This window comes from Columba livia, chromosome 1 (genome assembly GCF_036013475.1).
Source record: "Columba livia isolate bColLiv1 breed racing homer chromosome 1, bColLiv1.pat.W.v2, whole genome shotgun sequence".
In the NCBI taxonomy this organism is placed as follows: Eukaryota; Metazoa; Chordata; class Aves; order Columbiformes; family Columbidae; genus Columba; species Columba livia.
This window is the reverse complement of record NC_088602.1, coordinates 88766936-88908376: the sequence shown is the minus strand read 5'-3', so window position 1 is coordinate 88908376 and position 141441 is coordinate 88766936. Positions and strand designations below refer to the sequence as shown.

The following is a 141441-nucleotide window of genomic DNA, read 5'->3' as shown; positions in this document are numbered from 1 at the left end:
ACTGAAACAGAAGAAACTGCAGTGCTGCCATGGAATAAACTCTGACCAGGGTTAGGTTAGGAGTATGTGTGGTTGGTGTTCCCTTCAGTGATCAAATTTAAAGCAAGCAATGCAGGGAGTGAAGGAAGTCCAGGAGCACACCTAGCGCTGCCACAGGGTGCAATGCCTTGATTTTTGCTGAGCTAATGGTTTGCGCTTCCCCTCTGTGCAGAGCTGCACTGTGTCAGTGAGCCGCTGCAGCAGCCAAGATGTGCATCCCCAGGCAGGGTGACACAGAGCTGGGAGGAAGACAGGTGAGCTGCCATGGCCGGGACTACCCGGCCACCACTCAGCAGTGAGGAGGGCTTGTCTCTGTGAGCACTGAGGTGCAGGGGTGCAAGGTGGAGATCTCTGGGAGGGCGCCAGCTAGCTTGCACCACTTGGTAGCACCAAAGGTTGAGGGCCATCTGCTGGGTTTTGTGATGTTACAGTTTAGATCAGAGATTAACAAACCTGTCTCCAAGTAGCCATTATAGGGATGTGGCAGGACAGAACTTGTTTCTTTTCTTGCACCCTTGAGCAGTCGCCTGTGTGATGTGGCCACCTACACTGCCACATTTGATTCACACTTGTGTGTGCATACTAGCCATCTCTCTACCCACAAGTGCCCTCTCAGACTAGAGGACATTCTGGATCTGGGAATACCTTTTTTACATCATTATTAAGGTACTGTGGCATTGAAATCCCAGTTAGGACACTTCTGCTCTAATAGGGTTTTCAGTCAACAGGACTAAGGTAGCTTTACAAAAAAGAGTATGAAGAAAATAACTTGCTCTTTTTGATAGCCACAGGTCTTTTGCAGGTGCTACATGAAGGGAATGGGATGCTACACCTGCAGTTACCAGGCAACAGCCCACAGTTATCTTCTCTTCGGGGCTTTACCCCATGGACTTCCCAGGTGAGGCTTTCTGGTCCTGAGAGGAGATGGGGAGGCTGGAAGCCCCCGGGAAGGAGGAGCAGACAGATGATTAATTCCTCACTGGTCTCTCAGATTTCTTTCCCTTTCTTGTCTCCACAAGAAGACATTAGCTGGTCCATCGTTAAGGATTCTGAAGGTGTGGGCTCAGACGTCACTGTGCTAGCCAGAGGTGGCCATTGAAACAAGCTTGTCAAACTAGCTGAAATCTCTCTCTCTCCGAAAAAAAAATAAATCAATATTCAACTCAAAACCCTGTAGCTAGCTCCTATGACTTAACACAGTAAAATTCCTGTGTTCTTTCCTGGGAGGAGGGACACAGAGGCTGAGCTGGGCTGTTCTCCCCTGTCCTTTGTTCTGTGTTTTCTCCCCCACACTGGGCATGCAGCCAATACCCACTCCTCCCCTGCTTACACCGAGAGCCCGACCTCCCCTGGGGTTTAATTTATTTGTCTTTCGTGGCTCTTAGGATGCTGAAATAAAACCCTGCAACAATGTGAAAGCTATCATTTGTGTAATTCTTGACAGGAGCAGCCTGTGCTGTGAGAACACACATCAGAGGATTTGCCAAGGTGCTGGTGCTGTGCAGCCTCTCTGCTTCAGACAAGAACCAGGCCACTCCTTTGCCCAGCCCCTGGAGGTCTCAGCTTCTCCATCAGGCGGTCACAGCTCTGTCTCACAGGGAGCCAGAGCCCCTGCTGCTATGGTCTGGGAGAGGCAGGAGACATTTCTGCATGCTTTTTCTCCCAGCGCCTTTCATAACACTCCCTATGATTACTTCATCAGCAGTTGGTGGTCAGTGTTATATTAATAAAAACCTGCCACATCTGAGGCCTGAAGGGAGGAGGCGCATGACAGAGCATCATGTCCTGTGTGGAGAGACGCAGCTCTGCCACCACTGCTTGTGCAAGAACCACTGCTATGACTAGTTAAAAACATCACGGTAGCTCCTGTACTTTTTTGAGAGAAGCTCCTCCAGAGCAGTTCGTAGCCTTGATGGCTCTGCCTCGGGCTGCCCCGTGAGTGCCTTAGAGCAGTGGGCACAGCCCACCCAAACTCACACCTCAGAACAGCCGGGGTCTGCGGGCTCTCATGGGCTCTGGCGCAGTCACAGCCTTGCTGCACCCAGGACCGTGACAGATGGTTTGGAAAGGAAAAGGCAGGCTGCTTGGTGTGGAGAGCAGTTCCCAGGCTGCCCTTAGCAGAAAGTACTGGCATAGTAGATTAGTCTTCATGCATCATGCAGTAAGGGGAGATCTGGGGTCAGGTGAACATTACTGTCTCTGTTAACAGCTGTCAGGCTCCGTACCCAGGTGCACCAGCAGTGCCCAGGCAGCACCACCCCACCGGAGCCATACTTACAGGGAGACTGTGGGAAACTTTGCCTGCAAAAAAATGTAAAGGGGAATTTCCTTTCCACAAAGCAAGGGTGCTTTCCCTTTCTTGAGTCTTCTCTCAAGGGCCACCCGTGGCAGGCAGGGTGGCTGGTGGCTTACCTGTGTGGTGGGATGAGCCTGGCTGGATGCCAGGTGCCCACAAAAGCTATTTTATCACTCCCCTCCTTAGCTGGACAAGGGAGAGAAAATACAGTGAAAGGCTCATGGGTTGAAATAGATAAGGACAGGGAGATCACTGAGCAATTATTGTCATGGGCAAAACAGACTCAACTCGGGGAAAATTTATTACCAATCAAATAAAAGTAGGATAAGGAGAAATAAAAACTAAATCTTACAACAGCATCACCCCACCCCTCCCTTATTTCCAGGCTCAGCGTTGCTTCGAATTTTCTCTACATCCTCCCTTGCAGCAGTGCAGGGGGACAAGGAATGGGGGTTGTGGTCAATTCGTCACATGTTGTCTCTGCTGCTCCTTTCTCTTCAGAGGAAGGACTTCTCACTCTTCCCCTGCTCCAGTGTGGGGCCTTTGCCACAGGAGACAGTCCCCCATTAACTTCTTCAACATGAGTCCTTCCCATGAGCTGCAGTTCTTCATGAACTGCTCCAGTGTGGGTCACTTCTGCAGGGTGCAGTCCTTCAGGAACAGACTGCTCCAGTATGGGTCTCCCACAGGGTCACAAGTCCTGCAAAAATACTAGCATGGGCTCCTCTCTCCAGGGGTCCACAGGGCCTGCCAGGAGCCTGCTCCAGCACAGGCTTTCCACAAGGTCACAGACTCAGCTGGGCCTATCCACCTGCTCCAGCACAGGGTCCACCAAAGGCTGCAGGTGCGTATCTGCTCCACCATGGACCTCCATGGGCTGCAGGGGGACAGCCAGCCTCACCACGTTCTTCACCAGAGACTGCAGGGAACCCCTGGTCTGGTGCCTGAAGCACCTTCTTCACTGACATTGGTGTCTGCAGGGCTGTTTCTCTCACATATTCTCACTCCTTTCTTCTGACTGTTGCTGGTGTTGTGCGGGTTTCCCCCGCTTCTTAAATAAGTTGTCACAGAGACACTACCACTGCTGCTGATGGGTTCAGCCTCTTGGAGCCAGCTGGCATTGGCTCTGCTGGACACAGGGAAAGGTTTTAGCAGCTTCTCACAGAAGCTGCCCCTGTAGCCTCCCTGCTACCAAAGCCTTGCCAAGCAAACTCAATACAAGCTGTCATCCTGTCACTCTCATCTGTAGGGAGGACAGCACAGTTCCTTCAAGAGAATAGACCCCCTTAACATGGTTTGGTTTTAGGGTTTAAAAAAAGGAATTGAGTAGCAATAAGGCCAGGCTGTTGTCCCAAGAGCAGTGGGTAATTCTCTGACTAAAGAAAGACAGCAGGTCAAGGAAAATGTGTGGGCTGCAATGCATTATAGCATTCCCTGATCCCACCATTAGGATGACTCAGTCTGAGAGGGTGTGAGGACAGACCTGCAGGGGGCTAATAAACCTCTTAGGCAAGCAGGGAGCACCTGAAAACAGAGTTTTCACTATATTGCTTGGGAGACACAACATACTTCTAGGAATTGCATGCAAAAAAATAAACACACAGAGGAGTGATTGCCTGTGGCAGCTCTGACAGAAAGAAGCCGTGTGTCCTCCCAGCCAGGGAATAGTGTTTTATAGGCTGCATGAAAAGTGGCAGTGACCCTCCTGTTCCTCAAAGGCCTGCATGGTCTCCTTCCTGGCAAACCTTTGCTAGCAGCAGTGTCAGACTTCTTGACTCTACAAAGAACTGATAGCTCCACAAAAAACGAGGAGAGGAATGCAGTGGCTGGCTACCAGATGCTCACCCAGCCGCTCTCTCACTCACCCTCCTCAACAGGCCCGGGGGACAAAATGAGATGAAAAAGCTCGTGGGACGACATAAAGACAGGAAAATAATTTATGACTGACTGTCAAGGGCAAGGATTTATTTAATTTACTGTCAACTAAAATACAGTTGAATTGTGAGAAACAAAGACAAAAATTAAAACACATCCAAGCTCAACTTCAGTCCTTCATGCCCAATTGCTCGGCCTCCTCCCTGCTCCCTACCCCAAGCAGTACAGGGGTGATGGGGAGTGGGGGTTGCGGTCAGTCCATAATGGCTCCTCTTTGCCATTGCTTCCTCTGCACACTCTTCCCCTGCTCTAGTGTGTGTCCTCTCCATGGGCTGCTGTCCTTCAGGAAATACCCACCTGCTCCAGCATGGGTCCTCCATGGCTGCAGGGAATCCTTGTTTGGGTGCGTGGAGCACAGCAGATACACACCTCACGCCCTCCCAGGGATGCACCCTGGGATCTCTGCAAACACGGCCCCAGATGGTGGCACAGGCAGTGGCTTTCGTTGTTTTACATTTCACTTCCCAATTTCATTCCAATCTTCTGGGACATTTCCCTTTGCAATACCTCCTCCTTTGTCTTGGCTGTGCCTACTAAGACAAAACATTTGAAAGATCTGTTCAAAACAAGTTTTCAGGATGGCTAACAACCCTCTTGCCCTAGTGCAGACCCCCTCCCCATCAGCCATCCCTGTCACCCTGTCCCCAGGATTCAGCTCGCCTGTGCCCTTGTCTCTCACACTGATCCTGGGTCTCTCCAGCTTTAGCTGATGATCTCAGGAACCAAATCACATCACAAGCTTTACTGAAAGGACAGACAAAGGAGGGTGCGTGACTGCAGGGGCCACTTACAGGGACTTGGGACCGAGCCTGAGGTACCACCTGACTGCTACCCCTCACACTGAGTAATGCATGCTATTTACCTGTGTCTCAGAGCATCCTGGAGAGGTGACAAAGCTATAACAGAGTAGGTAGTAAGGCTCATCAGATTGAGTGAAGGCCTGAGGGAGGCAGGGAAGCTGGTTTCTAGGCCTATGTGAGTACTGTTTCTCTTCCTCTTTCCGTAATCATATGACATTAAAACAACAAGGAAGAAAAAAAAGTTACTTTTTTGTTCTGGCAGAATGTGGTTACATAAAATTCAAGCCTGCTGGTTGCGGCTTTGCAGCCAAAGGAATGTATTTATGCAGACTGGAAAGAAAATAAATCCCTTCAAATAATAAGCTTCAGAAAATACCTCCCTGGTAACCCATCCATCACTTCTAATATGTTGGTGATGCAGTGTCAGGTATTGTCATCCTCCGGAAAAAAAAAATTTCGTACAGCCAAGTGTAACACCCGAGGGAGAAAGTGAACTTGTCTGAGCTTCACTGGAGAAGGAGATCCTACACACCAGAGCCTGCACCCCAGGACTTTCTTCTAGCTGTGTTACCTGTAAGTTTCAAATACATCCCCACCTGCTGAGACATGGGGCAAACCTCCCCTATATCCTGCTGGTCTCTCATCAGATTTTCCACCTTCTTTTAGTGCCTGTTTTTTTGTTTAGACCAAATACACTTAGAAAACCCCACAGACAAGCCCAGCAGGCACAGCTTTCAGCATGGGCGAAGCTGTGAGCAGCCAAGCAGCCGCAGCCCAGGTCCCACTGAATGGCGGTACTGCAAGGAACAGGATTTCCATCTCATCCTCTGGACAACGAAAGTCATTGTTGCCCACTCTGTGAGGGCTTTGAGCTGCTTCTGTGTTTCCCATTGGCAATGTCCTTGCCACCCCAGCTGCTGCAGAGTGGGTTGAGGAGCAGGAGAGGTGGGCCCAACCTCTTCAACAATGACTTACATGGGTGGGATGTGTCTTTTTCTCCCTTGAAAAGTCTGGGTGAAGGTTTTTCAGGCAAAATCTTTCCATTTTTGGAAAAAGAAGAAAAAAGTCTGTCCCACAGAGATGTCAATGGGAAAGACAGACAAGCCCAAACGCATGTATTTTCTTCAGATAATAAAATTTCTTCTAGCAAAAACCTCAGTCTGACAGAGAGCTCCACCAGCACTGATAATGAAATGGAAAAGTTTCTTCTTTCCTTTTTGCCCATGCCCTTTTATCCTCTAACTCAGGGGAACGGGGTATAGGATGTCTCTTGCTCTCTAAAAGCCTGAATAAATTCAACCAGACAGATGTATAATGAGGTTTATTTAAGGGACCCTTTTACACTTCAAATGTTTCCACAGACAAGTGTGCATGTGGAATCCATCCGTTTCACAGGAAGCCCATAATACCCACTTGAATTTAAAATACACACTTAAGAAAAAATTGCACTGTGTCCTCATAACTGCAGGGGACTTTGGAGGTCATGAACATGAAGAGACAAGTGGATGTATCAGCATCAGGCATTAATTCCCTTTTGTAAGGTCTAGCAGCACATGGCAGCCCTTGCCCCGTCACAGCGCAGAGCTGATTTTCCGATCTTGAGTGGGCCTATTTTGACCAGAGCCAATGATCGTAATGAAATGTATTGCAGTATTACTAATAAAAAAACCACCCACTGGAGACTGCTGTTTTCACTAACAACTTGCTAGTATCTTGGGTAAAAACCCATGGACAGGGCCAGCAGGGGTTTAAATGGTAATTCAAAGTTCAAGCCAAGGCTCATGTGTGCACTATCGGGGTCACCTCTCTAGCTGCCAAGTTTCATATCAGAGTGAGGAAAAGACAAGGAATAGCCAACACGAGCCAAGTCATCTGTGAATTGCTTTGGTCAAGAAATTACTGATGGCACCCCCTTTATTTACAAAACTATTTTCTTTCCTTGATGATCATAACAAAAGATCTGAAAAAATACACCTGACTTCTTCCACATGTCCATGTGCCTTCCAGTGCACTGGGAGATACATGTGAACAATTCCTTATGGCAGGACACAGCTTTCACGGAGCTCCCAGTCACGAAAGCAGCCCATGGGCATCAGTGTCACCCAGACACAGGGTCCCTCCTTGGGCTGGGAGTCACTTCATCCATTTGTCTTGTCACTGCCTGAAAGCCTCCTCTGTTTGCAGCTGCAGAAATATTCCCCAGCCACACATTTCCAGTCTGCTGCCTGGGAGCATTGCAGGGCTCTCTGATTTCAGTCGGAGGAAATGCTTTTAGGAGTAGTGTCTCTGGCAACCCATATTTATTGTCCTGCTTTCGCATGATTTGCCCAGCCTTTTCAGCACTATTCAGTCAATGCTCGATTAATCTTGGTTACAAACCTTTATGTCTAAATCATTTGTATCTTTCTTTTCAGTAATATAAACAAATTTCAAAGCAGGTATCACAGCATAATAAGTATTATTACATGGACAGCTCATGTGTGTAGGAGAAGATTTCATTATGCCTTTAGCTTCTTTTTCTTCTCAAGACAACAGAAGGGATCAGGCTATCCCAATGTCCTTTAAGGAGTACCAGGAGGAAAGATTTTGCTGAGCAACCCTTACTCAGCAGATTGCTAAGACAAAATTCTTGGGTTTCCCTTTTTAGCATATGCGGGTGATGGTCTTGGAAGGCTCAGAAAGGCTGCAGGGCACTGCTGGCTTTCGTCTGTGCATCAGACTTCTCAGAAATAATAGACTTGTAGGAAAACAGGATAACCTTGACAGGATATTGCTTCCTATTTTAAGGTTGAGTAGGACAGTGATTTATATCTGCACGTCACCACATGCAAAAAAAAACATCTGAACCCAAAAGGTATCACAAGGGTCTATTAGGTCCATGTGAGTATGAAGCCAGCGTTTCACTCTGCTGCCTTTAGTGTCTGCCTCTACCCAGAGCTGAAGGAGAACAAGCTTCACCTTGGCACAAGCAGCTCAAACCCACAGATGTTGTGACAACATGTCTGAGTGTTGTTTTTTTCCGCACCATGCTGCCTTCACGCACGGCCTCAGTCTGTTGGTGTTGCTTGAGATTGAAGCCTGGAGCAGAGTGCTGAGATGAGCAAACAGAAAGCAGCCGTGTCAGTAATGCACACAGTCATCTTCTTGTCTTTGTTGGCCTTGCTTGATTCCAGAGAGAGGATTCTTGAAAATCCATGACGTGCTGTCTTGGGGTTCAGCATGATTGCAGGCACCAGTAGGAAGCCTCTGAAAATGAAATATATCATAGTTTTAACAGAATAGAAGACTAATATGGTGGTTGGAGGAAGCGGGGGGACCTTGTATCTCCTTAAACCATAATGGTTACAAAATGTGAGACTCCTGTGTCTCTAAATTACTGCTTACTGAGGCACTTCCGTGAACCAATCTCTGCAAATAGCGATCCCATTTTAACTTCTCACTAGGCATCCACTAACCCGGCCTCCTGCTCCGACTCTGAAAGCAAGAAGTGGCTTACACTGGCTGACGAATTATAGGCTCTGGCATCATCACAGTGACATTTCACAACAACAAAAATTAGCCCGGGTTTAAAATGGAAATGAAAAAAGAAAAAGGAGAAAGCATCCGAGGGCAGAAGGATGCTTTCCCCTTCCAATCACTGTACATGCAACAGCATGGCACCCCCTAAGACGACATAAGCAGGACTCAGTATCAACACACTGAGATGAACCTCCTACCACTTCTCATGAAATTAGAGGTGAGGAGGATCCCCTCCAATTGTCTAGCAATATCATGAGGCCAGTTATTTGAGTCCAAGTGTAATTTTAGCAGCTGCTGGCATTTCGGAGATATGGGCAGTTGTGTATGGTGCATACTAATGACACATAACGGTGTCGGCTGATCCTTCATTTCTCTTTACAAATCACACTTCCAGTAAGTCAGGGTTGGACTAGATAACCTTTAAAGGTCTCTTCCAACCCAAACTGCTCTGTGATGGATCTTTGATGCTGATGCTATGATCCTACAAACTGACAAAGGGAAGCTTTAGGGATCCGGGCTAAGATGTTAGAGTGTGTCTCAGCATCAGCCTTGTGCCACCTCTCGGGTGCTGGTCCCAGGGACATTGCTGCCCATGGCAAGCCCAAGCTGAGCAGCACCTGGTCCCTGTCACTTGCAAGTGCACATTGCTATCCCTGTGAGATTTTCTCCACAGAGTCCATAAAGCAGCTCATGGGGCCACATCATTGACAGGATCACAGAACTGATTCAGCTGAAAAATAATCCTAACAAAACATATTGGGAGGGTTATTTTAAATAATTTATTCTATGCAAGTTTTAGGTATGTGTAATCATATGTCACATATAATTGCCATATATGTTTTCCTACATGTAGATCTATATTTTTTACTATATGTGTCAAAACATCAAAACTTGTCATTTTAAACATGGATGAGTTTATTGCTGTGGCTTACCTTCTTGTGAGGCACAGCATTTTTAGCAAAGTCATTATTTCACACAGCCTCTGCCATGCACTGTTGCTATTTCTGCTCAGCCTCTGGTACCGCTTCCCAGCCAGGACTCACAGTTGAATCCTGTCACCTGATGAGGGCACAGCCCACAGGCTGCAACCAGGACACATCACTTATTTAACTCAGCAAGCATGAAATCCCAGTGGTGCTGATGATGGCCACCCAAGGGATTGCCCATTTCAACCAGCGCTCCCCTCAGTCAGACGGCTGGTCCATGACCCAGGGATGGGGAGAAGCAAGGCATGGGGATGCTCCCTGAGAAACACGGAGGCGACTGTGATGCTCGGCTCCGTGGCTGTGAGCAGCCTGGCTGCCTGCAAAAAGGCAGAGCAGGGCGTCAGCAGCGGTTCCTTCTCAGCCTCCCCTCCAAAAAACACTGCTGGAGGCTGAAGGCCTGTGCCTGTGGGCTTTGCAAGGGCCTCACCTTGCTCCAAAAAGAGGTGCAGCCAGTGGAGCCGCCGGCCAGCCAGGCCAGGGTGTCTCTTCTGCCATGTGAGCTGCAGCCCCAGAGCCGTCCCCTCCATCCCCCACAGCTTCCTGCGCCTCGACACTGAAGTGGCAAGTTGTGTGACTGCATAACAGAAAGGATTTTTTATTTAAAAAAGGCCCTGCTTTTGAAGCCAGAGGTAAAAAGATCATAAATCTTCAGAAACAGCTCATTAGGAAACTGGAATTAAGCAAAAGCAAGTAGGAATTTTAAAGACGACAATCTAATTTTTTCATTCAAATTATTGATACTGCAATCTTCTATTAATTTCCCTATAATTTGTATATGCACTTAAGAGAACAGATCCCCTCCATCCATCTTGTCAGACACATACACACAGGATTTTACCAGTAAAAGACTGAGAGAACAACCCAAGGTTAGTAGAGAGAAAGATGCAGCAACACCCACCGTCACTGGGAAATCTGAGTGCATCTCCAGCAGATACAGCAGAGCAGAGTTTGGTAACACAGGGGGCACACAGACCCTATAGTTTCACAGTTTTGTTTTGTTTTGCATCCCCCTGCATCGCTTCAGTCAAAGCGCTTCAAGCACACCACCGAAAATGTCAGAGAACAAATCAGTATCATCAGAAGAGGAGTGCTGCTGATGCACCGCTGTACCACACGTGAGGAGGACAGCACTCCTGCCTGCAGTGGTTTTGCTGGTGTGAATGCCATTGCCTGACACTTCCCCCTAGGGAAGAAAGAAGAGTTGGGATATTCATCTTACTTCAGCTAGGCATCCTCACCCTAATTCAGCTCAAATCTCAGAACCCATGACAAACCATCTCCTGGGTGTGTCATAGCAGACAACCCAAGTGCTTGTTTAGAAAGGACAGGAGTAATTTTCATACACTTTAAAAAAGCCTGGGTTGAAAATAACCATTTTCAGCTGATTCATTGCATCTGCTGTCTTCTGCCCCAGAAAACCTGCCTTGCCTGCAGTGAGGGAGGCAAAAGCTCTGTGCCCACAGTCAGCAGGTGCAAGTGATGGGGAAGAGGAGGAAGAGGGGGAGGAGGGATGTGTCTCCACCTTGAGAGGTGCAACCCAACCAGGCAGCGTCAGAAGGCTAAGGGGCATCAGCAGCAAATGGGAAGCTCTCTGCTGGAGTTTGTGACAAAATGCTGTGAAGCAGCATTAAAACATCCAATAAAAACAGGTGAGTGGTTTGTATTTTTCAGTGCAGTTGTGCCAGGCTCCCTGGAAATTCAGACCAGGGGCCCTGAGAGTGCTTTGTCACTGTGGTCCCCACCCGCTTGGTGCTTCACAGACAACCAATTAAGTAATTAACCAACACATACAACTTTTCACAGAAGGGAAAAAAAGAGAAAAAAAAAAGGCTGTCTAACAGAGAACTGCCATTTGAGATGGTCTTATTTTGGTAACATAAGCAGGAGTTTTGACAACAGTTATGGAATATGAAAGTGTTGGGGTTTTTTTACTCTTTTTTAACATCCTGTTACTTGCCATTACTTGCCAATCTTTTGTTATGTTATGCTCACCTCATGTGGTAAAACGAACTGGTTTTAATTATTATTTCCTTGGTTTTGACTTTATAAATATTTTTCATTTGCTTTCCAGGTTTTTTTGTGCGTTTGCACATTATCTTCTTAGATTCTTTCCAAGCTGTGTTCTCATGTGAAATACAACCAAGTTGCATGCAAAGCCTTGGAGCACATTCGTTACCTGTTTTCTGAATTTAACTTTACACACATCCTTGATAGAATTATTCCTGTGTTTCTTGGCTGGCATGAGTGTACTTGGGATACGAATGCCTGACGACTCTATTGAGATCTGGACAAGAAACTTCCTGTTGAGCTGCCAAACACCTGTAGCAACCACAAGCTGCCTGTCCTATTTCTCATGGGGAGGACGTGGGCTAACAGGCTGCTGAGCGATGTCCTCCTCCACCCAGCCCCAGCCCTGCCACGGTGGAGGTAAAGCTGCAGTGGAGGCCACTGCCACATGGCAGCACAAGCCAGGGGAGCAGGGAGGATGGAACCCTGAGGGTGGCAGGTGACCATGGTCCGTGGTGCCATCAACTTGGTGATGTTTCACACTGTGAAGACATGAGGAAGACATTTTTTACACTGAGGGTGGTGAAGCACTGGCCCAGGTTGCCCAGAGAGGTGGTAGATGCCCCATCCCTGGAGACATTTCAGGCCAGGCTGGACGGGGCCCTGAGCAACCTGATCTAGTTGAAGATGTCCCTGCTCATTGCAGGGGGTTGGACTAGATAAATTTTGAACCTCCCTTCCAACCCAAACTATTCTATGACTTTTGCTGGCCCAGCCACAGCAGCTCAGCTATACCATGTGGTATAGGGGTGGCTGGTGCCTAACACTGAGCCTTCAGCTCTGCTGCATGTGTTAATACATCTCAATCCTACACCCCCAGGAGGAGTGTCCTCTTCCTTCAGATTTTATAGAGTCCTGCTATTCTATCTGGTGTACTTGAATTCATTGTCAGAGTGACATCAGCTGGGAAAAGCTGGTAGTGAAGTAGAGCTTTATTTTAATGAAGTTTCCACCCTACAGCAAATTTCACCTGTGCTGCACAGAACAACTCAGTTCTTTTGAAATCCAAAATTCCCAGACAAATTCAAATTTTCCATAATCTGAAAGCAACCAGTGACCTTCCTCTTCAAAAGAGTTACCCAGATTAATACCAAATGAAGTTGTACTTTATTTATTCATTTTAAATGCAAATTCATACATGAAATGAGCAAGAGAAAACTGGAGCACAACAGTGATGCTCAGCCTGGCTGAAGGACAGAGCTGAGCACAGCGGGTTTTTGTATTTCAGTCATAGAGGAATGAAGCCTCAGCATCGGCTCCCGTGCGGGCTGGAAGTGGCAATTATCACACCGATAGGCTGACTGCTTGATCTGGTGTGTTTTGTGGTCCTTGTGGCAGTAGCAGTTGTATTTTAATCCTGTATTAAGACTACAGACTTCTCATTAAAAAGCAAGGCAGTTGCAACAAGATACTAAGTGATTCAACACATGTTTATAATAATTTCTGCTTCTGGCTGGACATACATAATATTGCGCAAGAACCCAATGGATTTCTTATGATCTGGGCATAAAACAGGACTACACCTCTTTCTGAAAGATATCAACAATTGCTCTAAAGGACCTTGGACAAGTATGGCCTACACAGAGGAGCAGGAAGTTATGTAGAAATTTTTCTTTGGCAGGAAAGCACGCTTTATTTCTGAATATGGGATACGTGAGGTTGGAGAAATCCTTCTCAAAGAGGAAGATACATCAAGAAATCCTCGGAGACTCAGATCACCATTGAAAAAAGGATACTTTTTCTTGGAGCAGGAGACTAATGTTTATGGATTTTTTTCAGCCAAAAATCTCTGCAGGTGCAGCTGTGCTTGTCTTTTGGGAAAAGCAGCTGTATGAGCTCTCACTCAGTAATATCTACGATGTTTGCTCCCCTCAAATCTATTATTGATTTGCTGAACCACCACAACCTTGACAGAAGGGCTTTTGATTGGGATTTTGTTCAGCGACTAGAGTTTTGTAGTTCCCACAAGTGACAGGCATTTTCAATGTCTAAGAAAAGCCTTGCAAAGGGAAATGGGCCCTTTTTCATGTAGAAAACTGATTGCCCTGAAAGTCACAGGGGAAAATAACTTCCTAGACACAAGCTAATTTAACAGATGATGGAAAAATCCCATGAAAAGCAGTCTGCCCCTGCATGTTTTTTGGGAGAAGGGCAAAAAGCTGAGCTTCACAGGAGAATATCATGCCTGGACTTGTTTTCATGCTAGGCATGAGGAAGACATTTTTTACAATGATGGAAGTGAAACAGTGGCCCAGGTTGCCCAGAGAGGTGGTGGATGCCCCATCCCTGGAGACATTCCAGGCCAGGCTGGACGGGGCTCTGAGCAACCTGATCTAGTTGCAGATGTCCCTGCTCATTGCAGGGGGTTGGACTAGATGAGCTTTGAGAGTCCCTTCCAACCCAAACTATTCTATGAGTCTGTGTTTTAGCACCAGTGCCCTTTGGTAAAAATGTGTTGAGTTAGCACTCTCCCTGGGACCACTGTCAGGAAAAACGAGTACTATTGCTTTTAGTTCTTCCATTTCATGGAGGAGTTTCCAAGTTGTTATAAGGAAAGGAAAGGATTAAAGTGCTCACTTGTCTAAATAGCTCCAGTAATTTCCCAATTATTTATGAAAGTCAGACTGAGTTGGTATGAAGTTTGCAAGTTTCTCTGCAGTGAACAGCATCTCGCCAAAATTTTAAATTTTGCTGCTGATTGAAGAAAATTATGATCAGTAGGTGAAGCAATGGAAAACTGCAGGAAAAGTGGAGAGCACTACAGCACACTTCTCTCTAGCAAGAACTCTACAATCACAAGGCCAAACACAGTTTAAAAACAATTAAACACAAGATTCCCTGGTGTGGAGAAGCTTCAGGATTGAAGACTTTAAACAGGTTACTTGAAATGCTTTATGGAATAATGCTGTAATAGAAGAGTCTGTTGGAAGCTGTCTGCTCCCCAGGATCACTGCTCACCAGACATATCTCTCAGCTGATACTGAAAATAATTCTCCATAGGACACCCAAAGTTTAACCAGAGCATGTTTTTCAAAACCCTTCAGTGAAGCCCCAATAATGAGATAAGAAATTCTTCCAGGTGTACGCTGTTGAAAATGAAAGAGGAAAATCTGTTTTTATCTGTTGATTCTTCCTGGCCCAAAGGGATAATCAATGCCAGTTGCTTCATTCAGCAGCCAGCAAGGATATAACCACGAACTACCTTAACACCTCTGGTTTGGCTACAGAGGGTCTCTGAGATCAGGCCCAACAGGAGACTGTCCCTTGGCAGACAGCACCGTGCTACTGCAAGCCAGCAGCTACAGCTCTCACTGCGGTTTTCTCAGAGCTGCTTCAGCTGAGTTGGGAGTTTATTTGCTTCCCTGCGTTTTTGTTTTTCAGTGATGGCTCCGTTTCCCCTCCCCTCTGGCTTGCCTGCACCTTCGGTCAACACCAATCCGCTACGTGCATTTATATTCAGTCTGTTAAATCACAGAGTCAAAGAATGTTTGGGTTAGAATGGACCTCTGGAGATCATCTCGTCAAACCCACCTGCTGAAGCAGGTTAACCCAGAGCAGATCGCACAGGAATGTGTCCAGGTGGGTTTTGAATGTCTCCAGAGAAGGAGACTCCACAGCCTCTCTGGGCAGCCTGTTCCAGTGCTCTGGCACCCTCGCTGTGAAGAAGTTTCTCCCCATATTCAGATGGAACCTTCTGTGCTTCAGTCTGTGCCCATTGCCCCTCATCCTATCGTTGGGAAACACTGAAAGGAGTCTGGTCCCATCCTCTTGACACCCACCCATGAGATATTTATAAACATCAATGAGATCCTTTCTCAGCCTTCTCTTCTCCAGGCTGAACAGACCCAGCTCTCTCAGTCTCTCTTTGTAAGGAAGGTGCTCTAGGCCCCTCATCATCTTCGTAGCTGCTGCTGGATTTTTTCGAGTAATTCCTTGTCCTTCTTAAACTGCGGAGCCCGGAACTGCACACAGTTCTCCAGATGTGGCCTCATCGGGGCAGAGTAGAGGAGGAGGATAACCTTCCTTGACCTGCTGGTCACATTCTTCTTAATGCACCCCAGGATACCACTGGCCTTCTTGGCCACAGGGTTGCATTGCTGATTCATGGTCAGCCTGTTGTCAACCGGAATTCCCAAGTCCTTTTCTGCAGTGCTGCTTTCCAGCAGGTCCACCCCTAACCTGTGCTGGTGCCTGGGGTTATTCCTCCCCAGGTGCAGGACCCTACACTTGCCCTTGCTAAACTTCATCAGGTTCTTCTCTGCTGAGACCTCCAGCCTGTCCAGGTCTTGCTGAATGGCAGCACAGTCTTCTGGTGTGTTGGCCCTTCCTCCCATGTTGGTATCCTCACCAAACTTGCTGAGGGTGCACTCATTATCTTCATCCAAGTCATTGATTAACAGGTTGAACAAGACTGGACATAACACTGACCCCTAGGGAGCCCCACTAACTACAGGCCTCCAATCAGACTATGGACCATTAATCACAACCATCTGAGCTCTGCCATCCAGGCAGCTCTCAATTCATCTCACCATGTACTCATCCAACCCACACTTCCTGAGCTTGCCTATGAGGAAGTTGTGAGACAGTGTCAAAAGCCTTGCTGAAGTCAAGGTAGACAATGTCCATGACATGCCCACCCTCATAGCTGACATTTCTGAGCAGCTTTGCACCTCTAAGGAAGAAGTTTTTATTTCTTCCTTCAATTTGTTCTCTTCAGCCAGGTCTCCCTTAAAAATAAACACTTCTCTGTTTAAGCTTGGTCTACTGCATAGTGAAGTGCAAAGGGCACAATACTATCTGACCAAGCAAAGCTAGGAGAATCTCCCTCGCAATGTATACGTATATATGTCTATAAACTTGCACAGCACTTTTCTGTCAGGATACGCTCGGTCTCTCAACACAAGCCTGTTTTACTCCAGTCCTGTGCAAAGCCCCTCTGGTTGCCCCGGCCCAGAGTCCAGGCAACGGCTGGCTGTCTTCTTTGTACCTGCTGGCCTGGCCAAGCTCGCCTTCTGGTCCAGGGAAAAACCGACCTCTGCTGCCACCTGTCTGGCTATAAAAGCTTTTTACAGTCATTTTCAGAAATTAAATAGTATTGCTGTTTCCATTTTGGTGCCAGACCAGCATCAACAATCAGCTATCAGCATGGTACTGCGCTCTAGGTGATTACCCAGTCTTCTCAGAGAACTAGCCTTATTTTAACTATATGTTTCAGGAGCAACAGTGAAATTGATTGTTGAAACCTGCTTTCCAAAATAATCCAGGACTTTCAATCCCAACACACACATGCCCAAGAATCACAGTTCTCTTTTGTTTTTTTCCTTCTTCTCCACCTGGGTGAAATTCAGCCAGTGGCCAGTCCAAAAAAGCATAGTGTTGATTGCAAAAAGGCTGAATTTTGTTTTATTTTCCTACCTGGGCACACTAATTCAAGCATGATCACACGTAGCCTTTCCTTTTCACAGAAACTGAGAACCTTTATTCTTTGTAACCCTTTAGATGTAACATGGGTTGAAAAGTTGGTAGAGCAGGAAAGACAGACCCATCTCCTCAATAAAAAAAAATCCCTCTACACAAGAGAATTCCCCAGCTGAATTTTTTTCCTCTTCATTCTTACAGAGCTCACTTCACACCTGGTGAATTCTTCCTCAGGACAAGTTCAAGCTCCTGTTACAGCTTCTAGCTGCTTGTTGGGTACAGTTCAGGTCATCTCATTAATTTATGGTTGTTAGCCAAGCCACTTCGCCATCAGTTCCGTCTCCCTCAGCGGTTTTTAGCAGATAAGAGCCAGGAGAGACTGCAGTTTCACAGTGAGTTTCACATCCCCACTGACTCTCTCCAACCTCCCTCCACTGATCCCTGTGGGGGAATCAAAGCCCTGAGGTGGGTCTTACGGCTTTCTTCTGTGCAGCTTCTGTGAAGCCCAGCACATTGGCACGCCTTAGGAGGCACGCAGCCTGCTTCATTTTGGGAATAATGCAGCTTTGAGTTTCTAGAATAAAACATTGCTTTCATGGGGGAAAAAAATAAATCTGTCCTAACTCTGAAGTTTAAAGAACTTCCCCCTGTAGGTGTCCTTCCCCCTAGTTAATCTCATTAAATCTCATCTCTTGCATCCTCACTCTTGCAGACTCGTTTTTTCCACGCATGCTGTTTGCAGCTTTCACTCCTAGAAGACTTTTTTAAACATACTGGTTTCTCATTGTGTTCTGCAGCTGAAGCTTTTTGCAAACCCAGCTCCTATGAGGGAGATCCTGCAGAGCCCTTGAAAATGAGTATATTGAAAAACCTAAGCTTAGTAGAATAAAGGGGGAAACAGCTAACTAACATCTTTTCATCCCAAAAATACATTGCCCTAAGTGGGAAGATTTTCAAATAAACAACAGATCTTCTAATTTCTAATAAACAGTTTGTTTAGTGCCATCCACCCTTGCTTCAATTATAATTGATACATATTAATTGTATTACAGATAATTTGTATAATTTGCTTTTTATCTACCGGGATGGGAATATTCTAGTTTGATTACTGATTTCTGATATGTAGCCCATGTAGGCCTATAAATACGGCTCCTAAATGCTAACTTCTTCCATTTAACTTACAAGGTGGGTTGCAAAGCTAAGGAAAAAAAATGAGTTTTAAGATATCAAATCTATTATGGACAATGGTTGGTTTTTTTTTTCTTTTTAATACTAAAGACTCCCAGCTCATTCAGATCATTAGTAGCAAAAACCTGAAGCAATTCAATAAACAAAATTAAATGTTTCCATGAGTTTTCACTCACCAAAGCCATGCTAACCCAAATAAGCAGTTTTTGTGCTGTTGATGAACAGTTGTTTCAATGCCAGCAACCTGAAAATGACTACAAATAAAACTGAAATTTTATTACTACCTGCTGCCCGGCAGTTGTTTTGTAAGTAAGTAAAGAACTGTTGGGCAATTAAAAATGAATGTACTGCAGGTAGTTTCAGCTGTTACTGGTGACAAGACAGCTATTTACATGAGGTTTTCAGGTCTTTCTGATACACAGTTGTCTCCTCTTTTAAACTGCCCCTATTTTTATTAAGTAACTGCATAAGTAAGTTGCTTACAACTATGATCAATAGTTAATTACCTTTGCGGTAATTGGATTCTTTCTTTCCCACCATAGCCAGTTACAGTGACACCACCGACAAAAAGAACTTGCTCAGATGTTGTGTGCCACAAACCACAAACACAACCGATTCCATATTTTTCCAGGTAACTGAGAATGTTTCGTGGTTACAGACCCATCTTCTGATCCCACTGCCATTAGTACCATTTAATTTCGGTTTCCAGAAGATCAGTTCCAGGAGTAAAGAACAATTTTAATTAAAGCCAGACACTCAATATTTGTTTCTCCCTCCTCAGCATTTTTTAAACCTTAGTTTCAAATTATTAATGGCTGAGATGTCAATACTCTAAAATTACAAGATGATAAAATTTCAGTTTGGCACCTGATTAGATGCTCTGGATTTTAATCCTGAAACAATGATGCAAAATGTAATTGAGGCATAACATGTCTAATGTATTGGGTCCTGCATTACAACTACCAAAACCAGTTAATATTTCCTCTCCTTTATTTATGAAGTAATTTTCTACTTAGCATCATTCATATTAAGAGTTACTTTTTCAAAAGAAAAATAGATTACACAGTATCAACTCAAATATATTGTAGAAGTCCTGGTACAGCTTTATCAAAACCACAATCTTCAACAATATGTATGTTCTTGAAAACAAAAACCACTAGTTTAGTCAATAAAAATATTCCTTGCAGACCTGTGTGAATGGATTTTATATCATGTTGCTTTAAAACAAAACAAAACACTATGAATCTATGTCAATGGATCTTATATCCTCCTTCCTTCACTACCAGACAATGGAGCTCCATGTCAGCTTATTTTGCTTAAGACTGAAAATCACCAGCTGTTCGTCATTCCCGACATTGTTAAAAAGAAAATAGAATTCATTCTGAGAATAGAAACCCCAAAACAAAGTCTCACTGACATAAAGATCCTAATAACTATAAACACAAACAAAAGGTCCTCAACTAATAAGGTACTAAGTATTTTTTCAGTGTACTTTAAAAAAAGGCCAATGAATTATTGAAATGTTCTAAAAAATTATTCTCAGTCCATTACATGCTGTTGCTGCTGAGCTAAACATAAACATTTTGAAATCAAATGATCTGGTAGGTTTAAAGATGACAAAATATTTCAGTCTTGAATTTGGCAGTCCAGATGGAGGAGTTCAGAGGTATAATGAGAATATTTCTACGGAGACATTAACTTAAAAATAAGGTAGTAACAGTATAATCAGAATTTTATCTTCTTTTTAACAAGGACAGTACTAACAACTGCAGTAAGTGAAGCTATTTGCAAGAATGAAACAAGTCCAATGATTACAGATGAACACGAACCTTTCCAACTTAAACACTCCTCAGATCATAAAACTATTTTACAGGGCTCCATTTTGTCCTACTTTTAAGTTTCCTTCATTATTTTTATCAAAGCACCGTTTTGAGACTTACAATTAGGATGTTAAAGAAAGCTGTTACAGTAATGAAGGACACCAAGTTCCAGTTTAAAAGTAGAAACATGCAGTATTGAGTCAAAGAAGATGCCTCTTCCGAAAATAAGGTAGTTCGCCTTCTCCCTGCAATGAGCTTCTGATCTGAAGAATAATGAGAATAAAGCACATGTATTACTCTTTAAACTGGTTGCACCTGAATGACATTGCAAATGGCTTTCAGAAAAATTAAGAAGTCAACAGGCATTAGCTGTATAACATTTTTATTTTACTATATTGACATTTTATGCACAAATATTTTATCAGAGTAAAAATAGAAAATAATTGTTTCATGTAAAATTACCAAAAAAAAATGCAAAACACAAAAGAAATACATAATTAGCAGAGTATAAGTGTCTTTATTTAAAGAGTAAAAAGTATGCAAAAAACCTTCCATTTTACAAAAAATTGGGAATATTCTTTTTATGTTTTCCTTCTGGCAGCAACAGAACAACCTTTGACAATATATTCTACATCTTCTATTTTACTGAAGACATCAAGTCAGTCACAGACTTCTCCCCTCAACTACAGAGAATGTGACAAGTGATTTTTATACTGTTTGAAAGATTCCTTCTTTACTAAGTAGAACACGGTGGAAAAGTGGATGATCCCACAACAAAGAACCCAAAGGATTATCATAGCTACCGAAAAGCTGCAAAATAATAATCGGATGTATTTACAAAGAAAGTGTGGTATCAGAAGTTTCCCTTAGTGGGCTCAGTCACGTAACAAGAACATTCAGGACGATAAAGCATGGACACAACATTTCCACTTTGCTGTTAGTTTATCCTCCCACAGTCCAGTTTGATCTAGAGAGCTGGTATTTTAAGCTTCTCTTCTTTTTATACCATGTTTTTACTAAAAAGGGCTCTCATGAACTCTGCTAAATAAAACCAGTGACTTGTATTGGACTTCTGTTAGTAATGGAGCGGTGTTAAACACATAGTTGCTGCCACCTTCACCTTATTCTTAGTAAGCAAACCTGACCCCTATTTGCATAAGTCACCTCAAGCACTTGCCAACAGGTGGAATCAGGCTACTGTAACAGCAGTAAATGGACTGATGGCTGACCTCTCATGATACCTTTACGTATTTTGCTCAGGGTCTAAGACTTTTTAAAAACAAAATCATCATGCTCAGTACATGGAGTGCTTTAAGAGCTCAAGAATGAAAACAATGTTAAGAGCTACTGAAAGAATCTGGCAAAAAAAATAGAAAGAAATTATAATCATCATCACGTGTAAAAAGTAGGCTAGAACAAGATGGAAGATTTCTAGTTAAGCAAAAACCATCTGCAGATGAGTATCCTATAAACGAAGAGCTTTGTCCTCAATGCATCTTCAGTTTTCTTTCCCCTCTGCCTGCAAGTACGACTGTTCCTCTCCAGGCCAAGGGCAACAGTCCAGTGCACTTGCTACTCAATATACACATTTTATGTTTAGAACCCTACTGTACAAGCACTTTTGATTTAAGGTTCAAGAACAACTTGATCCCTCAAAGAATTAAAGGTTTTCCTTTATACATTCACATTTTAATTGTTAAGTGTTACCAGATGCGGTTTTCACTTATAAAAAGTTGGAAAATACGCACAGTGACATAACATTTATACTGTTTAATAACATGTAGGGGCAAAAACAAACCCAAAATTGCAGCATTGGCAGCCATCAAAAGAGATAGTCTAACAGGCATCAGTACAGAAGCTCAAAGTTGCAGCCTACTTTTTACTGCACATTTAAGTTTGCTTTAAGTACTCGCTGCAGCTCAGAAGTCAGGATACATTCCAACTACTTCTATTCATCATCCAGATTTCAAATTGCACCCAGCTCTGGAACATGCATTTGGCTTATGAAGCTTCAAAAACACCACTTGCAGTTCAGAAAGAAATTAATTTTAAATAAAAAATACATCTTTGTATTTCAATATATGTCAGACTGTACAACAATTTTGGAAATCAAACTCCAGTTCTCTGTAAAACTGTTTTCAACTTGCATTTTGTTTCTAAACAAAGACTCCTGACTGTGATTAACTTAAGTCTTCAGTTACAAAGGTTGACTACCATGCAGGTACAAGCACCTTGCAGAACAGAGCATTAAAACCCCCCACCAAAACAAACTACTCTTTGGGTGAGGGCTATTTTGTCAAGTTTTCAAATCACCTGATGGGAGGTTGTAGTGGGGGAAGTTTGTCTTCACTTTTTGATAAATGGCTCAAGTCAGTGTCTTTCAAAACAGGGAGTACTTGCCCTCATATATGCAGTATTATCTACCTATTACAATGAAATACTCATAATTGGCTTTTCACCTAAGCCAGATCTAAACCTGGATCTCTTTCTTCAGCACTGATCTTCAGTTCAGTCTAGTCTTAGTTTCCTTTGCTTATAAACACAGATGCTATTTTAAGAACCCGGTGCTTTGTAATGTTTAATGCATCTTTCGGCTCTGCTTGATTAACTGAGAATAATGAACGTGTTTAACTTTGAAAGCATCAAATGCCATTTGGTACTTCAGCAAGGAACAGAAGACTGGAAAGGACTGAGTTCAGATAACCGATCAGCCTGCTTGCTGTAGGTACTTCATTTTTGCTAAAAGCACTGCAAAAATTACTTTGTACGGCTGTGGGCAGAGAGTGCTGACCAGTTCCACCTTTCCCACCCATTTTCAGATTGCATACCACAGAGGCCCTGACTCAACGTTGCAGAAGTTGTGGCAACCCCTTAACTTACACTGAAATATAGGCTGTTAAAAGATCCAAATTTATACCAGTCCCAGTTCTTTGTAGAAAATCATGCACTGTTATTTTACTGCCAAGAAACAAAAGAAGCTTCCAATTCTGATAAAGGTAAGAGCAGTTGCTGCTCTGGTTATACAGGAAAGGCCTCAGGCTCCTGCGTTCAGGTCCCAGTGCTTAGCTCTCCTTCTCTGTTTGCAGGGAGGCCGTGGCCAGAGCCACAGCTGTGACCGGCTGCGCGATGCCGTGGAGCTGCATCTTGGCCAGTTTCTTCTGCTCACACTCCGTGACCAACCGGTTCAGCTCTGCTGCGCTGTAGCCAATGAGAGTTTTCAAGTCGCAGACAAATTTGTACACAAACCTCTTGCCTTGCACTTTGCAGATCATGTCTCCATCATAGTAATACCTGTATTAAAAAAAACAAACAAAAAAAAAAGCAAAAAAACCAATCAAACAAAAAAAGTCATGTAAATTTTCAGTATCTGTAACTTGCGTACACGTCAATCATGTACTTAAGGTCTCTCGAAGACCAACATATGAATCTTTTTCTCATTATGATTCTCATACAATCTCATATACCAAGGATTGAAAGTTGTCCCTGCACCTGAATACATTATGGAGAAAATAAAAACATTAGTTATTTTATAAGCTATAGGACGCACCATTTCAGAAATGAAGGTTTCTGAGCAGTTTAAGGACAGTTTGGTTGGGGGAGTAGGGAAGCTCTCTATAATGCTTTGCCTTAATAAAAAAAATGTTGTCTCTCCATTACTGCATTGCTTTCTTTACTCTTGTCTCTGCTTTTCTGAGGGAAAAAAAAATAATCACATTGGAAATAGCTTGAAACTTAGCATTGCAGTTTCTATGCTACAAAAGCAGTCTGTCTCTCCCTGCTGTTTTCAAAGATGGAAGTAAAACTATGAAAGTGTGGTTTGCTTTTTTTCCTTTTTTGTGTAGCTCATCTGCTGGCAAAATTACATCCTTTGCCTTTATTTACAGCTTAAGGCAACTTCTCTAACTATGAATACTTTCTACATTGTGTCATGGAAGAGTTATCAGACTGAACAGAAATGCAGTAAAGGTAACAAACTCTTTATCACCCACTGTACTCCAGAGACATTATAAATCTTCAGGTAAGACCAAAGAGAATGGAAGTTAGAGTTTTACAGTTTTGTTGCTCCTCTTGTCTCACTGCAGGCATTAACAGAATGCATGTTACATTTCTCATGAAGAAAACCCAAGCGTCTGGGACATAACTTGGACTAGATGAGCTTAACAAGGCTGTGATAAAGTTTGAAAACAAACAAACAAACAAACAACAACAAAACAAAAACAAACAAAAAGCACAAACAACCAACCAACAAAAAACCCACAAGCAAAATGAAAAAGAACAACAACAAAAATCATCAATTTCATTTCCTCCAAATCATCACCCAGCCCAGACTTCTTGACTGTCTAAAACTCAGTCCTCTGTGTGACTTGCTTATAAGCAAAGATGACTGTCATTCACCAGCACAATTAAGGCAATTAAAAGACTAACTTTTGTCTTCTAGATCTAACAGAAGAAGCGTACAGGAAATTCTTTTTCCTCACATCCCGCTTCCCTACTGGATAATTTAAATGATGCTGATTTTAGAAAATTTACCCAGGTGTATGTACACCCTGGCCTAGTTTCTAGACTGCCTGGTTTTCCTGCAGCATGGCAGAAGATCTAGCATATTTCCAAATAATATCAACATCATTTTCTGTATTAATCAACAATTGACACAGTAATTTCAGTACATTAGTAAACAAAACATATTACCATTTTTGTTTTAATAAAACTTTAGCTTGACAACAGAGTTTATCTTGGGAGTAGTAAGAAGCATTAAATATCCCTTCAGACATTCAAGTGTTAGAAAACATGTCAATATTGATGCAGCTGCCAAAATGCCAATGTTTTGAGAAATGTGATTTCTGTAATTCTGTGACTAAAATATAAATGAAAAACTTCTCTAATAGCAATTTATGCAAATTACTGTGCAGACATCTGTTTAATATCTCAGTGATAAGAACATTATACTGAAGTTCTTCAGCTGCCTTTGAGATCTTCTGCAGTTTGACAAAACCCAAAAACCATTGGCATCATTTACATAATTTTCACGTTCCAGAAAGCTTTCACATATACCTTCAGTACACAAACATATAGTTTCACAAAAACAGGTTAGAAATCCAGGAATGGTATTGCAATAACATGGGCTGGGGAGCAGCTATAGTGGAAAGGCGCTGCTTTAGGCAGGAGGTTGGACCAGAAACCTCGTGAGAGACTCTGTGACCCTATGAAGAAAGTAACATGCTAATTTAACACATAAATAATGCAAGAGCAGCCATAAAAGACCAGAATAAAGACCTATCTAGAACAGGATTTAGACTGCAACAGATCAAAAGCAGATGCCCAAGGAAAAGCATGAAAGTAGGGTAAGCACACAGCAATGCTCTTCCTTGTTTTCAGTGATCTGGGGCTCAGGAACCTCTAGAATGTACATCTTTCTATACCTAGCATCCGATAAAATATTTATTTTTCATTAATTTTTCCACTTTCCTCTCAAACTCATTAAATCATTCCGGCATCCACAATACCATGCCCAAAGAAGTCACAAGGCAAACAAAAAGTGTATTTAAGCTGCATATCTGGTGCCTGCCAGTTTCATTCGATGCCTCCTGTTCAGGAAAATGATATTCTGAGCAGTTCTCCTCTAGTGACTCTGGGCCACTCGTGGCCTTCGAGACTTCGCCCTCCTCCCATGAAAGTATTATGCATATTGATGTTATTTAAATCCTCCCTCAAAGACTAAAGAAAACCAGAATACGGTAACTTTACCAGAATATGGTAACTTTACCATATTTCTCATAGAGGTATTTTTAAATAGAACTTGATTTTTCTTTTAACAATGGTAGATGAGTTTACAAAAATGTTGTAGCCAAAAGTGGAAATGCTGAAAAGTAAATCTTAAATCTCACTTAAACCATATGCAACTTCACTCATATAATTCCTAAAACTGCTTAAATAATTTGCAGGATTAGACAGTAAGTGCCTTTCTTGAAAACAAATAGAGAAAAATAGACTTAACCATATCAGAATAAGAAATTAGAAGTTCAATCTTAATGATTTCAGAGAACTTGTAGAAATTGTCAAATGATTGTAGAGGCCAAAATAGACAGAGAAAGTCATCTAAATTTCAGGTGCTTGGATTCTTCCCTCTCCTCAAGCACTTACCTACAGCGATTCAATAATACAGGTCCCTTTTACCAATATCAAGTACAAAATTGTAATGGAACAAAGGCAGCCTGAAACACTTCAATTTCTTCAGATGATAAAAGTTCACTACGTTGGAATCACAACAACTGTTGAAACTTACCCATCAACTGCATTTTCAAATTTAACATCCCTACTATAAGAACAATGGAATGGATCGATCAATATTTGAACTTGGAAAAAGTTTTGTTACATACAGAAAACTACTAACAATTCTGTAATTACAGGAAAGTATCAATTTATATAATACCGTAAAAGAAGAGCAAGAAGAACACGAACAAGTAAATGGTAAAATATAAAAATAAATGAATAATTCAGAGTATCCACATATTTCTGTATCTTTCACCAATAATCATTATTGTTTGGCACATTATGGAAAGCATAAATGCTGAAGATACATAAAAAATAAATATATTTCAAAAAGTGAGCTACCCAAATTAACTATCATGTCAGTGTTCAATAATATTGAAAAAAGAAAAAGTATTTTTAAATGTTCAAGAAATTATTCTGGCGCTTTTTTTTTTTTTTAACAGAAAAGAAAACAACAAATACTTTGCCCTTGAGACCAGCATGACCTGATGGGAAGGAGAACCTTCAGAGAATCTGTTTATCCATTTACTAAAAAAGCAGCAAGTCTTGCATTAGGATAGTTAAAAACACAGTAGCCAAGTGGATGCAAATCGCTTTGTATCTGATCAGTTCCTAAAGTTTCTTACCTCAAAGCCCGACTAAGTTTCTCATAGTTCATGGTGGGTTTGTTTTTACGCTGCCCCCATTTTTGCGCAACCAGTTCGGGTTGATTCAATTTAAACTCTCCTTCATCACCAACCCAAGAAATACAGTCCCGAGCATCTTTGTCAGTGAGAAGTTCCAATAAAAACTGCCACAACTGGATCTGGCCATTGTTTCCTGTTGAAATAGGGATAATAAGATCCATTTCAATTAGTCCATCTTACATCCCTCTCTTAGATAAAAATTTTCAACCAACATATTAAAAATAGACCAAAACAGAATGTATGATGAAAGGAAAACTTGCACTTAATTTATTCTAATTATTCTTCTGAGAACTTTTTTTGCAAAGTCATCAGTACTAATCTATTAAAAAAAGAAGCTGATGAATACAGGGGAAAAATACAATCAAGATTTCTCATAAATCTGTCTCTAGAACTTAAGAAAAAAAAATTATATAGCAGTACGCATAATCATTTAGACATATACCTATCCCTAATACAGTACAGATTTAGCAAGAGTGGCTTATTCCTCTTCAGGTATACACACACACACACACATATAGATATATATATGTAATAGAAGCTGTTTTTTTAAAAATAGTTTAGTCTCCAATTTTCAACATTAATATTAGAAATACAAGGACAAACAAATTTCAGCTTAAGTCAGTGTGAGATCTTTCATAGCCAATCATTAGGATTTCTTTTTAACTGAAGTATCTGCAGCTAAATTTCTAGACTCTCCATGACATACAGACAGAAGACCTAATGTCTAAAGGGAGAAACAAGAAACACAGAGTATTCCCCACTGATGGCAGCCAATAAAATCTTGGCCTAAGAATTCTGAATGATATGATAATAGCTTTTTATGGATAGTCTAAAACAAATAAAAATTCAAGGGAAAGAGAAGGCTTTAACAGAAAAATTCACAACACTGGAGAAAACCAAAGCGAAAAATGACAGCACGAAAAAATAAGATAAAGAAATTAAGATGAGTTATTAATAATCAGAGACAATGTATACATAACAGTAATTTCAAAAATAAACTGCAGATTTAGTGTGCCATTTTTCAGAAGGTGCAATCATTTAACAAAATAGGAATCTGAAAATTGCTGATTTCTATAGCCACCAAACTGGGCAGGGAACAAATAGAGCATGTAGTAGCTGGGCTAGGATTCTACAACATGCAGTTTATTTTCTCCCCTTTCTGCAAATGGAAAGTAGTTAAAAGCTTGAATAAACGCTATGCAGTGGTTTGAGAGGACAGACTGTTAAGTGATAGGATGAGAAATTATTTTATGCATCTCATTTGCTGCAGGACTAAAAAGCTGTGGCACCACACAAACATGGTGCCTGCATGAGCAAACCAACCTGCCAGCCCTGCATGTGCTTCTGATATATTTTGTAGCTACAGTCCACATGGACTTCTACAAACTTCACATCTAGAGTGACAAAGATGTGTCCTGCAAAGCTGTTACTCAAATTAATGAACAAGTGTTTACTACATTTGCATTTGAAAATAACGGAGACAATACCTGTTCTGTTCCCAGGGGAACTTCTGTCTTCCCCAGAGATCCTTGGAGCTCGCTGTACTTTAGCTGCCTTTGCACTGCTGTTTATTACTTTAATGGTGGTGGGGGTAGCAGGCTGTACAGATGCTGGAATAATCTGCACAGCTGTAAAGCAGAGAACATTGTGGAACATCAATTATAAATTGCTGGCACAGAAACAGGCATATATTATTTATTACCTGTATTACCATAACATCTAGGAGCTAGTTCTTTCCTTTTTTAAAAAGACACACTGTGTAAGTTGTAATACTAAGAATAATATAAAGACTTATTACCTCTTATAGCGGAAATTGTGGTTTTTGAGTCATAGTAGAGATGCCATATTACAGATACAATATCGGCTTTTGTTTACTAACATGTTTATTGCATGTTTCCACAAAAAAACAACACCCTCTCCTGCCTTTGTTTTCATCTTTATGCTGTTCCCACACAATTTATCCTAAAGCACTTTTCTCTATAGTCACTGTACCCTCCATACTTACTATTCAAACAGCAATTAAATACCCTTCTATTGCAATGGGGCAGAAGGATGCAAATGCCCCACTCCAGGTGGTTTTAACTAGACACAAACCCAGCATATAATACACAGTCTATCTATTTAACATATAAGCTGCTTACAAGTCTTCTGAAAACTGGTTCATTTTAATAATTGATGACACTGCTTTAGCTGGAAGTTTCAAATAACTGCAAAGTTACTTTAATGTATTTTTTTCTAGTATCAGTTTCTAAACAAGTCCTCTCTTCCACACTCTCTTTCAATTGTTGGAAACATTGTCTTTTGAAATAATAACATTTTAATATATCCATTAACTAATGCAATATATAACTTAAAAAATACAGAACAACTCGAGACTTCATATATGTATCCTAGACAGCTTATTTCAAGAGACTGGAAAACCTACCATCCAAAATTAAAGTTAGAAACTTTCATAGTTCAGGTCATACACCACCTTTCAGCCAATAATAAAATACTGAGAAACCCAAAATTTTGCTTTGAAGTTTAAAATATCCCTTTTCTCCCCTCACCAAGTAAAACTACTCTCTCAAGTGATTTTTTAAATGTCATACTATTATGTTTTTGTGCTAAACATACAAACAGTTAATTGTGTGAATGAACTGCTGGCAGAAGTACTCACGCTGATCGATAGTAACAGTTGCTATTTCTCCAGAATGCTCTTGGCTAGCCAAAACATCTGCAAATTAGAAAAAAAAATAGTAAGTTTTTATTTAACCAACAAATTTCAAGTCACCTGAAGATCAAAACCTTCCATATTTCATAGAGGAAAAAAGTGAAATTTTGGTATCAGTTCACAAGTGACATGCGCAGCTCATGGTCTTATGATTAGAGACATTCAACATGTATCATTTGGTTTTTAGAAATAAGGACGTACATGGTGAATTTCAAGGTATCTTATGCATTCTGCATTCCTTAAAATGTTTACCTATATCATGTAAATGAATATAGAAACAGTTCTTAGTCTGCCAAGTTACATCGAAGCACGGTAAATGTGAAATGCACATAGATATTGTTGTATTATGCACATACAATGAAGCGCTTATCAGTTGTGTTGTGTACAATCTAAGGATTTCATTGCCTATGCTTAATACTTCTGACTTCTATACGACACAGAGATGTACACTGTAACTCACAATCAATATTTAATTATAAAACTGTCAATTCCAGGAGATGCACAAAGTAAAAATCTTTATTAAAACAAAGGAAGGATCATCAGTCACTACCTTCCTGCCTATTAGTTATGAAGTTTGATGAAAGACAGGCAAGCAGTATTTAGTATGCAGACATGTTTCATAGCAGCAGACATTCTCACTAATATCTCCTGTTGTCTTATATTGATGCCCTCATTTTTACTCCCAATATTAAACAGAGGAAAAGAAACTGTTCACAATTGGTTTCAGCTTTAAAGAAAGGAGAAAAAAAAAAAAAAAAACTAGGGGAAGGGATAGGGAATATGTAAAATCAGTTACAAAAAAAGCCTTGCATACACTTTCGAAGAAGCTCCAAATGGCTCCAGAGGATTTCTCCCCGCGGGACGCGCTGGAAGAAGTCTTCTTGGCTGAGGCTGCAGAGCTCCCGCCCGGGAATGCTGAGTACATTGAGGTCAATGTCTGTCATGCTGAACTCCTTCATCACCCACAACACCCAATGGAGCACCTGGTCTGTTGACCACTGCACTGGGTCTGGGAAAAGAGAGACAAAACTGCAAATTGTCCCATTATATAGGGCAAGGCTCCTCCTCACTGAGGGAGATCATGATGAAAAATACCAGTATGCTCCGGATAATGTCTCACTTTTTTTTCCCCCCCAAACATTCTGCATCAAAACCCTGATTATCAAGAGACATAGAATGATGAAAACTATTTTGGAAGTGCTTGCCAATAAGAAAAACAAAAAGTCAGGAAAAAGCCATTGCTTTAGTTATCAAAAATACATTCAAAAAATTGGCAAGCTACATGTCCTGCAAAGACCTGTGATTTTGCTAGAATCCTCAAACACTTTCAAATATCCCACTTGCCAAATATATTCCAGTTTTGCCAGTCAGCTTAGATGCTACAGCTTCATGTGCTGTCTGTGCCTTAACAGTACTTTTCTGCAAGTCAAAACAAGTAACTCAACTGGATAATCTTCTGGGCATGATGTAGGCCTAAACTCTATCACAGTATCACAGTATGTTTGGGATTGGAAGGGACCTCAAAAGATCATCTAGTCCAATCCCCCTGCTGGAGCAGGAGCGCCTAGGTGAGGTCGCACAGGAACATGTCCAGGCGGGTTTTGAATGTCTCCAGAGAAGGAGACTCCACAACCCCCCTGGGCAGCCTGTTCCAATGCTCCACTGTTTCAGTTCAAACCTAAGCAGGCACTCGGGGATACTTTTTCAAAATTAACATTAAATTAGCAGCCTGCTAAGTAACAACACTAATTCAAAAGAGATGATGATCTACCAGAATACTTATATTCAGTTCTGAATCATCTTTCTCCAGTATGTCAAAGTAAAGTATGGCTTTCCACAAAAAAAAAATCTGATTTAACATTATACTCAGTATACTACAACCTATAAACAATTTGTTTCAGTACCTTTAGAGGCAACCTCCACAAAGTACTGTGTCTAGTTCATATTCAGACACACATGAAAATGAGCTTTACCACTAATATAAACATTTTAAGGAAGGAAAGAAGAAGAAAATTGCTTTCCAAAAACCGCAATGACAAGCAGGTTATGAAGCAAAACGCACTATTTTAACAAAACTGTTACAAGCATTGATTCCACTTCTCTTTAGCCTTCTCTTATGCAGATATTTGCACTGTACTTACCCATACCATAAGAAGCCTCCTCTGAAGTACTAGAGCACTTTAACTATACAAGCAAAATTAATTATTATTTATAAAAAAGCACTAAACCCCAAAACGAATAAAAGAACCCAGTCCCTACCTGAACACACATACGCACATACACAGAGTCGTGTTATTACCATAGGGTATTCCAAGGCGCTCCTGCTCCTTTCGGTAGCCTTCCAACGCTGCAGCCCATCGTGTCACTTGTTCAGAGGTTTCATCTGAAATCGTTGTGATATGTTTTGTTCCATCCAAGGTTATCACTTGAGCTTCCTCAACAAGGTGAGCTTCAGCCTCTGCGTGATGAGCATCTGGATCAATCACCACCTCCACAGTCTCCACAGGCTTCACAATTTCAAGGATGTTTAATTTGGGCTCTATCCCTAGGTATAGAAAGAAAAACTCAAAACTTAAAGATAGCAATGCACATATGACAAAAACGTTGTTTTAAAGCTTTCTGGGTAACACGTGTTATCATGCTTCGGAAAGACACATGACACAAAAGCATCACCAAATTGCTGCAAGTGTCCTAAATTAGAACTATATATTCTATCATACAGTATATACTTTAGTAAGGTGAATATAAAGCTGTCCCTCTTTCCTCCTCCAATATTGCAGTTTCCTGTTCTAGTTAGGTGATCCATTTCACCTATCTTGAACAGAATGTTCAGCATATAGGCATAAAGAACAAGTATTTCGGTCTGTAAGAAAGATACGAAACCTAAGAAAAAAGAAAAGAGTAAACCTCAAAAAACCCAGCACAAGCATCCATGTCTTTTCCCCAACCAACAGGCAATTTTTTCAGCCTTTAAAATATTTCCCTGGTATCTCCAGGGTCTACATGCAGGAGTTAACATTTTCATTTGGTACCCTACAAGAGGCAGTGTGTTCACCAGCAAGTTGAAAGAAAACTAGAAAATTCTTCATGTTTTAAACTTCATTAGCTATTCATGTTTTGGTTTTTTATCTGTCATTTACGATATTAGACCATGGAGTTGGAAGATATGTCTCTATCTATTCTCCAGCAATGAAGAACACATTCAGTAATGCCACCAATGCTTTGTATCACCACTTTCTCTGTCATCTTACGAGAAGGTATTTTGCCCCACTGGTGCCTCACCAAATTTCTGACACTGTATAGAAGAATATTCTTGTCATTATAATACACTGAACAGACAAAAATTATTTCAATTTTTGTGACATATAATTTCCATTAAAATTACAACTAACAACCTCACTTCAAGATATTTTTATGAAACACATTTGCACATTAAAAAAACAAAACAAAACAAACAGTAAAATTCCATCTTATTATGACTTGGAAAACCTTGACTAGGGTTAGGCAGTTGAAAGCAGGATTCACAGAACATCACATGGCCAGAATAACTTGAGTATCTTGTGCAGTAAAATATTACTTTGTGTCCCATCTCATCTATATTAAAGCTCAATGTGAGATGGTAGGTTCTGTAGGTGATGGTGTTAAAAGCAAAAACTGCAATCCATTCACAATTTATAAGAGAAAATAAATGGCGTACTTACCCACAGTACAAGTGAGAACAAACCAAGTCTTTTTCAGACAAGTATTGCTCTCGACTTTAAAATGAATTCAGCTGAGAAAAATATTAGAAAGGAAACACTACAAAGACTATAAGTACAACATGCAGTAATATGAAATTAAGGAAGTAAAAATAGATGTAGACAACCAGTAACTGGTTGATTAGGTGAAGAAAAAGCAAAAAAGTACCTTACTTAGAAGAGTGTTTTATCTAGGCCATCGAAGATTAGAATGTACAGCACAGGCTTGCTTTAAAGTCAGATAGAAATAGGTAAGGGAAAACACTAAGGGTTAAGATTCTATTTTTGATCTTCAAAAAAAGAAAGTAGAGGGAAAAAAGCTTCTAGAGGAACAGTTCATTGTTGCTCAACAAAATAATTTACTGTCTGTCAAATAACTATATGTCAAAAGAACTGTGAATCTACTCCTTTATCCATAATGCAAACATGGAGATCAAAGTGATGAGTCTCTGTAGAGGAATCAGCTTGTAAGTAAAAATGGTGTGAAGTAACAGTCTGCCAACCAACCTACTGCAATGTTATATCAACACTAATTCACTGAGTTTGTCTGCATCTCTTCTCAGACCACTCCTTTTACCTACTGCATCAGAAAATAGATGTCCAGTCTCCCTCAGACAGCACAGAAGTTACAAAACATCATGTGACAATTCTACACACCCCAGAAGTAGTTCACTGCTTACTGTCTGAAGCTAGAGAATATACCAGGGTTAAGACTGACCTACAGAAAACCTGTATTTTTTGTTCCCCTTGAAATATCTAGTATTAACCACAGCCAGAGACAGGACATCAGTCAAACCGCACCTCTAATCTACATCAATGTGTCTCATTACACTTACGAATCACTCCTTTACATACTAAAAATAATAAAAGCCTAGTTATTGGAAAAAAAAAAAAGTTTAGAAACCATAGTCAAATGAGGAGTTACACACTTAAAACAGGACTGGGACTTCAGTGCTATATGGTCATGCAGCTCAGATTTACATTAAGAAAAAAGGAAAAAAAAAAAAAAACAACACAGGAAGAAAATGGAAGATAATAGTGGAGATATTTATTCACCTTTTGAAAATGGAAGTCTGAGCACTGCATACTACAAGTTAAAAATTAAGAGCAGTTATTCTAGTTCCCTGAAAGGTATTCTACTCTGTTTTTAAAAACAGAAAGGTAGTTCAGTCCCCATTACATATGGGGAACTGAGGATTCAACATAGCACTAGTCACCTGACACTCAGCATTAAATGCAAATAGTCAGTCTTACTTAATATTGTTAATAAAAACCAGAAGGGCTTTCTTCTGTGTAATCTACACCAAAGCCACAACAAAACATGCTCCCCAAATTCTGCTAATCTGCTTTGCTGATATAACATAGATAATCAAAGATGCCCTACACCAGTAGGAACTTGTCACTGTTTATTTGAAAACATGGCAACAAAATCTGTAGCTGTTCTCAGAGCACAATGAGAACGGTGTCTTCAGTGAGTGGTGGTAGTCCTTCCACTCAAGACATATAGGGGGTCAAAGAAGAGGAGGACAATAAGCAAAACAATGAAGCTACTAATTCCTGAGGATTTGACAGGGGAAATCCTGTCATATCTGATAATACAAACTATGCATCAATAAATCCCTATCCACCTGGTTAATGCTCCTCTGTCGCAACAGTTTCCTCTGACGTCTCATCCAAAGAGAACAGACAATAGATAGTAATCCCAGCCTTTCATACCAGTTTTCAGTTAGCTACATATACTCTCTTAATCTAATCATTCACAAAGCACACAAGCTCCCTCACCTGACAAAGATGAAATTGTCATTTACCTAGACAAAAACATTTTGCCTGCTTAGATACTTGTTCTGGTATGAGTAACTACTCACCCTTAATGAAAGCCTCAATACTGTAACTGTCACCTGTCACTCTTTGACCCAGGTTTGTTTGGTGTGGGTGGTTTGTGTATGTTTGTTTGGTCGGTTGGTTTTGGTTGGTTTGGGTTTTGTGTGTGTGTTTTGTTTTTTTTCACTTACAATTTTAAATGAAGTAATTATAAAAACATTTCAGATAGCATCAGTCCATGGCATTTATTTTAATTACTACTACTTATAACCACAGTACACGATGAAAGAGACATTCTGAAGCTATGTGACCATTCAGTGATTTTCTCAATTTTACAGCTAGAAATCTAATAGTAGGGGATTAGGTTTGCTAATGAGCACTCCTACAATATTAATTTGACTGTACAAGAGGCAAACACAACTGCTTACCTTGCCTAGATATTACTTGCACACTGAGTTGCACTGTTCCATCTGTTTTTACTCCTTGATCAAAAAGGCTTCTATCTGGGTCCAGCTTGACAAAAGAAAAAAAAAAAAATAATTAAAAACATGTATTAGTCTCACAAATGTAAGAAAAGCAGCAATGCAACACCTGGAAGTACCTTCACTTTGTGAGAAGTATCTACAGGTGTGTTTCTCAGTTTTTAACACCTTCACAAAAATTCTTGTCTTTAAAGCAGTACTCTCCCTATTGTTTCTGGAGAAGTCACAGATGTCTGATTACAACTACAAATAAAACATGCAGCTAAACACAATGCAAAACAGTTATACTGTCGAACATGTGGTTATGCCTGTAAAAATAGTGTGTGTGGGGGGAATTTTTTGAGTAGTGTTTTGCTGTCTATGCACCTGCACAGTATGAAAATCTTCTTGCTTATTCAGGTTCAAAACAAGATCAGTCTCACAGAAGCTGAGGCAGCAACAAGTGATGTAGGCTACCTCAAGAAGATAGTATTGCCATTGCCCTCATTCTTTGACTTGCAAGGTGGTAATTTTTTGCTTTCTTACCCTCACCCCAAAAGTATTCTGGTTTTATTCACACTGAGTTTGTCTGTACATGTTAAATGGTCTGATGATAATGAACCTGATATAAAATTAAACTGTTTGTTGTAATTAATATATCAAAGAAAGCATGAATTCCACAAACAATGGAAGAAAGGGACAAAGTATGTAAAATGCTTCTCTATTAAGAAGAGGTTAAGTCTTTCACAGCCTTTCAATTTACCTGGATATCTTGCAGGCAAATTTCATGTGCATCCAAGGAGCACTGCAGTCTGGGTTCCAGCAGCTTCTTAAGATTTCCAATTGGTTCATTGATGTCAATAGCTTGACTTACAAACTCTGCAGTGGTGTAGGTTTGCTCAACAATGCTTAAATACCAAATTAATACAGCAAATAATTACATACACGTAATACAGTAGGTATAGGAAAGCTTAAAATAAGTTAGAAGTAAACTACGTGTAAGGTAATACTGTCTCTGAAATCTTAATACCATACAGAAAAACTCTTAGCTTGAGTAAAGAGTGAATTACTAAATTGAGTCCCACTGATTTTGCAGTTATATAACTCTTCTTTTACCCTATCACCTTTATAAAGGGAGGTTAAATACCAAGATTATTTTCAGATCACTGTTTTCAAGAGATTAAGTCATGATTAGTATATTATACACTATTAACTTGCATGCAGAGTAAATTAATTCCATTTGCATTGCCTAGACTGTATTTAAAATACATTCAAGTTAAAAACAAACACAGAAACTTAACAGATAGGGAAAAAGGAAGTAAAAAAATGTCCCCTCTCATAGAGAGTAATCGCCCATGTATTTTCACCAGTCAGCACAAGGATAAGCTTAATGCATACAAGAGACAACCAGAAGGAACTACAGCAGCATGGAGCCTTGAAGGAAACATTAGTCACATGTCATGGTTGTCCTGCTCTAAAATCATTACAGTATTGGCACAGGCATTCAGAAACATCAGTGTCATGGGACCCATGTCTTAACAACCACCTTAGACAGTTGGTCTCTCTACATTTATGCAGAAGGAAATCAAAAAGTACACAGGGATAGTCAATTTGTAAGTAGTAAAAATATACAAAGTGCTCAGAATAAGAAGAAACTAATAAGTGGTATTGAATCAGTTCTCTAAAACAGGTTAAGGAGCAGGACATCTAACAGCCTCAGCTATTTCTGTAAACTGCCTCTCTGTGCTTTCAACAACAGTTGCAAGATGTAGAACGGAAGCATTAGGAATTTAAAAAAATAGGCTGAGGTAATTAAGTAAAACAATATCGGACTTCAGTATCTATGGTTTCAATGGCCCTAACAACAATATAGCCAATAGATACAGGATATGATTTTTGCTCTGTTAAAAGCAAATGACCTTGTATAACAGTAAAACAATGAACTGGATAAACTGAAAGGTTCATCTCAATTACAGAAGGATACACTGAAGCTGAAAGGTTTGAAGCACATAAATGTAGACATACTCCTAGTGACATGAAAGTAGGGGAAAAGAAATACTAAGAATGTAGTCAGAGATAAACAAAATAGTTTGGGATTTAAGCAATTAAGACTGAAGAACATGATAGCACCATACTGGTTTCCTATAGTGGCTACAGTTCCACTTGAAGACAACCACCATTTAACGAGATAAGGAACAGAAAAACTGGAAAAAGCACAAACAAAGCTAAGATCTTTGTATCCAGCAAGAAGGATGAAAAACTGTGGAAAAAAAATCTTAGCAGTAGGATTACGGATATCATACCGAACCAGTTACTTCTGCCAGTTTAAAGTTACTTCTTTCGCCTTGCTAGGAAACACTTGTACTTATTTCATAACTGTGGCCATCTCTGAAGCATTACACAATACTCAACAATAAATCTGAATATCCAGACTTTGTGCGTGCAGCCACAAATATCAAATGAATTAAAGAAACAAAATAAATAAACAAATTGCAGCCTAAGGACCTCAAAAAGCAAAGATAGTACATACCTTTCTTCAGTGCATTCCTGTTTCTCAGTTCCATCAATTTCTATTTCTATCAGCTCCTCTGCCTCTCTCTTAGTCATGGCTACAACGTCTTAAGAACAGAGCTATAAACAGAAAATAATTTTTTTTGTAAGTGACAGACCAACAAAACTAGATGGTGGGTTGTGTCCTATCAAACACTTTTTAAACCAAATACCAGGATAGCTTTCTAAAGAAAATAATTCACCTAAAAAATAAAGCCAAAAGCTAATACAGATTTCACAGAACGGATGACAATACCTGTTCTTCAAACGAACGTTCTAGGGGCAAAACCAGAACTATAAACGGACATTAGCACAGAGGCCAAAGCCTGATTTTCTTGGAGGCACTCAAATTTACTGAATGTTTTTATTATGGGCCAACAGCTTTCAGTGGCTGGTTGCAAAGAATTTCTGAAAATTCTTTTAAAGTTATTTTGCTGTCTAGATTCAGTTGCATACTGTCTTCTTAGCAAGGCTGAAAGATGCTTGTCACTATTTTACACCTTACATAAAATGCTGCATCAGGAAGCTAGACAGAAGATGCATCATTTCCTAATAGGTAAATAAATTCAACAATAAAGTGTTTATTGACTGTCCCATCTTTCCACCCATCCCTCTCATGGGCAATCACTTGATGATATGTGCATAACAAATGCATCTTGTTAAGTCCCAAACTGATGCAGTACGTTAGCAATTAAAAGGACGGCTATTCTGTGATGATATTCTCATTTACACTACAGATTTTCATGCCCTGTAGAACACTGGAGTCTGATGGAATGTGAGGGGGGGAAAAAGAATTATAGCATTTGGTCTGTAAGGACATAGTTTGAATAATATGATCACGTTTCATTAACCATCCCATACATCATAAGCGTGAAATACATATGATAAAGAACTAGGCCCAATTATATTAACAGTTTACAAGAAACAACACCACCAACTCATATGAAAATGAGTAGGAAGTAGGAATACAGAGGAAAAAAAAATCACAGTAGAAAAAGCAAAACATTCTATTACTTAAATACCCACAATAGAAGAGATTAGTAAGGTTTCCATCTTGGAATCATTCTTTCCCAGGGACTATTCTGGGATAATCCCAAATCTAACTGTTAGTAAGATAATTTATTGAAGACAGGTTAATAAGGGAATTTGTTAAAACATCAAAACTTCTCAGGATTAGCAACCAACTAAGTTGTACAGTTGTTACAGAAAAGGTTTAAAGAAATTCAAACTATTCATTTTATTATGTCCCTCAAAAACTACTAAGCAAAATCAGTTTTGAAGAAATCAAGTGCTGCATTTGATATCAATTTGTATGAAGCTACCAGGGCTAAACAGGAAGTGAACAGCACCTCATTAATATCTCGCCACTAGAAGCAAAAACAGAATCTGTTCTGCTTACAGATCTGACTCCATGAAAATCCCCCAACTGCCAGGCCAGGGTCCACTGAACAGAGTCCTAGAAGTCCAATTTCCCTATCACTTGATTTTGTATATCATCTTAATGATAAATGGGAAAGACTGAAACACCACTTCTGAAGAATGTGGACAAGCTTACTCAAGTACTCCAAAGAACTGATATCTGCATGGTTACAGGTGATCCGGTTGACTGTTAAAAGGTTTTTAGACACTAAGTTTTGAGCAAAGACCCTTACTGAAAACTCCCAAAGAAGCTAACTGGTACCATAAAGAAGGAAGAAATTGTTTACTGTATTAGCAATCAGATTAAAAACCCAAAACCATAAAAAAAGTTATCTTCTTTTTGTGTGTGTGTGAGAGGGAGTTTACCAGTAGGGTCACAAAAGGGGTTACACTAGGATTTATTTTTCTTGACGTATTTGTAAGTTATTTATTGGGAAAACTGTGCAGATCTGCAGAAAGAACTCACCATCTTGAATGATTTCTGGCAGAAAATGTTAAGCAATGGTAAATGCAAAGTGATGCACAGTGAGTAAATACCATAACAGCACAGTAACTGTATAGAATTAGGTAAGACATTTTGAGGTCCTTATGGACTAGACTCCAAATTGGCAGCTGGACTAGTAACTGTTCACTCACTCTTCCAAAGCAGTTTGTGGTTGCATCTCACAGGCTCTACAACATTTCTGGTTACCCTGGTGAGGTAGGAGAGGGGAGCAAAGACAGCAGGTACAGAAAGAGGAAGAAAGATGGTTTCATTGAACACAGAAGTAAGAAAGGGAGATGACAGATGGAAAGAGCACCTATGAACAACACTATGAAAATATGTAAAGTCATTAACAGTTCAGAGAAACCTAAGGGGGAAAATTATTCACTCTTTCCTATGCTAGAATAGAACTTTGATGATATAAGCAATTCACACGAAGCCTAGCAATTTTTTTTGCTAGAGGATGATGCAGAGATTGAAAGCATACATAGGTTCAGTCAGGACTAAGCTTCCTGAGCCTTCCCAGAAGGCTACTAAGAACCAAGAGAACTCAAACAGCCTGGTTTGCTAGGAGGGTCAATGTGGCGGGAATACCACAACAGCAGTGTTTGGAAGAACATATAAAACTGTGCTTGATTTGCGTAAGCTACAGCCTACTGATTTCTGTTTGTTTTTATTATTCCTTCAACCTAAAAAGCCCTAAGACTTACCTGTTGTCCGAAAAGAAATGTGGCCATAATGCCTGAGACAGACTGCCCCTAACGTAAGATACAGCACCTGTTAAAAGAGCCTTTTTTCCCTGCATGACAGTCCAGTGCCTGTCAGTACCTTCTGGCATTTGCAGTCAGGGGAGAGACCTCATCATTCTGTTAAGATCTATCTTTTCCCTGCAACACATGGAATTAAGCAAGTAACAAGCCCATCATGATAGGGGCACAAACTCTACTACTAGAGTTAGCATTTGTTATCCTACCAGGCAACTGCAAAGTGCAGGCAACTACTGGAACCCATATACATTATCAAGTAACACTGAAGCCCAGTCACTGGAAATATTTGTGATTCCGAGATGCTCTGGTGGTTCAGTTATTCGTGGAACATTTAGTACTACCCATCATTTGAACTGGTAAATACCAACACAGATGACCTATCCTTTACAGATCAGCTTTTGCAAGTTATAAGCCAGCTGGGAGTTAAGACAAGGACATGGGAGCACTGAAGGGGGTAGAATCATGCCAGATTTCAAGTGTTTTTCTTCCTTATCAACATTAAGAAGTTATAAATTAAATCCAAACTGGGACAAGTGGTTGTGCGGCAAGCACCTGGCCGAGCGCCAGGAAGCAAACCATGCCAGATGCCAAATACCCTCTTACGTTTTCACCCGAAATAAGTTTTTACGAACGGAATAAGTTTCTACGCCCCAGGGAGGACCCACGGGGCTCGGCCCGGGCCGCCCGCCTCGCCCCCGGCCGAGACCACAGGACCTGCGGCGGGAGAACTTGACCCCTCCCCGCCCGCGGCGCTGCCGGACGGGCGCTACTGCGCGCCCCACCGCCGCCGACCTCCATCGCCCGCTCCCGGGCTGGCCGGCGGGCCGCGACCTGACCCGGCGGTGCCGAGGCCTCTCGGGACGGGCCGCCCCCGACCGCTGCTCCGGCCGCGGGGCCCTCCCCATGGGCCCTCCCGCGGGCCGGCGGGCGGGCAGCCGGCGCAGACCCGCGGCCGGGCGAGGCCGCTTCTCCTTACAGGCCCCGGTTCTCCCCCCGCCACCCCTCCCGCTTCCCGCCCCCCCCACCCCCTCCCCGCGGCGCCTTGTCGTTGTTTGAACCCGAAACGGAAATGAGACTCGCGGCGCCGGGGAGAAACGGAAACAAAACACGGGCCGAGGCCACCGGGCCGGGCCAGGCCGCGCCGCGCTCACCCGCCGCCGTCCGCCGCGCCGGCCCCGAGCGGAGCGGCCGCACGACGCCTCCTGCCAGCCGCGGCCCCGGCAGCTCCCGCGGGTCCCGCCGCCGCCGCCCTGAGGAGGCCGTCGCGCGCTCGGGATTGGGCAGCGCGGGCCGGGCGGGGAGGGCGCGCCGACACCAGCACCCCCCGCGCGAGGGCGGGAACTACAGCTCCCGGCGGCCCCCGCGCGCCGCTCATCCGCGGGCGGGGCTGCCGGCACCCGTCACTCCGAACGGTTTCACCTCACCCGGAAGCGTACCTCTTACTTCCGGCGGCGGCCGTTGGTGGTGAGCGTTTTCCGTGCTCCCTCTCCCCGCTCCGGTCGCAGCTGGCCGGGGCCGGGGCCGGGGCCGGGGCCGGGGCCGGGGCCGGGGCCGGGGCCGGGGCGGGCGCTGTTACCCTGGGGACACCGTGCGCGCGGCCGCGGGGCTCAGCGCTGTGGCGGCAGCGGGGCGCGCGGCCGGGGCGGCTTCCCGGCGTGCATTGCGCGGGGAGCGGGGGTGGAGCCGGGGCGGTGGTGGCGGCGACTCTCCCAAGGTGACTGGAGCTGGGTCGGAGCGGCCCCGCGGCGCCGGTGCGTGCTGGGGAGGCGGCCGCTTCGCCTTCGGTTTGCGCTTGGGGCATCTGGGCCCTGGGGCTGACGGAGCCGGCCGGCCCCGCCGCCCAAGGGGCGTCCCCGGGGCCGGTGAGGAGGAGACAGGCGGGGGTTCGGGGCCGATGCTGCTGCTGGGTTAAAATTGCCGTGTTAAAATTTAAACAAGACATTTAAACCGTGTTCATTTCGGTTGCAGTGCGCATGGAGCGGAGGGGGAACTGCTCGCTGTCATGGTGCTCCTCAGCCTCAACGGCTGCTCAGTTTGCACCCAAGCTGCATGCGGGTTTAAATACTCTATCTGGTTTAAAGCTTATCTCTGAACGAAGTTTTTTGCTTCTTTATGCATTTATATTGCGGAAAGAGTTAACTAATTGAGTTTCTGTTTTGACTTTTTATTTTTAGCTAAAACTCAAGCGTCATCATGATCCTGCGTCAGATTCTGCGACTTTCTTCCACTTTTAGCTCTGCTGTTTCCATTCACTTGCGCAGAAACATAGGGCTTTCTGCTATTGTCTTTAATAAGGCAAAAGAGCTCGATCCGGTTCAGAAGCTCTTCTTGGACAAGATCAGAGAATACAACACAAAGAGCAAGTAAGTAAAGGAAATTATTTTAAGGCTGATGGCAAAAGGCGGGGGAAACGTTGATTCTGACAAATGTTAAAGTATATTCACTCTGTAGCTTTATCTCTAAATGCTTAAAGTATGTTTCTGTGTCCACAGGCAACGTTCTGTTCTGTGCTGAAATCATTTGGGAGCAGATTGAGTTCTTTCAAAAGGCATTTGATTGATTGAATTCTTACTCTGATAACCTTATATCTGTCTGGTAGTTACTGAAGGAAAATGGAAAGAACAGTCCCTTGAGTCAAATTTCTCTTTAACAACTTCTGAGAGCCCACGTAAAGCTGGATAGAAGTATTTCACATAAATATTTTAGCTTTAAAAATGAGTGAAGGATGGCACAATTCTTTGGGGTTTTGTTTTTTATAGAAACATAGTACTTCAATGCAGCTTTCACTGGCAGACAACTTTGGTATAAAATGATAGCTTAGGCAGAAAGTATTCCCAGGTTTAAACCTAAATTTAGAGCGAATCTAGTGCTTTGAAAGAACATCTGAAACCACCAACATATTGGCTGGTAAGTGGTGATAGTTCTCTTGTTGATGGTATATGTTGGTGCAAGAATGTATTGAGAAGGTGACATTGAATTTTCCATTTGTAGCATTGCCAATTTTTTTTCCCTCTGGTGCAAGAGAAAATTGTCTTATTATTGCATTGACCATTCTGAAACGAGTTTCTGGTTTGATCACAAAACAAGCTGAGTGGGTTTAATTCTGCTCTGAGAGTTCTTGCTTTCCAGCAACACTTATTGATAGTGTAATGAGTGAGAATGCTTATTCTTGTGCACCTGACAGAAAATGGCCTTTTTTTTCCCCTTTAAAAAGGAAAAAGAAAAAAAGTAAAGCTGATGCCATTCTTCTTAGGGAGCTGAGACACTCGATGAAGTTTTTGTACACTATGGAAATGTATCAGTATGATAATTTTTACCCATGTATATTCTCTGTAACTTAAAAAAAAAAGGCGCTTTTTAAAAATTTTTTTGGTCTGGAGAAAACAGATGTTTTTCAGTCTTGTTTCCATAAGCTGAATGGAAATGGCCTTCAAGAGCTAAGTACTTATTTAAGATGGAATCTTAAATTCCTGTAGTGTTTAAATTATTTAACAGGAAGGACTAGAGTAATTCGGTGTAGTTTGTTCTTGGGAAGGAAATAAGCCACTTCTTAGTTCTGCTGGAGGAAGATGTATGTGCACACACCTATAAACTAGCCTCTGTAGGGAAGCATACTTTCAGTGGTTTTACCCTTCATATGCAATAACTGTGTCGGTACTACTGAGCATTGGTAATCTAAAGAGTTACTTTTAAAATTTATATTTGCATTCTAAGAAATTCCTTTCTGAATCTGTATGAATGCATGGTGCCCTGTCTCTTGGTTTTTTGCTTGTTTAGTATTCAAATCATGTTTTCTTTGCAAGAATACTTAAGCTTTACTAACCAAGATCACTAATTCAGAAATAGCAGAGGCACAAATCACAATTTTGTCAGGAAATCACACCTGGAACAAGTCAAACTAAAAGCCTGAAAACCTGGATATTCAGTGTAGTTTTGTGTCTCAAAAGGCTATTTCTGAACTTTACCCTGATAACCTTGTTCCTGTGTTAGGTAAGTAGGCCCTATGGTGTGTCATATCTCGACTTTCGGAAATATTTCAAATGGTTTGCTTTAGTGGGTTGTCAAAATGTTTTTTAATTTTGGCCATGAAATGTAGATGGCCATGCAAATGTAGAACTTGCACAAGAAACTTCAGAAGAGAACTTTTAATGTTTTTCAGGCAAGCTGGAGGGCCTGTTGATGCAGGCCCTGACTTTCAGAAAGAGATGAATGAATCCCTTGCTAGACTTCAACGGCAGTATGGTGAGGGAGATCTAACCAAGTTTCCAGAATTTAAATTTGAAGGTGAGTTAACAATCTTACTGAACTCCTAATTGAAAGTAAGGACATGTTCATTAACTGTTTTTCTTAATTAACTCCTATTTAGTTTTTATTCAGACCATTAATTTCACGTAATGTGCCCTCAGTGAATCTCCTTACTTTTGCACAGTTCACATCTGATTCTCTCTGACTGCTTTTTTTCTTTGAATTATTTGCCCTTATCGGTACAGATCATAGAATACCAGGTTGGAAGGGACTGCAAGGATCATCTGGTCCAACCTTTCTTGGCAAAAGCACAGTCTAGACAACATGGCCCATCCCCCTGTCCAGATATGGACTTGCACTGGTGCTTAGCCAAACTTGCAGTCAGAGCAGACCATCTTAATTAGCCTTCACAGACTCTGAAGAAACAAACCAAACAGAAATAGCCCAGGGCTTACTGTTCTGGTTTTTTTCTCATTCTCCCAAAGAGGTCAGCAGGCTAAAATTTGAAAACCAGTTGTCTATGTCGTCTAAACTGCAGTTTGAAAACTTTCTAAGCTCATCTGGAAAGCTGGCATTTTCAGAAAATGAACAAATAACGTTGTTACTCATTACTTTGTGACTAGATTAAACATTTTTCTTTGGTTATTAGCATATGACTTCTGTTTAACTGGTCTAGGTTTGAGCGCAAAGAGACTGCACAAACTCTGTTTGCCTTGCGACATAAAGGCAACTTAATTGTTTTTACAGACAGGCTCATTTCTGTAGTTCTTTTTTTCTTTTGCTTGCTTATGTAAGGACAGCTCAAAGTCTTAATTGCTCACAAGCAGTTTTAGCTGAAGTCAGGTTTTGGTGGGGTAAGCAGTCTTTCCCATAAGCTGTAAGCAGCTGGTAGCTGGGATTCAGCAATCTTTTGAATGTGCCAGAGAATTTGGTTCATGTGTCGAGATTTTGGTAGTGGGAAGCTGCAGGGGTGGCCTTTATGAGAGGCCAGGGGTTGTCCACATGTCAGACAGAACCAGTTCCAGCCAGCTCCAAAATGGACCCATTGCAGGACAGAGCTGAGGCAGCAAGCAATGCTGGTGGTGCCTCTGTGACAATGTGTTTAAAAAAGGGTGAAAAATACTGTCTCTCTTCTCAACCCTTCAGTGCAGGAAGCAAGAGAAAGGGTGGAAGAACACTTTGTGGGCATCTGGCAGCCAGCCAGTGTCAAGCCACCATAGTCACAGATTTGTAATTCTGATCAAACTAAGTGGAAATTCTAATTTAGACCAGGAACATAGCCCAGAACATTTTGGGTTTTGGTAGCATTTCAGGTGGATTAAGGAAGAATTTAGCATCCTATTCTTGCTGGTGTAAATAAATAAAATAGAGCATTTGTAAAGTATGCTCTATGGTGTTTCTTTTTTCTTTCCCCAGTTTTAGGGATGTGGTTTCTTTGTATTTTTTTATTTCTATGTTGTCTGTGAAATAATACATATTCAAGTTTAGGATTTTTTTTTTTAATGAAGCAGCATTTGCGCAACCATGGGAACAGACCAAAGGGGATGAGACCATGTTCTTTTACCACTGTTGCCTCTCAATCTCATTTCAAAAAGTTTTCAAAATTAAGTGGCTGGATGGGTAGAAATTATTTTTTTGTCTTAGTGAAGATTGTTATAAGCTGAGCCTTACCTCTCAGACTCACTGTTTCACAGAGAACAGGCATTAATAACCCACCTATGAAAAGCCCTAGCTCAACATTTGACTTTGGAGTTGAAGTTGTACACTCCATTCTGTTAATCAGCTAGACGACATGGAGAGGCAAGAAGAGCTTGGTTACTTGTTCTTGTATCAGAGCTATGTTGTAAATACTAGTGTCAGGTCCAGCAATGTTCTGGTTGACTTCAATTTCTCTGCTGCCTTTTCCCCTACCCCAGGTGTTACTAAAAGCTGTTTTGGCAGAATGCATGTCTGACTTAAATCTTATGCATAATTCCCCTAAGGTGGAAAAGACCTGTCTCCCTGGTAGTTTTTTAGTGCTGCCCACATCCAGTCATACCCTGATACAAAGCAAGTGGTGGTATAGACTGCAATGTACAAGAGCTTGCTTTAGCTTGCCAACTTAATGCTTAGCTTTCTTTGAATAACAGGTGAATTGTGGTGTTTGAGGCTGGAATCAAAAGAGACTAATATGACTTTTTTTTTTTCCCCTCCTCTTCCTCTTTTAGAGCCAAACTTCGAGGAGACTCCAAAGTGATCTCTGCAGGTTGTACACCTGACAACAGTGTACATCAATGGAGTTGCTGAACATGGCACCAGTTGTAATTTAATAAATGCAGAGTTTCAGTTTGATTTCAGAAGTGTGAATAAGTTCTTAACTTCAGGGTGAGCACAGTTAGCTACAGTTGTTACCTCTTTAAGTCACTGAGGCATCTGGGTAATGTTTCTCAATGTTAACTGTGAAGCTCCTTTGCCAAGTTACCTTTTAGTGCTGAGAAGTTACAACACTGATAGTGATACACCACAGTGGAACTATTTGTTTTTCTGAGTTTGTCACATATCAAAAAGCTTCTGCAGGAAAAAACAAAACAAAACAAAACACCAAACCAACCAAACAAAATAACCCACAAAAAAACCAAAATATGAGCCCTGAATCTATAGCAAAGCAGGTAGTGGTAGACCTGGACAGCCAAAAGTGTAGGCACAAATATTCTGATTTTACACTGCATCAATGAATGCACAGGTGATGAAGTGTTAATCTTTTAGAAAAGCAACTGAAACCTGTTAAGGAGGTTGTGAGATTTAAATTTCAAGTAACTGAACTATTGACACAAGCTCTTCAAGTTCTGAGGAACTATTTATTTGTGAAATGTCAACAGTTAGAGTCCAGATACTACAGCTTGAGTTGTACTGGCATGATTTTTCTTCAGAATGAAACTACATATGCAGTCTACAGTGAGATCTACTTCCTTCTGGAAAAGAAGCTGTAGGCATTTCATATTAGACAATAAAATGCTGCTTGAGCCTCAGTTACAGGAAGCCTCATCCTGTCAGGATAGTGAGTTTAAGTCTGCATGACCACTTATGCACTCATAGATGGCTTTGGCAAATGAAACACAATGTCAATGTACTAATAATTTGGAAGTGCAGGAGACTTTGAGCCCTTGACAATGGTGCAGACATAAGTAGTAGCAGTAGCAAGGTCATCCATGCAAGTTATTTTAACAGATTGTTCCAAGCTATAAAGTGAATCCCAGATTGCTGTATGTGTACATGGACAAAAGGAGTACTAGAACTCTTCACACAGTTTGTCTTGTGTATTCAATTTAGTTCTATCTTTAAGTTTTGTGTGGTCTGTTTTTGGGTTTTGTTTGTTTGTTTTTTTGTTAAAGGACTCACAGACAGGTTGACTAGATCTAAACAATGGCAGTTTCGATATTCAGCGTGTAGTATGTGGAAACAATATTTACAGAGTAGAGGTCAAAAGATCCCTTTGATGGTTTTGTATAACAAGTAGTCATTTGATGTCCCTCACAGAGGCTGGAATCTTCTAAATAACAAAGGACTTGGTATGCTTGAAATCCTAAATGAAGCAAAAAAGGTTATATAAGTAACAGTTCCAAGATTTTAACCAGCTTAATATTTTGTGTACATTTCAGAAGAAATTAAGGCATTAAGATTGAAGAGAAGCATGCCTGAAACATTGTTAATGTTTTTTCTTTTCTGGAAAGGGAAGCATGCAAAATGCACTGCTACACAGAACACAAGTAATAACCTATTAAAAACCAGAAGTATCAAACAGCTCTAAGCATCTGATTCACAAGTCCATTAATATTGAAAAACAGCTACCACAGCTCTTCCAAGTTTGTTCCTTCTCCCTCAGAGCAGCCACGCAGCTGGCTTAAGTAAGTTTCTTACATAGATACTAGGTGAAGAAATAAGCTAATGCTGTTTAATACAGTCTGTTTTAATTAAAGAAATGGGTGGTGTTTAGCAAGCCTTAAAGGCTATTAATGTCCTAATAATACTAATGTAAATTTCACTATCAGTAGTTTAAAATTAGTTGCTCCTAGTTGAAGCTCTAGCTGGAGCTCCATTCATTCTTTTTACACCAATCTGAAAAGCTGGAGCAATGTACGTGCAGTTAAAGCCCTTGAGCCCTTTCAATGAGCTTCCATATTTAGTCAAGCCTTTTGATCCACATTAATTTAGAGGAATTAAGATCCAGACTTTCTCTTGCTGCTGTCTTGGACTGTGTCTGAGTTACATTTCCTTGGTTAACCAATACACACAAGAAGCAGGGCAGAGTGGAAAACTTCACAAACAAGAAATGGCAAAATTAAGTGGATAGCGTAAAGATGAGATAGCCAAAAAAGTGTAAGGGTGTTGCCTTTCTGGTTTATCTGATGGAGGGAAAGTAATCATGAAAAGGGGAAAGAGGAAGAATGAAATAAGGTAATAGACCAGGGAGATGTAGGAAGAAGTAGGTAAAAGGCAACCAGGTAAAAGTCTGGTTAGTGTGGTAAAGAAAAGGATGGTGAAGTATGGAGCAAGGTGCTGTAATTGTGTGGCACTTAAGACTAAGTAATAGGAACCTATACACAGAAACAGAGAGATGGTATCTCCAGGTACTGGTGGCATATAAGGTTTGGGAGTGTGTGCAAAAACAGATCTAAGGAATTTTGAAGACATCTGAAACTTTTTAAGCACACTACTGAATGCAGGATACTTGCCTTTTCACTCGTAGATTGATAGTTGGTCTTTCTGTTAATAGGAAAGGAACATAGGTTAAATAGGGACTTTGCTGGTGTTTTAACCCTTTGAGAACCTTATTTATGAATGCATTTTTCCTGTTTTCCAGCAATTCTTACAGTTTTTTTCCCCTCTCAGAAAAAAAACTGTTGAATGCTTTTAGACAGCTGTCATTATCACGTGAACCACTGCCAAATTACCTTCCCTGGCTTGTCTTTTCAATGCATCCACTTACACTTTTTATCTGGTTCATGGCCAGTATAAACAGCACAGTATTTTAAAGTCATATTTGTATTTCTCTTTAGTATTTTTTTTTTACCTGCTATAACTGAGAAGTGCTAAGATAAACTTTTAAAATTAAATAAATTGGAGGACAGCTTCCAATGAAACACACAAATTTAGACTTGTGTGGGAGCACTAAAATAGCTTGAGGAATCCTGACTTGGTACTAAGAAATCTAAGTGCATTAAATAAATCCATATTAGAGTAGACAAGACACCCTCAGAAAGTCTCTACCCATCATATTTTTACAAAATATTTCCTGAAATAATCTGCAGACATAGATATGAGGACAGTTCAATTTGGTTCTGAGCATGTTTTGTCCAGTTTGAAGAGGAAACAAAGGCAGGCCTATAGCTGAGTTAGGGGTGTAAAACATAACTATGTAAAAAGACTCATCTCTGCACATTTATCACAGTAGTAAGTCACAGTTAAGTCACTATCTGACCAGTACACTAGTTCTAATAAGGGGATCAGCTGGTGTGCAGGATAAGGGTTGTTTCAGTGTTTGAAATAGCCAGTGTACAAGAATAATGGGAGAATAGCCTTAAACAATCATCAGTTACTATATCATCAGAAACGTAAAGAAAGTTTGCAGTGATTTGTGTACTACTTGCATCAAGGTACTTACTGGGAAGAGCTTCCCTCTGAAAAAGAAAAAAAGGGGGAAAAAATTAGCACAAGAACAGCTTCCTTAGCCAACTTAAAGTTATTTGATATATCAATTCATAGCTTATTCAACTCTTCAGTTTCTAGGAGTTTCTGAAACAAGTGTCTCTTTTTGGTGTAGTGAGTTTAAACAGAGTAAGAGTAGATTGCTTTCAGAGGTAAATGAACTTCTAAGTGACCATGAGCTCCAACAGCGGCTCTGTCAGTCTGTTATTTCCAGGCAGCTGGACCCTCTCAGCCCCCGGCACTTGCCGTCCCTCCCTGCCGTGCTGAACTCTGCACGCCCTGGTGGAAACGCTACGGAGAGGGTTGCTGGGTGCCGCTATTTTTGCGGCGATCCTAAAAAGCAGTTTCTCCACTTGCACTTTCGCTACGGGCCAGAAGAGGGAGCCAGTCATTTAGTTTCCCCTTCACCAGCATTCAGCCACTCAGCTCTTTGAGACCACAAGCGAACCTGCCTGGCTTGTTTTTATGTGGCTTTTCTTTGCCGTCCCTTATCAAAAGCCGTTCGGTAGCCTTATGCAACTGCACAAACGTCTCCGTGTCATTCATAGAGTATATTTTGCACTACAATTTACCAGAATAAAAATGTCTGCACAAAAAAAGTTGCTGTTGCAATGCTCTTTAGCTTCACTACCATGGAGTTTGAGCCCTCTTGAAAAAGAGGACATGTTACAGTGAGCAGTACTGACATTTTCTGGACACAAGGAAGAAGAGATTTTACTTACTTGCAAAGTAGCCCTTTTTTTGGGCATAAAATACTCCAAGGCCACACAATGCCATTACCAGAGCCACAAATACTACTGCAGCGATGATACCACTTATGTTAAGGTCATCTGTAATTATAAAACATAAGTCCAATATTGCAAGTTGTAAAAATTTTCATTGGCTGGATTTTTTCCCCTAATTACTACAGACACCTTTTGTATCTATAGGTGGTCTTCAGCCCAAGCTGCATAAGTTAATTAGTAGATAAAAGCATTACTGTATCACAGCCACATTAAGAGGAGTGCTTGATACACTGCTTAATTTGGGTCAAAAGTAAGGAAATAAGAAGAGGGGTCAAAGGATGTGTACTCCTCATTATACCTATCCCCAATAAGGATTATCCAAGTCATATGTCTTTAAGGGAAAATATCTTGAAATCTTCTGAAGTCATAAAACAAGAGTCTTTATATAGTTTGCTTAAAATAACTGAGGCAAGCTAAGGGCAATGTCAGGCCCCAGTTATGAAGAACTCTTCAGGTGAGTTCTCTAAAATTCAAATTTTTTAAAATTTTTAAACAGCAAAGCTTTTAAAATTAAACAGAATAAAGACCAACAAATATTTTAGCCCAGACGTTTAAAGTTAAACTCTACACTGGGCTACTGAAACATATAGCTATCTTTATTTTGAAGGTGATGACCCATGCCCATTTCCTGATATAATCTGTAAGAGCTTCATCCATTTCAGGAAAGACAAAAACAAACAGAAAGGTTTCCACAGGTTTTTGTTATATGTCCAATTACTTATTTGGTTCCTGACTTTAAGCATACATTAGTATATGGTAGGGAGTTTTATCCCCAAACCTATACATTTGTGTGCATTGGTTGACAGCAATTTAGGACTTAGATGAGTATTTCCACAACAGAGGGATTCTATTCTATCTTAGTACCTTGTGGAACACTTACTCATAATCAACCAGGAATGTACTAAAAGCTGTGATACAGTGTTTTTCAGCAAAGTTCTAAGAAGGCACCAGACAATTGCTTTATAGAATTCTTAGCCATTAATTTCTTGCAGTATTTGTTCGGAACTTTTAGAAACTTTAGGCATTTCTTTACCATCTGTTTTTCTATCACATCTGCATGAGCTAATTTTATATTTTGCTAAACCACTCATACATTATGGGTTATTATAGACTCTGCCCCTCCAGCTTTTGCTAAATGCTTTATTAACTAACCAACATTATACTTCACCTGTGCTGTACAAGTAGAAAAGGAACAGGCAGCAGGAGTTTTTCATTTTTAAGATACACTGATTTCTTCAGTATTCCTCTGGCAGGTATAAATGAGTCATTCAGTTCAATTTTTGATCTGTTACATTAAGATCTCACATGAATGCATCTCAAAAGGAACACTTTTCATAAAGAAGATAACCCAGTGGACTGACACATCCTGTACACCTTCCACAAAAGCATTCTGAAATGTTAAAGAGCTTGCATAGATACTGCTGCTCTGTGAAGTTCAGTGTTTGGCAGCCTAAAGGCTACCTACTGCAATAATTTTAAGGTGCTAAACTTGTTACTTTTCTGTGAAATGCAGTGAGATATGTTTGTGCTGTAAGAAAGGAATGCTTGAAGTATACAAAGCAAAAACATATAAGGAGCTCCTTATTATTCCTCCCCCAAAATGTCATCAAACAAAAATATATAATTCAATCTGGTCTTAACTTCTTGGTTGCATCATGCAATAAAATCATTAATATTGCAAGACTGTTTTCTGTCCTTATTTGATTTGACACATACCAACTTGCATTCGCTTCACTGAGCATTTCTGAGATAATCCAATCCCATTGGAGGCTTCACAGAAATACTCTCCAGTGTCATTCTTTGTAACTGTGTTAAATAGCTGTTAAGACAGAGTCCAAAACTATTATCAGAATGGAAAAAAAAAAAAAAAATCAGAATTTCCTGTAGGATAGAAATTTTGACATGTCAACCAGGTCGGTTTGTTTGTTTTAAGCAAACAATAAAACCTGAAAGTGAGAAATTCTGGTCCAGTTCAACCCCCTAGTCATATTCCCTGGTTCTTAACTTCAGCTTCTGGTCTAAGAGTGTCTTTTAGATGGACATTTTAGATGGAGTGTACCTACAAGGAGATTCTTTTTCAGTGGATCAGTACTTTCCAATAAAATGCATTTTCTTAGACGTGCTCTAATTTCAGAATCCCTGAAATCAGAATGCTTTGTTCATTTTACCAAAAAAGTAACAACAACAAGTTAGTTAGAAAATAATCACATACTACAAGAAAAAAATGCGTAGTTTTGAGTAGCCCACCTAATTTCCACAGTGTGCTGAAAGATCCACAGCACTTCTGAATGCTTAGTCACATTTCAGTTTCCAGGTTTGATCATGCACAAAAGCAGGGTGTTCCTAGAACAACTCTTCCAAAAAAATCTCATTTGACAGTGCATCATTAAGTAGTGTGTATCAATTTTTTTCAGAAGGATCAGCTAATTTGGGGGGAAAGGAGGGGATGGGAAAGATATGGAAGAGATGGCCACCAGTTCAGAGCTGATGGGGCAGAGCGAGGGCAGAATCAAACAACAACTCAAACAAACAAACAAAAAGCCCCACCACACTAAACTGTCTTAAAGCCCTGACTCATTCCCACTGACTTCATAAGAACTGGATGGGAACTTGTAAACGCCACTGGATTGCACAGATTCTGGACTGCCCTTAGTGCTGCGCTCCCACTGAAGCATGTGAGATTGCTATTGCAGATTTTAAGGTGCTATCAACTATAACTCTGTTGACATACTGAGAGACCATTTTCACCTGGCAGTAGGTAGCTAACTGACAAGGCGAAATTTGTCATGCATTTTCTAGATTCTGCTCATTTGTCATTACTGCAGCCTTGCAACTCAACTCGCCCATTTTGTCTATATCACTCAACACCTACAGCTTGTCATTGGTCTGAGGCAGAAACCACCTTCTACATTTGTTAGCAGGTGTCAGCATGACACTGATCTCTGATAAAGACCTTGTGCATTTTTTTTATTAAGACCCCTGTGCGTCATTGTACGAAACAGTAAATTTGGTGGTCTTGATATAGCTGGTTTTGACAGAGTTGCTTATTACACTTACCAGGGTGCCAGACTTTTTATTCATGGTGTAGGTGATGTTTCCTGCTCTAGTGCTGCCTGTTCCTGTCTTTTCCAGTAAGGCAACACCGTTCTTATACCACTGGTACTCAGACGGAGGAGACCCCTCGGTCTCCCTACAGCTCATTTCCACTACTGTTCCCGTCATGGCAGAGCTGGGCACCTCACATACTGGAGTAGTCGGAGCAACTGGAAAACGAAATTACAGTGGTTATACAGTCTTATAATCTTATCAGCCCTGTGTACATGACAACTGTTTGACAGTCACTGGTGAGGAGATGAACACTTGTGTACATGCTTAGCAACTGCCATGTTAATGAAGAGAGGTGCTGGAGAAGGGGATGAAGGCAGGATGAAGGAAGAGTCCTACCACTGGAGAGCATAGTAAAATTTGTGAATTGCTAAAAAATGGAAGAAAGAGGCTTGGTCCCAGCCTCCCCTGCCACATCACAGTATCACAGTATGTTTGGGATTGGAAGGGACCTCAAAAGATCATCTAGTCCAATCCGCCTGCTGGAGCAGGAACGCCTAGGTGAGGTCGCACAGGAACATGTCCAGGCGGGTTTTGAATGTCTCCAGAGAAGGAGACTCCACAACCTCCCTGGGCAGCCTGTTCCAGTGCTCTGTCACCCTCACTGAGAAGAAGTTTTTTCTCAAATTTAAGCGGAACCTCTTGTGTTCCAGCTTGATCCCATTACCCCTTGTCCTATCATTGTTGGCCACCGAGAAGAGCCTGGCTCCATCCTCATGGCACTCACCCTTTATATATTTATAAACATTAATGAGGTCCCCCCTTAGTCTCCTCTTCTCCAAACTAAAGAGCCCCAGCTCCCTCAGCCTTTCTTCATAAGGGAGGTGCTCCACTCCCTTAATCATCTTGGTTGCCCTACGCTGGACCCTCTCCAGCAGTTCCCTGTCCTTCTTGAACTGAGTGGCCCAGAACTGGACACAATATTCCAGATGTGGTCTCACCAGGGCGGAGTAGAGGGGAAGGAGAACCTCTCTCGATCTACTAGCCACTCCCCTTCTAATACACCCCAGGATGCCATTGGCCTTCCTGGCCACAAGGGCACAGTGCTGGCTCATGGTCATCCTGTTGTCCACCAGGACCCCCAGGTCCCTTTCCCCTACACTGCTCTCTAATATGTAATTTCCCAACCTATACTGGAACCTGGGGCGTCTCCAATCTACACATTCTCATCCAACCCCAGAGAGGTTGTTTCATCCTGTTTCTTTCGTGAAGCCTCTTGCCCTCAGACAAGAGAGCAGATAACTCAGGGAATCTGTAAGTCCAGAAGTCTCCCCCTCTCTAGTATTTAAAAAGAGAAGTGACAAAGAGAAAAAAAAGGTTTTTTTGTATTAAAAGAAATCAACTGTTAATTTTGAAAAATGATTGTCAGAAGGAATTACCAAGACTGGCCATCATCACAGCCATTGTGCAAATCCCAAGTTGAGGATCAAAAACAATTGGCTACTAAATTTTAGTTTAAATTGGAAATAAACATTTCCACACATAGAGACGCTGGAGAACTGCTCATTTCTTCTGCCATGAAGATGAACATCTGTTTTCCAATTATTCTTATATGAACAGTTTTGGGTTTTTTTTTGGTAACTTGAAGCTATGCAGAAGAAAACTAAGGGTGAAAAGGCATGCACGGTACATTAAAAGCACAAGTGACACCTTAAAGATTCATATTTTTTTTCTTGGTTGCTTTTAAAATAAGAAGCAAAAATAAAGATAATCAAGTTAAATATTAACCAATTCCCACTAATTTTCAAAAAGGTTTGTCAGCAAACATACACACTCTCCCTTCTCTCCTTTGGGCTCTAAGGTTTCAACTTTATATTAACAAGTCACATGTAAAAGAGGAAATCTGTTGAAAGAGTGGAAGAAGGAAAAAGTGGTGTTACCTCATTGTTGGAGCTAATCAGAAGTTCATTAATTTATCATCCTTTATGGAAAACTTTGAGACCTTATTTATAACTTTAAAAGATCAATTATTTTTGTATACAAAAAATATGGATACTACAAAAGCAAGTATTTTCTTTTCTCCCTACACAGAGAAAACTACCAACCCCTACCACTTGTGTATTAGGAAAAATAACATCAACAATGTAAGAAGAATGTGCTCGGTATTCACTTTTCCCTCCTTTCCCCAACTGGGAAAGAAAACAAACAAAAAAACCACAAAGAACAACCACCCCCCCAACGCAACACCATCTCTCCTGTAAATGAAGTCCACAGATTGCTAGCTCACTGGCTGGCATTGCGCAGACACTGCAGCAGTTTCTCCTTCCAAAAACAGGAGGGGACTGTAGCATATTGGAATGAACCTCTGCTTAGGAATATTTGAGAAGTGTTGACAGATGCTGACTTTCCAGTGCCAAACACCACAATCAGCTTGTCCAGATTCTCAGCCACTGAGTGACTTTGGTTTTAGTAGACATGGAAGTTTCACCATACCATAAATTGGCATACTTGCTAAGTTTCAAGAACCCAACTACACATTTATATAAATAAAAACACTAGTTATGTTCCTTTCTAATGCAAGTATGCATTTTGCAAAGTTCTTCTGTGAAATAGGTTGTAGAACGCATGTGTGCATGTGTATTTAGAAACCCAGCTGCCACACACTATTATGGAGAACCCTACCTCCAGCATCCCTTGCCATTATTCCATTTCTTTACAGAAGCCCAAGTAATAAAGTTTGTTTGTACCCAATACTGTGAGAGTAATCGTAGCCTCTCCCAGCCGTTGCCCCTCTTCACTCTTTGCACTGATTTCGCAGCGGTAGGTCCCAGAATCCTTTCTAGTCACATTTCTAATACGGATTCCTGTATTCAGCATCTCTGCTCGGCCTTGAAGATCACCTTTAATGGAGAACAGACAGAGGGTTTTCTGCTCTTTGCTTATTGCAAATGTCTACATCTCATTGCCTTGCTCTGAAATCATGTACAATTACTGAACTATTGCTCATTCGTTCAGTGTTAAGTTTTCTGTCACCAAGGAGCAGTATGTAATCCCCTTCCCAAGACAGTAAGTACCTTCTACAAATTGTCCAGTTAGTCCAAAACCACCCATTTCAAAAACCTACATCTGTCATACATTTTCTAGCTGGGAGATGGAGTACTTCTTTTCTGCAGACTTTTCAAGAAAACATGTATACCAGTACTCAGGTGACAAAGAAAAGACATTTTCCACTAGAAGGATGGTCATCACTAATTTTAGCCCCTTACAGAAAAACTTCTGCACAAAACCACAGCAAAGTATTTGACATTTTAACTTGACACAAAAAACTTGAAGGATTTAGCAAAGATATTGCCATCAGTCTTTTTACAATTAGTGTTTTTTCATTCCACAGGTTGTTATGAAATTGAAGTTACTTGCACATACAGAATCAGGAGTTCCAGTATCTCTCTAAATTAAATACATGCAGAAAAAAACAAGTCCATCAACTAGACCAGCACATCTGGCAAGCTCTACAAAGTAACAAAATTGTTGTGCTTTTATTTTACTTCTCAACTTTCATTTATTGTATACAAGGTACCAGAAACCCTTATTTTTTTCAACACATAAAGCTGAGGTAAGTCCTTTTAAAAGCATATAAACAGAAATTCCACTTCTGAAAAGAATACAAATAATTTAAAATATACAGCTGAGTTTATATTTTATGTATATAAAAATTGCTGCATTATTCATATCTAAGCCTCCAGCTCTACAGGAGGCTTCAGAAGCCTCTTTGTAAGATAGAAACGCAGAGCTTGCAGTAATTTGGGGGAGTTTATATTTGAACATAATTTTTGAAAAAATTCAAGGAACTTGCAGTACCATTTTTTGTAGTCTTTAGTTTTATTATCTTGAACTTAATTAGAAAGGTAACTAATCATTAATGACTTAATTAAGATTTTTTTTTCCCCCCATGGAGATGCATTATTTTCCTCGAAAGGACAGCTGTTCAGTATAGAGAATCAAGAGCATTGTCTTTCAGAAACTTTCCTAATATTATTCTCCAAGAAAGAGTCAATATCTATGCTAAATCAGTCTAAGTTTGTTGTACTTTACCTGTAAATTCACCATTATAGTAGACAAATGAGACTCCTTGTGACTGGATTTTCTTCCATTCTATTCTTAAGCTCATTCCTTTTGAAAATTTGTGCTTGCAACTAAGAATAGCCTCTAGAGGGGAGAAAATAAAAGAAGTGCAAAAGGGAAAATTAGAAAGTTTAGCACTGTGCTTGGCACACATGAAAATAATATTCCCTCTTCAAAAGAATTTGAGCACTCAGCAAGAGCCAGATCTACTTCTCAAAGTGACACCATCAGACCTTCTCCGGATTTACATACACGCAATGGGGAAATTTTCTCATATTTCAGTGGCTTTTGGATCAAACTTCAGTTGTTGGGGACTAGATATTCCCACATTGGATGGGCACAGATTCTGCATTACTACCCTCATTTTAGGGTAGTAATGCAGACCTTGTTAAAATAAATATTTTGTGAATTGACATTCTGAATTCAGAATCAATAGTTTAACTGTTTAAATTTATAACTTAAGGCAGATGGAAAGTACACCAGTAAGATGGTTAAATAATCTCCTAAGTAACTTAATTACAATTTCACATTGGTTATTGTAAAGGTATGTGGAAGGTGAGAATCTGCTTCATGAATGTTACCCAAGCAAGGACGTTTTAAGTGCAAAGGTGATAACAAGTAAAGGGGGCACTGACAAACAAAACCACAGCAACACAAACATGACAGACAAGGACTAACAGAGATGATGACAAAGACCATCAGTCTCCAAACAAACCGATTGGCCTGTGCTGCCCACAACTGGCATGAGTGAGGGTCTCTGTGTCAAAAGATGGATGAGGCACAGCTCCTGGTGAATCTTGGAGCACGTGTGCCTGGAGTGCCAGCTATTCCAGCAGAACAGGGCAGCTTGAGTGAATTTAATGCCAGCAACCAGGGTCACACTGGGGTAGCTGGTAGTGTCAGGGTCAGTGTGTGTACCTGTGGGTGTGCACACACATGCACACATCTTTGGGTACACACTGCCTTGCTACTGATAGAACCTAGAAATGGGAAAGCAGCAGCCATGTCCACAAGCCTGGGACAAAGATCCAGGTCTGCAGGAGCACTGGGCTGGGATCCAGTGGCCAGGCAGGAGGAACCCTCAGGCCTCAGAGCTGCTGGAGGCAGCAGCTGCTCATAACATCTCTTGGTGGTTACCTTTTATTTGTTCATCCAATTGTTCACCTTTCTGTCTGTTCACTCAGGTTTCCCTGACTTATGTACATCAGGCATCACCAACCAAGTTTCACAGAGGCTAAGCTTTCAAGAGTTGCTGTGTTTTGCAAAAGTTGCTATAACTGGGCAAGATGCAAACCAAAATTAGTGCTCCTAGTAAAGAACAGGTCAATACTAGGAGCTCAGCTGTACTTTTTCCCCTCCCATCTTGAATATGTAGCTTGTATCATAGTAATTGTGGTCTGTGGTCAAGCCTATAGTTATTATGGGGGAACTGAGGAGAGAGAGAAGACATGACAAACTGTATGGGTGATTTACTGGGACAAACTCAGTGCATTTCAGTAGTTTTGCTCTCTGTGGAACAGCATGCTGGATTTTTTTTTTTTTTACTCTTTCAGTAAATGACTCTTAAGTCAAGGTATTCATCAGAATTATTGGGAGACAGTATCAGAGAAAAGAATCCAACTGCACATCTAATTGGCTCCTAATCTATCAACAAAGTAAAATTTAGTATCTCCCAGAAGCTTCTGTGAAAGAAACAAATACAGTATTGATATTGTCACTTTAGACTGCTCATCTTCCAATATAGGCCAGAGTATCACAGATCAAAGGCCTTTATAGTTTTGGCAATGCCTGTCTGGCTTCACGAGACAAACATCTATTGCTCAAACACACAGTCAATCTGCATCAACCAGAACCCTCGTTTCCAGCCTCAAACAAGGCTGAAGGGCAATTAAGAGCTACCGACAAACCTACTAACTCACCCTTCAGAGTTTAAATTCCCAGGTCTGTTCTGTAGAGGAACAAAAAGCTTCCAAGGGGCCAGACTGGTAGCCTTGGTGATCTCTCACAGAGGAAAAAGTGTTCAGACTTGAAAGAAAAATTGAGGTAGGAGGGCATCCTTTGCCAGAAACATGTTACACACACACTGGCCATGGTGAAAAACATGCTGTGCACTCAGGAAGCCCAAGGTTCCTGACTTCAGGTTGAGTGGATGGGTGGAGACTTCCTGAATCTTAAGATTTGCTAAAGTTTCCTTTCCATTTTGTTTTTGTATCCTTCTAACAAAGAAAAGCCATCATTCAAGTTCAGCTTGCTTGAGCTAGTGACCTTGTGACAGCTGGCTGGTCTCATGAGTTAGTCTGTATTAGCTGACAAAGAGACAGCTCAACTGAAGTGCTCTCAGCTGAACAGGTCACCTCCATCTTGAATAAGCTGCCCCTTTCTTGCATGCCATGTTTTTTCATTTCAGAAAAAGCTAGCACTGATGCTCTTCCACTAATCTTATTCAGAGAAAGAAAGCTGAATGGAAGAAGGGGAGCACACACAGAACAGAGACAACATAATTAAACCCTCCTTAGTTACAGTTACCTTCCTAGATTTTTTTCAATACTAGCAGTGTCAGCAAGAGGTATTTCCCAGGTCTAATTGACTTGCATTAAGGTAGGCCCACAGGATGCTGTGTGTCACCACAAACTCTGCCAGGCCTGGAAGAACTTTCTGGGAACTTGGAGAGGTCTGGACAATGTTTAATTTGGTTAATCTGGTTTGGAGGCTATCATTTGATTATAGAATCATAGAATATCTCAGGTTGGAAGGGACCCATAAAGATCATTGAGTCCAACTCCCTTGCTCCTCACAGGACTACCTAAAACCAAACCATATGACTAAGAGCATCGTCCAGATGCTCCTTCAACTCTGACAGGGATGGTGCCATGACTGCTTCCCTGGGCAGCCTGTTCCAGCAACCAACCACCCTCCTCTACAGTAACACAAGTTGGAGGAGAAAACAAATACACGTTTCACAGAACCACAGAACATAAGGGATTGGAAGGGACCTCAAAAGATCATCAACTCCAACCCCCCTGCCAGAGCAGGAACACCTAGATGAGGCTACACAGGAATGTGTCCAGGTGTGTTTTGAATGTCTCCAGAGTAGGAGACTCCACAACCTCCCCTGGGCAGCCTGTTCCAGTGTTCTGTTACCCTCACTGAGAAAAAGTTTCTTCTCAAGTTTAAGTGAAACCTCTTGTGTTCCAGTTTGAACCCATTACCCCTTGAGATGGCACCAAGGATAAGTTGTTCCATCACTTTCCCAGGGATGGAGGTGAGGCTGACCGGTCTATAGTTGTCTGGGTCCTCCTTGTCCAGATCAGCTGTATTCAGTTGAAATGCTACATCTGAGCACCTGCCATTCCCTTAGTGCTGCTACACAAAAAGAACTCAGCAAGGTATTTGAACCATGTTAAACTGATATATCTTTATCATACACATAATAGAACAAAACGCAAGCCATACCATATAAAAAGACAGAAGCTAATGAAGTTTTAATATTATCTGAAATGCTTCTCTTTCCTCTTGCCTGTCCTGAGCTCTAAATGCATTAAGATTTTCTTTCTCAAAAGTGACAAGAATACTTGACAATAGCCCAGTTGACAGCTTTAGAGACTACCAAATACTTGATTATTATCTCAAATAGATGAATAAAACCTAAAGCTCAGCAAACAGTCCTTTCAATTCCCAAATTCCCATCTCTCTTCATTCCAACCAATTGCAAAGAAAAAACAATCAAACAGAAAAACCCACACAACCCACAAACCTCACATACACACTACTAGGATCCGTTTCTCATCTACCCAGCAAACATCAGGTTTTCCTCCCTGCCTCTTAACTTCTCTGGCATGTTATTGGAAGTCATTTGTCATTTTACGTATGACACATACATATATAAATAGCCATTATAGTTACTGTCAATTAGATGACTTACAGTTGTTCTCTCCTATGTCCCTCATTTCTCTGTCTTGTAAGATAACTAATGCTTCTCTCTTCTGTCAGTTCCCAGCATTTTAGGTGGAGGGAAACCAGGCAGAAGTTACAGAGCGAGCTATCAAGACTAACAAACAAGTCACAGAATCACAGAATAGGTGAGGCTGAAAAGGACCTTTGGGGAACATTTAGTCCAACCCCACATCACGTAAGAGAAAACAAGGACAAGACCAAAATTACACAGAGTCGATGGAGAAAGTAGGACCAGGGCCCCTCAGGAAAGAAGGCAATCTTAACAGTTGCATAGCTTCTGCATGCATAGCTTGCATGTGTTGCGTATGTATTTAAAACAATGACAACAATGCCCATACTGTACCCTTAAACTCCTCTGCTTTTACATTTTTGTTATCCGTTTCAATGGAAATTCCAGACACTCTACGATCTGCAAGGGGACAGAAAAAAGAAAAGACGATTTAGCAATAAAGACTTGTAATTTCATATGTGCTTCAACAGCTACACGTAATACTTTTAATATCCCCTCACACTGGACAGAACAGATATTGACTACTAGAGACACCATGGGACAAAAAGCTACATCAGGCTGGCCATGTGGGTGCCCTTGAACAATTAATCTTTTGCTCCCCATGCTCTGGCACCTGTGAAAAATAGTAATATTTCTCTTCTACAATAGCATGATAATATTTACATGTGAGAACTTCTATATAAACAGTAGGCATTGTTTTATACTGGAGTAATATCTCAGTCTGTTTCTAACCGGGGAGACTTGTGTTAATCCATAAGTGTATTTTCCATTGTACTCCTATTACAAGGCAGGCGTGTTTACTGAGGAATACCATGTATATCTTCTACAGTGTTAAAAAAAAAGTGTAATTGAGAGTTACCTAAGTTTTTTGTTGAAATGAGAAGGAAAACATTAGTCAACGTTTCTATAGTTTTATATTGAAGAGAGGAAAAAAAACCCAGATGTTGTTGGATATCTATTTATAGGGGATACTGAAATTCCAGAGAGAACAAGTGAAATAACCATTACCCTTACATCAATCCCCATCTAGCTACCTCATCCCCCACAGCACATCACTATACATCCTCTCTTCTGAGCTGCTCTTGTCCCAGGAAAGGACTCCACTGAGTTCCCTCACAACCCAGAAGCATTCCTGCAAGGCCCCACAGCCAGTCAGTTATTCTGATTACTCCATGGCAGGCTACAAGTCCACGGAGTGCTTAAGAACAGCTACATACAGTTCTTTACACAAGTTTACATTAGCTTTACCGCCTCCCCGCTGCTCCACCAAGCATCTCCAGTTCCACTGAGTTTAGGACCAGGATTGAAGACAGCATGGACAATCCTAATGCCATCCATTTCCTTCATCCACATCAGCCAAGTGAATAATTGCTACAGAGGGTACAAACAAGAACTGAGCCCCTCTCCCCATCAACAATATTTAGAAACAGAGCTTGTTTAAGAGCCTAATGTTCTTTTAACTGATAGTAACTAGTCTTGCTTTATTTCTTCTAGTCTAGTCTTGTTATTTCCCTCTCTCACACACACAGACCTCCTTTGTTCATCCCCAAAGAATTTATTTCCATTTCCCCTGCCTAACAGGGGAAGAGTTGCACACAACCTAGTAGATAAATATCCAGTCTTGATCCAAAGACACAAACAGATCAAGAATCTTTTGATTCTTATTGTTTTCTTCTGACAGTTGATTACTTCTGTTGAAGCATGTGCTTTGTTTCACACTGGAGCAAGTCCATTTGGGCTTTCAGCTACAGTTTCTCACAGCTCTGAGATCAGATGCTGCTTTCTCTCTATGAAGGTACTGTCACAGAATCATAGAATGTTTTGGGTTGGAAGGAACTTTCAATGGTCATCTAGTCCAACACCCCCTGCAATGAGCAGGGACATCTTCAACTAGATCAGGTTGCTCAGAGCCCCACCCAGCCTGGCCTGGAATGTTTCCAGGGATGGGGCATCTACCACCTCTCTGGGCAACCTGGGCCAGTGCTTCACCACCCTCAAAATAAACAAATTTGTCCTTATAACTAGTCTAAATCTCCTTTAGTTCAAAACCATTATCCCTTGTCCTAGTGCAACAGGCCCTATAAGAAAGATGGGGATAACTTTTTAATAAGTGTCCTTCAGGTACTGAAAGGCCACAATAAGGTCTCCTCAGAGACCTTCTCCAGGCTGAACAAATCCAACTCTCTCATACTTTTCTCATAGGAGAGGTGTTTCATCCCTTTGATCATCTTGATGGCCTCCTTTGGACCCTCTCCAACAGGTCCATGTCTTTCCTGTACTGAGGGCTCCAGAACTGGATGCAGGACTCCAGGTGGGACCACATCAGATCAGAGTAGAGGGGCAAAACCATCCCCTTCAACTTCCTGGCCACACTTCTTTTCATGCAGCCCAAGATACAACTGGTCTTCTGGGTTGCAATTGCACATTGCAGGCTCATGTCCAATCTTTCATCCATCAGAACCCTCAAGTCCTTCTCTGCAGGGCTGCTCTCAATCCCTTTGTATCACAACTTGTGCTGATACCCAAGGTTGACCCAACCCAGGTGCAGGACTTTGCACTTGGCCCTGGTGAACCTTATGAGGTTTGCATGGGCCCACTTCTTGAGCTTGTCCAGGTCCCTCTGGATGGCATCCCATCCCTCCAGTGTGTCAGCCACACCACTCAGCTTGGTGTTAACTTGCAGAGGGTGCAATCCCACCGTCTATTTCATTGATGAAGACATTAAACAGTACTGGTCCTGTACACCATCATGGCTCTCTTTTCAACTAAAGATCATTCCTCAGGCTTCAAGTCTGGCACTACAGATGGAATTCTCCATCTAAATTGTTCCTATGACCATTTCCCTCCAAAATTTTCTAGTTTTTTGCAGCATCCTTTAAAAATACAGATTGTAGTTGGTAACTATCACCATTGCTTGATGACTCACAGCTGCAACAATCAGAATACGTACAAGTCCCCAGTCCTGTAGTAAAAGTTCAGTTACTCATTCACTGTATCCTGCTGTGGTGGGTTGACCTTGGCCAGCTACCAGATGCCCACCCAGCCACTCTCTTACTTCCGCTCCTCAACACAATGGGAGAGACAAAATTTAAAAGCTCATTCATACATACATAAAGAGAAAGAGAGGGAGATCAAATAGTAATTACCACTGCAGGCAAAACAGACTCAGCTTAGGGAAAATAAATTTATTGCAATTTAAAAATTAAGTGCAGGTGTTGTAGGGATTGAGGCTTATTGACAGCCCACAAGAGCTCCTCTCTGGCATTCCTTGCTCCACACACTTTTCCCTTGCTCCAACATGGGCTTCTTTCTGTGGACTGTGGTTACTGTCAGAAGCCTCCTCTAATATGGATCCTCCATGCACTTCAGCTTCCTTAAAAGCACATCTGCTTGCTCTGGTGTGAGATCCTCCACAGGGTGCAGCGTGGATATCTGCTCCAGAGTGGTCCTTCCCTGGGTTGCAGGGCAATACCTGCTTCACTGTGGCTTCTACAGGGGTTGTAGGGGATCCTGCCCCGCTCCCCTCAGGGCTCACAGGGCTGTTTCTTACATTTCCCCCTTACTGTCAGACAGCATTTTTCCCTTCCTTACACAGACTGTCCCTGAGGTGCCGCCATGGTGGCTGTGGGGCTCAGCCGTGCCCTGCGGTGGGTGGGCTGGAGCCACTGGAACCAGGTGTGTCCAGCACAGGGCAGCCCCGGCCACTCAGAGAGGCCCCTGCAGTACCTGCACCATGTACCCCTGTAATACTCTTCAGAGTTGCTGATTTCCAGATATCCCACCATCCCCTTCCAAATGTATGTCCAATATTTGTTTCTTGCTTCACACCTAGCAACATAAAGTAAATTTTCATGTGAGCACATTATGAAAAGAACCACACTTGTGTGCAACTGTCTTTTCCTTAATGTTTAAATTACATTGCCACTTGTGTTACCCCAAGATAGCTACACCAGAAGTTTATAATACAAAAATAAATGAGAAGAGAAGACAACAATTCCAGCAATGCCATTTACGTATCCTTAGAATACTGAAATAGCAAAAAAATATTTGCATTACAAATATCACTTGGAAATTTTTTCCACCTTATCAAGAAAGGAAACTTTTCCTGTTCAACTTTATAAAAAGAAATAAAAACCAAAAATGACCCCCCACACACCCTGTTGAAACCAGAGGAGGGAACCATTTCTCTAGCACGTCACAGAGTAACCCTTACTCCTGCATGTCCACAGAGAGCCCATCTCCTTGGTTTTGTCCAAGCTTGACCTACAACAGGGATGTCAAATTCGTTTTCACCCAGGGCCACATCAACCTTGTGGTTGCCATCAAAGGGCCAAATGTAATTTTAGGACCGTATACATGTAACTACTTTTACATTTCTGGTCTAAAAAAACCTGAAGTCTGAAGTCATTAAGTAATTTTCCTTTTAACCTATTAAGCCCTATTTAGATTTATGCAAAAACATTAGCTTTTGACTTTCACCCTCCCCCTCCACCATATCCTATATGCCAATAGATAACAAATAACATTTATCTATCGAAATAATAGAAGAGTATTTTGTTCTGAGGCTCTGAAAGCAGCTAACACTTAGGTAGGAACCATTTCTAGGGCTCCAGTGTGGGGGTAAAGCCATTTATAAAATTAGTGGCATATCAGCGTTCTCTGGACACAAAACAGCTCGAACACGTGCAGTTCTCTACTGTACTATATTCACTGTTTCATGGACCTGGAAATTGTTCTCTTCTTTTATGCAAGTGTCATCTAGCTCACTGTCACAGTCTAAGTGTTCACAAGCTAGAAGCCACAGTAAGAAAACATGTTTTATGACTTCTGGGGCAGGATCGTGGTACTTGATCTTACTATGGAAGTTATCACAAAATTACTTTGCCTACTTTGTATTGGGAGCTTGCAGTTGCACAAAGCCTCCGTATTTCCCCTTTCATCAAAGGATTTATAGAATACATGAAGATCCTATTATGCAATGCCATTAAGTACAAAACACGCCAGAGAAAAGAATGAAGTTCAACATACATACAGACCTCCTCCTTGCACACACAAACCACACATATGCATGTCCCTCTGCAAGAAGCAGTAGAGTCTGTTTGGACCTAAGGTGGTACAGAGACAGCTGACCAAATTAAAACCATTATATATTCTGATGAAAAAGACAGGAGAACTCTTTAAAGCTAGAACATCTCTTCCTAAAATGTCCTTTTAGAAATGCCTCTGCCAGTTACTCAGAATCCAAGGTTTTGGAGTTTTGGATTTTAGTTTGCCATATAGAGAGCAATAGTGAAGAAAATGACATATTACTGTACTAGTAAACCTTTTGTTCAAACACTTTTATACAGACTTGACAAAACCCTACTCCTTGTGTCAGTAACTCTGCTTAGAAGTAAACCCCAAAAATACACACTTTTCATCTGATAATCACTCATACAGCTGTAAACTGATACTACGAGCTGGAGGAATCATTAAGGACAAGCATATTAGTCAAACCAAATCAAAGGAAATAGTGTGCCTGGAGGAAATTACATGAGAACAGAATCAAAACAAAGTTATAAGTACAAGAGAAAAAGCAGTCCGTGGTATTTGCTTTGCCAAGTTCTAAATAGCAGGTGGTCTAGAGCAAAGCTTAACAAAGGATTTCAGAGGATATTGTAGATTCAGGAAGTCTGTTGTCCCAAGAATAAAGCAATATTGAGGCCAATTTTCTTACTGAAATCTCTGACAGATTAGGAAACCAGATATTTGTTTGGTGTTAGCATCCTTCAGACATGTGACCGCCATCAGCAACATGCTTAGATGCTGATGCAGACATCTCAGCTGTGTAACTACCTACTATGAGGTACTCAAACGATACCTAGAGTTTTGCCACAGTCACATAATTTAAACACTCATGTCTGGTTTGGCTGTCCTGTTACCATATTTTTTCCTAAGAGAAGTAGGCCATAATGGGGAAGGGGGAAGAGAAATTATCCACCTTTGGACAGGAATAGTTGTGAATCACCTAAAAAAATAACAACACAACAAAAACCACTAACTTGTATTCTTCTTTGTAGTTTAAGATGCAGTTGTTACAACCTAAAGACTACCAACCCTGCTCATGGTGGTGTTGGCAGGCTAGACTATAGTAACTCCAACAGTTAATAACAGGCAGGCAGGGCCCACCACTCTTCCCAACCACATTGCTGTCAGCAGTCAGTGTTTAAGCAGCCTTCATCTTCCATCAGTTCTGCTTGGTGAAGTCTAACCTCCAGCAAACACGCTGGAGAGAGATCCTGAGTATTCACAGCCTCTGCAAGAGTCTCCTCTGTTGGCCAAAGTCCTTCACCAATCTCTGAAACTGGTGGTTTAGGCACCAAAACTTAGCGTGAAATAATTTGAGTAAACCCAGCTTTGTTAAGTGAACATAAACATAGCATTAAGAGCTCAAATTTTGGACCAGGGCTAGAAGAAGTTATCCCACATCATGGGAAAAAACAGAAAGAGAAGCTCAGTCTTTCAGTTATCTCAAGTCACAAAATTTATTGAATTTTAAAGAATAATAGAGCAGGATTTATTTTGAGCAGAGTTTATTTGATTCACAAAAAACCAACCCTGTATATCTTCAGCCACAGAAAACAAATGAGGGAGTCGCCTGAAGGAGGAGTCCACAGGGTAGGAATAATAAACCCATCTAAACCCAGATGCGGAAAGCAAGTTTGTATTTTAATAGGTGTGATGTCACTGCATAAAGGGTGGTAACCTAAGAGAGAAGGCACATTTTCCGGCTGACCAGCTAAAGGGGTCTACAGCAGAAAAGGAACTTTAAGAGCTTCTCAGCCACCCCTTCACTTACACAGTAGCAGTCAGCAGCACTTCTGTTGAAGTTTGGAAACTGTTAGACTTAAACACAACAAGTTATAGTCCTTTAGACTCTAGAGCTGCTACAATTCACTGAGACCTGGTGGCAACACTTACAGCTCTTGAGAATAGCTTAACATATGCTGTGAAATATGTGTCAAGATTTTCAACACTCTTACTGGCTAGTAAACATTGTAAATATTTTTAATCAAGTAAGAAAACCTGGGGATCATACACTATGTACACATAAGAAAAGTTTTTCTAGTAGCTTGAAGAAGCTGCTTTTAACAAATAAGTTTTTAGTCTTTACAATAGGGAAAACTGTTCCTCAATACAAGCAGATGCAGTGCTGGTGTTTCCTGGCACTACAAAGAAGTTGTGCTAGTGTATCTGTGCTGGTACTGTTTCAAGCATTAGGAAAAAATATGGCTAGTTATTTTCACTCCTTAGACAGTACTAGAAATGCTGTATCTTGGTACTGACTCTTTGGAATGACAGAGATGCAGCAGAGGAACCAAGCTTTTGGATACTCAGGAGGTTCAAAGAATAGAGGGGTGCAAGGAATAAAAGCTTACTGGCAGAGTAGCACAGCCTAACTTTTCGTTATGGAAAAGGCACTGCCTACAACATAGATTTAATAGTAACCTCATGAGAAGCCTTGTAATAAGCCACAATTTATGTACATACCTGCTAGATTTTCCTCACCTCCTTTTATACAAGACCTCTCCTAACTCCTGACAATTTTTTTGTTCATGCAGAAATGGGCTAGGGTTTTGGAGCAAAAGAGCAGGGATGGTGGGGGCAGGAGGAAGAAAACAGCTAAATCCAATATTTGGTTTGGCATGTCTTTTGGAAGAGCAGTTATTACAAAATTAAAATTCCATCTCTACAGCTGAGTATCTGAAACACACAAAATTGACCCTACTTCTGCTCCCAGCAAAACCAAAAAAATTTCCCCAAAACCCAAAGGCATTTTCCTCCTCAGCCAAGGCTCAGAGCCATGCACAATGGAGTAATCCTCCACTCTGTTTACTCTCCTGAGCCGAGCTATACATTTGAAGGCCAGCATCCAGATGGTAGGTTGGTTATATATATAAATACACATGTTAAGTGTCTTTCTGGGAAGTCAGCAGATACTGTCTTCACCTTCACCTTCTTTTATTAAAATTAAGGGCAAAACCAGTCAAATTAAAAAAAAAAAAAAACAAAAAAACACTCTAAAGATACTCAGGTGAGACAATGCAGTCAAGTTTTAAGGTATCCTGCCTCCAGGACCTCTATTTCAACAAAGCAAGGTGTCATCCAAAAGTGTACATAGTGTGGCTCCTTCAAACAGAAAAGCCTGACACGTAATAGATTGTTTCAGAAGAAAAAAACAAAACAAAACAGAAACAAAACAAACAAACAAAAACCCCAACCCACCCACTCTGGCTAAAGTGACAGAGTTTAAATGGCCAAATGGCCAAATATCCAGAGGTCTAGAGCTTAATAGAAAAAAGTGCTATTTTGTTCAAATATAATAAAAATAAAAACAATCCTTCATGCTCATCTGTTACAGAAAGTAGGTTTTAATCAGCTTCAGTAACTCTACCTTCATAGTGGACATCACACAAGAAACAGAATGTAGAACTGCACTTTCATCCAGCCAGGAGCTTTGCCAGAAAGTGATTAAGAGCAGGATTTCTACCCGCATTAAAAACTGGTATTGGATGATCTGAGGAGCTCAGTCTCACCGGGGAAAGACGTTCCTGTGTTAAATGCCTCAACCATAGAGCAGAGTAGCAAAGAGGTTTTCATTTATTATGCCAAACTAAGAAAGAGTTAATCCTTAGTTTTGTGTGTACTGTTTAGTGCAAACTGGAAGGCTAGCACACCAGCTGGTGGTGCCTTTATTCTTAACTTTCAAGGTAAGCAAAAAAAATAATCTTGGAAGTAATAAGAGACTGGAGTTTTCAGAGCCAATTACCTAAAGTTACCAGTAGTAATCTTAAGAGTTTAACATCATATTAATGATTCATTTCAGAGCAGAACCCCAAGGACAGTTGGCCCTGGAAACACAAAACTGGGAGTGCCTGTAGAGGAGAAAGTAGGGAATAAAAATCAAGTGGCACAGGACAAGAAAGTAGGAGATTATTTAGGTCAGCCTTTCAGAAGAAACTGAACACAAAACCACAACAATTCCAGATAAACTGAACAACCTCCTAAGTGCTTTCAGCAGTCCCAACACTGAAAGACTACTGCAAGAGACCGTGTGGGAAATTCTGGGGGAAAAAAAAAATATATATATATAATGAATAATTAAAATGTAAAATTCAATTCCCTTCAAAGTTTTAGTTTGCCTCCTCTTTTTCAGTTCACACAGAAGAGATGAACAGTTTGAATGCATAGCTTGCAAATGTTCAACGTAGCATGGAGTTTATCCCAACAGAGAGACAATTTGGGAAGCATGTGCTATTAGCCAAATAAATATTTATAGCTTGCACTTTCACAACACTCAAAACTCCACTACGCTTCTTGTCTCCATGGCAATTCATAGGTTGCTTCTGAAAGTGGGGGATGGGGTTTTAACCTAGTCAGGCTCTCACAAAAAAGCCTATTTTCCAGCCCTCTCCCAGTCCTGCCCAACATTGGTTTCCACAGCAACTCAGCAGCGGCTCAAAGGCAGCTTGTAAATGCAGCGCAAGCCTACAGCTGCTTCAGCTGCTGCTTAGTTTAAGATGCACCAGGATGCTGAGGATTTGTGTCTAGTACATCATGTTTCAAGAGACCACAAGAACAGGCTATAGGAATAGAAGCCCCTCGCTACTACTGTCCCACCCACCTCACATCACACACTACAGAAAGGATCTGAAAAAAACAAACACAAAAAACCAACACAAAACAAACAAAAAACCCCACAACAACCAACTAGATTTCCAGTTGCATTACTAGGTGTAACAATTCAGCAAAACACTTGCCTGTGCAAATAACTAGAGAAATTGTCATCAAATTATTATTAAATCAAAGCAAAGCAATGTACCCAGTACAGACTAGCAGGTTTCTCTGAAGTCAATAGTACTAGCCTGATTTACATCAGCCGTAAAAATCAGCCCTGAATCGCAAGATAGCTGGGAAACTACAAGAAAGAAACGACCCATCCCCAACCCCCTCCCCCCCCAAAATTCTGGCCCACAGTTTTGATAAAGATCTCTGAAATCTACAAGGTTTAAGTGACTTTTGCTGGAACTGCTGAGCAATTTGATAAAGGTAAACAGTTTCAAAAGTCGTATTATTTATACACCTACAAATGCACACATTACTTATCTTAAAAAAGCCTGAAAACAGATTTATTTTACTTTCCAACTGTGCCAACCAGCATTAGTTACAGTTCCAGTAAAGACCATATGAAACTGGAGTCCCTGCTCATTCAGAACCAGTGAAGTCATTTATGCTCCCTCACTGTAGGCTCCCCTTTCCAGATGCCAGGAAGAACACCAAAATGCTACAATTTTAAATCATTCTGAGTAAATACATTGTTAGAGCAAAGGAATGTCTCTTCTTATTCATTTAAACTGGAACCAAGTTTCCTGTGCATCCTCAGTCCCTTCTCAAGTTTATAGCAGTTTTTCCCCAGTAGGTCTCCTCAACACTTCTACAAAGCAATTTCACCGCAGAGGATGAGTAACCTATAAGTATGCATTAAGTTCTGGCTTCTAAAGGCATAGGAATAGCTAAGTAACCATAACTGTGCATTGCAAACAGATCTTAAGTAGTAGGTAAGATAGCTAATTGGACCAGCCATGCCCAAATGTCCATTTTTGGCAAAGCATAATAAAGCCAAGTCAGCATTGTCACTTTATGACCCCCACTGAGGGGATGATACATCTGAAATACATTAATTAAAAAAAAATGTTCTCTCTGAAGCAAATATTGACCTATAATATACTTTATACTAATACGCAACAGATGTATGAATAACTCCTTGTGGTGAATTTTTAAGAAAGGGCTTTACACAGGCTTTCTTCCATTCAATTTTTGCTGACTTTGGGACATGACTTCATTCTAGCTAGCATGTCCATTACCAAAATAAAAAAGTTAGAGCCTTTCCAAAAACAGTAGGATGCTCTTTAAATACAAATACTCAGCAAAAGCTTTGTGCAATGCTTTGTGAATTCGTGATTTCTGAGGAGATGTTTCCAGTAACTGGGGGTGGTGGCAGTGTTTTCACTTGAGCAAATTTCACTCAAACCACGAATTTTAGGACTGCACCCTATTAATGAGAAACAGCACAGAATTCAGTCTTAAACTTTTTCCCTCCAGGCTACAGACCAGATTATTTGCTAATATGAGAGAGGAATACAATAACCACTTCTCTCCTGGCCGAAATAATTTGGTGAACCCTTCCTAATAATCCAAATATAATTGCCAAATTAGCTCATCCCATTTTCATTCACACATGATCTCTTACACTGCCAAGTTTGCTCAATTGTCTCTTCCTGCCAGAAGCAGCTATCAGTCATGTTTGATGACTATTACTTTCAATCAACATCACAGTTTACAGTAGGAATATATATATTTAGCCTAAATTCTACAGGCCTTTAACAGATAATTTAGTTCTTTAATATCAAATTTTATAGAACCACCTTCCAGCACATTTGAAAAAGACTGAAGCTACTCCTTCAATTCAGTTAAGCCTGATAGTATCAAAAAGAGCTAGAACAAACAGAAGATGTTTTGCACACTTAAAGGAGAAGGGTGATTAGAAGAAATCCTCCGGAAGGTAGAGCTAGGAACAATAGGTCACAGTATAATAGATGCCAAGTTTTCCTTAAAGGGGATGAAGAGGGCAAAAAAAAACAACAAACAACAAACCCAAAGCAAATAACACAAACAAACCCAGTACGGTCTTCATCACATTAAAAGCTAAACAAGCAAAACAACTCATGGGTATTCAGATCAGAAAACATTACAAGAACAACACTGGAAAGTTACACAGGAAACAGGAATAAACATAAGAGTAATTCTGTGCTTTATTTATTTTTAAATCAAGCATAAATGTTAACCTGGTGATCATCACAGCTTTTCAGCAGAAGAGCTGTGTTAGGAGCCACATCCTTACGAATATTTGGGTAAGGTTTGCTAATGGAACTCTGCTGCTTTGCATGAGAAGGAAAAGCTCAGTATGTGAGCTAACATTCAAAATTCACTGGTTTGCTGTTTTATGTAATAGGATTTGTTTATCTTGTCTGCAGGTACTTAAACTACAGAAGTACCAGCTGTTTCACTTTCATAGATATGAAACAAGCAAAAATGTCAGCAATTCTGTAATGCTGTGAAACTACAACAAAAAATAATTCAGGAGACAGAATGATTTGTATGGAAGACAAATAGACTTGTCAGTATTAAAGAGTCAATCTAGTCACAGTTCAGAGACAGAAATAGTACCAGGAACATGTAGAGGTAGGAATTTTTTACTTTAAGCTATTAGGTGCCTTTTTTTTTTTAAATAAGCCATACCTGACCAAGGATTCAGCCTCTTGGGTCACTTTCTTAAGTGCAACTTGGTGCTTTAAAGTCTGGTAGTTAAAACAGCTACATCTGGAATACTCTACAGCACACATAAAACAGAATATCATCAAGACACTTGTGTTATTTTTCTAAAATACTTGTTAGAGTCAACAGATAATAGATCAACACTTTTCATGACAACATGACTCCCAGAAAGGCATAACCACTACTTTAAACTACTGGCTTGCCATCTGCTTTGCCCACTTCTGTCCATACTCCTTTTACAACCAACTGCTCATGAGATACTGATGCTGCAGAAACCTGTGTAATGCTATTATTGCTTAAACTGAAGTTTCCTTTAGAAATAAGGCTAAATAATACCACTTTAAAGGTGCTTATGCTTCTTAAACTCAGGTCAACTAATTTCAGTTTAAGGATCTCTCTTTCAGAAAGGTGGCTGAGAAACAGGCCAAGGACTATGCTGGCAAACAGATTATACAAGCAAATGCAAATCAGCATAAGCACAGTGATCACGTGGAACTCAGACACAAAGGTTTCAGAGTTCAGGTCTAAATTCACGGAAAAATGTATTTTAGTGAGAAAAGGATTTGAGAATATTTGCATATTTATTCCCACTGTTTTTGCAGGATTGAGCTTCTTGCACTGAGCCTGCATGGTACAGCATCAGCAGAGCTATGGGTGGCCAAGAAATCAAGAGAGGGAACCAGATGGCTTGTTGAATAATAGATTGCTACCAGCGTTTCTCTTCTAGAAGAGGTACTCATCACCAACTAAGTAAAAGCTCAATGGTTCTGCTGAAAGCTTCAAAAGAAGGGCAAATTCCTCTTTACCCCTTCCCAATATTTCCTTAATATCTTGTAAAATCTAATTTCTGCTGGAATCCATAATACAGCACTGCTTCGGTAACAAAGAGCATCTGTGTTCCTTGCCCATCCTGTCCTACCTTCAAGCTGCTCTTTTGCTTTGGGGTTGGGGGAAGCATACACAGACATATACAGTCAATTGTTAAAAATGCCAATAAGATCCAAATTCAACTTTGCCCCCTCAAAATATTATAAGACATTGAAACCAGTTGTGTTCAGAGTTTACCAAATGCTAGGCTGATCCTAAATACTGACTTATTTCCAGCTTTCCAAAGTGAGGTATAAAAGTTTTTTAATTCAGTAGATCTTGTTACATAGTCTCTTCTTTTAGGTTCTAGCATTTTAATAGAAAATAAATTATGACAAAGTTTCATGACATTTTCATAAGAAAATATAGGTTTTCTGTGACTTTTTTGTTGGACTGAAGGCTAGCTTTAAATGGTAAGGAAAAAAAAACTGCGTAGCTCTGATGTTCCATAGAAGACACTAAGTTTAAGTAAAGAAAAATGTTCTGCACCTGAAAGCCTGTACATACAAGAACTGGCCAACCCTCTCCTCTTTATCTATTTACATAGCCTTCAAAAATCACTGAATAAACTGTAAGTAAGTTCAAATGCTTACAAAGAGACACCATTTCATTCTTCTCTCCCAAAAATCAGCAACTGTGTGTGGATTGTTACAGCCTTGAGGACTCAGCTAGAGATACAGCTGGAACACAAATGAAATAAGAAATAGAGTATGCAGTGACAGGGGAAAAGTAGAGCTGAAAACAACTTTTTAGTTAGTCTCTCTCTATACAGCTTCCCCAGATGACTTTTATCCCCCAGAACATTATTTATTGAAAGGCACTGAAGAAAGAATGCTATAAGTACATTAACTTTTGGAGGTACCCCTAAGCCATCATTTCAACAACACCAAACACACAGAAAGAACAGAATCACATTTACTTTTTATGCCTAATACATTTCAGAAGACTCCTGTATCACTTTATTCAGACAGCACTAGCTGATGTCCAGGATTTAAGTCTTGTTCACAAAAGAAAAATAAATAAATAAAGCAATTGACTTACAAATGGAATTATGTGAATGCCTCTTAAATTGCATGGCAAGTAGCAAAACCACACACTAATGCAGCCCAAGGGGTCACTTCTTCATGACTCAGCAGATTTCCACTATAGCCACTTCTGCTTACTTCTTTTTACCTCCTCTCCAAGGCACCGACCTTGATGTTACCAGTGAATCTGAAGTGTCTGAATTTGCTTGTGTCGTTACTCACTCCAATACAACAACAGCATAATCTTAAAAATCTTATGAGCCCTTAACTACCTGGCTGTCCCAACCCTTCCTCTCTTTTACATTTGCAGATGCTGTACTGCTCTATTCCAATATTGAAATATTTATTTTCATTTCAGGAGCCTCTCAAATGATTATGACATTCTTGTGTATCAGCGAATCACATTACACCAGGGAGGACCATTATGTTGGTAAACAGAAGGCAACGACAGCATTCACTGCAAGATACAAAGAATACTCAAACACTGACTAAAAATAAATCATTTACCTTCCACATAAAAGTATTTACTGACATTTAAATTGAAAGCTACCAAGTCTTCTGGAAGATTAAAGACTTTTTCTGCACAAAGTCTTCCAACACCTAAGCACTGCTATTAATGATATTTTAATTGGACTTCATGCAGACATTAGAGGAGAAAGAAAAAAAAGACACCCCCCTTCCCCACCTTCCAAGAAGAACCCTGTGATACATGCTTGTTCTTTAAAGAAAAACAGGGGAGATGGACAGACAAAAAAAAAAAAAAAAATCCCCAGTCAACAAAACACAACTCAGCAACATTTATCAGGTGTTTTTGTTTCTGAACAGTGTTAAGCAGATACTAGTGATGTCTTCAGTTTTAGAGGTAATCCTCCTCTACTTAATTATTCTTACAGCTAGGAGTTGTAAATGTCTGAAAGAGGCTGGAGTTGTTTATGTGCAGCATAAGTCACTGATTAGTTATAATCTTCTATGTCTCAAACAATGAAATATATGCATTTATCTGTTTGAAGTTACTAAAATTTATACCCTGTTCCACATCTTGGCATATAACATCTTAACTGGTGAGACATCACATTAAAATGCATTTAACTCAGTAGCAGCAGCATTTAAAGAATTTTCAGTCATGTCACATTTATTACAGAAAATAGATTTCTGCTTAGAATTAACTTGCATAACTTAAGAGTTAACTTAATTGACACACACTCCTCTCATGTAGCATGGGCCTGACCTTCCCCCAATCTACATTTTTAAAATGTTCAGGCTCTCAGGCAAGCCCAACACTGTGACACCAGTCCATCAGATGCAGCAGAGCTCTGCACCATGAGATCGGTGGCTCAGAGTGTCCCAGCCAACGGCTGCAGCCAGCAGCCCGCCATAGGCCTTGGAACACCAAACCTCACACTTCTCATCCCCAGCCACTGTGCCCTCTCAGATTTTTCTGTATCTAGGCAGGGAAGCAGCCTCTCCAAATACACAAATATAGCCCTTTGTTATTAAATACATGGAACAGCTTGCTTGAATCCCAGTTTCAGAAGAGCTCACCACCACCAGCTTGAATGGTGTCAAAGCTACAACAAAGCCCTGTCACATCCCCCATAATCCCAGTCAATCTGGCACAAGGGTACATAAAACAAGAGCCATAAATAACAAACCAGGAGTTTAAGAGAGAATTTTTCACCCCTGTGGTTGACTAGCTTAAAGACTGGAAGAGGGGTACAAAAATTAGTTAAGTGTCCCAACAGTCAAAGGGTGAAGAACAAATATTTACTTTCTAAGACCATTTTATAAAAACAGAAAGGGTACTGGAGCACAAAATCTAGCCATAGAATGCACCTAAACTCTCCTATGCCTTCCACAGATATAATCATAGATTATGTATTTTTACTCATTTTTTCAATACAGCCACTAGAAGGCTTCAGCTACAAATCAGGGCCTCCCAGAGACAGGTACTGTCTGTACATTCAAGTGGTAAACTGCTGTCAAACTCGCATAATATGTATTCAGACTCCAGTTTCTATATTGTTTCCTTATATGTTTACAAGTATGACAAGCACAAAGACTTCTCCAACTCTAAGCCAGCTCTAGCCAACATAAAAGTCCTTGGAATACCACCCCCAAGAACTTCTCCCAGCTCATACTGGGCACTTTCTGCAGACTGAGAATCAATACATAATCATTTTTGTTTCTTTATTATATTAATTTGAGCAAAAGTCACTTCGAGAACGTGCATTCTATCATCACCTCTAAGCACTATGCTTGCAGTTTGTCAACAGCAAAGATAGCCCTTATTTTTAACATTATCTGGTATCAAAACAACTCTATAATATATCCCTTTCCATCCAGACAATAATATGTTTTGTTTCCCTTTGAGTCTGATCCAGTGGTTTTCATGGGCTTGAGAGCATGTTCAACCCTTAAAAAGTTAATCCAAACAAAAGCTATGTAATTTTATCCATTGAAACTTCATACCTGTAGGATCTGTTCTTTCCACCTCAAGTCTGACCATTTCTTTCTTTTTCAAGCAGCCACAATCAAATTGTAGCTATTTCAATACAAGATTAATCTTCCTGTCTCTTACTGAAAGCTGTTAAATTTTGAACTTGTAAAAAGCAAGCACTCAAAAAAAGCTTACTACCAATTTTCCTACCATGTTTTCCCCTGCAAATAATCTTTGAGAGAAAGTGGATGCCTGCTTTAATTTCTATTAAGCAGGAGGGGTTACAGACCCAGTAGTGGTCCAACAACTACAGCTGTTGTTTGGAAATTGTTATTTTCCCCACCTTCCTTCTCCAAAAGCTCCTGGACCTCCCAGTGCGTGTTAGAAACTGACAAGTGAACAGGACCAGATGTTCAGCTGCCAAGCTCACCTTCTGTTTGGTTTAAGACATTTTATATAAGCACTTGAGTGCTCAATGATATACTGTGAGCATAGAGGTGACACAACTCAGAGCCTTCCAGAAAAAAGAGTGGCTTTGGAAATACAGGTGAGCACAAGCATTGGCAATCATCCAAATACTCCTCCAGCCTGATCTGCTGTCTCATTCTCTGAAATACATATTCATTTCTCTAAAACAAAACACAACAGTATTTAGATAAATGAAACAAATCATTTGTCTTGATTACAAGACACCATAATATTTGCTTTAAGCTTCCTGTGGCGGAATTACAGCACAATAACGTACAACGCTCTGAGGAAGACATGACAGGCTTTTCTGCAGAAAAGTTTTGTTAGAACTGATAGTTCTTTGAAAAGTACTGGGGATAGGAAAAGATATGCCAGAAAGTAAAACTGTAACAAAGCTAGCTTTACAAAATTGGGGGTATGGAGAGGGAAGGAGGAAGGTAAGCTAACCAGAACAGAATTAATTACTGATAAATGAATTGCCTTTCACCTTCCACATAATACTTCCCTCAGTTTCCATTAAAGTGCTCACCTCATCATAAATTAGCCACTAAACTAGAAAGTTATAACTTGTAAACCATCTGTTTTCCCACATACATGCAATAGTGCCACAAAGTTATCACAGTGGAGAAGAAAAACCCCAACCAGCCAAACAAGAAAAACCAGCAATAAGATAGTTCACTGTATATATCCACAGGGACACTATTTTAAGAATTTTTGTTGTTGTTTGAGATCATCGTATAACTTCAAGGGAACCTTAATTTAGCCATTCCATATGGCCCTGGCAAATAGTCTGCAATGACAAATACAAATGTCTCACTTGTGCTTCAATTGTTTTGATATATAATATATTTATACTGTGATGTAGACACTTCTGGCTGTGTGAACATTTCTTAGGAATCTTCCTTTACATAAGCATTTACACTGAAGTCACCTCTAACATTGCTAAGTACAACATTAAGCCTTACTTTGAGAAAAGTATTCCTAAAAGGGATTGCCAGCTGCAAGGAACTGATGATAAACAAACTGTCTTCAGAAGCACTCCAACAGAAAGACGACATTTTGAGTGTTGATGGACTCAAAGTAGATCACACCATATGTAAACTTCAAAATCCCAATTTCAGAATTAAATTACTAGTTCTTCCTGCCCCTCCAAAAGCACCAACAACCCATACCTACACACCCCACCACAACAAGTAAAGCTTGCTTACTTCTGCTGCAGAAGATAAACATGCATGTCACATCCATATTTAGTGAAGAAATATCACTATTCTTATGTGAAATTATGAGAAAACTGGTGGGTTTTTTTAATATCAATTTTACAAGAATATTCTCCCATACATAAGAAGAGTACTTCCCTCTTGTGACCACCAGCAGTTGAGAAGAAACTGAAGTACTCAGGGCACAAAGCCTTGTCTAACATTTTTAGCTCACTTCTTTAAAACGGGGTCTGCACACACCTCCAATCACATTTGGGTTAATCAGTGGATGCAGACCAGTTTGGTAGCTCTAAGTCACAAAAGATGATCCCACATGTTTTGTGAAGTCAGTCAGCTAACAAGTGGAGGTGAAGTCAAAGTTCAACTACTTGTGAGTTATTACATTTGTGATGTCATCAGCCAGTTTCTGCAGCAGAACCTGGCAGCTACCATGCTGCTGCCAAAGCAGTCTGCAGTAGGAAATCTAGGTATAATACAGGAAACAATTGGAAAAATATCTTTGTGTAATTCAGCTAAATAGCCAATGAGAAGACCTCATCCAGGCTCAATTAGATCTGCTAATCACAGTGGTAGTTTTAACTCTCATTATTAATGCCAGATGCCCTACGCTATTCCTAATTACCAGAAATACATGTCCTATGACACAAACAAAGAATTATTGCAACATTAAAGCTAAGACAACAGGACCTCAGAGGCCAAGTGACAGCAAAAGCAAGTCCTCTGCTTGCATACGTCCACCTTAAAGAGAAGAAAACAAGGAATTTCAATTGTCTTGACATGACACTTCCAGATACATTTCCTGTCTCCTGTATGCAGTGGGATAAGATAGTCACCCTCATTTTTAATTTGCACATCCAATAGCAGGCTGCGGGGCCAGTAACCTGAACTAAGGATACCACAGGGGCAGCCAGGGACCAGCTCAGTCTACCTCTGCTCTGCTGGAGACAGAGAGAGAGAGAGAGGAGAGAGACAAAGCCATTACCACAAAACAGCATGGTTTCTGGCTGAGGCCTCTTAGAAATCAAAAGCCCCTTCCAAGTAGCATGCTCAGGTTTAAGGGAAATAGTGCAACTTACTCAAATACAGCAAAGGCCATGATTTCCAAGAGACATGCCAATAACTCAAAGTTTCTTCTGAGCCCTGAGGATCCAACCAAGAAGCTGAAGTTGTGAAAGTTGTAACAAAATAGAGAGTGTAACGTGTCTCCCTTTCAAAGACAGGAAGGTCTTCCAACCAAGTCCTCAATTTTTACCAATTTTAAAATCATTCAGGCATCTCATGCAGTGTCACCACAGTCATAATCAAAAACATTAGGCTGAACATTATAAACAAGCATTGCTTTTCTGTAGTTAATTTTCATTTGTCTGTTTATATTTAAGAAGCTTACTGTCATCTCACAGCCTATGTTATGATGTCTAAGAGTATGTGCAGTTTTGTAGACCACTAGTGGCCTGTAGCAAAGGAATACTGCGCCACAACTGAAACAGCAAGAGAAAGAACTTCCCTTTGATGTCTCTTCCCCCCAGTTTCTCTCCAAAAAATAAGTAGGGTGGTTTACAGTATTATGTTGTACAGACATTACTAGAGAATTATGCGGTCTTAGAATTCTATTTCGCATCTCACCTGAATATGGACTCTAAATTAGAAATCAGAGTAAGTCTCTAACAAGTTAATCTAGCAAATGAAGAGGGTTCAACAGAAGACTAGGGATTGACAATATTCTCAATTTTGAGCACACCAGTTGTACATCACACATAATCAGGAAAGCATAGTTTAAAGACTTGCACTGCTGATTCCTACAGCCAGCTCAGTCCTGCTTTATGATCTCTTTTTGTGGGTATGGGGAAGATGCAAAAGGCTATTTTGGTCTAGAACCTCTGTATCTGGTTGAAAGATTCCTGAGCATTAAGGAGCATGTTTTTTTAAGCTAAAAATAAACAAACAATCAAACCCTCACCTTTTTTACTGCTCAAACTACCTCAGTGAGCTCCATCAAACAGGCAACTATTTATTGCCTCTGCGTTGTCCTCAGACAGACACATTGTACTGGATTTGCTTCCAGCATCACCAGCTTAAGTCTAATTTCTAATGTACACTAACACAAGAAAAATCATATCCAGAAACTTCACAAAAACGTCAGTTCATCAGTACGTGCCATCTCTTCCAGAGTAGTCACAATGATTCGTAACAATCATTTCTGTACATTTTCTAACTGCCTCCTCAATAGAGCTCACAAGTCTTCCTTTGTGGCACCTTTTAAAACTTCTCAAATAACATGTTTCAGGAGCCCATGCTGACAGAAAATATGACTGAAGACCTCCAGTTCCCTTGCTTTCCCCTAAATTAAAGGTGAAAGGGAAGCTTTAGCTCAGAGAAGCCACTATTGCTGCAGGTCAGTATTTCTCAGTAGGTTCTTACTGAAAAGCAATCCAAACCTTATCTACCTCAGCACTGCTGTGGCTATGCTGACATTCTTTGACCAGCTTATACAGCTCCTAACTTCTGCAGCTAAACTAACAAGCAAGTTCTCTAGACCTGATCCATAATAAAATGTTCACATGCTTCAAGTATCACCCACTGCTTTCTTTTCCTCATTAGTGTCTGCCCATTCTTCATGGCACATTGAGCCCCAGTCCCACATAAGAAGCCCATACATCTGACTCAGTCTTATTGTTCATGTGAACATACTCCAGCTACAGGAGCAGCAGCAGACTCCCAACTGCCTGGATTTCTGCCTGGATTTCCTCTGGCTCACACAAACAATCTGCATTTGCACTCCCACCTACAGTCACTTTCTTCATGTGACGACTTCTTATCAGCACCTTGCTTGTAAACTTTCACTCCACCTGGTGTTTCTTAGGAAGTGGGACAGGAAAAAGGAAAAAAAAAAATAAAATAAAAAAATGTAAGTCTGACCACAATGTAGGCACCAGACTTTGATCCACTGTACTGCTTCCAAACCACTCTCTGTCTTTTCCTCACTGGTCAAAACCCACACTGCAAACAGACACAACTAACCAGAAAGCTGAGCAGCCTGAAGACACTGAAACCTGTCACCAGAAAAAACCCACAGCAGCCTCACCACTCAGATATACCCATGCAACTAACCAAAAAAAACCCAAAAAACAAAAACAAAAAACATTTTTATTTACTACATGAAAGAGAAAAATCTGCACTATCTACCCATCTAATAGCCCAAGAGTTCCATAAGGTCTCATAGAAGCAAAGAGAAAAATTGCCATCAAACTGAAGACCTAACAGACACACATAGCTTCAAATCTCTCCTTGACAAGATTCATCCCTCCTCTGCACAAAAGGGGTTTACACACACACATTTCTGCTAGGTAAGGAGGAATGAAAGGTAAAATACAAAACATATCCACCATCAGCACTGTGGATGCCCCACATCCACAACAGAGTTGAGAACCCATCCCACTGTGGTTCCTGGTGGTCACTTCACTGCAAGACTGTGTTACATAATTCTTTTCAGAACACAATTTCTGTGTACAGCTTCTTTCCCTAAAATACCAGCAAAACACAAGAAGCATACAACAGGAGCACAGTAAGACATGATCTGAAAGTGACAGCATTATCATACGACTGGCACTGTTAACACTGTATATTAATTCACTGTTTCTTCACAGGTATGTGGCCTCACGATCCATTTTTTTATTTCAGTGTGCTCTCTGGGTGGGGCAACTTTTGTCAACTTATTTTAATGTCTTCCCTGCCCTCCCCCCCTTTTGTTTTTTAATGAGTTAGACAATAAAACCACAAAAACATTAGAAACATAAGTCTGTTCTGAAGTTGCAACATGCAGCACTGGCACCAAAAACCATACTTCCATCTCTTTCTCATTCATCTTGTAGAGGCCCTTAAAAAAGCAAACTACGCAGCCTGCATCCTAAAGTTTGCATCACTGCAGAAACCCACTAGCTTGCGCTGAAACAGGCCCGGCTTAAACAGGTTACATCTGGGTAAAAACAAGAGACACATGGAAATAATCAGCGCGCACTCCCCCGGCTGCAGCGAACGAGGCGTTCGCTTTTATTTCGCTGTTGGCGACAAGACTTGGCTCCTCTCGCTCCGAGGGCGAAGGAGGGGAGAGGACATCCCGCCGCGGTCCCCTCGCCCTGCCCGCAGGCTCCCTGGGCTGGGCAGCGCTGGCGCGGGGGCGGGCGCAGCTCTCGGCGGGCAGAGCCCGGGAGGCGGCCGGGTGACCCCCCGGCCCGAGCCCTCTCCTTCTCCCCTTCAACACACCCACCCACACTTTAGAGGAACCGCCACCCCAGCGGCCGGGGCGCTGCCGGAGGGAGCGGTGCGCGATAGCTCCCACGCCTGCTCCGCGGGGAAGGGACGCGGCCACTTACAGCTCAGGACCCCCAAGTAACCGAGTAGCAGCAGACGGAGACTGTGACTCGCCATCTTCCCGGCAACGGCCGCTCCCCACCGGCGGCAGCGGCTAATAACGGCCGGGCGACGCCGGCGGGGCGTGGGGCGCGGCCGGGGTGGGGGGCGGCCCGGTTCGGCCTCGGCTCGGACCGGGGAGCGGGGCGGCGCCCGGTGGGCCGGGGGCACTGCAGCGCAGCAGGTGCGCCAGCCCCTTCTTCCGCCACCCCAAAAACTTTTATGATGTCCGAGAGGGCGCCTCCCCGCCCCGCGCCGGCTCCAAGCGCAGGGAGCCGCGGCTGCTGCGCTTTGGCCACCCCGGCGGGCGGCAGCTCCGCCCCAGTTCCGAGCGCATCGCTCTCCTCTTCATCCTCCTCATCCTCGCCGTGGGGCCGACGCGATGTCCCCGCGTGTTCCGGGACTGTGCCGTGCCGTGTTCGGCAGCTCTCAGCTCCGATTTATTTATTATTTATTTATTTGTAAACTGTGAGATCTTCACAAGCTCAAGGGCATTTATTGCAACAGAATGAACTTTTAATTCCGAAAAGCTTAAACTTCTCGGAGAAGACCATAGTCCCTGTTGGTACATTTCCAGAAGTTAAATTCACCGGGGGGAAACAACAATGTAGATGTTGTGGGTGAAAAGAGCGCGATGGGGCACTGTTTTAAGTGGCAGACTTAAAACACGGTCACAGTGACTCCTGGCGCCTGTGCAGCTCCACTGGACAACACCTCGCCAGTCGCATGGCACACCCGTTAACCAGCAGACGATGGACTACACGGTGACCTTCAAAGCTGTTTTTATTAATAGTTTATGCCAGTTTGGGAGATTCTTGATTAAATATACAGGAGGTGTAATGGCCTTTTAAATTTATGAATCAAGGAAAGTTACTCATCGTGACAGTTAATAGTATATCTGAGCAGCTTCTAATGACATCTAAAAATACCTTACCACTGATGTAACACAGTTCTGTTACAAGAAAAATATCATAAGTATTTCTTTGATAATCAGAACAGCACCATTGGCTATATTTTGTTAGACTGTAGCAAAATGAGTAAAGTTTATTTAAAAATAGAATCTGTAACAGCTATTTTAATGGAGACTGAAGAAGTAGGATGCCATGATGATCTTCATGTCAAAATCTTCTTAGCTTATTTTTCATATGCAAAACCATACATAGAATACAAGTAATACAGGGTGTTTCAAAATGATGGACCTAATTTCAAATGGATAGTGATTTCAACTTGGGTCCATCTTTTCAAAGCACCCTGTATTTCTGCAAAAAAAAAAAATGCATATATATGTATGTCCAGTATATATAAACAGTATAATGGTGACATGTGTTTAATAAAATCAAAACTGTTCCAGAGGCAACAGAAAAGTTATTTATTTCATGTGGCCAGCACATTGTAACTTTAAGCATATACAGAGTTTCACTGATTTCAGTGGCACTGCTTTACTGTTTCAAGCCACATGGTGACAGAAACCTTGTGTTGACATGAAACTTAAATGTATGGGAGGAGCCTGGTGGAAAAAGACCTAGAGGTGCGGAATGTTAAGAAATGGCAGTATGGAATTAAATTAAGGATTAGCTCATAAGATGACTGCTAAAGCTGATGTAATGACAATGAATTGTTAAGGAGGATGAAGAGATGCATCACGAGGAGAAGGTAACCGGTTAGATGATGGGATCAAGTTTAGGCTACTGCAGTAGTCCTTCCACCACAGTGAACACTCAGGTCCAGATACATAGACTTATATATAAGGTTTCATTTGGATTTCATTAGTAAGACTCATGTCACAGTATATCTACTTAAATGTGTATAAGCAAGAGGTCAGAGTACAGTTGCTTTTTATTTTTTTTTTCCCTGTTCACTGTTTTGTTTCCCTTGCAAGTGAAGCAAATACCCAGTGTACAGGGTTGTCTCCCCAACATTCCTCTGACTCTTTCTAGTACAGTTTCACAGTACTTTCACAGTTTCTTTACATTCCCCTTTTTTTGTTTTAGCAACATCTAGATCATGGTTTCTCTGCTTGCTTTATACAACTGCAGCAAACACCAGCAGTTACATGTGAGTATTCTGAATGCATTTACAGATATATTAGAAAAATGTTGCAATGCATATAGTTCAGTTAGTATATATACTTTTTCTGTATGTACTTTGCTGAACAATGGTATTCTTAAAAATACTGTTAAGTACTTTGTTAGAAGAGCACAGGACTACTATCCATGTTTTTAATCTTTTAAAGTTAAATGCAGTAAAAATATTTTCCTTAAACAGCACATAGAGCCAAACATGGAAAAATTCATTTGAGATGCTCAGTTTAACAGTTATTCTTGGAGAGCTTTCCATAGAGACTCCTTCTTAGAATAATAAAAATAGTCTATGATTAACATCTGCACACAGAATGCCAGTCAAGAATAGCTATCTTATTTTGTAATAACTATTCTAGTTAAGTTCTTTGTATAGAAAAGCCTTTAAGAATTGTGTGGAAGTGCAACATGATTTCAAGACTCAGATGCTTCTTAATGATCTCAATAACTCATAAACTGAAAGATTACCCTCATTTCAATAGATAATATTTTAGATAAATATACATTCTTGTATTGCAATGGAATATTTTCTCCTTTTAATGAAATTTTCTATTGCAAATATGGAGTGCTGACGATAATCTGTTCTAACAATACAACTTTACCTATTTTATTATGGTACCATCACTCTGTTAAAGAGCTCTGTGAAAAAAACAGTTTTGAAAAATAATTTGCAAAAATTCTGTGAAACACTATAAGCCAAAATTTTGACTCTTCACTTTGGGAACATTTCATTTTTCTTAGCTATAAGATGACAAAAATGAATACAGATAAATTAGCCTACATTGAGAAAATACTCCTGTTGGTGATTCCTCCACTCAAAACAGGTTTTATTTTGCAGGTGGAACAAAACCAAATCACCCTGCATTGATTTCTCTACACCTTGCATGCTGATTTCTAGAATAACTTTGAGGTATAATAATAAAATAAATATAATAATAACATATAATAATACTCAGATATTTAAGAGAGGAAGTTTATAATTGCTCTTCTCAAAAACATGCATAGGATGGGGGAAAGTAGTGTGCTACAAGAAGACAACTGGCATTTAAAATAAAACTTAGAAGAGTAACATGTTAATTCCTATGTAATCACGCATCTGTCACGGTTTACACATACCAACTAGAAGACAGCCATGGGAGAGCTAATGAATATTCATACTTGCAGCACCATAAAAAAACCCAACCAAACCAAACCAAACAAACAACCAAACCAAACGAAACCAAAAAAACCCCCGAAGTTTAATGAAAGGCAATACTGCCCTAATATATCCCATTCAGGCATAAAGCTGACATATCTCACGTTTACTCATTGAATTTAGTGTAACCCTATTGAATTTACTCATTGAAGTAGTGTAACCCTAATGTCATGTATGCAAGTATGTATTTGTTTATTCTGTTGATAGGCAAGTAGTATGAGTGTGTAATGATTTGTGAGTAGCTCATCTCTTGTTTGCAGAGTGAAATGTCAGTGGAAACATCAAAGATTACAGTTCTGAACTACTTTTTTCTTCCTGTGCTTTCCTAAGTTAATTGTTCTTCCAACTTTTCAGTGTCTCTTAGCTGATCTATAATAACATGTAGCCCAGCAAGGCTGCTGATAACTGTGCCTGGTTATGATGAGAGGAGCAGGGGGGAAGAATCTGGAGCCACTGAAGGAGAAAGTAAAAGACACAGGAAAAAAGTACTCCTGTGCATAGCATTCCTGTACCTTTATGTATATGGAGAACTGGAGGGCTGATTGTTATTGGAATTTATATTGTTTACATTTTGATCAAGAAGTATCTTTGAATATTTTTCCATAGAAGAAGAAACAGATTTTTTCATATTTCTAGAAAGAGAAATCTTACATTTGAGGTCATCAGTGATGCCATTTGAGACTCGGTACCATGGTTTATGCGTTCAATCTCTGTACACATCTTTTTTTCCGAGCACACTAAACATATATGTTTGTTCTACTAAGTGCTGAAAACAGGAGCACATAGCTGTAGACTGACTGTTCTGGTGTGATTCTGGGTATGACAATAGGTCAAGTTGATGGAAAACTATTTTGTAAAATTGCTAAACCAGATTCCATTTCATATCTAGTTTGATCACAAAAATACATAATTCATTATTTGTGTCACAAATCTTTTTTTTTCTGAAACTCATTAGTCAATGTGCTGTGTATTTGTCGTTGTGCCCGTACTACCGACCTGCAGTACATTGAATCTATCAGCTTGAAGGTCTTGCTCTTCAGTATGAAGAATTATCAACAGCTATGTGTAAATGGGTGGAGAGGCTGGTATCTACAATTTGAACTACCAGCATACCTAGCTTTTTATAATGTTCCAGAGTATTGCCTTAACAGCTATCCCTCCCCTAGTTACGGTAGGCCTTGCCTCCTTTCTTCTTCTGTGGCATCTTGTTATTTTGTTTCATTGCTTCACCTTAACGACTTTAACTCCTCTCTGTGAAAATCCTGATCTAGCTGGCAGATTATCTGCTTGTTTTGTACTTTGAAACTTTAAACTGAGCAAATATAGTTTTAAGAAAACAAGAAAAAAAACCAAAACAACAGATATTCTTTTTATCCACCAAGTTCTTGTTAATGGCTATTTTAAGCCAGAGTATGGCATAGATTATTCCCCCTGCTATAATGAAATGGACTAGAGTGCTGTGACAGAACATTCTATTAGACTGGTAGAATATTTCAAATCTGATGTGTCAGCCAAACTTGAACCAGGAAAGCCACAAAATATGAGGAGAGAACAAGATAACAGAAATACAAATTACTTGTTCTCAGTAGCTTTTTTTCTGTGAATTCCACTCTCCATTTTCTGGAATGTCTTGTATAATTTTATCTTTGACTTGTAAAGTACAGTATTAATGCCTTTTTTTTTTTTTTTTCAAGTGAATTTGCAAGACTGCTGCCACTGAGTGGACAGCTCAGTAGCAACCAAAGGCACATTTTGAAAAAAGATCCACCAAACTGGATGGCATTGTAGGATGCTTTCAGCCTAAGCAACAGAGGGCAACATGTTAGCCACCGTGCTGATGGTGGTAGATTCAGAATTATTTTGCCTCAGTGTTTAAAATGCTTTTCTGCTCCATGGTGGCATGAAGACTACAGCTCTTAGGATGTAAGTACACACCATGTTGTCTTCCACGACAATTGCTGCCTCTGGCCATGGATCACTGCTACCATTCCACTTGTGCACAGAAATGAGTATATGAAGCTGTACTTTAAGCCAGGTCACTGAAATAATGTGCATAAAACATAATCCTTCAGCAATACTGATCCCGCAATCGGTATCACTCCAATGATCTTGTGTTCAGTGCCTTGTTACGGTGCTGCTGCAGTTGTCTACCCAGAGCGTAAGCAGTGAGAAACAGCCAAGAATGGCAAAGGGAAGAACAGGAATTTTTAAGCCGGTTTTGCTTTTGAAGCAATCTCTAAGTGAGTTCAGGCCTGGCTTTGGGACCATGAGGGGGATAAACCATTGTGGTTTGTCACTTATGTATTACTATTGGGTCACATACTATGGCATAAGAGCAACTGCAGGGTTCCTGTTGCCTCATAGGACAACCTCTCATTTTCTGCCCATTATAAAATAACATCCACAGTTTTCCTGAAAGTCACAGGGCTTTATGAATACTGATACCTTTTAATTATTCTCAGACAGTTCTGTTACCCATCTCTTTGGACCACAAATGTGCTCAGTGTTGTGACATGCTAAAAGCCACTGGAATTCAGCCAAATCCTTTCCAGAATATTTCTCAGTTGGGCAGCTTTTGTCTTTTGGCATTGAGGGATCAATAGTTGGGGGACTGCAGCTGGCCCATATGTCCCCACAGGCTGCTGACAGGGCCATGTTTGACAGATGAGAGTAACCCCCAGCCGACCCTCAGCTCAGTCCATGGGGATTGAATGGACTCAGGGGGTTTTACCCTCTCACAGAAGCCTCAAGTAAATATATTGTAGTAAACAGAAATGGTGTTACAGTTGAAAGTCAGCTGTGCCAGCATGAGTCAAAAATAAGCTTGAAGACTGAACTTTTTAATTAACTACAAACCTATGCTAATGTTGTTTCTCTTTTCTGCTTTTGTCCAGGGGATGTAGAGATGCCAGCTGAACCCTGGGTGAGATTTCCAGCAGTTTTGGATGTCTTTTGATTTCCATTGGGGCATAAAGCTTCGCACTGTCAGTCTGTAATACAAGGATTACCCAAAGACAGAGGGATATGGCCATGCTCCTCCTGTAGTCTGCAGTGTGATACAAATCTCAGATGGCTTTTTATCTGCATTGTGCTTCCAGAGTGACACCAAGTAAGTGGAAGGAGTGACTAGGTATTCTACTACCATTTTCTTGAAGACTAAGCTGAATAAAAATTTGCAAATGCATGTACAAAAGAAGATTTAGAGATTAGAAAGCAGCCATTTAAAACAAAGAGAAAGACATATAATAAAGTGTGCAGTAGCAAATAGGATTTTACTCCTGTCATTCAAGACTTCAGCAGAATCACAGAATATGGTTTGTTTCTCTGTCATTCTCTGAACATTTTGAATTTATCTCCTCATAGTGTAAAAATGTTATTTTCATACCCTACATTGTGAACTTTGTTTTGTTTGCCTTTTTTTACGCTATTTAAAACAAAACAATTATGTGATGTGATCATTGATCACAAATGATTCCTCATGCCATAGAATAAAAAGTTAATAGAAGAAATGGTGTAGGTGAGCTATAATGATGTAAATAATTATAGACCTTAGTGTTTTCTCATGACCTTCCACCTCAAAGCTATAAACCGTTTTACACATGCAAGTATGTAGCCCTGCAATATGCCTGCTGTGCTAAAAAGTAACTGGGGTTTAACTCATTTTAAAAAATGAGGAAGCAGGATGATTGACTTGATGAAAATCTTAATCTATCTAATAACATAATGAGGGGCATGAACAGCTACCGTACTCACACACCTGGTTTTCTGGATGAGAGCCCGGGTGAGCAGGGAAGCCGGTGCCAGGTACCAAACCAAGAGGAGCCAGCTGTCCCACTGCTCCGAAGACATGCTTCTACAGTGGAAAATTCTCTGGCTGTTACCAGCACTTTCCAGTATTAACACATTTCTTTTTTTAAATGCCAAATTTTATTACATCCTTTAGCTCTTAATGACATGAATTCAGTGTCACTCGTTGATACTGGAAGTCTTGATGGTTGTTTTTTTATCTTTGACAACTGGGGACTGGGCTGAAGACCACCACCAGTTAAACTGTAAAGCAATGAAACAAATCCTGAGTTATTTCACAAATTTTAACACATTTTAACACAAGTAATGGTTTTCCTAACTGGTCAGTAACTGGTTTGTGCTTGGCTTCAGTCTTTTGGGTGGGAAGGGTGGCAGGGAGGTCAGTGGTGGCCAAGGGGAGCTGGCAGTGAGAAGCTGCGGTTTGGAGGGGCTGCCTGCAGTCCTGCCCCTGCGAGAATGCTGGCACCAAACACCCTTTTGAATATTTTGACTATTAGTGTTAATGCCGTAACCCCAGCGCTACACATTCATGATCCTTTCTACGAGATGGCTCAATACACAGCTTAAGGACACATGAAAGCTGCTGGTTGTAGCATGGAGGGTTGTTGTTGGTCTCTTCTCCCAAGTAGCAAGTGACAGGACGAGAGGAAATGGCCTCGAGTTGTGCCAGGGGAGGTTTAGATTGGGTATCAGGAAACAGTTCTTCATGGAAGAAGTTGTGAAGCACTGGAACAGGCTGCCCAGGGAAGTGGTGGAGTCACCATCCCTGACGGGGTTTAAATGGCATAGAGATGAGGCTCTCAGGGACATGGTTTAGTGCTAGTTAGGTTATGGCTGGACTCGATGATTCTGAGGGTCGCTTCCAAACAAAACGATGCTATGATGTTACCAGGAAGCGTAAGGACGCCTGTTGAGGATACAGAAAACGGCTGCGTGTTGTATCCACGGCCTAGCGGGGCTCGTAAGTACGTAATGGGGCTTCCAAAGAGAGTAAAAATCCGTGGCGGGAGCGGGCAGCTCCCCGCTGCACTCCGGGCAGCCGCCGCTCGCCCCGCACACCCCGCGCCGCCGCGCAGGCCTCGCATCGAGCCCCGGCCCCGCGGCGCCGTCTGGCGGCGGCGGGCGGAGGAGCCGGCGGAACCGTGCTGCCGCCGCCGCTGTTTCCGGCGGAGCCGGGGGAGGTGGCACCGGGGCGGTGGGACTCGGCTTGAGGATGGCGGCGCGCTGGGTCGCCCGCGGCCTGCGGAGCGGGCGGGAGGGGCGGCGTGAGTGGCGGCGCGGCGGGCCGGGCGCGGACGCAGCGCGGCGCCGGGTGTGCGCGGCACCGGGCGGGCTGCGGGCTTGTCCTGCCTGCGCCGGGGCTTGGAGGGGCCCGCCCTGGCCGTGCGGCCGTCTCGGGGCGCAGGGCGGCAGGTTCGCAGGGCCCGGTGTCCTGTGTGAGGGGAGCGCCTTTGCAGCCGGAGAACGGCACTGAGCTTCCCTTGCTTAAAAAAGTGTTTTGTGTAGCGACTTCATGTTGGCATGGCAATGGGCGGGCAGTGGGGGCTGCTGAAGCGCTCACCTCACGTGTATTGAGACATAGATTAGCAGCGTAGTGGCACGTCTTCCTGCCTTCAGGACCCGAAATCCTACAAAGAGGCTTTGAAAACTCCTTTTTGCTTATTTTAGGTCATTCCTTTTACCAGGGTTCATCTCCACGCAGACTGTCTCTCGGCTGACATCAGAAGAAGTTATTCGGATGCGTAATGAGCTCTTTACCAAAGAGAAAGAGAGGCAGTTGTCTCTGTATCCACGAATTGAGAAAATTGAAGTAAAATACACTGGGAAATCTCACCCTGGCACTGTGTTTGTGATGAACAAAGCTTTGTCTACTCCTTACAATTGTGCCATGCGTAAGTGAATGGTCTCTTAAACTAATGTTGTGCCACTAGGGATGAAGATTGTGCTGACATTTGAAGTATTTGTCATCCAAATGTCAAACGTTATCATTACTGACGTTTCAATAACCAAGGTAGCAGATTATTGGTAGTTGGTATGTTTAAAATTCATTTGTACTAAAATACATCAGTGGAAACTGAGTTCAGTTTTGGAGGCTCTGTTAGCAGCTCATCCAAGTCATTTACAAAAGTGAAACTTGCCATTTGTTGTTGCAAATGTAGGGGTCTAAACTGCTGACTGTGAGGAGTATGGTTAATAATTGGGTGGTATAATACTTTTTCCCACTTTCTTTAGACTTAAGTGAGTGGCACTGCAAGAAATCTGTTCTAGCTCTTGTGGATGGTGAAGTCTGGGATATGTACAGACCCTTGACCAAATCATGTGAAATTCAGTTCCTTACTTTCAAAGATGAAGATCCAGAGGAAGTAAACAAGGTAAGTCTGAATCTTATCCCATTTTAGGTGACCCTGATTATGACCACTCGATTTTGTATGCTGCTTTCAGTTTCATGTCCATCTGCTTTCGTGAACTTTGTTGCAATGAAGGCTCAAATATTTTCTAATAGTCAGTTGGCACATCGCAGTTATCATTAGCTGGACCAGTGTGTGGGCTAGGTGATGTATACGCATCCCTTTCAGCCTGTGTTGTTGTATTCTACGATTTCAAATTTAGATATCTCCAGGGAAACATCTGGATTCCATTTTAAGTGCACTTTTCGTTTTCCTGATTGATGTTTTAATGATCTCCAAATAGAAGTTTAAGTACTAAAGAAAGTAATACTTGGATTGAGAGATAGGTTTGTGCCTAATTCAGTTAAATGCTGGTATTCTTTTGGAATAAATATCTGATCTTCTTCTAGTATGGGTTGTTAGCTTCTATGTAATAAATCTGTGTTTTGAAATTCTCTTTACAGGCCTATTGGCGTTCCTGTGCCATGATCATGGCATGCGTTTTAAAGCGAGCATTCAAAGATGAGTACTCAGTTAATCTCATTAAAGCTCCAGAAGTGCCAGGTGATATAAGTGTTTTCTATTGACTGCCTTGTATTTTGCTGCTTCTTAAGTGGGTATCTAATAGTGTTACAAAAAAAAAGTCAGAGACTTCTTCTCCAATGATTGAAGGCGCTTACTGATATGCGTATTACCTGCTGTTGTTGTAGCCTTCAAGTTATAGCAATCACACTGAAAACAATTTCGTTACCAAAGTACAGAAAATAGGTCTGTGTGGCTACTGGAATTTGGACCACTTAGGTTTTCATAGGTTAAGTTAGTAACGTAAGGACATAACCTTTTTATTGTGAAATTACACGAGTAAGGTATTTAGAAGATGTGATGTGTTTCTGTGAAATTTGCAACATAACCTTATGAGCACTTCAGTTACTAATAATTATTTGTACATCATGTTGGAAGACTATTGAAGTGCAAACAGGGTTAGTAACAACTTTTGCTCATCTCGATCTCTTTAGTTTGGAGAAGAGGAGACTGAGGTGTGACCTTATTAATATTTACAAATACATAAAGGGTGAGTGTGACGAGGATGGAGCCAGGCTCTTCTCAGTGACAGCCAATGATAGAACAAGGGGTAATGGGTTCAAACCGGAACACAAGAGGTTCCGCTTAAATTTGTGAAGAAACTTTTTCTCAATAAGGGTGACAGAGCACTGGAACAGACTGCCCAGGGGGGGTTGTGGAGTCTCCTACTCTGGAAACGTTCAAAACCCACCTGGACACCTTCCTGTGTAACCTCATCTAGGTGTTCCTGCTCCAGCAGGGGGATTGGACTAGATGAGCTTTTGAGGTCCCTTCCAGTCCCTAACATACTGTGATTCTGTGATCTGTGACGTGATACAGGTTTAATCTGCCATTTGACTGTGTAATCATAGCAGAAAATTTATATTTTATGATGGCTTCCTTGATATCATTTGGGTTTTCTTCTCATTAATTTTTATATAAGTGTGTGTTATGGCAATGAAATAGGTACTTTGTTACAAACATAAATATTTTTCTCTTTGGAAATGAAATTGCAGTGATCTCTGGAGCTTTCTGTTATGATCTAATTTTGGACAATAGACTGAATGACTGGAAGCCAACAAATGTAAGCATGATAATGTGTTCCTGTAAAGTTATATGACTTTGATTCTTGTTCAATGGTCCTTTTTTAATAGGGGAGAGTAATGAGTTTGTTTTCTTTCCATGGGGTATATCTACACTAGTATTTTATTTTAGGTCTGGAGTATGTTTTGGAAACTAATCTTCTCATTTACCACATACTGGCCTTCATGGCAGAAGTGTCTCAGAGCACATGAACTGGGTTCCTTTCAGATGAAATTAAACTTAGAACTGTATTACAAATACTTACAGGTTTTAGGTGTATGGGGCTAGAGTAGCTCTAGTCTGAAATACAGTTTCCAAAATAGTTGGCATGGCTGTTGGAACCTTAGTACCATCTTTGGCCCTATTTCAGGTTAGTGAACCTGTCTTTCTAACAGTGATGATCTGTAACAATCTGTTGTAGAGGTGCATAGTAAGAGTTACAATCCTGCAGCAGTATTCTTATATTTTGGATTTAGAGTAGATGATCCATATTTTTGACTAATATTTGATGTTTCCTATGCTTTGTCTGTTCAGAACAGCTGTGAAACAGTGGTGACAGTTTTATATGTATCAATTCTTTTTAGGACAACTTCCGTTCTCTTACAAGGGACGCCAGAAAGCTAATTAATAAAGACCTGCCATTTGAAACACTGCATGTTGAAGCAAAAGTAGCACGTGAAATGTTTCAGCATAACAGGTAAGTGTCTGAATTTGCCTTTCTTTTAGACGGTTAGAAATTCATTTGAATCTCTGCTTGTTTTTGTAAATCTAAAATACAGTGTGACAGGTGAAGTAAGAAGGTATTTCTCCCACTACTCTGAGTGAACATGTCTCCATTCTCTTTGTCACTCTACCTTATTTCATTTTCAGTGTTCTCTCCAGAGGCCAACACCAGGCATCTTTACTGGATGTAGTTTTGTGACAAATGGAAAGACTGTAGACTTCTTAGTTTAATAGTGACCTTTAAGATTTCACTACTCTTAAGTGGAAGCTCTGGTGGTTAGAGTTGGTGTGCTAGTTACCCAGCCTTTGCCGAAAGGCTTTCATGTTCAAAGAAATGTAGATTTTTCATATCTTGGTATCTTCAAATGGAGATTTGAAGAAATGCAGTTTTTGAGCTCTGCAGGGGGAAAATGGGAAAATACTCTGGCTTGTACTATAAAAGAAGGCTTGTTAAAACACTCCAATGTTCTCAACTGGAAAAACACTTGAGCAGTTTGTTGGGATAGAAATTCTCTGGTCCACAGCTTGCTGGTGGTTGGAGAGAGGTGGGAAGAAATGATAATTTATCATTTTGTGAACCAAAATAAATAATGCTTGAAGCTAAAGTTGCAAATATAACTGGTGTTTTTAGCTTACGAACGAAGATGATATTGATGTGACATACAGACTAGCATCTCCTTGCTGTGTTGGCTGGCAAGGTGACAGCAGGTGGAAGCTAACTTTTGATAATAGCTTTAGACATTTTGTGTGTGTAGTAGAAAGAGCACAGAACACTGTTGTCTTGCAGATGACCAGCTGTTGAGGAAGCACATTGAATAAAATCAGTTTAGGAGATCTGATAGTGTCTTCTAGTCTTACGCATGACCTGAAAGTAAAGCGTTCATTTTATCTTTCTGAATAAAACTGCTGAGAGAGCATGCCTCTCCTATTACATAGACATGCTTTATGGAACATACCAGTACATGTTGTCATATAAAATTAAGAATTTAAACCTGTTTCAAAACTCAAATGAATACAAGCATAACTTTTAAGAATGTTCCTTAAATCGATTGCCTAAGTGTTACAAGAACTAGATGTTCAAGGTTAGGATTTTTTTAATCTACTCTTTTGTCATGTTCAGGTACAAAATGGATATGATAGAACAGAAAGCTTCTCAGAATGCAGAAGGAATTGTAACATTACATAGGTGAGCAAAACTGAAGTTTCATTCTGTAGCGATTCATTGAAAGGTTTGATTATATTGCAAGTACCCTCTACAAGTGAAAAGAGTAAGTTACTTGTGGTGGTTTTTAATTTAGAAATCACTTGTATTCATTTCTGTCTGAAGTTGTTGTTTGGGTTTTCTTTCTTTGTTTATACAACCATTGTTTTGTGATACTTAACACTTGGCGGATCCCACTACATCTCTGTTTCTTGTTATGTTAAAGGTGGTAAGGACCAGAGAAGTCTTACTACTTTAAATGCTTTTACATAAAATCTAAGTAAATCTCTAGAGCTTGATAGGTTAAATAAAATACAAAGCAAATACTTGTTTGAAAACAAGAGTTAGCATTATATAGTGGATTTTTCTTCCAAAGTTGTCAAGATCTTCCTAACTGACAAGCTACTGCCTTGCAGGTCTGGAGATGAGAATGGATCTGGCTCCTGGGCTACAGTGTAAGATACAAGGTTCTTAGGCTGGAGGCAGGAAGCTTGTATTGTATCACAGGCAAATAAAAGAATTTGTGACTAGCTTAGGCTAGTGCAAGATATTCAGTTTCTGGATATCTAAATTGTCTGTTTTTCCTCCTTCTTCCCACTCTCTGCTTTGCTCAATAAGAAGGAAAATGGCCTCATCTATTGATTTCTGGGAGAGATTTCTTCTGAATGTTCTTTTGCTGTACATCTTTTTGTCTTTCACTTTTCATAATTGATTTGCAGTTTTCCAAGACTTGAAAGGGAAATAACCTGTGCAAGTTGTAAATATAAATGCTGTACTGTGGAAAATATGTGATCTTGGAGACAAACCTCTTTTTCTGGTGAATGACAGAGTTATCCTAGTTTTAAAGCCAACATGGCCTCAAAGATTTGTTAAACTTGGGATCCTCTTTCTAGACTTGAGGTTTAAATTTCATAAATTCATTTCAGGAAATTGTGTCACCTCTACTTTTGCTTTAGGAAACCTAGAAATGCTGAACTGGGGATTTGTTTAGATTTGGTTTGGGATTTGTTTGAATTTTCCTTAATCTGTTCTGTAGATAGGAATTTGCTAATGAAAAATCAAAACAGATAGGCTTGTACTTCTCTCTGAATATATTTGAAGTAGGGCTTTTTCTCTATCCCATCAGGTTTGGTGACTTTGTAGATGTTAGTGAAGGCCCTCATATTCCAAGGACAAGTTTCTGTTTCCAGTATGAGATAACGGCAGCCCATAATCTTCAGACTAACCAATCTGAATTGATAAGGAGGTTCCAGGGTCTGTCCCTGCCAATCCATTTGAAGGTAACTAACGTATTTCTTACAAATTTTCCCTTAAGTCAGGGCATTTGGCTTACTTTCTGGTCTTTATTATATGCTGTGCTGGTAACTGTAATTTGGAGATGAGAATAGTAGCAGGAAGGAGAGGCTCATGATGATGGCTACGTTGGATATTCGGAGTTTGTTTTCCAGGAACTATTGTGGATGTCAAATCAGAACTAGAAAGGTTTGCATCAGAGAGCCCTTGATGTTATTTTTCAGCACTGAAAGTGTTGTTACAGTTATGCGTGGATATTTCATTTACCTTGCCTTAGTTAGTTGTGGGTGGTAATCTTCTGGAATTGAGACTGCTGACAGTGTTCATTCAGATTCAGGAAAAAGCAGACCTTATGACAAAGGATACTGTTTCCAAGTCTGTCATGACACCAAAGTAAAACGTAACAACAGTAACAAAATAAGTCCTAGCACTAATCAGTCTTAAAGAAAGGCTTAGCACAACTATAGGTGGAGGCAGGAGTCTTTCTTCCCGTTTCTGTTGACTTATATGATTTTGATCTGTGGTGTTGCACACGTGGTTTTGTCTCAGCTGGGCAAGTTTTCAAGGGACAAGTGGGCACAGGGTTCCTCACCTCTGTGTACCCTTTCTCATAATGAGATTTTAATTCCCGCTTTTGCCCGTTACCTCCTCAGTAATTCCACAGAATTAATGAATGCGATCAGCAGATATTTATTCAAGTCCTCCAAAGGAATGCTGGCAAATTGGACACTGAAATCATAAGCTGTAGCATCTGAATTGGGATTGTTGTAGTTTTGTGCCATCATTTCTATACATTTGTCAAAACCTATTCTACAATATTTTTATGCCTGCAGTAACATTATTTAATGACATTCAATACAGGCTCATCATGTCGTGTGGCACAAACTGTTGGAAAGATCGAAGAAACTGGTGAGTCGCATTAGTAGTGAAGTACAGATTACCAAATATAAAGATATGCTGTGATAGAGTAGGATTTGAATGATTAGGGATGGGAAATGTATTCAAGAACAAATCTTGAGGAATGGAAGTGTTCACAGGTGAAGAAAAGTTGAATGCAGAGGAAATGTCACTGCTGTGTAATAGAGGATGTGCTAGTATTGTTTCTGAAGTCTGGTTATTAAAATGGATTGTACTGTTTAAAAAAATACACTATTCAATTGATATAATTTTTACTCTTAAAAACCCCAGAACAAATTATATCAGACTTTCTACCTATGGCTCTGTAGCTGTCTGCTTCTGAGAATCCCACATGCTTTTTATAGTAATTTCTATAAGCTGTTGTTAATTACCACCCTAAGCTATATTGGTATTTTTCAAATTAATCTCTAGAATTAATGTTGGTATTATATGTATATACAATTAAAAATTATTTTTTCCTATTTTAATCTTGAACACTAAATGAGAAAACTAATAATTGTAATAATGCGTTTACATCTATATAGATGTTGGGTAATAGTAAGTTTTCTGCTACAGGTTTGAGTGAACACGTGTGAACATGTTTCTTACAAATAAATGCAGGGATAAAAACTAATACCACTTGGTGAATCTGTGTGGAAGTTACTGGAGAGGAAAGGACATGCCATTTCAGTAAAGGGCATAAAGGCACTATTTTGAATATTTTTTGCCTGTTTAAAGCCTACACAGAAAATAAGAGTTCCTTGCAAGCATTCTTTTGTTAAACATCCCATGTTTCAAAGTAGAAATGTGCTTATCGAAGAGAAGCCTTACAATGACAATAAGTGGAAAAGGCAAGTTTTTAAGATAAATACTATATAATTATAAAATATCATAAGCCACATACAACCAGACTCACTATCAAGGAAATCTTGCTAAGAATTAAACAGCAGATGTTTTGGAGCCTTCCGATTAAGTGTTTTAATTATTTGTGTGGCGAGAGAGAGGGAAAACAAACTACTGTATGTCTACTAAAACTTGTTAGCCAAGCATGCGTTCAGAGCCTAACCCATGATATTTTTCTATGAAATTAGTTTGAAGATGCTTGTCATTCAGACAATTAAATAATTTTGGAAAAATATAACAAAATGGATATGTTTATGCAGGTCTCTGAAGAAAAATTGGGAGCAGCAGCAGAACGTCTTGAGGCAAAAGATGAAACTGAAGAAGGAAAAACTGTATCAATTTAAATTAACCTCTAAATGTACATAATAAAATATGTATTTTTACATGACTTGTTTGTTTTACATATAAAAATGTCTTGGCTAATTCCTTTGAATTCAGTGGACCTAAATCATGGATAGATACAAAGCCAGTGTCAGACCTTTCTGTCCACTTGAATTACACGTAAAAAAAAAAATGGAGAAAAAGGTATTTTTCAAATTCATTTGCAATAACTCAACTTGCAGGTTACCCTTGTCCTTATCTCGACAACAATTGCATGTGTCCAGATGTTGTCCTCTGTGATTAGTGCAGTTTGGCCTACAGACTGTAGTTGAACTGGCAGCTGGAATGGTCATCCCCTTTATCTTGACATAATTTCAAGACCCCTTGTTTGGTCTTCCATGAAGAAAGTATTTCTTTCTAATTTCTGACCTGATGTGTCTGTTTCTTGCTGGAACTTCCAGATGAAATTCCACATTCAGCATTTACTTACTTATTATTTAGTTCAATTAAGCTAGGTAAGATTTCCTTACCTAAAACACACACAAAAGAACAAGAGAGAAAAAAGAAAAAAAAAAGCCCTTTTAGAAGCCCATAAAGGGTTACAAATGATTATTATTTTACTCATTTTGATTTTCTGTCAGAATTGAAATCAGATACTCTTGTCTTCCCCGTTCAAAAGACTCCATTCAGTAGATGACTGTGATTGCCATTGCATTACTTACACAGAAATAGCAGAATGTTAAAGCTGAAAAGTTCCTTGAGTTTAATATTTTCTGCTGCACAAGTGCAGTTAAAGATAATTGTACAGAACAGTATCAGGAATGTAGCCTGTTACTTGCATCCTCAGTGTAGTAAGATTTATTATGCATTTTCATTCTTCGATATTTAAATATGATAACTTCAATTAAATTTCAGAAAGGGTTTTTGTTAGATGATGTTGTCTGCCATTTTGTATTTTCACCCCTAGCTCATCAGAGCTGTTCTTGTTATACCAGAAGAGATTTTTATTACTATTTGAAGTGCAAGTATTTTCTCTCAATTTTATCCCAATGACTGTTTTTATTATTAACTGCATCACTTGCTTTCTAATCCATTGACACTATAGTTTTGTAAGAGCAAGATAGCAGTTCAGTAAAATCCATTTATACATTTAGGTAAGGAAATCTTACCTAGCTTAATTGAACTAAATAATAAGTAAGTAAATGCTGAATATGCCAGAGCACAGAAGAGGAAATGCAAGCAGTATAAGTAGCAGAAATCTGCTTAAGGTATGTGTTAAATATGTTTGCTCCTATGCATTTCTGTTCTTAGTGCATTCTGTAGCTGTTCAGATTTATTGGCATACAGTGGAGTCTGGGATCCCTCAGTGTGCTAACAGATGGTGTTTCCTGCCAAATGCAACACATCTTTAAAGGACAGCCCATGCCTTCTCAGACTACTTGAAAAACTGGTTGTTGTTGTGTGCTTTTTTTTCTCTTGACTAATATTGCAGAGGACTTCTTATAATGGTATGGGATGCTTATTTTTTTAAATAAGATTTTTTTATTCAAAGTTTACTTAAAGAGTACACACACTATATGTGTTTTCTTAAGACCATAAATGATCTTTGAACTGAACTTCAAATATTTATGTTTCTCTTAAATGAAACCTTCTGGAATATGCTTTTGCTTTGGACCTGTTGCTCTGATGCTACTGAAAAAGCAGGCATTGGTTCCTGTCCTGAGGAACACGGATGGCAGGTACCACCATCTCTGATTAACCCGAAACCACAGGGAAATTATACCAGTAGGATCTGATGTAGGTGGCCTGTTCTGAATCTTAAGCCAATTTAAGCCAATCGCCAACCCATGCAGTCTCCTGATGTCTGCTCTGTATTTTGGGAATCCAGTTCAAAATTCCTCCTGAATTCCCTCACCTGCAGAGAAAGATGAAAATGTTGCTTCCCCTTAGGAAATTTTTTAAAGCGTAACTGGAATTTCATATTTCAGAGCTTTTCTTTTTGTGTCCCCCAGGGATGTGGGTAACCCACTTTTATGGTCTGCAATGTTAAGAAATGGTTTGAAAGGCATACATCTGGGCTGAAAAGTCTGGAGAGGGAATTTCCCTTTCCTGACCTTTGCTGAGTGAAATGTATGTGCAGGACTGGCAGGGGAATTCGCAGCAGAGCATGGGGAACCTGCAGAGCTCCTGCCACTGGGTGGGAGCAGCGGCTTGGGGAGGAGAGGGGCAAGAGAGTCACCCTGTGGGGACACAGGTGAATCCCCATGGAAGGGACAACTGCAAGTGCAGAACTACATTACCGGAACTGCTGTTGAGGGCTGTGAACTGAAGTTTACACAAGATTAAACTTCCCCCCCCCCACCATCCTTCCCCAGAGTTCTATGCATAAGAAGGTGGAAGCTCAAACTTCTGCAGAACGTGGTGCTAGCTCACTTCTCAGCTTACGTGGGCTCCTAAAGGCAGGTTTTCCTTTGGGAGAGATGGACCTGAAGGATGTCTTTGAAAAGCACCAGGATTCTCACAGACGACAGTGGTAAAAAGAGAATCGGGTAACTGGAGGTAGCATCCACTTCTTACCACCCGTATGGTGGTGATAGCACTGTTTGAAGAAGGAGGAGATGTAGATTCAATTTCCTCTTCTGCCACAGAGGAACTGGGAGCTACCCTTGCAGGGGAAACATCTTTGGGGGATGGATCATAAGGTACTCTCAGTACTCCCAATCCAATCAGTATGAAGTGATGCCATACTAGAAAACAGTCTTGAATGTTTCTTGGAGGAGCAGGAGAAGAAATGGAAATCGTGCTCGATACTCATGGCAGGCATGGAGCAACAGGGAGATCTGGTCCTTGAGCTCTGTATTTTAATTGTTGGCGTAGAAAATGCCGAAATTGCCTACCAAGATGAATGTTACCAGCAGCTAGGGTAGAGTAATGCTTCCCTTCTCTTCTTGGCTTAAGGATTTCTGAACTTTAGCTGAACTGCAGTGTCATACCAGCCTGGCTGGCTATTTGGGACTGTGCTCTGACATACACCTGGAACTCTATACACCAAACTTAAAGGGATGGGGTAATATAAAATACCAAAATGAGCTTGGGTATGGCAGAGCTCTCACTGGGTATGGATTCAAAGTGTGCATGTAGGGTTGTGATCAATGGTGGAAAGTCTGGTTGGAGGCCTGTAGTCAGTGCGATTCCTAAAGGGTCACTACTGGGTCCAGTCCTGTTCAACCTGGTCATCAGTGACCAGGATGAAGAGGCTGAGTGCACCCTCAGCAAGTTTGCTGATGATACCAAACTGGGAGGAAGGGATGACACACCAGAAGACTGTGTTGCCATTCAGCAAGACCTGGACAGGCTGGAGGACTGGGCAGAGAAGAACCTGATGAAGTTCAACAAGGGCAAGTGTAGGGTTCTGCACCTGGGGAGGAATAACCCCAGGCACCAGTACAGGTTAGGGGTGGACCTGCTGGAAAGCAGCACTGCAGAAAAGGACTTGGGAGATCTGGTCAACAACAGGTTGACCATGATTATGTGCCCCTGTGGCCAAGAAGGCCAACAGTATCCTGGGGTGCATTAAGAAGAGTGTGACCAGCAGATTGAGGGAGGTTATCCTATCCCTCTTTCTGCCCTGGTGAGGCCACCTCTGGAGCACTGTGTCCAGTTCTGGGCTCCCCAGTTTAAGAAGGACAAGGATTTACAGGAGGGAGTCCAGCAGTGGCTATGAAGACGATGAGGGGCCTAGAGCACGTTCCTTATGAAGAGAGACTGAGACAACCAGGTCTGTTCAGCTGAGGGGGGATCTCATCGATGTTTATAAATATCTCAAGGGTGGGTATCAAGAGGATGGGACCAGACTCCTTTCAGTGGTTCCCAATGATAGGATGAGGGGCAGTAGGCACAGACTGAAGCACAGGAGGTACCATCTGAATATGAGGAGAAACTTCTTTACTTCGAGGGTGCCAGAGCACTGGAACAGGCTGCCCAGAGAGGTTGTGGAGTCTCCTCTGGAGACATTCAAGACCCGCCTGGACACATTCCTGTGTGATCTGCTCTGAGTGAACCTGATTTGGAAGGTGGGTTGGACTAGGTGATCTCCAGAGGCCCCTTCCATCCCCAGCCATTCTGTGATTCTGTCATTCTGTGTGTACTGTCCTGCCTACCGTGGGGCAGATTTTTTTTTTTTTTTTATTATGAACATGGTGAGACACTGGACCAGGCTTCCCAGAGAAGTTGTGGATACCTCAACCCTGGAAGTGTTCAAGGGTAGATTGGATGGGGCTTTGAGCAGCCTGGTCTAGTGAAAAATGTCACTGCCCAAGGCACAGGGGGTGGACTAGATGACCTTCAAAGTTCCTTTCCAACCCAAACCATTCTGTGATTCTATGATGACAGGGGAAAAGGCAGGAACTGAAGCCACCTTCCAGTTTGCATATCTTGGTATTAGTTCCATAGCTTCTCACATTCAAGTTGTTCCTTCTTCTGCCTCTTGTTTGGAAGAGAGCTGAAACTTTTCCAAATTGCAGAAAATTTGCTGTGAGCTTGGGACTCTTGAGCCTTCCCTTTTCTTTTTTGGTTTTAACCGAAAAGGAAATTCCATACCAAGGTTAAAGCTACTTGGTGTCTTGGTCCTAAGAGGTGGCAGCAGAAAGGCTGAGGTGAGTCAGTTCCAGCCTTGCATACACATTATTTACCAAGTGAGGTATTTTTTCCAAAGAAGTATTCTGAAATCCATGTTATCGTGGGTTTTGGAGGCAGAAAAGGCAATTACGATCTATAGTCTGACTTCCTTCATAACAGAAGGAATTGAATGTCAAGAGAGGGTTATTTTTTTTCTTACCAAGGAAGTGAAACTCTTCCCTGGGAAATTGAACATGTGCAAGTGATGAAAATGCTCAGTCATCGATAGACATCACTCCTTTTATGACAGCAGCCAGAATGAGCTTCCCTTTCTATTTTAACTTCTGGCAAGAAGTAATTTCTTACTGCTGTTTGGTAACTTACCTAATGCTATACCACTCAGCTTATCGCAATATTTTGTTATAGTTGAACCCAGTGAACTTGCTAGGGCAGCTACATTTATTTTATTAGTTTTTTAAGGAATCCAGGCACAGGAACTCAATATCATAGAGGCATTCAATGGAAAGAGCTGGCAGTATATAATTCTTGGAGAACACCAACCATCTGAAAATGGTAATGCTATCATGCTGTGGTCTTTCATAATATTTAACCCCAGTCATGGACAGCATTAACATTTTTTCAGAGTAATATCTGCTAATATAATATCTACAAGTTAATATGCCTGCTTTTCTGGGGAGTCAGCTATGCAGAGAACATACATATAAATGGTCTAATGACCATATTTGTATCTATTTATTTCCTAAGTTTTCAGGCCATTCAATGTATTTTAAAGAGCGAAAATGTAAGGAAACATGAATTTGACATTATTACAAGACTATGAATCAGAATAGTGAGTGGCAGGATCTGTTTTGTTCCTTAATATCCCTTCTATTGTCATGTGTTTACATAGCACAGAAATGGGAAGTCCAGACTGGGGAGTGGCAAGTTGGGGTCAAGTAAGGAAGCCACAGCTGGTCATTGTTTCAGTACTGTGTCATTCACAAGCACTGAGGATGGTACTGTACTCCAGGTACACTGCTCTGATGCGGGTTAAAGCCTTGGAAGAAGAGAAAAAAAAAATCACTTACTGGTTGCAGGCTTGAGGTGCTGTGCAGTGAATGAGACTTCTTTGAATACAATGAGGATCCAAGGAAAATACCATGTAACATTTTCCTTTTGTGAGCACAATTGACATAATAAATGTAATCAATTAATGCTCCACTTTCTACAACCCATGGGGGAGTTTAGGTTGTGGAGACAAGCCCAACAGCATCTCCAGATTTCTGTGTTTCACCGTAATCTTAGCTTTAAAATTTTCTATATCAGTCATGCAGTCAGGCACTCACTAAGTGCTGCAAGCAGGTCAGCGCAGTGCTGGGTTTGCTGCTGATTCTCTGGTAGTTGCACCATGGACATGACAAGCAGCGATGCCCTGTGAGCCTGGGGCTCCCATGCTCCTGGGGACTTGGGTATCACCTGGGCTTCAGTGACAGAACAGACACTGCCAAAGCTTGCCTCAAATGGAAATCAAACTGTGCTTCACTGTTTTACCCTAGTCCTAAGAAATGAGAATTTCTGTCAGCTCTACCTCTTTTGATTTCCTCTCCACTCTCAAAGCTATTTTTCTTGCAAAATGAATGGGAATATGCTTTTCTTTAACAAACTGTGCTTCACCACATGGAGAATCCCCTCTCGGAGCTCTGGCCCTGACTTTGGAAGTGATGAAGCTGGTTTTTGCTTTTTGGTGGTCATGGCCCCCGGCTGTATGCATCCCTGGGGAGCCACTGAAGTTACAGGCTGATTTGGAAAACATTTATGCCCTGCAGAGGCTCTGTCTGAGTGGAAAAATCATATTCACTGAGACTGCTCATATGTGAGACTGTTTTACATGTGAGACCATTGATTCATAAGTGTCTGCGGTCTGGAGGTGTTCTGTAATCATACCTCATACTGGGGGTTCGCAGTCAAAACACCACAAACAGAAAAGGGTTATGTGTATTGATACAGCATAAACATTAACCTTATTTTTTTAATTAACGGAGAGTACTTTGAGGGTCTTTTTTCCTCTCCTGCTCCCCCATCAAATTAATGTTTCATAACTAAACTATTCATTAAACAGATTTAATCAGACATAAGATAGAGAGTTTTAAAGACTGGTTCTGTCACTCAGTTTTTGTGACTGTGTGTATTCAGTGTCTATTTTGACCTTCCACAATATAAATATAACAATATTTTCCTATTTCTCTTGAATTTTATGAGACTTCTTCTGAAAGTTTGGAATACACTGGTAATCCTAAAGTAAAATAAATATATTTTCAGTTTCTCCTAATGACCCATTGACCCATTTCTCCTAGTGAACTGATTATAAAATCTCAGAGAAACATTCTCTGTCATTTTTTCTCTTACATATAACGAAATTCTATAGAAATGAATAGAATACACAGTTATATACGCCAAAAGTTTAATTCATAATTTTTCTTTCCTAAATGAAATGAAATACCTGTGTGGGAAGTAAAGCCAGAAGAGCTGAAAAGTGACAACACAAGAGACAGGTTGTTGGGCTCAAAATGTTACATGTTCTACGGCCTGGTGAGGACTTATTGATAAACAAAGCTGCTTTTTTCCCTGCTTTTTCCAGTGAGTCTAAACCTAGCAAACGTTCTAGAAAGGGTGCCTGTATGCAGAACAACTCATCTTTTTACACATAGAACAGAGGTTTTCCCAGCATAGCTCTGACTGATTCACAGTTTCTGTTCTCCTCCCACAGCAGCAGTTTGTTCCATGTGAATTCTGGTAAGAGGCATGATACAGTGTTAATGCTAATATGTAGGAGTCAGTCAGAGGTAAAAACCCCTATCACGATTAGCATTAACAACATACAGCCTACAGAAGAACTCCAGAGACTAGTGTATGAGACATAAAGAACTCAAACCACTGTTTCTGTTCCTTGATATACCTAAAAAAAAAAAGAAAGGAAAAGAAAGAAATACATATAAAAACTTTTGTCAGAGAAAGGACAGACATCTGAGGAAAAAAGATTCCAGTTAGTTAAATACACAGAAGCCATGTGCTATGTATTTTAAAACAGTCAAACCTACAATTGTTTTAGTTACTTTTATAAGGGGACTAGAGTTCATTCATTGTTGTTCTTCTCTGAGGGACTTCCATCATTCTGCTTATTGCACTTTTTTGTGCTGCTTTATTTGCTTTGAGCAGAAGGAATACAGTTTGTAGCGCCATCTTGCCTGATTTTGTATCCCTTCAGATGTCAGTTAGTGAAGACTTCTAATATCAACCAAGTTCCTCAAAATGTTAAGAACCAAAGATTAAAAAAAAAAAACCAAACAAAAAACCCCCCAAATGACTTGGTTTTATTTTTACTTAAGACAAAATGCACATCAGGAGATCTTACTGTTTAACAGGTTGTAAGAAACGCAGCTCAGAAATAATCATAGTTTCATCAGTATGCAGTGTTTGTGATTAAGCAACTAATATTCTTTTGGATTCTGGAATAAATGAGCACTGAGAAGAGAGAAAACCTGTTGGAGACATTTAGTTGCTGATGTAGGATCCATATACAGGGCTCCCACACCCCTGTTCCAGTAGGCTAAAATGAGATTAATAATTATATTATAGTTGCCTGTGTTGAACAGTACATTGTTCACTAATCACTTCTTAATATTAACCAGTCACTGTTGCTTTGACCATAAAATTCATGTGCTGAATTTTCTTGACCTACGTTAAACAATTTTTTCCTTCTTTCAGCCTATTATGTGCTCCTTCCTGAAAACTAACAAGGAAAAGATAGTTTTAGAAATCAGTAATTCTATAAAATATTTCAAAAATCTGCAAAGAAATAATATAATTAAGTAGAAATGTACTTAATAGAAGAAAGGTTAAAGAATCCTCATTATATATCCAATTATGCCCAAATTTACATTTTTTCAGTTACTTACATCAGCAATAAGGATGGAATTGTTGAGATAGTCATTCCAAGCAGGTTTTATAAAGGCCTAAGTAATGCCCACTTAATGGTCTGCTAAGTAGGTCTCGACTGGAATATATTTTCTTTTCTCTATCCTTCTAATTCAAATATCAGCTCCTGGGCAGAGTTCAGAAATGGTTGAATCTTGTTTGCTTTCTGTTTGGTCTCCCAGTAACCACTTAAAGAAAAAACCCCATTTACTGTTGTTTAAGATAAAAGTAACAAGAAAAACAGTATGGGAAACAAGACATTATATATAAGACACAATTTTGGAGATCTTTTCTGTATGTAAATTTAAAGAAACTTATGTACTTTTATAACTTCCCTACTCTTACTAACACATGCTTTAAGAGGAAGTTAAAATGTCATAGTAAGACTATGATCTAATTTAGAGATTTTAGGGAAATTACCTTTCACTTTGTGACACTCTAAATGAAACCAGCCAAGTACATGGTTGTGATCAGTAAGTGGCAAAGAAAAATTCCAGGATGAATGTAAAATTTTGGTAGGCAGAAAAAAGTGGTTTAGAAATTTCCAAACCTCAAATTTAAAATGATGATTCAGAGCTCTGTCGAGTGTTCAGGCTAAACTCCTACAGAAATCAGACACTGAGACCCGTGGTGTAACATTTGCATTTGTGGGCAATGAAGTGAACAGTTTCTAAATCTGTACATCTGTACTCCTAAATGTTGTGTGTGCATATGTGGCATGTGTGTGGAGGGTGGGGGGTGCAGGTCAGAGGAGGAGGATAAGAAATGCGAGTTAAGATACTAATTTTCTTTTTTTTTTTTTTTCTGGGAAAAATACAAACAAATTACTTGTGTCAATAAAACTTATTGTCTTATCTGAATTTATTGTCAACTGAATCTGTTTTGAGCAGAGATTTGGATTTGATGACCTTCAGAGATCCCTTCCAACCTGAGATATTCTCTGATTCAGTTATTGTACTTTTAATGTCTTTAGGTCCCTGGCTACTTATTCACTTGCTGTCACCAAGTAAGCATAGATCTTTATGAAAGGCTCAATGTAAAATGTCTCTTCCTCTTGTAGAAGCATTACCTTTGGCTTCATTAAGCTTTGGATAAGGATCACACCAAGTAGTAGGACAAGCGCTTTGCTACAAGAAGCTTCTGTCACCTCTGAGTGTGTTGCCCCAATAATATTTGTAGAGCACGTTTGTAAATTTTCGCTCTCTTACATGTATTCCAGGTTGCTGTTCTTTACACCATGCTTCCCAAAGCCTAATTCTTTCGTATCTTTTTAGAGTTTGCCAGAGACTCCTATGGGTCTTGCTGAAAAAGAGAATATTTTTATCTGTGGTTTGCAGCAGCTATTTGTGGTTGGTAGCACTTTCCTCTTCAGTCTGCCTTCTCCTGTATTCATTCTTGGAGAAGGGGCGTTTTCCAAATCAGTCACTTAAATGGATCTAATAATTACTTCTATAAAGAGGTTGAATGGGTGCAGTACTTGCACATGCCTACCTCCAGCATTACTGTTGAGCTGTAAGGGAAGCAAGAGGCTTCAGGTAGCATGTGCTCTATGCAGCTTTACTCCAGAGCCAGACCCTCTAGGCGAAAGTGGATGAGCAGGTAGCCATAGCCATGAGCCTTTGTCTTTGGTGCTTTTCTGCTCCCATGATCCTGGATTTATGTAGTGGAACAGTTTTGCCTAGGCTGGCACCCTTGCATTTTAATTTTTGGGTTTAAAAGCTGCATAGCATCTCTAGTGTTGCGAACTGTTTGCTTCTGTGTGCTAAAGGCAAAAAAAAGAAGCATGCTTGCTTTATCAGGAAGTGGTGAGAAATGACATGTGTTTCCTCTTGCTGAACCTTCCTAACAGCCTTTTGTACAGCTGTCAGATTTCCATTACATGAACAAATACATGTATTGCTGCCTGTCTTCTCACACAGCTCTAAAATGTGGCCCTGCCATCAATGGAAATGATGACCATCTACTCATGCTTGAATATAATAAAATAAAATGCTCTATTATTTCCCTTGCAACACTATAAAAGAAAAAGCTCATAAGATCTGGTGTGTTTTCCCTTTCCCTCTTTCCAGCACTCTTTTTCTCCAGTCACAAACATCAGAATAAGACATCTATTCTTCTTATCTTATCTGCTGATCTTTGGTCATCAGGTCACATCCACTCATCTGCTTTTCTGTTCCTCTATCTGTTGTAGTGTGTGTAGTGTGTAGTGTGTATTTTAGTTCCATTTTCACATTTCATATCTGCTTTCATTGCTATTGCCTCCACAAAAGCTGTCCATATCAGAATTGATCTGTTAGGCTACATGCTCTACCCTTTGGTTATTTTATCTCTGTTTGACAGTCAGACATATGTGAAAATGTTGTGCCACCTTGCCTTTTTGTGACTGTCCTTTCTTGGTTCTCCTCCCACCTCAGTGGCCACAGATCTATATCTGTATTATTAGCCTTCATTTAATCACTGACTTTGCCTATTCCTCTGAGATGTCCCTCTGGTTTTTTTTAGTAGCAACATTTGACTTAAGACACACAAACCACAACACATAATTTTTCCTTCAGTGTCATCTCTGCTTTAGTTATTCTCCATTTGTATTCAACTCCAAACACCTCCTTTTCTGTCAGTACTATACAGAAGTGATCTGTTCCACCAGCCATGTTTCTTGCTGTACTTTACCTACGTGGAAAAGGCTTCCCAGAGAGGTGGTTGATGCCCCAAGCCTGTCAGTGTTTAAGAGACATTTGGACAATGCCCTTACTAACGTGCTTTAACTCTTGGTCAGCCCTGAAGTGGTCAGACAGAGGGACAAAATGGTCACTGTAGGTCTCTTCCAGCTGAAATAGTCTATTGTATGCCACTTCTTCTCATACTTCTTAACAGACCACTCTCCTTCAGACAAATATTTTTTCCTCACAATTCCTTTCTTCTATTTCAAATGCCTCCTAAAGGTCAGCTTCTGCTATGACAGGTTCAAGAAATCTGCTAGTGCTTTCTAAAGAGCCTCGGAGGCAGCTGGTGTAAACTAAAAGGCTGGATGACTTAGTTTGAACTATAAGCAATAAAAACAAAAGTAAAAGTAATAAATACTGACAAGATTTTCTCTGCTCTTGTAAACAAATATGCACATGTATTTAATGTTTTGTCTTGAAATTTCCTCAGTATGTGACAATATTTATATTAATTTCTGTTGCAATATTAATGAATTTGATTGAGACCTTACTGAGATCTATGGCATTACTGAAAAATAAATGTTTACTAGTAATTTTACAGAGTACAGAATACTCCAAAATATGTGAGAATGGACATAATATTCATAGGCATTTTTATATTACCTGTATTTTTAAAAAATTCCACAAGTTATTGAGGCATTTCAGAATTCTGCTCAACTATAGGTAGCTCATTGTTCTCTAACCTAGGATTTTCTTTGATCAGTGAAATATCAATTATTAATCAGTTCATCCATCTCATAGTCTACATTCAGATTCCCTTCAGAAAGAGTACCACAAGTACAGCTCAAACTACTTAGTTTAAATGCAACAAGTGCTTATTTCCCCACTTGTACTTTTGTACAATATTGTACGGTACCTCAGGAGCCTGAGTGGACTTAATGTGAGTCCGCTGATGGACTAGAAGCATCCAGCTTTTTAGTCTAGATAGGTGGTTATTAGCCAGTTTTGCCCCTCCAGTCCAAATGACCAAACTCTTATTTACCTGTTGGTCAATTAGAGGGGATCTTTTGTCATGAATCTGGAGTAAAACTCAACCTTTTGTCTTTGGATTTGTAGTAAGGGGACACGCCAGCTTTGATAGTACTTCCCAATATAATTTTTTTATGAAAACCACATGCAGGTTAGAAGAGTAATTCAAGCTCTGCAAAATTTGGTAGCCAATGTAGAAAAGATAAAAGGTATTCTCCAAACAGCGAAATAAAAAAAATTAGAGCTTTGCCTTTTGGACTGCCTATTCTGAAGGTACTTAGGGTTGTGCAATCACCTCTCTTCCAAAGCCACTTTTCAATGGGAGGGTGCGAGGGAGAAAAGGCACTAAGGCCAGAAAGCTGCAGTACTCATGCATGTGGGTACAGTCATGTTGGAGGAACCAGATTGTGAAACACCCCAAGCCTGATGCTTTGAATTAAAGAATAGAGACCCCCACTGACTACAACAGGCTTTGAAACAGACCTAGTGAGCCACAGTCTTTTATTTCCATTTACCTGCATATAAACAAGACTTAGCTCACAAGCACAATGTCAGATTACCAGCTGAAAATAAACTAGAGGCCTGATTCTGGGAGAAAAAAACTTCAAGGAGCTTTGGGGTCTTGAAAACGCTGTGCCAGCAAGAAGATTGTATGAATAGCTTTGTAGGGGACATGAGGTGGGACTCATATCACCCAACTGCTGCTGTAGAAAAATCAGCTCTTAAGTTTATGCTGTCTGTCTGTGTGTGCTCCCTCAACATTCACCAGAGAGAGAAGTGGGCACTGGCCAAGGGGTAACATGCTTCACCTATTTTATGTCTTTTTTAGGATGTTGCAGATTGGCCTCTGGGGGTGCCTATTTCCTTTTATTTGACAAAAATAAAGCTTGATATAGTATATGAGAGTGGCTTTTGAATCTGTCTTCTTCTGTTGTCATGAACAAATCTTTTTTTTTTTTTTTTTTAATAAGATGAAAATGAAATGTACCAGTTTCAGAGACGTTTTTACCCTCGATTAGCAGAAACCTAATTTTGACTGAAAAAGAACTAGGGCTAATATAATTAGCACACTCTATAATTCTTTTAATTGCCTACAGAAGGCCATTACACATACATGGTACACCAGACACCCATTTACATTCTTAGGAGGATTTGAAGTCCTCTATTCTTCTGTAATTTCTCAGAAAGTAAAGCTATTCTTTTTAAAACACTTAGAAAAATATTGATTTCAAGTCTGTTTCTTAAGATACTGGAAAACCTCCAAATATGTGCATGTGGATAGAAGAGGCTTTTCTCTGCTTAAAACTTCCTTCCAAAATAAAACATAACTCTATTTCACTTTGTGAATCAAGTAGAACCTTTTCCCCACCCCCCCAATACTATATTTCAACTACTTTGCTTTTTCCTTTGTAAATCACCATATTAATATGCTAAAAAAATAAATTGTTAATCTTAGATACTGTCTGCCAAGTTTGACTTCAGAACAAATTTTTATGACCAAATTAAACCTTAGAGTTTTTACCAGACACATATTAACGCTAAGCATGGAGGTCCTCTTTTGTCAGCATGGATATACATTTCGATAAATTTATCTGAAGTTTTTATATGGGCATTTTAAACATCTTTATTTTAAAAAGAATGTAAACAAACCATAACAAATGATGGAAGTCTAAAGGAAGTAATTTCTCTGTTTCTTATTTAGAAAATGAGGACCAGAACTTGTCCTATGTCCAAAACTACTTGCATGGCCAAAATTAAATAAGTCAAACTAGTCTGTACAATTACTTTTCCCCACCTCAGAATGTCTCTGGCAAGCTGTAGGCAAGAGAATAACTGCAGATTAGTCATAAAGCTCTTCCAAATAGATAATTGAAACACTTCAGGAATTCTATTCCATACTGCCTTGTCTTCTAAACTTTTCATCTGAAACCAAAAAAAAGGAAGGGTGCAGGAGCTAAAAAGCATCGTGCATCACCCATGTCCTCTTAGTTGTCTGCCGACACCTTTCTCGCGTATGCTATCCCAGCAGTTACGTGAGGTGTAGACACCTACAAAAGTGAATGCACAGACAGCAAGGGGACTGGGTTTGTATTCAATCCAGACTGATTCTCCACGTGTAATTCTGGATAGCTGACGGCATATTTCCATGAGGATGCCTGCCTGAGTAGTTCTGCATGTGTGCAAACATTTGAAGTTTAGCCTCTCTGACTCTTGAGGCTTCTAAACCCTGCCCTAGGGCCCCTTCCCTTGGCCTGTTCCCATCTCCTGTAACGCACAAGCTTCTCCTTGAAAAAAAAAAGAGCACACACAAAAATAAACAAAAAAGCCAAACAACCAAACTGAAAAACCTACCTGCTCTGAAGCAGTTTCTTTACACAGAGATGCAAGCAAAACCAATGCAGACAGAAGGCCACAGACTTCCTTTGTTCCATCTCACAGGTTAACCATGATCACTGAGAGAGAGAGAAATAAGGCAAATGAAAAATGAAAAAAAAAGCAACGGAGGCAGGAGCAGTTGCCACAGAGGTCTGTTGGTCTGGCTGGTTGCCTGGTATCTCTGCAGCACAAGTTAGGTAAAGAAAGCCGGCTCTAAACAACTTGAGACCCTTTATAAGTCATGAAGGTGACTCATAACTAACCGACTTGCCTTGCCTTTAGTAAATCCCCTGCTTTCCTTTTCTTAGAACAGACCTTAAAAAAAAAAAAAAAAAGAAAAAGAAAAGAGAAAACCCAAGGAAAACAGAAAACTCCAATCAAATTGAGGATTTTTAAAAAATACACCATGTACTTTCCTTCCCTCAGACAGCTTGGCATCAGCCTTTGAATTGAGTAATAGTAATAAATGCAAATGATTGTTTAGTAGTGACGGTACACTTAAACAAGTTTGGGGTATGTCGTGTGAGAAAGAGTTCATGCCAGTATCTTCAGAGATCTAACTGGAGAGGGAGTTCACTGTGGTGAGATGTTTCTTACTTTTCTCTTTATTACTTTTTCATTCAGAGCTGTCCTGCACGGACTTTTCATCTTACAGTTAACCCTGGCACATCCACGCAGAAAAAAGTAAAATAACCAGAGATGGATAAAATTCTCCACGTCTTCAAGAAATGTGCAGAGACACCTAACAGCTGTAGCTGGAACAGTTGCAAACTTCTAAAACCAGGGACAAGTTCTATCCAAATTAGGGTGCACAAGAAGACTGTAAAACAGTGGATTGTGGAAGCCTGTTATTAAAACTAAACGACATTTTTAACATTCTTGAAAGACCACTGCAGACAACTGGCCAGACAAGTTGGTCTAAACATACAGGCCATATAAATGTATACAATTCTTAGGTTCTGAACATATTCCCAGAAAAATCCAGTTTATGTGAATTTCCAGCAAGGAAATGTGTGGCTGCTGCCTCCTGAGTTTCCTCAGACACTAAGGGTTATATGCTCTCAAAATACTGCACTTTCACTATAAATAACATAATTTCTTTTGCCTTGCACTTTGGAAGTTCAGTGACTTTAAAAAAAGATATTTTAATTTCAGAACTCATTAAAGACATTAAAGACATTGGTTTTGTATGTCAACCACTGAAATACAAGGAAATAAAAAAAATCTGTCAAATTCCATCTTACACACGCTGTTCTTGTCTTTGTTTGGGTGTGTAATTAGGACATCTTCATTTTCCCTGTTAAGCCCGTATAAGTTTTGGGTGTTTGTCCACAGATCTGTACTTACATGGCTACATCAGACACTTGCACCTCATTAATGATATGATGGATTTTGGCTCCCGTGGTTATAGAGAAACATTTAAAGCTGTGGCTGGAGCAGTGGTGTTTCTCCCACGTCCCCGCCATGGGGACGTAGCCACCACCCGCACTGCTGGAGAAGAAGAGGGCAGTGAGCCCAACCTCAATGCTCATGCATCTGGATGGGTGGGGAGGTTGTGGCAGTCACCTTTCTGCTTTCTTCCTATGCCTGTGGGTTGGAAGGAGACTGGATTTCTCTTGGGGCCTTACCCAGGAAAAAGAACAAAACCACAGAGCTACTTGGTCCTCTCCCCAGAATGTCTTATTTTACTTGGTACTTGGTATAGAACCAATACTTGGGGCCATCTTTAATGCGGAAGAAGAGGGAGGCTCATTTCTGTGAGAGTAGACCATGGGATTGTCTCCAACCTGGTGGTACTCCAACACAAAAATCTTAATTTTCACCTCGAATTCTTTTTTTAACTTGCGTTTTTACCTGATTTCAGTATAAACTGCTAAACCTATATTCTGAAGCAGACGAGACTTACGGAATCACACTTGGCATGTGCATGTCTGTGTGTGTATGTGTTAGTCTCCTCTCTAAAGACTTGAAATCATGGGTTAATTTGAACCCACAATGACAGAGGGATATCTCAAGGATATGAAGCTCCTGTGATTTTTGTGAAAACAAGTGAGCAGATCAGGAAGGGCCTTATTAAAATTCCCGCTTGTGAAAAGGATGGTAATTGGAGTTCAACTCTTATTAAATATTACAAAGTCCACATGGGAACTGAAGTAAAAATCCATAGGCAACCAGATTTTGTTTGTTTTGCTGCTCACAAAATGACCTGGTTTGTAAGCGATTATGATAAATACATGAAAGCACCAGTTAATACATCGATCAATAGATGATTTGGAGCAGATAAAATCTTAATGTTGCTAAGAACAATATACACAGGTAATTTAGCAGGAAAGCTGTCAATTAGGCATCGATGCCTAATTAAGGGCAGCCTGATTAAGGTTATGTGTGTGTATTTGTGTTTGAAGGCAGGCAATCAGCTTCAAATGCCCAGACTGGCAGGTGTCATGAGGTGGTCTGGTGGTGTTGCTGTCATCCAGGACTGGTGTGGCCATCCCATGTTCTCTACCTGCTCCTCTGAGTTTCACTCCCTAAACTCTTTTTTTGCACCTTACAGCAATTATCACTGAGGTTCTGCCCTCAAGTATGACACAGAGCTGTAGCATAATTTCCTGGGAGAAGCATAAACACCCTTGATATTTTCAAATGTGTGAATATGATTTCAGTGGCTACACCGAGAGAAGCAAAACAATAATGCCTTGCAAGAATGTCAAAAAGGACCTTTAGGGTCATTTAAAAAAAACCAGTCCCTAAAACTATGCCATATATTTTTAAATTCCTAGAGTCTTTATAGTTGTCTAGCACACATAGAAACATAAATTTCCTAACCAACATGGGATGGTTAGATCCCATCTTCTGTGATGCTCTGTGAGATAGGCCTGACCAACAGAGGGCAATACATTCATGCAAGCAATAGGCTCTTGTCTAAAACTCAGGGAAATCAAGGAGAGTTTGAGCTTAGTATGACACTGGTTAGACCCATAGCACTCAATACTAATAGACTCATAATGACATCTATCAGAGACAGAAGCAAATCACAATTTGACCTCTAGTAGAAAATAAACAATGAAAAAGGTGTAAACACCAGATTTAATTAAAACTACTTAAAGACGGAAGTACCATCTTCAAATAGAGCTTGTTGATGAGTAACTGCAGGGGTTTAAAATATGGGTCACTGGAAAAGCTAATAACAATCTAGAGGCAGAAAACTTATCTTTTAATTAGCTGAAATTTTCTTCAGACTTTCCAGACTCAACTTCTCCTTTTTGAAATAAATTATTTTATTCTTCTAATGAGATTTTTGAGTTGAAAATTCCAAAATTGGTAAAATTAGACTTTGCAATAAAAGCTGACTGTAAATTTTTATTTTGAGTACACTTTTAATACTCTAAGGGAAATCATGATATTCATTGAACAAGAGATTTTTGAACAAAAGTTCTTTAAAAGATAACATTTCAACTCACCAAAAATTATTTTTTATGGTTTATCAGTCCTTGTCATATTACCTAATGAAGTCTATAAAATACACTTTGAGGTGGATGTTTGAAGCTTTTTCAAACCACTTCTCCCTGTTCTCCTCTGCCCCTTTCTAACAGCTTCTGGCACTTCAACTTGTACAGTCCTGGGTCTTAATGACAACTGAGTCACTTTTACAGGAAAACATTTTTTTCTTGTGGGCACTAAGATTCTTTAACTGCCTAGCACTTCTTCTGTGATACTGAAATCCTACTGGGGAATCATAGAGAAGCTAGAACATGCTTGCTCAGATCTGTCTTCCTTTTCTGATTCAAAGGCCACAAGTTCTGGATGCAGCTTTAAACACTGAAGAATGTTCCCTTCCCTTTCTTTACAGTCTCTTTTGTCCATGAGTTGGAGATGTTGCTTTCTAAAGCTTCTACTCAAGATGTTGCGGGGGACCTACTTTCCAGTGGAACTGGTGTCCTAACCTGAGGAACTAGGGCTAGAGACAGCCCCCCAGGAGGTGTGGAGGCTTGGGAAGAGCAGAGGAGCTGCTTGTGGTCCTCCTCCACTCATGTGAAAACTGACAGTGAGAAATCATAGAATCATAGAACGTCCTGAGTTGGAAGGGACCCACAAGGATCATTGAGTCCAACTCCTGTTCCTGCATGTGACAACTCCGCAGTTCACACCATGTGTCTGAGGGTGTTATCCAGTCTCTTCTTGAACACTGTCAGGCTTGGGGCCGTGACACCTGTCTGGGGAGCCTGTTCCAGTGCTCCACCACCCTCTGGGGGAAGAACCTTTTCCTCATTTCCAACCTAAACCTCCCCTGGCACATCTTCCTGCCATTCCCTCGGGTTTTGTCACTGGTCACCAGAGAGAAGAGATCAGCACCTCCCCCTCCTCCTCCCCTTGTGAGGAAGCTGTAGCCGCCATGAGGTCTCCCCTCAGTCTCCTCTTCTCCAGGCTGAACAAATCAAGTGACTTTAGATGCTCCACATACGGCTTCCCCTCCAAACCCTTCACCAACTTTGTAGCCCTCTTCTGGACACTCTTTAGTAGCTTAATACCTTTTTTATCCTCTGTTGCCCAGAACTGCACCCAGTGCTCCAGGTGAGGCCGCACCAGTGCAGAGCAGAGCGGGACAGTCACCTCCCTGGCCCGGCTGGCATTGCTGTGCTGGATGCACCCAGGGCACAGATGGCTCTCTTGGTTGCCAGGAACACTGTTGGCTCATGTTCAACTTACCATCGACCAGAACCCCCAGATCTCTCTCCTCAGGGCTGCTTTCCAGCATCTCGTCCCCCTCGTCTGTATGTACAGCCAGGGTTGCCATGTTCCAGGTGCAAAATCTGGCACTAGCTTTTGTTGAACTTCATGTGGTTGGTGATTGCCCAGTTCTCCAATTTGTCCATATTCCTCTGCAGGACCTCTCTGTCTTCAAGAGTTTTGACTGCTTCCCCCCAGTTTTGTGTCATCAGCAAACTTCCTAAGCAATCCCTCAAGTCCTGAGTCTAAGTCATTTATAAAGACACTGAAGAGTGCTGGCCCTAATATGGATCCCTGTGGAACCACACTAGTAACTGGTCACCAGTCCGACACAACCCCAGGACATGTCAGGGCAATAGACACAAATCCAGGAGGATGTGCCAGAGCAATAGACTGCACAGATTTTGAGTGAAGCTTTGGCCTCATTCCAGTAAAAAATCTGGAGCTCAAGCTTTGAACATGATCTCCAGAGCCTCTGTGCTCAAGGCCTTGGAAAGAGGCAGCAGCGATGGAGAAAGCTGCTTAAAAGCTACATCCTAGGGAAAAGAGATTGCTTCTGCTTCTTTAAGGAAAGAAAAAGGCTTGGTCCTGGAAAACAATGAAAACTAGAACTAGTAAGGAGGACTCTGATACAAAAAGGGAATGGATGTTATTGTGAACTGTCTTTGAGATTATCTTTAGATGGCAGAATGAGCTACATTTATAAAATACACAATTTAATGCATCCAGGACAAATCTAAGTGTGACTGAACAGAATTCAGGTATAATTAAAAGCACGTTTGATAATGCTAAATTACTGTGTGTAATTTCTAAGTGCTTTGAGTTGCATCCAGACATCAAAGAATAACTTTTTGATTTGTAACTTAATGGCATTTCTTCTAACTGTGTTGTCAACTTAGAGTTGCAGCTGTCATAGTTTGTGGATATTTTCTTTATTCTTGGGGAAGAACTGATATCTTTTATTCCCAGATTTTTGGTAATTTTAATTTCTAGCAGCCTGTGAGATAGTATTTTGGTTTTTATTATGTTTAGCATGCATGCATTGTCCACTTTGATTTTAGGAAGGAAGGCAATAAAACATGAATTGGAAATAATTTTGACATACTGGAAGTCTTTTCCAATTACTTTGCTAGTTGTAAAAACTGCTGTTTCAAATACAGAAAACCAGAGGCAATATGAATATTGCTGCAAACCACAGGCCCAAAGGATAAGGCAGTCTGATGACCATACTCTTCCATCCAGTGTGCTTTGGTAATTCTCAAATCGTGCTGACATTGTGGAGCAACATTTTATTGCTGATTATGTTTATGTGTGATTTCCATGTATGAACAGCAGATGGTTGGATTTCTGCTACCCTTTGGTCGGATGGATTCTGCCCACTCTTCTCATTTGTGGAAATCTCCTGTAGGTATCTTCTGTATCTTCAGGCGGCAGACTAGTTCCTCACACCACAAGTGGTGCCAGGCAGCACACCTGGTACTAAAAACACTACACATAGGCCTGGTATTCAGAGACACCACTTGATGGAGCAGCCCTGGGCGTGCACAGGTGCCTTATGGTGCAGCCCCTGTGGTCCTCTCGTATTTAAACTTATGGAAATTTTATGTTTGTAATTTTTTCCCACTTAGTCCCGGTAAGCACAGGCTGAAGGGACTAGCATGACTCCTGCTTGGAGAAATGATCTTCACAAATCGCTTAGGTTCCTCACTAAGCTAAAACATCCTGTAGGTGTCCTAGCTGGGAGCTACAGATAAGTTTAGACCTAAACCTAAAATAATTTCTTTTTTTTTCCCATCCTGACCCAACCGTTGCACTTGCACTTTCACAGAGAAGGGGAAAAGAAATCGGAGCTGTGCAGAAAACTCTGACTGCTTTCACTGTTGTGGAACCTCCTTTTGCCGTCAGATTATATGCTATATGCCTTCCTTAGATGGAATTTGAGAATTTATGTATGCCTTACCATAAATACCCTGAATATTCAGGGCAGTACTTGTATGATTTTTATATAAGCTACACAGAAAAATGTGTAAATGATACACACATAAATGACCCCACACACAGACCGGAAACCAAATCTTTCAGTTCTTATTTGCTCCTGAAAAATTAAGAATTACGTTTTTGGAAATCAAAAGAACAATTTTATAGATTATTGATCACTTAGACCAGGGGTGTCAAACTCATTTTCACTGGGGGCCACATCAGCCTCGTGGTTGCCTTCAAAGGGCCGATCGTCATTTCAGGACTGTACAAATGTAGGAGTAGTTACATTTATAAAGCACATTTATACAGTAATTACTGAAGACTGAAGAAAACTACCAGTCTGTGGCATTTATTATTTTAGAAGTTTTATTGTCTTTCTGAGGGTAATAAACAAGCTTTTCAGCAGAAACCAGATTGGTGCTGTGAAATAAATTGTGTTTTGTCTTGTTCCTACTTTTCCCAAGATAAGTAGTTTTAGATGTGAAACTGAACTAAGAGACAGCTGACTTCAACAGTAACCATTAACTATTTGAACTTATGGAAAAATTACAACGATATACTGAAGGTGCATGGGGGCATATTGTCAGCAAGAGTAGCAGAACAGCAAGAAGTTGCAGTTCAGAATTTATGAGAATAGAAGACAAAGTAGTACAAAGCAAAAGAAAGGCTGGGCAAGCCTCATGTTTCTTCACAAGAGAAGAGTTGGCAATATTTTATCGGAATTAGGGGCTATCTAGAGCAATTTGTCAGTGCCACTTGAAGGTCAAACATCTCTTCCCTGAAATATGACCTACTTTGCTTTTGAAGATGCTTCTCATGCTGTTTCTTTCTGAGCTGCACCTGTGTACCTGTTCAATCCTTTTTTTTTGGTTGCTTTGCAGTATAGTAAGGTGCAGTGAGATAAGGTGGTCTTGCAGCATGAAGTTCCTTCCAACCTGATATTATTCAGTGGTTCTGACAGCAGAGTTCAGTACACTGTAGAATACAGCACAGATAAAGTGTTTCTTGGAGAAGAATGCAAAAGAGGTAGTAGACAAAAAATTCTGATAGATGGGGTTAATGGTATATGTTCTGTGATTCTGGGGTTTGGATCTTGAGTTTAAGATCACTGCTCACCTCTTACTATGGTTTAAGATGAGGGCCTCCATGCTATCTTCTCCAGTTTGGATTGCAAAGTAAACCTTATTAGTGTAAAATATTACCACACTTTTAAGGGAGTGGGTGTTTTGATAAACCATCATCTGCAGGACATTAGAAATCATTAAGAATTCCACAGTACAAAATATTTTTATTACAGTTCCAGACTTTCTCTTTATCTGGATGTCTAGGGAAATTTAGATAAGGATTATGAATTTGTAATAGGTTTATTCAAAGCTCCTAATCTCTTGAGGTTCACACATCTCTTAACAATCCAGAATGAGGTTTCACCAAGAACTATATCAGAAATATCTACCACGCATTGCAAATTAGGAGCTGGATCTGAGCTTGTAGTAAAGCTCTATTTCAACAACATGCTGGGCTGTCAAATCAAGAAGGGAAACAGATGTTTATTTTCTAGACTGAAAAAGCATGCTAATGGTTAGCATAAAAAAAATAATTATTTTGCAGCTGTTAGAAACACGAATGTTGTAAAGAAGAACCACTCATCAAACCACCAGCAAATATCTTCTGTGGATAAATTAAAAAATGACCCAATAAACAGAAAAAGTTTCTTAAAGAAAAAAAAAAACCTCCTCACAAACATTGCTGTTTCCTATTGAGACTGTTTTTCTTTGTTGTAAGACCTTCAAGGTTACAGTGTGTGAATATATCATGTGTTGAAAGGGTTAATGGATTTTATCTGCTGCTTTTATACTCACGGGAAAACTACTGAGGTCAATTTCCTGTAACACAGAGAGCTGCATCACAACATGAAACACTCAGCTGACAGTTTTATGGCAAGAAATGGAAGGAACAACTCTGTGAGAGTGTGCTTCAAAGAGAATAATGTGGGTGGGGAATTTTTACAAGTTACGCACGATTTCAGAAATTTCTGAAGAAGTCAGTCTTCAAGCAATGGTCTTTCTTTCTGTAAAGTACATGGGATTTTGTGCTTTTTTTCAGTGGTGAATATTTCCTTCCCAGAATCCCCTTAATGACAACACTTTTTACTACAGAGACGTGGGATTAAAAAAAAGACTGCCTGGTAATAACTACCTTTATGTCACAAACAGATGTTGAATGAAAAATAACATTTGGCTGTCTTCTATGCTCTTGTATGTTCCCAGGAAAACTGAAGAACTTTAAAAATATACATCTGCTAAGCATCTTGTAAGCATGCTATGCAATTGCACTTTTTCTTTAAATGTCAGTAAGGTTTATTAATAAATGTCAATAAGGTTTATTAATAACAGCAGCAGCAGTAACAATAGGAACAACAACTAATAATTTAATGCATAACTCTTCTACAGAATAACACTAATTACACATTCTTATTCATTAAAAGTACTCTCAATTCAAGAAATGTATAAATAAATAAGTAAACAAAAGCAACACATAAAGAAAAAGAGTGGAGAGAGCTGATTTCAGTGGAATAACACACCTCTGAAGAATGACTTCAGGCAGGATAGTGTCACACTTAAAACTAAACTGTAGCTGGGAGCAGAAACTCATTGGGTAGGGAAGATCTCACTGTAACCAATATCACAGTAACTATGCTTCTATTTAGCTTTTTAGAAGAAAATGTGGAGTCCACCGTTTTTCAGGTTGACACCCTGAAAGCTACTGGCTGCAGGGAAAGCTGCATATTGGGGGTGTTTCAGTGCTCTGAGGAGCCCTCAGGCTCCTACTCCCAACTTTCTGTAAGTGGCAATGGGAGAATTAGAATAATCAAGCCTCTAGGGTCTGACAGCATGTGTTGCCAGCATCAGGTTGTCTTGAGAAACCAACTAGTAATTGCATGCCTAAAAATCGTGTTATTAAGTCACATCTAACATAGCCTTCAAAGGCTGTGGTATTCAATGGGGCTAACAGTTTTACTTTGAGTCACAGACTCAACTGATTTCTTCTTCATTAGAAGGAGGAATAAAGGAATATACCTGCCTTGTTCGAAAGAGACCAACAAAATCCTGCACTGAGAAGAAGTTATATATGCATTTGTAGCAGTATGCTCCGTTTTTAAAGGACGACATGGTAACACTGAGGACTGAGTACACCGTGGTTTTGCTCAGCTAAGGAGCACTTCCTCACATGGCCAGTCCTGTTGTTTGGTTAAATAAGATTACACTTGTGCCTGTTAACTGTAAGATCTGGACCATGTCTTCCTCCTACATTTCCGGAACTGGAGAAAAACAAAGAAAAAGTACCCCATACCAGAGCCTGACTCAACAGCAAACATGCGAACAGGGAAGTAGCATTATACCTAATAAACGGCTAACGGTGTGACAGTGCAGCAGCGTATATCTGTATCCACGTAGGTCTTGGTTCTGTGAGTGATCTGTCCTACTTTCAAGCCAACCCACCAGCCCAAGTATGGCTAACATGGGCACACATGATTCCCCCCCTGCAAAATGAAGCTGGAGGTGTGCTTAGAGAAGTGTGATGCTGTTGGAGGTCTGGGCTAGTCAGGGGCTGCTCCCAGAAGCCGACAGAGTGCGGATGGGTATTTGGACTCCTAGGGAGTCTCTGACACACAGGGGTGATTGGAAAGACCCTCAGGGCAGATCCCTGCTATGAGGTGCAAAGCCCAGGACCCAGAGAAAGTCTGGCTTCAGCACAAACTCAATATACTCTGCATAGTGAGGAATGTGAAGACCATCTGCAACCAAGGTTCTCCTGACCTCCGGAGCTACTGGAGTTTTTCCTAAGGCGTCCTAGAAGTCCTCCTTTAACTTGGGGCAGCCTGGTCCTGAGGCAGTCCTCGTGGGAGGAAACTGGTAATCTGGGGCCATGAGCCTCAGTGATGAGCAGAGATGAGCTAGCAGGAAACCAGGGGGAATGCTGCTTTCTATTTAGTGAAAGTCTTTTGAAACAGAAATGTTTCCACAAGGCTTATGGTCATCATAAAACTGCAGTCTGTTGCAGGATTCTTTAGCAACTCCATGTGGTGTCTCCAAGTGCAAAGACCTGAAGTCAGAAGCAAAATACAGGCACATTGATCTAGAAGTGGCAAAACAGATTTTCCTGTTCCTTCATATGTTCTGCATTACAGGATCATGTTTTCAATGTGTTTGTGTACAACTGTGAGGGCTTGCAAGCTTCCCTGAGTGAAAACTGGAAGTAGGATGTTACTGCAGAATTCTTGTGTCTGAGTTTGCTAAGAAAAACACTGAATATCCCAACAGTTCAGTGATGCTCTCTGCCCAGCAAAATGTAGCCACTGCACAACTTCATTCTTTCAGCTTGTCCTCCCTTTCCCTGCATTCTCCTACCCTGCAGGAAGAATAGGTGGCTGAGTAGAGCAAGGAAGATTTGGTATCAGTCAAAAATTTCCCTCTGTCACTTTAGCTCCATGCAGTAGTTGACAACGAAGTGAAATGTAGGAGGGATATATTCCCTTCTAATAATTTAAGACATTAGACAACTATGTTGATGTGTATTTGATATTCAAAAAGAGATAAATTGCTATGAATAATCAGTCATGTTTCTAATGTTCCAAAACTGAAAAAAAAAAAATTCAAAAATGTTTCTCAAACAAAGAAACCATTTTGCAAACACACTTTCATGTATTAGCGGATCTCAAAGCAGCAAATTTATCTGAGAGGTTGACCAGTTCATCTTTTTCCATTTCTTTTCAGTATGCACAACAGCACCCATCTGACTAGACAGTTTATTGCCAAAGCAATATTGATGAGATGAAAAGGGGTGATCTAGTTTGAGGAGTTGAGATGATCTAATCGGAGGATATGAGACAAACCAGTACCCGTAAAACCCCTCAACTTGAGGGAAGTTAGTTTGGGATGAGGAAGCTGGTTGCAAATAACAGTGCATTTCTTCTAGGAATTTAGCTGTAATGATGTAGCTCAGTCTGCCGTTGGAGGTTTAAATGAGATCGTTGTGTGTATGTGCATACAGATATATCCTTCCCCTCTCAGTCCATGCCCATGGCAGTGGTTGCAGTGGGTCACCAGACAACTGTGTGCCATATGGGCACTTCTCAGAATACTAAACATATCTATGAATGATTTTCAGGAAAGATAAGACAACATCAGCTGGAGGATCAGTAGATTTGTAAATTAATTTATGATCCAAGAAGGCATACATGGTTACTGTACACACACGCAATCCTATTTCCTGAGTCCCTGAAACTCTAATGACAACTTCCTTTCTATAGGATGTATCTACACTCTAGAATAAAAAGCTTCAGGTCTCAAATATTACTTGTTTCCCTGAAATTTCACACTTTGGAAGATGAGCATTTATAATGCAGACCCCACAACTACCAACAAGAAATGTATCTAATATTTTCATACCCACCGCATACATACCATATCCTCTTTTCCAAGTGACATAGCTTCATACGCAAGACAAATTTCTGAAGTGACTCATGAAATGCATGCAGGCTGTGTTTATGCTTTCTTCTCCTTCTTAACAAAAAATGCCAAACCACTGTACGTTAGGAAGCATTCCTACTTAAATTCTTAGAAGTTTTTACTGTTCCCCTTTCTAATGAAGGCTGCCGTTACAGTTGTATGTCAAGAATGATTCATATAACACAGGATAAGTTTACATGTGCCTTACTTTGTATACTTTCACTTATTCATAAAATTACACACTCATTCTTGTTTTAGATTTTATTTAATTCCCATATAAGGATGTGCGTTCATTTACTTACAGAAACACCATTTGTCATATTTCATAGACTTCTGTGCATAACATTTGTTGCCTGGGTGATTGAATACTTAACCTTAGAAAAAAGCAGACATTCAAAAAATAATTCTAAAAAACAGCTTGTGAAGGTACATGTATTTTTATCTCCTGTATGTCACACTACAGGTGGATGGCTTTATCTTATTTTTACTGCTTACCTAATTTTGCTGGTTTAGGTGCTTGATAGCAATTTTTGTAGCAATTTATTTGCCCTGATGCTGCAAGTGGTGATCTACCACATTTCCAGATGTTTTCCAGCACAGGCTACTGGAAATTTGAAAATAGCCATAAGAGGTGCCAGGTGTAGAGAGAGGTATAACATTTCCATATGAAAACCAGAACAGCTTGCTTGAGACTTGTTCTGTGTGTGGGTGATTCTTAGTGGAATCGTTTGTTACTATGGATGTTCCAGGGACAATCGTTTTAATGGACCTGGGTCTTACTACAGGAGGAGGACAATTCTGAAGTCCCTTTGAGACTAGATGCAAGCAGGTTTAGACCTTTGACAGGGGATTCATTCCATGGTGTTGAAAACTGTGTCTGTGTTAGTGTCTGGATTCTCTCTAAGGTCTATAAGGGGAAAGAAAAAGACTTTTTTGGACACAGTTAATCTGGCCTGGTTTAGATTTCTACTTTAGGGGGAGATGATTTGTACCTTAGAAGACCTATTTATCTCCATGACTACACAGAAAATCTATACTTTTATCTCAGATGCTAAGATGCTATGGTCTACTTGTACTGGATGCTACATTTTTTCAGGTGAATCCTATTCACAGAGCCCAGATCAAATCAAAGGTTCACCAGAAAAAGCAACAATGAAGTGCACTGACCTCAGCATCTTCCTCAAGCAGGGGGTAATATAGCTATAGTGATCCAGATCCAGTACTGATTAGCAACACTAGCAACATAAACACAATTACAAAGATATTGTGGAGTTATTCTATTAGATTTAGAGTGTGTATTTACTCTACAAAATTGCTGTTTAAATTTTTATTTGGTTTTATTTTCAACAGATGTTGTTGCAGATTAATACTTTAATTTACTGTGACGTGATCCAAATACAGCTGTAAGATCCCATGATTACAAAAAAAAAAATCTCAGGAGAAAACATCTGAAATCCATTAATCAAAGCTACTAGATGGAACTTTTCAATTTGTGGTTTTATTTGCAACTGGTTAGAATATATCATCCGACTAAATGTACCTGTAATGATCTCTATTTGCCAAAGACTGTAAATAAGGAAGGAGGCTGGACATCTTCTGGCACTGCGAGGGCATTCTTGGCAGACAGTGATTATAGATAACTGATGTATTTCTTATTTGTGGAGTACAATGTACAAAAATTTATCTTGATCTAAATGTCAAAGCTTTCTGTGGATATTTATATACAGAAGTCTAAATTTTGACAACCATGTTTGAATTCTTGAAGGCTTGTCATATTCAGATGATCAGTTCTGTTTAAAGTTAGTAGACTGGATTTACTGCCTACTTGTCTGGTCCCCTGATCTAGCAAAGCCACAGAGAAAAATGGGCTGATAGGGAAAGAATCTCATCTGTGTGAACACATCTGTATTATTTTGAGTGCAGAGAATACTTTTTCTTACACTCTGAACAGTAAGTGAGAGTTGCCCCGTATGCCAGGCTTAGAGCACCCTGCCATCAAAGCAGTTGCCTCACTTGAATGTCACCAGCATTGCACACTCCCGAAAAATTCTGTTGCTCCCCTCTTTCAAACAGGAAATGCCACTTAATTTGTCAGATTTTTCAAAACAGGACTGTGTTTTAACCACAACATTTGCAATGTGAAACAGGATTACTATATTCTGACTGACTTCTGAGACAGGCACATGCACAGGGAAAAAAAAGAGTAACTATTTTTTTAAAAAAAGGTCTTACTTGGATTTCAGCAAAACTTGTGGGGCTGGATGACCTAGAAGGGATTAGTGCAGAGAAAGGATTTTCGATCTGAGGTCTATGAAAATGAAAAATGTCTCATTCCAGTCAATTATTTCATTACTTTACCTGTCCTGGGGGATCGCATACTAGGTAATTTAATTTGTCAATTAAATACTAAATAAGGATGTAATATTTAATTTGAAAACACAACAATAAAACTTTCTGGATGGTCAACATGCTCCCACTGATTTTTTAAAAGCAGCAGAAGTGTTCTAGAATTTTCAGTTGGAATAGATTTGCTCAGAAAATACATAAAGTTCAATAGAAGCAAATTGTAGAATATAATCTATAACATATAATTAGATGGAACACTGATTTCTGACAATCTGAACACTGACAATTTTCTTGCAGGATATAATGTGCTATTAACAACAAATAATTGTTATCTCATTAGTTCAATGGATTCTTAAATGTAGTTGGTTATTCAAACACATATTAACTAATGTCTTGTGTTCATAATACTGAAGCCCATAGGGCATGTACCATAGAAGTAGCAAGTATTTATTTTGTTTGAATATTATGTACAATTAATAAAGATTCACTGGAGAGAATTAAGGAATTTATTCATGCTGGTCCCACATATATATCCTAATGTTGTATCTGTGGCAACACTACACTTGCTTCAGTGTGAATTTACTTCAGTGAAAGCAGGATACAACTTATGAAGACAGCAAATCCTAAGAATAAATACCACACACATACCTTTGCAAGATATATTGTGAAAACACACTGTTAAATTCAGTAGAAATTATAACGTATTTGATTAGCCAATGACTCAACAGTTTGATAAATGATTTGGAAACAGATTTCTCCATTTGAAGTATTTTTTTTTAATTAAACTTGACACTCAGGTAGTATCTTTTGTTCAAAATTGAAAATCAGGTCACAGAATTACAAACCATTTTGAGTCACAAAGATATGGACTCTCACAAAAATGTCCCTTCTCCATGTTTCTGCTTCAGAAATGAATTTGATTTTTTCAGTGGCCTGCAGTTATTTTAACCTGAAAATCCCATTAAACACACTGTTGTGGGGTTTGCTTGTTATATCTCTTGGGAACGTGACAAGGAAAATGTAAAACTTCTCTCACTTTTACACCTTTCATCCTGAAACTTCATCTACTCACATGAAATTACTCAGGGTTCTTACCAACCACAGGGGAGAGGTGAGCTCCCAAACCTGCCTTCTCACAGAGGATAAAGCGATGCCTTCCCTTCGTTTTTGCATGGGCTATAGGCCCATGATATTTCATTGTGTTGACTTACAGCCTTCAAAACAATCATGATCTAAATCCATAGTGCAGTGTTGTGGGAAGAGCGATATGTGTAATTGTTACATTTTATATAAAGCAGACAATTATGTTCCTAGCATAACACCCCATCTCTCCTTGCTGGGTTCCCATGAGTGTTCACAGTGGTTTAACCAAAGCAGTTTTTAAAGTTTAGGTCTTACTACTCACTGGGCAGTTTTGTAAGCAGGCAAATTGCAAGAATTACCAGAGACCTAAACCTTCCTGGCATAACAGAAGTGTGAATGGTTATGCACACAGAAGTGGGAACTGATGTGTTTAATATGTCAGAGGAAAGTTTATCTGCTCTATTTTTGTGAAGCACTGAGTGTAATGGAAGTAACGATACTTGCTTGTCTGTGTTCTCATGTTTGTTTTTTTTTTTAATTATCTAATTTTTAATTCTTCAAATACACTTCAAATACTTTTATTCCAGGAGCATGTCCATTTAAAATAGGAGGCATTTCAGAAACGCTCAGTGTTTGTGGAGTACTCCTCGACATGATATTAAGTTGTTTGTGGCCTAAATCTCACTTTCATCCCTTGTACTCTAACAGAATCCTACTCAATGACATGATTCTTTGGCAAATAGTTTAATGAGCTTTGGAAGGTTTTCTCTAATCATAGAAAAGCTGATGACAGTGCTTGATTTTATGGGAAAGAGCAATTCCAGCGAAGCTAACAGGACTACTCAAAAGTTCAAGGTGGAGTATATCTGCTTACAGGATCAGAGCCTGAATTTGTGCAAGATTCATGGACATCACTGTGGTGCACAGGAGAAAATAGTGAAATAACTTTTTCGATCCCTTGTAACACTTGAGAAATGCCATTACCTAAAAAACATTTGCATTTCATTTTTGCTTTGGTAATCTGTTTCCTTCTTGGGACCCTCATTTGTAATGAGTCTTTTTTTTTTTTTTTTTTTTTGTATTTTAAGTCTACTAAATTACAGGAGGAGTGTGAAGGTGGTGGCCTAAAGACAACCATTATTTTCTGCGGATACCTGCATGCCATTAAGTTTCCTGATAATTCCAACTGTTTCTGGAGTCCCAAGGTGGAGATTTTTTACTGTTTGATGCATGCAAGTAGCATTCAGTGGTCATACTGACTCATTGTACTTTTTCACTCTTACATCTCTTGTCATTTGCTTATGTTAATTTTTGCGAACATTTGTGCTTTTCCCACAAAGACAAAATAAAATTAAAATCAAGTTTGCACCAGACAACAGGCAACAATTTTAGAAGAATTAACTTGGTACGTATTTATAAATAAATGTATCCCTTTGCTTTTACTGCAATCTTAGAGCTATGATGAAGCAACATGGCTTACACAGAAGGGACTTTTAATTAAAATAAATACAGAAATAACTGCAAATGAGGGTTGTGACTTAAAGAGCAACATATATTTTAGTGATCTTACATCCAAGGTGTCTGGAACCTAACATGTCTGGTATTGACTGGGGCAGGCTGGACCACTTCTGTGATTCATCCTGGCAATTCTGAGTTGATTTTGTACATTGAATGGGGATTCCCACCGAAAAAGGGTAATTCTAAAACAGAGTTTGTAAGTGAATTTCTGCATCTCAGCATGTCTCTGATCTCAACCCATTTGTGAAGATCAGGACTTTATAATCCTAAATGTGTATTTGCTGATGGGTTCATTCTGCTTCTCATTCGTGTTACCTCTACTTAAATCTGTGGGGTACCGCACTGCACAATGTGCGGGAATTATGTCTTCATATTAGTGCAGCAGAAAAGCAAAGGCTGCACTACAAGCAATTCCCTCTGACTTCGCTTTTCATTACAGTAACCTGTGCTGATTTCCCAGCTTCATCTTCTCCTAACATTTTTTTTTTTCTTCTGAGCTTCCTTCTGTCCCTTACTTTTCACCAATTCTTTCATATTATGCTCACTGTCATTTTTAGTTCTACCTCATGGACTGGATTGTGTCATTTTTAGCTCATACTCCCCTTTTGTTATCTCAGTCATCACCATTCAGTACCTTAGCCATTCATCCAGTGCCGCAGGTTCTACATATCTCTCTCACCTTTGTTGTAATCCTTGCTTTGCTTCTGTCTCTAACTCGTTTCCTTCTCTTTCTTGAATGACAATACTTATATTCTGTCGCATTCATCTCTGAACTGTCACACACACAAAAAAGAAAAATTTTCCCCTTCAAGTGTTATTTCTGCAGTTCTCTTAATATGAACTCTTATTTCACAGATCGTGCCTTATTTCTGGTTATGGGATGAGTCCATCTTGCTGGGTCAATAAAACACTTGTTTCAATATATATAGGCCTTATCTAATGGAGAGAAACATTTTGAAAACTTTCACCTTTCCTTCAGGTCTTACTCTTATTCTGGATAATCCCAATGTCTGACTATCTGTCCAAATGCCAAAGCTGCATATTCATTAATCTTGCATAATTTCTATTTTTCTCTGATTTTTTCCAAAATCTCTGTCAAGGAACATGGAGGACTTTTCCCTCATCCTTAGTGTCCTCGTGCTAACTCTTACATCATTTTGGTAGAAGAGATGTTAATTCCCTTCACCTTTTCCTTTTCCCCATCTATTTCCGTGTCTTCCTCTTAGTGTAAGATGCTATCCCATTAATCCTAAGGCTTGACTCCGTCCTTAGTGCCCAGTTCCTTCATCCTTGTTCTTTTGCTGCTGAGAATTTTTGAAGGAAATTCAGCACTTTCTTCAGTATAACCCGTTCCCTCCTCCATCAGCTTTTTAATCTTCCAGGACAAAGAACAGTAGTCCTCTATGGGATTTCATGGCCAGAAATACTTCTTACTTTAATACTTCTTTTCTTACTGCCCATACCCCTGTTTTTTCTTTCTATTCCAAACCTATCTCTCTTCATCAGAAACAAAACAGATTAAATCCTCTATGGTTTCACCCCTCTTGGCTCCTTGACTTGTTTATTCAAGCCACTTTCAATCATTTATCAGCAGTCCTGGCTAACTGGGGAGGTCCCAGTTGACTGGAGGTTAACAAATGTGATGGCCATCTACAAAAAGAGCCAGAAAGAGGATCCAGGGAACAACAGGCCTGTCAGTTTGACCTTGGTACTGTGGAAGGTTATGGAACAGGTCATCCTGAATGCCATCATGTGGCATGTACAGGACAACCAGGTGATTAGGCTGGTCAGCATGGGTTTATGAAAGATAGGTCCTGATTGACCAACCTGATGTCCTTCTATGACAAGGTGACCCACCTTGAGGATGAGGGAAAGGGAAAGACCGTGGGTATTGTCCACTTGGACCACAGTAAAGCCTTTGGCACCGTCCAAGCTCATGGCTTGGACAAACATACTATTTGGTAGGTAAAAAACTGGCTAGATGGCCAGGCCCAAAGAGTTGTGGTGAATAGAGTCAAATCCAGTTGGCAGTTGGTCATGAGTGGTGTTCTTCAGGGTTCAGTATTGGGGCCATTGGGGCCAGTTCTGTTTAATCTTTTTATCAATGATCTGGATGAGGGGATTGAGTGCACCCTTAGTAAGTTTGCAGATGACACCAAGTTGGGTGGGAGTGTTGATCTGCTTGAGGGCAGGAAGGCTATACAGAGGGATCCTGACTGGCTGGATAATGGGCTGAGGCCAGTTTATGAGGTTCAACAAGGCCAAGTGCTGTTTCCTGCACTTGGGTCACAACAACACCAGGCAGTGCTACAGGCTTGGAAAGAGTGGCTGGAAAGCTGCCTGACAGAAAAGGACCTGGGGGAGTCGGTTGACAACTGGCTGAACATAAGCCAGCAGTGTGCTCAGGTGGCCAAGAAGGTCAACAACATCCTGGCTTGTATCTGAAATAGTGTGGCCAGCAGGACTAGGGAAGTGATTGTGTCACTGTACTTAATGCTGGTGAGGCTACATCTTGAATCCTGTGTTCAGTTTTGTGCCTCTCACTACATGAAAGACATTGAGCTGCTGGAGAGAGCTCAGAGAAGGGCAATGAGGCTGGTGAAAAGTCTGGAGCACAAGTCTTATAAGGAGTGGCTGAGAGAACTGGGGATGTTTAGCCTGGAGAAAAGGAGGCTGAGGGGAGACCTTATTGCTGTCTACAACTACCTGAAAGGAGGTTGTAGCGAGGTGGGTGTCAGTCTCTTATCCCAAGTAGCAAGTGGTAAGATGAAGAGAAAATGGCTGAAGCTGCACGAGGGGAAGTTTGGACATTAGGAAAAAATTATTGATTGAAGAGGCTGTCAGGCATTTGAGCAGGCTGCCCAGGGAAGTAGGAACAATCTATGAATGGCTACATGCATAGACTCAATACAAACACATAGTGTCAAGTATTTTCATTCATGAAGAGGAACATGGCTTTGTGCTAGAAAAGATTCTTGATTTTACATCTTTTGGCACTTTCTCACGTGACATTGTCATAAGCAAACTGTAGAAAAATGGTCTAGACGAAATTGCTATTGAGTGCAAAGCTGTTTGGAAAACTGTTCTTACAGAGTATTAATTAGTGATTTGTCACAGAGGTACACCAAAATGACTCCAAGCAAACGTGAGCTTAAACCAGCTTTATTTTGGAACTGAAACAGAAACAAAACAACAGATCAAAACAAAAGAACAGAAGGCAATGCAAGGGGGGGCGGGGTAGGGGTAGGGGGCGAGGGCTGAGGTGTGGTGTGAGGCCAGTAATCCAAAATCAATCAGCTTTCTGAAAACATCTGATAAACTGCAGTTTGATTTATCAGTTGGGGATTTTCTTACCATATGACCAGACAGGAATGATGATCCACAGTGTGTATGCGTTCACTCAAAAGAGAGGCCTCTCTTACTCAAGGGTACCCAGAAGAAATAATCACTTGCCTGTGGGGAGCAAGGGCTCACTCAAGGATATATCCAGAAGAAACAATCACACACACAGGAGAAGGTGAGGGCTCTCAGTTCTGGGAATTCTTAGATGGCGTCCCTGATCTAAGGGGAGGGCTCTGTTTGCAGACCCACTGCTCTGAGAAACCACTCAGATGAGGTCTGTGTCAGGGGCCCCATTTTATAGTCTGGTTGGATCTGACTGTGGTCATTACAAACATGGTCCAGGAGCTTCTCTGAGCCTGGGGTGCCACATTGGCTAAGGACCCTGACTATTCATGGAAGGTCTCAACCCTCCTACTCCCCCAGCTGAGGGGGAGATGTATATGATGGGAGTCACCACGCCCTGAAATGGGGGGATGTAGGGTCAGCATCAGTCAAGGTGCAGGCAGCCACAGCAGGGCACAAAAGGTGCTAAAGGGCCATCAACTGTTGTACTGAAGCTCTGGACCTCTCTGGAGTGTGTGCAACTGCCACATGATTCATCACCAGAAGAGGAGAATATATTTAGTGAGGTTTTAGTAAGCTACTATTCACTATTTTCATTAGTGTCCATGATGAAGGAATAGAGAGTATGACTCAAATTTGCAGATGACACCAACTACACTAGAAGATAGCATTACAAGTCAAAGTGCTTCTGGTAAACTTGAGAAAAAAATATGGAAAAGAAGGGTGCAATACAACAAAGAGAAATATCAGGTTGTACCTTGAAAGCAACTTTCTGGTATATTTAGCATGCATTTAGCAACCAGAATATTTCTTTCAGGTCTCATGCTTCATGAACAATACAGAACAACTCAAGAAAATTCAGAAATGAATAGCAGAAGCGGTCCATCTCTTAAAACATGCCTTATGAGGAAAGCTTGAAAAATCTGGAGTTATTCAGTCAATGAAGGAAAAGACAGAGGTATCAGTTGTTCAGTCTTGAAAACCAGAAGAAACTAACAGAAAGAGAAAAGAAATAATCTGTTCTCTGTGTTCTTGATAGACAGGACAAGAAATAACAGACTCTGAACTCAAAAAGATTGAGGTAAACTGTTAGAAATAAACAACCAAACCAAAACACAAAACCCTGAATATTTTCCAGCAGGGCATGTACCTTAGGCATACGCCTTATACAAAGCCATTACTGGAGATTTTTAAGAATAGCTGTTAGGAATTACATAGCTGCATTTCTACAGCCTTTGAGGCATGTGAATGGGCTAGATTGTGTCTTTACGTCCATTCCTCTCCTGGTTTTTGTGGTTCTGTGATACTGCTTTTGTTAGAGAAATCAGAAGCTGCTGCCTATAGAAGTATTAGTCTTGAATTCAAGAACTGTCTTTTGTGCTTCCTGTGAATGTCTGTTCAGTCAGGAATGACTGTGTTTCTGTCTTGCTCTGGTTAGGGACAGTCATGCCAATATTTAGTGTGTACATATGTACCTTTAAAACCAAGAACCCATAGTCTGGCACAGCTGTATTCATTCTGACTCACCATTCCCATTATCAGGACCTTGAGCGCATTAATAAGCCATAAAGACGCTGATCAGCCTCACTTGAGACCTCCGCCCACGCCGTGAGTCCAGGAGCTCTGCATAAGCTCAGCCCCAGGCCTTCATTCATTGTCTGAGCCATGGTGGAGGAGTGTTGATCCTCAGCTCAGCTACAGCCTTGTGCCTGTCTAACAGAACCTTTTGGCCCAGGCTTCAACATCTAGGCTCACTCCCTGGCCCAGCTCAGACTTGTCCAGCAATCACAGGACCCGGTCTTGGCCGTGACCTGTGGGTTGACTTCCCAGCTTGATTCCAGATCTGACTTATCACCACAGCGTTGTCTTATGATCTGGTTTCTTGTTTGGATCTGGCCACCACCTCCAGATTAGTCCTGCTAGAGTACTGCAAGTCTGGCCCTTGGCTGAACCCAGACCTCTGCAAGGTGTGACAGACCTTACTGGGAGGAGAGGCCTCTGTCTGGGCCCCAAGTGTGCTCATGGGCTTAAATGTCCCTGCCCAGGACCCTGTCTCAGCCCCCTGGGGCTGTCAGGGGTAGCAGGACTGGTTCCAGCTCCCCACTGCTCTGCCCAGCCATGGACCTCACTGAGCTGGGCCTATCTGCAGGCTCCTGTTCCATCCCCAGGGAGGTGCCTGATGCCTGCAGCTGTGGCTGTCCTGGTGCCACCTCACTGCCCTGCTTCTGGCTGGGATGGTGGGATGGACCCTGGGGAGCCCACGGTCCAGGCTGAGCATTCCCATGCCTGCTCCCTGACAGCCATTCAGAAGCATGAAGGATGGACAGGGCATCCTGGAGCCCACCACTTGCTGTAAAAGGTGATTTTTTCATAGCACAAGTATTGTGGATTACTGTCAGGACAGCAAAAAATTCTGTTTAGATAGGCAACACACGTGTAATTTTGATTTGCCTCTTCTAAGTATGAACCTCTTTAATGCTATTTTTATATGTCTCATTTTGATGATACAATTTTGACCTTTCACTTATGCCATGCCCATCATCAGGGTCCTGAAGTATCTCACAGAATGAAAGGGGCAAAAAATGCCAGATAGAGTAATCTGCATAAAAAACATTAACAGGGAGGATGTATTTTAGATTATAAATTTCCCAATCTTGTCAGGCATTTAAAAATGCTTTTTTTTTTTTTTTTTCTACAAATGACATCAGCTTGGAAATAACCTATAACTTCTCTGGATATAAGAGATTAGCACACACTCCTGGTAGAAGTATTAATCAGACTTTTCACTTCTGTTATGCATACCCTTGGTAGTACAGACAAAGTGAAAAACTTTTAACTACAAGATGAAATAACAAGTTACTTATGTAAGGAAGAGACTTAAATTCTAATTTAATATCGTATGCATTAAACTCCTAAGGGAAACTAGAAAAACTGCAGACCACAAATTCAGTATTGTATTGTGAATTTTAGTGTAATAATTTCCAAGGTCCTTCTTTAACTTGGAAATATACATTCAATATCTTTTACTGTTTAAATCTTGTTTGTGTTGAAAGTAAACTAATGAACAGTGTCATCTAGTAAACATGTAATGTTTAGACAGGATTTCTTTTTTAAAAAAAGGCTTGAAGAAAGTGAGAACAGAAATTCTAAAAATACCCCTTATTTATACCCAAATGTTCCCTTCCTCTGTCACTCTTGGAAAAAATTACTTGAATTGTTTTCCTCCTCTTTATAATTTTATTTTTTTGCACTTTCAACCTCCTGACTGGAAAAGAAACTGAATACTCACATGAATTGAAGAAGAAAAACAGAGCTTTACTACTTCTCCTTTAAAGAGTGAGGGAAAAAATATATCTTCAAGGGATTTCCAAATCAAGCTACATTAATTTTGATCAAGAAAGAAACTGGGAATATTTGGATTTTTAGGTACATTTTAGTACCAAACTACTTATTAACGTTTATTGAGGTTTTGATCATCCTGGAGTAACTAAGAGTGTAGAATCAAAAAGCATCTGGCACTTGCCAGAGCCCTGCCTCTAGAGAAATCTGGCATCTGGTATCAAACTGTTGATTTGCAATCCATTTATAGTAATAGGTTGATAGGTTGCAGACTTTTTTTCTTTCTTTCTTTTTTTTTTTTTTTTTAAGAAAGAATCATAAAATGTCCTAGAATAGTGCAGAACAGCAGTAGAAATGATGTTCAAGGAGATCACACTGACCACTGAGGTACAGCAAGAGGCAAGTTGGAAAGTTCTGGTCAATAAGGAAATACATTCGTTTTTGCTAAGTATGGCTGCCTAACACAGATAGCTGGTTGCTCTGAGTAAGACTTATTTTACCTGATTTGTTAACGTAGAGTTTTTATATAAATAGTAGAGAAATACAGGTCTCACCAGTTGTTGATTCAGCCTTACCTTCTTACTGACCTATTTTGAGATGGAATTAATTAGCCTCTGGGTATGGCTGTAGACATCTAAATGATGGGTTTTGTATAGGAATACAGGCTTTCTTGGCTGTAGAACTTCTTAATAGGTCTAATGGACAGACACATTCTGAATTCCTTTCTGCAGGAGACAAATTTTTCATTTGTGTTACTTTTCTCTTTTTAAAGAAAATGAAATAATTTTGGTCCTACTTGTAATTT

At 40.5% G+C, this 141441-nt stretch overlaps 4 protein-coding genes and 2 long non-coding RNA genes across 14 annotated transcripts; 3 read left to right on the top strand and 3 right to left on the bottom strand.

Moving 5' to 3' along the window:
• Nucleotides 1-20433: 20433 nt before the first annotated feature.
• GABPA (GA binding protein transcription factor subunit alpha) lies at nt 20434-42368 on the bottom strand. Of its 2 annotated transcripts, none has more exons than XM_065065573.1 (10): nt 42128-42368; nt 38287-38387; nt 36520-36664; nt 35724-35808; nt 32037-32282; nt 30552-30746; nt 29684-29740; nt 28512-28652; nt 26965-27157; nt 20434-23359 (listed from the first exon to the last, which is right to left on the bottom strand). In XM_065065573.1, the coding sequence occupies exons 2-10, from the start codon at nt 38361-38363 to the stop codon at nt 23131-23133; spliced, it is 1368 nt and encodes a 455-aa protein (XP_064921645.1). In that variant the 5' UTR covers nt 38364-38387; nt 42128-42368; the 3' UTR covers nt 20434-23130. The 2 variants fall into 2 exon arrangements, with proteins under 2 accessions (XP_064921645.1, XP_005511465.2); XM_005511408.3 differs by lacking the exon at nt 42128-42368 and adding an exon at nt 40920-41144.
• ATP5PF (ATP synthase peripheral stalk subunit F6) lies at nt 42204-47552 on the top strand. Of its 5 annotated transcripts, none has more exons than XM_065065637.1 (4): nt 42204-42440; nt 43151-43339; nt 45136-45260; nt 47429-47552. In XM_065065637.1, the coding sequence occupies exons 2-4, from the start codon at nt 43170-43172 to the stop codon at nt 47455-47457; spliced, it is 324 nt and encodes a 107-aa protein (XP_064921709.1). In that variant the 5' UTR covers nt 42204-42440; nt 43151-43169; the 3' UTR covers nt 47458-47552. The 5 variants fall into 5 exon arrangements, with proteins under 5 accessions (XP_064921709.1, XP_064921723.1, XP_064921707.1 ...); XM_065065651.1 differs by having other exon boundaries at nt 42402-42437; XM_065065635.1 differs by lacking the exon at nt 42204-42440 and adding an exon at nt 42550-42690.
• A 486-nt stretch (nt 47553-48038) lies between these two features.
• Nucleotides 48039-85927, bottom strand: JAM2 (junctional adhesion molecule 2). 3 transcript variants are annotated; one of them, XM_065065599.1, is made up of 10 exons: nt 85582-85793; nt 63156-63221; nt 58829-58942; nt 57484-57636; nt 54749-54954; nt 53408-53510; nt 51629-51736; nt 50863-50878; nt 49934-49964; nt 48039-48783 (listed from the first exon to the last, which is right to left on the bottom strand). In XM_065065599.1, exons 1-10 carry the CDS (start codon nt 85634-85636, stop codon nt 48751-48753), a joined length of 885 nt encoding a protein of 294 aa, XP_064921671.1. In that variant the 5' UTR covers nt 85637-85793; the 3' UTR covers nt 48039-48750. The 3 variants fall into 3 exon arrangements, with proteins under 3 accessions (XP_064921671.1, XP_064921680.1, XP_064921686.1); XM_065065608.1 differs by lacking the exons at nt 48039-48783; nt 85582-85793 and adding exons at nt 75162-75252; nt 76658-76739 and having other exon boundaries at nt 49592-49964; XM_065065614.1 differs by lacking the exon at nt 48039-48783 and having other exon boundaries at nt 49593-49964; nt 85582-85927.
• Nucleotides 85928-86233: 306 nt separating this feature from the next.
• Nucleotides 86234-90719, top strand: LOC135579641 (uncharacterized). Its single transcript, XR_010473192.1, has 4 exons — nt 86234-86382; nt 87610-87673; nt 88535-88606; nt 90586-90719. It is a non-coding gene; the product is annotated as an uncharacterized LOC135579641 (long non-coding RNA).
• A 3088-nt stretch (nt 90720-93807) lies between these two features.
• Nucleotides 93808-102134, top strand: MRPL39 (mitochondrial ribosomal protein L39). 2 transcript variants are annotated; one of them, XM_065065590.1, is made up of 10 exons: nt 93808-93963; nt 94384-94590; nt 94931-95070; nt 95550-95649; nt 96663-96730; nt 97314-97426; nt 98573-98638; nt 99780-99933; nt 100808-100855; nt 102007-102134. In XM_065065590.1, the coding sequence occupies exons 1-10, from the start codon at nt 93912-93914 to the stop codon at nt 102088-102090; spliced, it is 1032 nt and encodes a 343-aa protein (XP_064921662.1). In that variant the 5' UTR covers nt 93808-93911; the 3' UTR covers nt 102091-102134. The 2 variants fall into 2 exon arrangements, with proteins under 2 accessions (XP_064921662.1, XP_064921666.1); XM_065065594.1 differs by lacking the exon at nt 98573-98638.
• A 7426-nt stretch (nt 102135-109560) lies between these two features.
• On the bottom strand, nt 109561-117140 carry LOC135579640 (uncharacterized). Its single transcript, XR_010473190.1, has 3 exons — nt 116999-117140; nt 116704-116804; nt 109561-109640 (listed from the first exon to the last, which is right to left on the bottom strand). It is a non-coding gene; the product is annotated as an uncharacterized LOC135579640 (long non-coding RNA).
• Between the last annotated feature and the right edge of the window lie 24301 nt (nt 117141-141441).

What these genes read in the sequence shown, in the direction of transcription:
- ATP5PF (XM_065065637.1), top strand. Translation starts at nt 43,170, where the DNA reads ATGATCCTGCGTCAGATTCTGCGACTTTCTTCCACTTTTAGCTCTGCT. An exon ending in GAATACAACACAAAGAGCAA is followed by an intron (nt 43,340 to 45,135) that starts GTAAGTAAAGGA and finishes AATGTTTTTCAG; the next exon opens with GCAAGCTGGAGGGCCTGTTG. An exon ending in TCCAGAATTTAAATTTGAAG is followed by an intron (nt 45,261 to 47,428) that starts GTGAGTTAACAA and finishes TTCCTCTTTTAG; the next exon opens with AGCCAAACTTCGAGGAGACT.
- GABPA (XM_065065573.1), bottom strand. Translation starts at nt 38,363, where the DNA reads ATGACTAAGAGAGAGGCAGAGGAGCTGATAGAAATAGAAATTGATGGA. An exon ending in TTTGGAGCTTCTTCGAAAGT is followed by an intron (nt 29,741 to 30,551) that starts GTATGCAAGGCT and finishes TCTAATTTGCAG; the next exon opens with ATGTTTTGGCTAGCCAAGAG. An exon ending in AAACTTAGTCGGGCTTTGAG is followed by an intron (nt 23,360 to 26,964) that starts GTAAGAAACTTT and finishes TTTTTAATACAG; the next exon opens with GTATTACTATGATGGAGACA.
- MRPL39 (XM_065065590.1), top strand. Translation starts at nt 93,912, where the DNA reads ATGGCGGCGCGCTGGGTCGCCCGCGGCCTGCGGAGCGGGCGGGAGGGG. An exon ending in GAAATGTTTCAGCATAACAG is followed by an intron (nt 97,427 to 98,572) that starts GTAAGTGTCTGA and finishes TGTCATGTTCAG; the next exon opens with GTACAAAATGGATATGATAG. An exon ending in GGAATTGTAACATTACATAG is followed by an intron (nt 98,639 to 99,779) that starts GTGAGCAAAACT and finishes CTATCCCATCAG; the next exon opens with GTTTGGTGACTTTGTAGATG.
- JAM2 (XM_065065614.1), bottom strand. Translation starts at nt 85,636, where the DNA reads ATGGCGAGTCACAGTCTCCGTCTGCTGCTACTCGGTTACTTGGGGGTC. An exon ending in AAAAGCAGAGGAGTTTAAGG is followed by an intron (nt 58,943 to 63,155) that starts GTACAGTATGGG and finishes TCTCCCCTCTAG; the next exon opens with AGGCTATTCTTAGTTGCAAG. An exon ending in GATTACTCTCACAGTATTGG is followed by an intron (nt 54,955 to 57,483) that starts GTACAAACAAAC and finishes TTCGTTTTCCAG; the next exon opens with TTGCTCCGACTACTCCAGTA.